The sequence below is a fragment of the Scophthalmus maximus genome, chromosome 7 (assembly GCF_022379125.1).
Source record: "Scophthalmus maximus strain ysfricsl-2021 chromosome 7, ASM2237912v1, whole genome shotgun sequence".
NCBI classification, from domain to species: Eukaryota; Metazoa; Chordata; class Actinopteri; order Pleuronectiformes; family Scophthalmidae; genus Scophthalmus; species Scophthalmus maximus.
Window position 1 is genome coordinate 11491403 of NC_061521.1, and position 112312 is coordinate 11603714.

General features: G+C 43.0%; 4 protein-coding genes across 9 annotated transcripts; 2 read left to right on the forward strand and 2 right to left on the reverse strand.

Annotated features, from left to right (window-relative positions):
* The first annotated feature begins 11106 nt into the window (after window positions 1-11106).
* LOC118315897 (G-protein coupled receptor 22-like) lies at window positions 11107-17161 on the forward strand. Its single transcript, XM_035643565.2, has 3 exons — window positions 11107-11514; window positions 12529-13656; window positions 15018-17161. Exon 3 carries the CDS (start codon window positions 15022-15024, stop codon window positions 16336-16338), a length of 1317 nt encoding a protein of 438 aa, XP_035499458.2. The 5' UTR covers window positions 11107-11514; window positions 12529-13656; window positions 15018-15021; the 3' UTR covers window positions 16339-17161.
* A 6421-nt stretch (window positions 17162-23582) lies between these two features.
* bcap29 (B cell receptor associated protein 29) lies at window positions 23583-26410 on the forward strand. Its single transcript, XM_035642356.2, has 8 exons — window positions 23583-23678; window positions 24158-24289; window positions 24497-24597; window positions 24701-24848; window positions 25045-25180; window positions 25363-25459; window positions 25618-25718; window positions 25810-26410. Exons 2-8 carry the CDS (start codon window positions 24198-24200, stop codon window positions 25834-25836), a joined length of 702 nt encoding a protein of 233 aa, XP_035498249.2. The 5' UTR covers window positions 23583-23678; window positions 24158-24197; the 3' UTR covers window positions 25837-26410.
* Window positions 26411-27182: 772 nt separating this feature from the next.
* Window positions 27183-38910, reverse strand: LOC118315232 (solute carrier organic anion transporter family member 1C1-like). 2 transcript variants are annotated; one of them, XM_035642353.2, is made up of 15 exons: window positions 38686-38910; window positions 36746-36910; window positions 34249-34390; window positions 32673-32805; window positions 32335-32456; window positions 32063-32209; window positions 31558-31656; window positions 30782-31030; window positions 30207-30371; window positions 29265-29460; window positions 28873-29038; window positions 28502-28686; window positions 28212-28276; window positions 27881-27998; window positions 27183-27620 (listed from the first exon to the last, which is right to left on the reverse strand). In XM_035642353.2, exons 2-15 carry the CDS (start codon window positions 36839-36841, stop codon window positions 27395-27397), a joined length of 2109 nt encoding a protein of 702 aa, XP_035498246.2. In that variant the 5' UTR covers window positions 36842-36910; window positions 38686-38910; the 3' UTR covers window positions 27183-27394. The 2 variants fall into 2 exon arrangements, with proteins under 2 accessions (XP_035498246.2, XP_035498248.2); XM_035642355.2 differs by lacking the exons at window positions 36746-36910; window positions 38686-38910 and having other exon boundaries at window positions 34253-34374.
* Window positions 38911-43743: 4833 nt separating this feature from the next.
* Window positions 43744-107809, reverse strand: pde3a (phosphodiesterase 3A, cGMP-inhibited). 5 transcript variants are annotated; one of them, XM_035642348.2, is made up of 15 exons: window positions 107554-107809; window positions 106119-106717; window positions 71380-71430; window positions 62736-62996; window positions 60294-60451; window positions 52917-52981; window positions 52023-52171; window positions 51728-51865; window positions 51271-51382; window positions 50888-51001; window positions 49573-49772; window positions 49270-49473; window positions 47797-47958; window positions 44865-45123; window positions 43744-44566 (listed from the first exon to the last, which is right to left on the reverse strand). In XM_035642348.2, exons 1-15 carry the CDS (start codon window positions 107798-107800, stop codon window positions 44253-44255), a joined length of 3033 nt encoding a protein of 1010 aa, XP_035498241.2. In that variant the 5' UTR covers window positions 107801-107809; the 3' UTR covers window positions 43744-44252. The 5 variants fall into 5 exon arrangements, with proteins under 5 accessions (XP_035498241.2, XP_035498238.2, XP_035498239.2 ...); XM_035642345.2 differs by having other exon boundaries at window positions 106119-107684; XM_035642346.2 differs by having other exon boundaries at window positions 52023-52168; window positions 106119-107683.
* Between the last annotated feature and the right edge of the window lie 4503 nt (window positions 107810-112312).

The window sequence follows — 112312 nt, forward strand, 5'->3', positions numbered from 1 at the left end:
GCTTCCATTGGCTGTGACTTGCTGCGTACATGTATTAAAGCTCCAGCCTGTTCTCCATCAATAGAAATTTAAAAGTAAAAAGAACATCATCTCACATTGACCACAAACCATTCACATATAACAGTGGTGCAGGTGGCTCTGGGTGGAATACAGCTCATTGTTATTCAGCAGTGATAAAACTAACTTTGTGGTGATTCCACAGGGTGGGTCTATTTGCTTCTCAGCCACATTTATTATCTGTTGAAAAGATCTCTTTAAAAAAACGGCTTCTGCTGACTAACAATCAGACCGAGTACTTAGAGTAACTGGATGACCATGAGCCCAGACAATTCATTCTTGAAGAAAGCTCCTCACAAGTGTCTGGATATATGCATATTTTTTGATTTGGGGGTTGGGAATCTATGTGCATCTCACATTTCAAATTAGATCCTGATTCTTGGTGTTGCAAATCTGCTAAATCTGGATTTTAATGTGGATCTGCACCATATTGTACACACTCATAGATGTCAGCCCCCTAATATGACAGCCTTTTTTCATCAAGATCCATGCATCAATCCCCGATGATTTTTTTAAAATGTCAAAAACAAGACGTGTACTGCAATGTTGAAGGAAGTGGTGAAATCATTCCTGGATCTGCCCCTTTGTCTGGATCTGCGCAGAAATTTAGTGTAGAAATCCATTTGGTAATTTTTGTGTAATCCTGCTGGGTGAAAACAAAACCTCCTTGGAGAAGGCAATTATTTTTCACTGCCTGATCAGAGCTGGCTGAAGATTTTACAGTGTGTGTTTGTTTGTTGGTCGGATCATTAGTTAGTGATGGAGTTTTGTTCACCGCTGTGCTAATGTTAGTCTCTGACTGATGTTGTACCAAGTCTTCATTAAATACCTCCCCTTCATGTGGAAAAACAAATTACTGAGTGATGGAATCAAACAATGTAATCTTTAAAACTAAGTCTAAAAGTAGATTTTTGGAATTTGTGAATCAATTCCCAATCTTGGAAGATGTAAAAGTATAGTTCCCCCACCCATACTTTTTGAGTCCGAACATTGTGCCAGAAAACGCTCCATCCATAACAACATGAACATGCATGCTGCCGCGAAGTGGTTTAAATCGGCTGTGTTCGATACCGGAATAGATGACAGCACCTCCTCTTTGCTGCCTACTCATAGTGTTTTCTTGTAAATGGAAAATGTGCACCACCTGCTACAGTAGAGCAAGCCAACAGCGTCTACGCCAGGCCCAGACACGCATCTCCTGGTCTTCTCAGCGTGTAGGCGGACAAACTCCTTTCCACTTGGTAACAGCCGGAATTTCTCCCTACGTGTGTGAACTTCAGTGGCTCCTTCTTTAGGCAGCTTCCCTCCTATGTACGTCTCAGTCATCGTTTGACAGCGAGTGGGGATGTATCAGCGTCCCTTTTGGCCTCCCACCATGAACCACAAATACATTCCCACGCAATGCGAGATCCCAGGTGGAGAGGGAGACAGACAGAGCGCGAGGATAAAGGAAAGCACAGCGACCCAAAGGAACAGTTGTGAAAGAGGAGCGACAAAGAGATAGTAAGAGAACATCCACAGGATCCTTCGCAAAAAAATTGAGAAACATTACAACAAACATCCTAATGCAACGGCCGTAGTGGGATTTGGTTGCATAAAAAGTCAAACACAGAGGAGGCGAAAACGCAGTTGTTATGTGTTATCAGTCCAGATCTGAGTTAAGAGTGGGAGCGAGTTTTCCACCCTCTTAAAAATGACGCCTTGTTATAATGCAGGCAGATGGCCTGATATCATCCACCCTGACTGTTTTTTTTCTTTTCTTCCAAACCCACAGTCCTACACTGGACTGACAGGGCCCTGTTGTTTGCCATCTGCTTTCCATGTTTGGCACCGGAGCACGCACTTCCTGTTTTAAAGCTCTCCTGTTGGGTACACCGTTGATTACTCACTCTGACTGACCTATCATGCAGACAGCCTATCATTCTCATTGATTCAACATCTTATTCACATCTCCTGTCTGCTATACATATTTTACCTCTAGCGCAAGTCAGTCTTGACATATAAACTTACTGAGAAAAACAAAATTGTTGCTCAAATCGTTTTCCTCCAAAGTTTATAGCAGAAGTGATTTTCAGTCTCTGGGCAATGCAAAAAAAAGAAAGAAAAAAGGATTTTGAATAGTATTTGAATCCAGAATGAGCAATTGTTAGAGGTTTGTTTTGCTAAATCTTCCCTGTGAATTTCTTACAGAGCCCAGCAGAAATCCAATCTCTACCGATCATCCAGCCAGAAAAAGAAATTACAGTCACTTTGTCAAGTGGAACCAAAATCTAATCTGTTTGTGTAATGATATGAGTCTCTATTCTACAGGGCCCACTAAACAGCCTGTTTATAAGTCCCTGTGCCTTCATGGCTTATCACATCCAACATTTAAATTCCCCCAAGAACATATTAATCACTTTCAGAGTCGTCATATGTTACAACTGGAAAAAATACAGTTCAGTTGTTAAAGGTGTCGGAGGATTTGACATTACGACACTGAGATTATCAACACTTTTTAACCATTTTTAATCTTTCCATACTGTCAAGACACTTATGATATACTATTAATATTTTAGTTGTATTTGCCCTTTGAGAGCACAATTGCTGGATTAACCTGTTGATCCAAAGCTGCTTCAAAATGTACCCACCCCCCCCCCCCACCGAAATAAACAAACCGCTATGAAAACATAACCTCGGAGGTAATTGGCGGAGGTAATAATATTGCGTAGTTACAGATAGATAGTAACTAGAATTTAAAATTTATTTAGAATCTAAATTTACATTTTACATTTTCAATGCAAGCAGATTAAATTCTCCCATTCTCCCATGCTCAAAAAGTAGTTTCATTTTGAACAAAAGGAGACAGCTGTTGGACCACCCACAAATTTTACACTGTCGCCAACTGAATTGAATTTCCAAGTCGCTCTGGCTGGATTTCTGCCTGGATAAAGTACGATCAATTCACATTCTGCAGAGATGAGTAAGAGCCTGAGAGCTTCAGCATCATCCATGCTGATAGAGAGAGTAATTCACAGTAGAGACTAACATCCCTTAATGGAAAGTGATCACTAAATAACCAGGCACCATGGAAAGATCTGAATAATGTTGTTACTTTTCAATAAAGTAGGGCACGCACCAACTGTTAGATCACACGATTCAGCTAAGCACGCACCACAGGATGTACATGTGCCACTATGTCATCAGCAAGGATACATTGATTTTATAGACATATTCCGGCACTCGACTTTAGCACGACTCATAGTGACATATAGCATTAGTATCTTTCAATGTACAAGCATCTTTGCGGTAATACGCACAGTCATTGTACCGCCATGCAAGTCCCAGTGATGTTAGAGCATGTGTCTTGTCAGTGAGATGTGCTGATGGTAGTGTCGAGCCCCGTTACCTTGACCCTGTGCCAGACAGTCAAGGGCAACAGCCTGTTTCACCCACAGGCTCGGCCAACACCCGACTGCGACCACCCACACAGACTGTCACACTCCTGAGCAACAGTCATCCCTCTAATGCACGGGCCACTAGTCTACACTGCACCTGGTCTCCAAAAGGCCAAATAACTGCAGTGATTTAAGGACATTACACTAGTTCTGAAAATGGCAGGACAAATTATCTTTACTTCTCCTCTTCTCAAAGGTTGAGTTGTGTGTGACTAGGTATTATAAAGACCTCTATTCACTGCTCCACATCCTCACTGGTGTGCACAAGATTGAGCTGCTTAGTGCTGCATTCTGCCCTCTTAATGACTTATAATTGAGATCTATTTCCTTCCATTCAAACAGCTGAGAAGTAACAGGAAAAGATACTGCCTTCACATTTTTGCAGCATCCAGCTATCTACATCCCGACATGAGTGTTGTGTGGATCGGGACGTGGATGTTGACCTGGGTGGGAGGAGGGGTGTGAGGTGGTGTGGAGATCCCCAGCTGGCGTGACAGACACAGAGACAAAGGTGCTGAGCTTTGTGCCATAGTAGCTGGAGGCAGGCCTTAATGAAGAGGTAGCAGCTGAGGAAGATAGGCTCATCCTGGCTGTCAGAGCTGAGGCAGGGGCCCATTAGTGGCGGACCGCTGACAGGAGAGGCCTCGCTGACAAGGTGTGACTGGGGACAGCCACAGGACGACAGCTAACACTGGCTAATTATTGCAAGCAAGAAAAGAGAGAAGGCAGAGAACTGGGCAACGGCACAAGACAGGGGGTGGAGAAAAAAATGGGCAATTTGAGGGAGGGGAAAACAGCAAAAGACTTGTGTCATGCCATTTGTGTCCACAAGTTGTAATACTGGAACCCTTCCCTGCAGGAAGGTTACATTTCATTTAAAGTAGGAGAGTTGTCAAGAGCTGAATGATTCAGGGTACAAGGAAACTGCTCTTGTGTGAAAATAAGCCAGGAGGAATCACCTATTTGCCTTTTTTCTTTTTTCATTTTGGTGAAAGAGTAGAGCTTCCTTTAAAATATACATTTCTGTATGCCTTTAAAATGATAACTTTGGACTCCTGCAAATGTAGAATGCACACTCAATTATTTTGTGTTTGTGTTTTTGTGTGGGCATGTGTACGTGTACGAGGAAAACTAACTGTGCTTATTAGTGGGCCTCCTGTTGATATTCACAGGCCCAAATCCTTTTGAAGTGAATCCCGCCATCCCCCTAAAGACCACAACTCAGAGGAGATACAAAAGAGAAAAAACAAGCATTGTTCAGCATCTGCAACCACAGGGCCACAGTGTTCCAACCACAGAGCCTGACTTACATTAGTGTGAGAACTGATCACATGTACTGGAAATAATGTACATGTTATCCCTAACAAACTGCACACAAGCATGTTATGTCAGCTTCATGGGAACTTTAAGTCAATGCCACATGACAGTAAAAAGTGTTTCTGCTAGACTGCCAGACGGAGCAAAGTTTACTTCAAATGTAGCTCTAGTTGCACCTTTTCTAGTTGTGGATTATCAGAACATGGCTAAATGGGTAATGGGCACAACTCAATAATGGCACACTACTCTGTGAAAATAGCGTAAATGGTAGCAAATGTCATTATACCCCTTTAAGACGTCATTTGTGTGTCTGTTTGTCTGTTTTGCTGTGGCCTTTAGAGCCTAATGGTCCTTGTATTATTGGAAGGTTGTTTCTTTCAAAATGGGAATTCCCTCTCTGTTGGGTCCCTGGGGACTACTGAACCCAGGGATAAGGCATTATATTAGTAGACAGTCAGTCAGCAAAGCCAATGGGGGCTGACTGGATTAGAGCACAGCCAGCATGGCAGTCTCAGCTCTTAATAACACAAACGCACTACGACAAAAACAAACACACTAAAATGAACAGCCTAAAGGGTGGACATGTATTTTGCATGGAGTATGCATGACACGGACAAGACATGGGCAATTCAAAAATCCGATGATCCAGTTATCCTAAAGTTAGTCAATGAAAAAACAAACTTGCTACTTTAAAGAGGCAACACCCAACTTTCATGCCCCCAGTTGTGCCAGGGGGTATTATTGTCTGGTCACTGTCGTTAAGACGCTGCAGTAGCCAGACTCCGGTAAGGATGCAGGCACTTTTCCTCAGAGCTCCTGAGGAAGTTGTCATCACCACTTTGGAGCTAACAGAGACCAATAGTTATTACCAGCAGCGTTGGCATCATGCCTAACCCAAAGCCAGCGGCCTGGCTACTGTCCAACCAGAAAACAAACTGTTACAATCCCAATTGGAACAATTAACCTTGAGTTAAATGTCAGGTAGTATTTATAAGTAGGCTGGTGGTGTTACTTACTGATCTAGTAGAAAGAAGACAAACTGCATGTCGTTTTTGAGTCCTGGAGCTCTCTCCACGGAGTGGATGCCCATCTTAGGTTCACTCTTGTTTTATCTCTTTTTTATCACTTTACTTCTTCAACTTTTTTTGTTCCTCAGTCAAGAGGAGTCTTTTTCTCTTGTTAGGTTGTATTTCTCAATTCGGCTGTTCCACCGTCTGCCATTTCCATCAATGGTGTTAGATACTGGGCGAGCGCTGTTCTCTTCCTTGTTTTGGTTACATAACGGGTGACGCAGTTCCTTTGTGCCGTAAATCGAGTCGTAATGTTCCAGCTAAAACTCTGCAATCAGTTCTATCATCATAATGACAATTTTAGGCCAAAAAGTTCTGTCTATTTCCACTTAAACTAGTTGTTGTGCCATTTCCAGTAACTCCACAACTCCCAGGAGTAGCGGCATGACCAGATGAAATAAGATGACAGAACAATGAGTGCTCTGATGCCTGGGTGTCTGTTGGGACGAGCATGTGCATCTCTGTGTTTGTCAGCAGAGTGTGTGTGGTTGTCCTCTACGTGCTTCCCCCAGGATTCAGCCTTCCACTGCACTCGGGTGAGTGTGGGGTCCCGCGTGCACTCCCCTGCGTTCCCACGCCTTGGCTGACGCTCTTTGACATGGCTAACATAAACAGATGTTGCACCGTGACAGGAAGTGGCTGACTTTGTAGGGGCTGATGGAAAAGATGCTGTTCATCTCCGTGACAGAGAACAGTCAGGAGGTCACATTACAGCAGGAAACAGCCAAGAGTGTGTCCCAGCTGAGCATGTGTAGGGGGTGTTGGCGACTGAAGAAACGGTATGGACAATCTCTGACCCCATAGTCCGGGTTAAACAGCTGACTTCACCTAGTTTGGTTTTATGGTTCTAACCTTACTGACCTGCAATACCACCATGGCTGTAAATCACTGTCAGAGTAGAGAGCTCATGTCCAACCGAAGCAGGACAAGTGACTGAGTGTGAGAGAGAGACACATCTGGAGAGAGAGAATAAGAGTGAAATAATCGAATGACATCCTAGTATAACGATATCAACCCAACCCCTCCAAATGACAGCAACAAAGAATAACGCAGGAAATTGCACATGTAAAGTGCACTTTATGGGCGCGCTCCATTCTGCACCACAACACAAGCCCAACAAAAAGTAGCAATTCATTAACAGTATTAAGGCCGTCACAGATGCAATTTTTTGTGGCTTCGCAGCTCAGTGACTCAGTGACTTCACTAGTGGTGAATAATCGAAAGCTTTGACAGGGGTGAGGTGCAAGGGCCGGTGGGGGGAGTGAGACGAGGACATAAATCAGACTTCAGCAACACACTGCTTGTAAGCCTCTCATTTGGTCACATATAACTGTCCCAGTGTCAGTGCTGGGGATGTTGGATGAGAGCTGTGACAAAAGAACAAAACAAGCCCATCACTACGTTTGTGATAATGTTAGATAAAAAAAAAATTTTGTTCATGGGCTTAATGGTTGTAGCGGGGCGGCGCAGTGACACATTGGTCGGTAATGATTAGAAGATTCTGGGTTTGAATCTTTCGGCTGGCTCGGGCCTCTCTGTGTGGAGTTTTCATGTTCTCCCTGCGCCTGTGTGGGTTTCCTCCAGGTACTCTCTCTTTCAGCATAGGCTAATTGGAGACTCTAAATAGCCTGTAGGTGTGAATGTGAGTGTGACTGGTTGTTTGTCTCCATATGTCAGCCCTGTGATAGACTACCCTGCCTCCTGCCCATTGTCAGCTATGATTGGCTCCAGCCCCCCCACGATCCTCAAAGGATAACAGCTCAAGTGCCTCGCCACACCATTGGTGCACAGTAAGTGGGAAAACCATGCAGTCCCCTGCAGTTGCTATGCCCAGCTATATTGGGAACACACTTTCACATTTTTGAAGAGGATCCACCAGAGATATCAGATTAAAAAAAAATTGGGTGCAAAGTTGCTTTGCCATTGACCACTGTAGCTGACAACTACCCCAACTAGTTTACTGTGCGTTTCAGTAGCGGTTGCTATGGAGACAATATTCAAGAGCACTGATAGCAATCAGAGCAATGAGGTTAAGATGAAGTTATATTAATATTATGATCTTTACTTTTTGTTCTGGAAGTTGATTTATGATTTGAAATTGCATGTTTTCATGGAACTGTAAACTATAATATACTGAATATTCTATTGACAGTTTTTATCATTGCTGAGATCTGCCGAGATGCTGAGATCTTAAAGGAGTCATCACGTGATCAGGGGAGATAACACCGCTGGCCCCTTTAAGGTAGGAGGCGGGGCAGGATGGTCTTTTTTCCCCACTCCATATACTTTTTTGATCCAGGCACTTTCATCTCTCAACAAACAAACATGAATCCAAAGGGAGACTGGAACTAAGGCCAAAGCAGACTACCCCGAGGTCAAACCCCAGGCAAAAACCAGAGGACCTTGGGATGTGCTCCTCCCTTATCTCTCCTGTTTCTACTCAGTCTCCTTCACATCCAATGGCCTTTTACGTTCTCTATGGATAATTTAAGAAGTGGATGAAATAGATCAACATAGGAAGAAAAATAAATTTCTTTCACAAACATGGGAGACAAAAACAGGAGCAGCTCAGCAGCCATCGTTTGTCTTTGTCCACTTCAGCGTTACTATCCAGGTTCATGGTCGAACCACAACCTCCTCTGTGTTCGCGAAAAGGGGCAATTTAAATAGATCAGGTGACAACAGTCCACTGCAACATTTGAAACCAGCTGCTCCATTTGTGTCGGGCTTGCTCTGCTGTGCGGCAAATCTGGAGCAAATCAGTGGCACCAAATACAAGCGCAAGTGCAAGGAAGAGATAAAAGTCTGTGTGCTGTCCTCTGCATCTTCCATCCCCACACGTTTGCCTGCACACTTGCGGCATGCAAAGCATGGCCTTGAAATGAGATGACCACTGACGACACATGCATCTTTTTTAATTGATGATCTCAGGCTCTTCGCAGACACATCACACACACAAACTGTGGAAAGTAAGGTGTGAAGACATTCAGCGTGGTACAGGGCAAGAAATGCACAAGCTTGAGTATCAACACACCCATACATCATATCCATGGACATGCACACGCACTCAGAGTGAGAGAGGAGAAAAACTGTAGTGAATATCAGACAGTGGAGTCTTGGGACAGAGAGAAAAACTGGTTGAAATATTAATGAGGATGAAATATTCACGCCCATTCTTCTATTGAACTCTAAAGTTTTGGGAAGCAGTGTTTTTTGCAGCAGCAAATGTACTACTTTTCAAAATGAGAGTATTCCTTAAGAGCTGTGACAAGGTTAATAACAGTGGTCGTCCCACTGTTCACTCTCCACTTCAGACTGCTCCTATGAAACATACAGGCAGTGACGGAGAAGCTGTTTTGCAATGATGTGCTGTGTAATTATAGTCTGACAGCCAGATGGATCACATGTAGGAGGCAGATACTTGTGGCGCGCATCACGACGCACAAACTTACAATCCCACAGGTGCACAAACATCCAACCTCCCTGATAGGTAGATATACATACAGTATGTACAAAAGAGATGCACATGCAACAGAACAACTTCACACAAACAACTCTGGATAATTACAGCTCTTCTTCTTTCCCCACATCTGTCAAACTTTCCTCTGCACACACACACACACACACACACACACACACATGCACACAAACACACAGGCGTGCCAAGCTCCAGATCATGTGAAAATGCCGTGAGACTTCAGAGTTGATGACAGGCTTAAAAACGTGCAAGTATTTGCTCTTCTTAATCCTCCAGTAATTGTTGGCCTCAATTGTATCTCAGTGTGTCAAGTGGAAGGGACACGCGTATCTCAGATAAGATCAAGGGTACCTAGTGTCCTTGATAAAACGAGATTGTAACTGAGGTTTTCCCCTTGACCTCAAATTTGCCACTGGCACATTATTGGAGAAGAGATTCCATCAAGAAACTCGGTCAGATGTGACAGGGAAGCTCATCATGTTGCTTCCAACATACATTATCAGGAGGCAACATCGTATGTAATGTTTAACTGTCAACAGTCAGCGACGTGGGGCAACAATGACAATTTTTTTAACAGTTAGGCTGCTGAATATTTTCCAGATGAATCGGTTAACACACAAAGAATGACTCCCATACAGTACACTGAATCATTTGTCGCAACCCAATACAAACATTGATCTCCACATATAGATTTTATTTTTTTACTATTTCAAACAGAGGGCTAAAAGAAAGGAGGAAAAATTCACATTTTAAATGTTGATATATTCAATTATAATATTACTTTATCACATTGTAACTTGGCTCAACTCATTCTCTACAAATTGTTTCCCTCACTACCAAAGTAACAGCTGTGAATCCTTTCTCAGTCTCTATTCCAAAGAGCAGCAAGTCCACTTTAAATGCCTCAAAACAAAGTGAAACATTTGTCCGTCACTATCAGAATAACAACACGTCTATTTTCTGTGGACTACACAGTTCACCAGGTACATGTAGCCATGCCAGAGCAACAGATGACCCCATCTTCTTTACTGAAGGCTGTCAGATACCATGATGCCCTCTGGCAATAATTGCACCTGACAAATGGGCCTTGACAAAGGAATGGAGGGTGTTCAACTACTAACTTATCTGACAGGGCAACTTAATGGAAACTATCAATCAGAGCCGCTATCCTCTATTTCTTCTTTTCTGACTTTCATTCTTTCCTGCCTAATCTGTCTCTCCCACACGCAAGCTGCAAGAATTTATCTCCACTCTGTCAGTCTCCCCGCCTCTCATGCTCACTTGCACATGCATATTAAGACCCAAGTGCACAAATCAATATGAAAATATTGCTTCTCCCTGCTGGCTCTCCATCCACATCATTCTCCGTACAGTGCACAAACCCATTACTTGATCATTATATCGTGACAGGGCTAATTAATACATCATCCCAGCAGTTTTTCCTTTCAACAGTCTGCCTATCCAGCTCTGCAGCAGGTTGTGTTTAGAGCGGTGGCATCAAAAGTCCCTGTGACAAAAGCGTAGTAGAAGCTTTTTTCCCCCCCGAAAAAACACTACAGCCCCAAAAGGGATGTCACAGTCACTGGAAGGGAAGAGAGCATAGAGTCGGAACAAAAGGAAATACCTCCCCTCGCTGGAGAGGAAAGGGTTAAGCCTATTACAGAAGACCAATCAGGAATGGGGGAGCACTGCAAACCTCCGCAGTAAGAGAGAGAGAGAGGGAGAGGGAACGAGGGAGTAGGGAGAGAGAAGAGAGCAGAGCAGGAGATAGAGAGATACCAGGAGTGAAATGGTTTGCGCTCCTATCCAGACACTTAGGCAGGGAAGGAGCATAACAGACAATTGAGGAGTATTTATAAGCGAAAAACAGGGACAAAGGAAGAAAAAGAAGAATCCCACCAACATCCCTGTCAGAAGTAATGTCTGCGGACTTGTTTTTCTCTGCCCGGGACTCAGGAAGGAAAGAACATCTGTCAGTAGAGTGACCCCTGTGCGCTGGTGAATATCCAATTCTAATTCTTGGACTACTGTTGAAAGGAGCAGAAGATATCCCAGAAATTTGCATCTGTCGACCTAGACTGTTGCAGGGGTGGAAAGGAAAGGGGGCAGCGTGGTGTATGGACCAGTCCCGGAGCATCTGTGTTTACTCTGCATGGTGAGCATTGCTGTGTTTTGATGGGTCACTCTACTTATTGGTCTGGTTTACAGCACTCAGCTGGGGAGAGCGTACGTGACAGTGAAGAAAAGCCAAACATGTCACAACAAAACAAATGCGCAAGATCAGAAAATAACAATAAAATGTAGCTAAAATGTACTGTTGAATGACTTTCATTTGGAAACGTGGTAGTCTACCAACAACTGATTCAAATGTGATCAGTCTTAAACTTGTAAGTCTCTGCCACTGTAGACGGCACGTTTTAAAAGGCCTTTGTTAATTTGTTTATGCATTCAGATGTCTGTATATTCACATGCTGCTAACATCATACTGTCAGGCTCTTATGATACAAGACACTTGATATGCGACTGTGCACTTTCAAACAGTGCATCTTCGTAACGTGCACAATCCTTGCTCGTGCTTGTTACTCGTTCCTCATTTACGCAGACATTGTGGCTTCGTGAAGTATGGCATCCCTCACTGGAACAACCTTGACCAGTGACCGACATGTTCCTCTAAAGAGATACATTGATCACATACATACACACGAGAAGGCATCCTTGTCTTCATGACAAGTTCCCAGAGTAATCACACTGCGCTAAGGCTGTAAGCAAGTCTGTCCTTTCAGCACCACCGTGGCTTTACAAATGGTTTATAATAATATACACTGAGCATTTCCCGTAATAATTTTACCCTTTTACTACACTGCTGTAGTTAATATTCCCTCTGACAACGGGAGGCTAAGATGTAAAATACCAGTTGCTTTTGTACAAGCCCTGTATTAGTGCTGCTGTTGTGTTAATGCAACAGCAGAGATGTAAAGTGCATCGCACAACGCACAGAAACAAGATAAGACATCAGAGGGCTTGTTGCTATGCTAATAGGAGTTTCCTTGTCGCCTCTCTGCTGAGGATGTGTTTCTTTTCATTTACACATCCTCCACACTTTGCTCTCCCACTCCTCCTACTCTCCGTCTCCCTTCCATCCATTAACCTATTCTTTCTCTCTCTTCAGGTCACTCTGAAGGGACGATGTGTTCTGACGGAGAGACAGATGATGGTATGTGAAGTTCCTACTTCACAACGTCCAGTTATTGTCTGGGGCCTTTTTACGAACCTTGCAGCGGCAGGCTCCCTGTCTGATGAACTGACTGCCACTACCTTATGAGGATGACCTTTTCCAAAATTGCTGAATCCATCCTAAACCCACATAAATACTAGTGATCACAACTGTCACAATGATCACATGTCATAGTGACTGGATACATATGCTGGGTAAATAATCTGGTCCACTCTAGCCATCTCCAGTGATTGAAGGTTCAGCATGTCAAGTGGCCAACTGGAGACCTGCGCTCGATTTTCAAGTCAATGGTGGCTGGAGCCAGGCGTACAGAGACTGATGAGGAAGGTGGAGAGTGAAGGCCTGTTCCATTAGCCATCCCAGGGGACACATGGGCCTGGAGGCTGCCGGGACGCACTGACCTCTCCTGGACAGATTCTGGACGTTACTACGCCGTACACTGGGGAACCTACATGGCAGACTGACAAACCCTTGGACTACAAGCTAATGGATGTAACAGTTTTTTTATATTTACAAATCTAACTACTGCCTTCTCACTGGGGACAAAAAAGCAAAAAGCAACGACTTGGATCAAACTATGAGCAGCACATTCCACCCCTGTGCAGGGGAAAGAGTCTGTGATTCTTTGTTTTCTTCATTGGCTATGTTTCTCCTGTCTGGGAATATCATGAGATTATAAACAGGAGGTGGCTCCGACATCTTATTCCTGCTCATCCATCAGCTCTCCCACCATCAGCAAAGCAAACGGACCAGAGATCTTAGAAAAAAGCCTGTAGCGGACATTAGCCTACATCCGCTGGGTGCAGGTGGCCGATTCCTTAGCTTTTTCTTTCCAGAAAACTGGCAGCCCATAGACAGTCAGCACAGACAGGTGTTTTCTGGCTGTCAGCCTCTCTGGGAGAACCAAGAAGTGAAAGGAAAAGCTTCACTGGAGGGCCCTGCTGAGGCAGGAACACGCTTTCACTGGCTATGTTTGGATGCGATGCTTGTATCTTTGGATCTAAAATGGACTCTATGGCCTGATTACACAGTCCTGGTATTCAGATAGTGCTGGAGGGAAGGGTAAATATTACAAATATATATATATATATATTTATTTTTATTCATGTCATCTACAATGCAATGGTCTCTATGGAGGGGTGGATAATTGTCATATTGCACATTCTAATCAGTTATATTAATTTGCTGTAGAGTGAATGTGTATTAGATTATTCTCCCTGAACCCAACATTAATCACAGTCCCAAAAAACCAACAGTATTTTTGGTGCGCTCGTTAGTCCATCAATTATTTAAGCTCTGTCTGAACAAACATCTTGCACTTCAAAGTTCTTCTAGGAGAGCTGGAAGCCTGCTGATGATGACGTAAACATGATTTTCTGGCAGAATATTCTTGTCAGTTGTGAACCACCTTCGGTTGTCCTCATTTGGCTAAATGACTATAATGTTGAGAGAAAATCAGTTAAGTCACCAAGGACTATGTCAAGTATTTTATTACCTACTTGCCAAATGATATATTAGGCCCATCTTAATGGGAGAAATGTCTGCTTTCTTCATCACTGCTTTCATTCTCGTTGTTTCATGATCGAGATATTCATAACATAAAGGGTAAATTCAAACACATCAAAAACATGCCAGGTGTTATGGAATTGAGATTGAAAAGTACAATAGGTCAATGCTAAACTGCTACAAAGCCAAATACATACCAAGTGGCTTTCGTACTAACGTGCCATGTTAGCTGACCATGCAGTGCTACAGGGAAGAACATGATTAATAAACTTCACATCCAGATCAACTCGTACCAGGATCTCCAACTGCTTCTTCCTCCTCTCTCCAGGCTCATTTTGATGTTTGATATCAGGCAATTTGCATTTACATTTGATTGACTAGCAGGCTGTTGCTTTCTTTGCCACTTGAAAATGTTGGTTTTCTCAGCTTCTACCACATGCAGCGCATGCAAAGCTAAGCAACTGAACCCCAATGCAGTCTAGTAATGCATGATGTCATCTCATTCAAAGTGAATGAGCAGCGTTTCCGTTGAAGCCCCAAATGTGTACGTGTGAACGCTCCATTTGGGCTTTGTGACTGATATGCCTCTGTTTTGTATGCAACTGTCTGATCAAGGATGGTGTTAAGAAAAGTAGAGGCTGATTGGGGTGAGGTAATTACTCATTACTTGTGCTATGCACACAGTGAGATAATCTAATCTGCAGGGTATGGCAGGGAAAAAAGTTCCAGCACTATTAAAGTGTTCGCTCTCAGCATTTCTCATTTGAACTCAAAAGGCTTCCTTATCGTTTGACTATTGGCAGCATTGCATCTGACAAGATTTTTCAGATATGTGTTAATTACAACTTTCTAGAGATGCACAGAGACCTTTTCGTTTTCCTCTTCATAAATTCCATTTTCTCTCTTCTCCCTGACAGGATAATGCATATCCTTTCCTACCTGGAACAAGAAGCCACCATGAGCAACGTCACAGTCACTGACAACACTGAACCTATCAGCCGTACCATGAGTCCGGCGACCCCCAGTCCGTATCCCTATCCTGTTAGTTTCCAGGTCTCCCTGACTGGCTTCCTCATGCTGGAAATCCTCCTGGGCCTGAGCTCTAACCTCACTGTGCTTGCCCTCTACTGTATGAAGTCCAACCTCATTAGTTCCGTCAGCAACATTGTCACGATGAACCTCCATGTGTTGGACGTGCTGGTTTGTGTGTGCTGCATCCCCCTCACCATCGTGGTGGTGCTGCTCTCCCTGGAGGGAGACACGGCCCTTGTCTGCTGCTTCCATGAAGCCTGTGTCTCCTTCGCTAGTGTTGCCACTGCTGCTAATGTGCTTGCCATCACCCTCGATCGCTATGACATCTCAGTCAAACCAGCTAACCGGGTGCTGACCATGGGTCGTGCCCTGGCCCTGCTGGCTGTCATTTGGGTGCTATCCTTCATTAGTTTCCTCGTACCCTTTATTGAGGTGGGCTTCTTCGCCCAGGGCACTGCTGAGCTGAACCAGACCATGGTGGAGAATGTGGTCCACACTAACCAGTACTATACAGAACTTGGCTTGTATTACCATTTGCTTGCTCAGATTCCTATTTTCTTCTTTACTGCTGTTGTCATGCTCATCACCTACTCGAAGATCCTACAAGCACTCAACATACGTATTGGTACACGTTTCCACACTTCACAGAAGAAGAAGGCTCGCAGGAAAAAGCAACCATCGATGACGGCCATGACAACGCAGCAAGAGGCCACGGAGGGATCACAGAGCAGTGGCAGCCGCAACCCCACACTGGGCATGCGTACCTCTGTCTCTGTAATCATTGCCTTGCGCAGGGCTGTTAAACGCCACAGAGAAAGACGAGAGCGCCAAAAAAGAGTTTTCAGGATGTCCCTCCTGATAGTGTCTACTTTCCTTCTGTGCTGGACACCCATCACGGTACTCAACACAGTTATCCTGAGTGTGGGCCCCAGTGACCTAATGGTCAAGATGAGACTGGGCTTCCTGGTCATGGCTTATGGGACCACTATCTTTCACCCTCTACTCTACGCCTTCACTAGGCAGAAGTTCCAGAAAGTTTTGAAAAGCAAGATGAAGAAGAGAGTGGTGTCCATCATTGAGGCAGATCCTACACCTAATAATGCCATCATCCACAACTCCTGGATCGACCCAAAGAGGAACAAAAAGGTGACATTTGAGGACAAAGACGCTCGACAGAAATGTCTGTCTTCTGAGAATGTGGAGTAAATGAACTCATTATAAAGTCGATTAAAGCAGCTAAACTGACATCAGGTTATGATGAAAAAAGGGAAAATATTAATCCAAAGCAGTAATGTAAATAATATGTGTAATAGAATGTACAAAAAGAGGTGGATAATTTATTACTATTTATTGAGAAGCTTTCATAGATGTACCATATACTGTACTGTAGATATTGCATGGCTTTTTGTAACAGTAGCAGCACATAGTCAGTGTTTCCCATTGATTACACATGCTAGGTAATTAATGCCTAATTTATCCCACCACAAAAACATTTACACTCCTCATAATAACATAAAAGATCTCTAGCATAGTGTTTTAATGCAGTTGCTTCATTAGATCTGTGCACCTTTGCGCCGCTGTCTGTCTGTCTCTCTCTTGTCCCACACAAACTCACCACAGACCATCTGCGGCACCAGGAGAAATCCCACCATGTCAGTCTGTACTGTCCCTAGCAGACATGTAGAACTCTGCATAGTATCTGTAATTCCTGCTTTTGATGTGCGCATTCCAATGCCGGGCATGCAGTTCTAAGCAGGCAGGCAGACATCAGCATAACACCCCCACCTGACTCTACCCCAACAGCCATCACACCAGAGAGAATCTAATTCTCTGGGAAACACTGCATAGAGTACATTGTGTACATACATAATACATGTAAAGCATAGGGTAAACAAGGTATATAAATAGAGAGACAGAGAAGTAGGAATTGTTATGTATATGTATATTTATAATAAATTTTGTGTCCACTCACCCAAGGCAGCCAAAGGCTTCCTATTCTCCCCCAAGTAAAGTGTTTGTGATTGTGTAACAGCTGTGAGATTACTATCATTCATCACCACCATGCCACTTGCTCCAGACCCTGCAGTCCTCAGTGACCACTCACCTTATTGCCAGGGAGTCCTCGGGGGGGAAGGCCCCCAAACTGAAATGAGACTGTATGGGGACAAAGACAGACTGGTCCGATGTGGAGGGATAGCAATAGAAAGGAAGTTGTGAAGTAGTTTATGTTATGTTCCTATAGACAAAAAAACTATGGGGACAGATCTCACAATCATTCAGCTTTTTTTCAGAGTTTCAGAACATTTGCATTCCTGAAACACAACAGAACACCATGGTGCTCATCATCTGGTTTGACAAAAACCAGATGTGAATCAAAACCTAGTCTGTTTTATTTTAACGGCCACCTCTTTGAGCCAAATGGAAAATCTACAGTTGTCTAATGTTGGTATGATAAAATGAACATGACTTTATGGTGGGACAGAGTCTCACCCAAATAAGGAAAAATATTGTTTTAAAATTGAAACTAAGAAATTATCTACTCAAACCAAAGAGACTTCCAAAATTGTGTGTTTTTAATAACGCTAGCCTGATTCTCAATATAAACAAATCCATAACTGCAATAAAAGCCCACTGCAAAAATCTTAAAGCTTAGTAAAATATTCTGTTTACAATACGCATTAACAGATAATGCATTTCTTCTCCCCTGCCTGTGTGTATGTCTACCAATAGTGCGTGCCTCCTTTTGCTTATCAAGGAATAAGACAATGAAATTGTATTTCCCAAGTGAGTGCTGCTGGTTGAATATTAATGCAGCCAGCTTTGTATGTTTGGCTCAACTTTTCTACGAGTTTGCCCAAATAAGCAGCAATAATTTATTCGTAGGACAGCAGAAGAATTTCAGCAGTAAGAGTCTACAAGAAAAACATTAACTATAAGCTTGTGACATTTTCTCTACACTTTAATATTGAATCTGGAAGCAGAATTACAATAACCATTAGCATATAAAGTCATGCTCAGCTGAAAGCTCACTTCATTACAATCCCCAGGTCACGGATTACATTCTGTCTTTGCATTTTCAGATGCGAAGTCACATCCCTTGCATAGAGGTGCAAACACACTCAAATGCATGCCGACGCTGTACTCCACCCTATATGTCAGTGACGAGCTTATTACACCCTGGCTGTCTCAGTTACAGTAGAAAATTGAAGAGCTCTTTAAATCCTGTGAGCACAGGGCTGTCGACTACCAGAGCAATTACACAACCTCGATTTGCGCTTCTCTGGCTGTCAGTGTGTGGTTTGTAGCACAACAGAGAGTGCTGATATGGGAATATTGATGCAGGCAAGGTTCTTTATGACCCTGCTATAAACAGGCAGTGTGCATGTCACGATGCCTCGAGGGCATGTCTGTGATTGAGAGTGGAGATGGGATCATAGCCAGCAACAGATTAACCGACAGTGGAGGGAAAATGACCCATGAGATGAAAACAGGAGCCAGAGGATGCATTTAAAACACCAATGTATATGAGACCACATTTTAGAAAGCAATCTTCAAAGGTGGCGTATATAGAAATGAATAGACATATTTATTTTACCACTAATAATGATGTCGACTGGTGAATGCATCATGTCAGGTACTATACCAAAACTTCATCAGCTTCAGCTACTGAAAAAGAAAAAAATCATTTGTATTGATTACCTTCTAAAATTACCTCTTAAAGGCCAATACTATTCATACCAACTAGAGTTTGAGGTCACAATTTGTTTTCCATCCTTGGGCGCAGCCTCACTGACCAAGTAGTACTTTCAAGCACAACCAACATAACAATGATGTTCTGGCTGAACTGACAATTGTTTTTGGACATTTCATTATTCAGTCTGACATTCTTGTAAGGGTAACGGACACATCTCAGGGGGTGGGGGGCATTTTCAGCCAACACAGAAGTTGAGCGAGTACTGGGCAGGAGTAGTAAGCTTCACGTCTATTATGTACACTGTCATAAAATGATTTTTTTTTGTAACAATGTTCATTTGACTATTTTGTATTTCATTGTCACCGTGTAGACCAATGACAGCAATGCTGTCAAAAAGAAAAGGTGTCTAGATCTCTTTAAGAAAATGGTGACTACAATACTCCTCCCATTTAAAAAGCCTCCACCTTTTCTGTCAAGGCTTGTTGCTTAATGTTTATTCTGGGTCTGGTACAGTTAGATCACACTCCAAACCATTTTACCGCCTGTAACGGTACCAACCGACTCAGAGATAAGCCAGTCAAAAGAGCAACAACAGAGCATGTAAATGCTCAGAAAACTTTTCAATGTGGGCAGAAATTCACACACCATGAGAACAGGCTACAACTAATTTGAATTTAAACGTCACGCAAGGCTTTCGGGCAAATTGTGAAATGTTTTTGACGAACATTAGACAGTGACCTGTGACTCTAATCTTGGCTTAACCTTATTATAATGAGGAAATATAATTACATTTGAAACCTGCATTAAGCCATTTTTAACCACCTAAGGCAAAGAAAAAGCAACAGAGCCTAGACATGCCCCTGCTTTTCTACACCATGACTAAGTGCTTCAATGTAAAAAGTAGATTAAACTAAATATAGATTAGTGAAGCTTAAAATCAATGTGACTTACATAATATGCTGTTTAGCATGTGCCTGGTAATTTACAAAAAAAGATGTACACTTTACAGTGTCAGCCTCATCTCTTTTCTTTCTTTTTTTTCTTTGTGTATTATATATCTCCAAAAAATAATTCTGTATCATTCAAATCTCCATTAGTCAAATGCAGTTTTCCTCAAAGTCAGTCAGCAATACTGTGAGGTGCCTGCTTTTCTTTAAATTCTACATCATAGAGAAATATGTACTTGTGCGATCTTGTGGGATCGTGTAAATCCATGTTATCATTTTCAAAAGCCTGCCATGGATACCAATCCCAAGGGCAGAGGTACTGGTTAGCATATTGGACACTTTAACAAGGCCACAACTACACCTCTAACCTGAGGTGGCCTGCGGAGAAAAAAAAGAAATAGGTCAACACACTATGGTGGTCAATAGCAGAGGTTCAGTGATGCTTATTAGAATCACTTGGCGTTTCCTTTTCCTTCTCCTCAATACACCACATCAAGGCTGCTATTTGCTGCGGTCTCCATCACATACATTATGTCCTTCCCTCTCACGCTCAATGAGGCAGCCATCCCCCAATTCAGATGCCATCTCTTCAGATCCCCTCTCTATCCGGCCGCAGACACAGAATAAGAGCCCGGGAAATCACATTATTCTGTCCGTATGGAGCCTCTATTGCATTAAGTCGGCGAACACTCAACTGTAATTCTGCTGCCGTAGAGGAGAAGAAAGTTAATTGAGCACACCAGCTTGCGCAGCTTGACAAATTGTTGCTCGTGGTCATTTTCTCAATGTTACTCGCACCAAAGCCACATTTGGAGAGATGGAGGGACACTTTATAGAGTCGGAAGATATATGACTCTGATATAAAACCTATAATCTCTACCCCAGTGTGGCGGAGACGGAGAGCAGGAATCAAAGGCAGACAGATATAATGGAGCGTGACCTCTACCTGCTATGACCTTGCTGGCACCATTTTGTGGTATTGAAGAAAATGAGAGACTAGTCTGCAATGCTGTGCGGATCACCGTCGTCTGTTATCAACAGTGAGCAGGCGGTTCATGACACATCAAGTGCCCTCCTTTATTACTCACTCCACTTCGGATAACAAATGATTCCTTGGGGGGTTAACAGGGATAAGCAACTTTATATGACAAAATATAGAATAATGTGGTGATATGAATAAAATTAATTAAACAAAATCATACAAAGATATTTGTGGGTTCTAACCTTTTTGTGAACAAAGTCACTTGAGCTCGTGTTTAAAGGAGTGAGGCCAGTCAATCCAAGTCAAATGCAAAAATACCTCAATAAACCAGTCTTTTTTCCTCCACATGTGGAGGCCTACCTGTTGTTGCACCCACACTTGCTGCCACCATTCCATGTGTTGTTGTTTTTTCTTCTCTTTTTGCTTTTCAGTAGATTAGTTTGTAGGGTCATGATGCTGCCTTCTGCTGACCAGGAAGAAAATCACAGCCGCAGTACCTAAAACATCCATGGTATCTTTGCTACTTATAATGTACTGTAGAACGAGTACTGTCAGAATTTTAGGCCAACCTGCGAAACTCTACCCTTTGCTTTATTACTCCACTTTGGTGCAAATTGGCTCAGTACTTTTTGCGTATTCCTCCTGGAAAAAAAAAAAATCCATCAAACAGATGCACAGAGAGTGTACAGTGAATTGTACACTGAGAAATCTTATCATCATTTGGGTAACGTGGCTCATACAATGGGGCCGACTCGCATATTCTTATCGCACTGAACCAAAACTGCGAAGGACAAAAAGAAGTCAGAAGTATTGTGTCCACATGGCTGCATGCCCAGTCTCTGTGTGTGTGTGTGTGTGTGTGTGTGTGTGTTCACCTGCCAGTAAGCGTGCATGTGCGTGTGCGTGTGTGTGCGTGTGCGTGTGTGTGTGTGCGTGTACTCCTGCATGTGCAGCGATGCTCCTACAATATGTGCATGTGGCCAATTGTATTATCAGGCAGTGACAGAGTCTCCCCCCCTGTGTGTGAGAGGGGAGACAGCAGAGGGAGATTTCCTGCCTTCCAGCCCCTCTCACTGTGATGGTGATGACCAATGTCTGGGGATTATGCTGCCACTCTTCCCTCCGAATGGAAAGATATGAATGGGACCACAACAACAGAGCTCACCAACACAGCAAGCCAGCCTGAGTCCGATACTACACGGTGAACATATGTGTTCACTACAAAGAAAATAGTCTCTCACATCTTCAATCGAGTCCAAGTGTCGTCATGTCACAATAGAATGTGTCCAGGGCGGCTGTGAGTAAGGGTCCAATTTATAGACAATGTTGGTCTTAGATGGACTTAGAAGCTTGGGCCCATGCCCTTGTACAGGTGACTAATCAGTACAAGGGCATGGGCCCAAGCTGTCTTTCTAAAAAAAGAATCAAAGTTACCTGCCTGTGTGCATAACATTAAAATTCTGTTGTGTTGCGAAGCTAAAGAATACACATAGAAATCCGTTAAAACATCCAGCGGTTTGAATCTATTCACTGCCAGTTTTAGGGTCACTTTTGGAGAAATTAAGTAAAATACTGTTTAGGTCAACATTCTGTTCCCCAATGCAGCAACAAAGTATTGTGAATGTCAGCGGATAACCTGGAAGAATCGAGTCAGAAACTATTTCTACGGCTCTTAAAAAAAGCAATGGCATACACAGGCCCACGCACATCACACACACACACAGACACACACACACACACACACACACACACACACACACACAGAGACAATAAATGAAATGGATGGAGCTCTCAGGTTACAACTTTCCACCAAGCAAACTATCACTGCAGCCTGACCATCTGCTTATTGCAGGCGTTTTACTCTAATGACTACCCAGTCTCCTGAGTTGTGACCTCTGAGATGGTGAGGAGAGAGGAGCAATCAAAGCACATTCAGTTCTGCCACAGTCATTTGGCCACTCTCAAAAAGCTATCACAGGGTGCAGCTGTAAACATTTTGCTCCTCGGCACTCATGGGACATGCAGTCAGAGAGGATAGCAGCTATCAGGCCCTTTCACAGACGAGGCCCGTGTGAATGCACTTTATAATCAGAATACAGGGAAGGGGGCAAAACAACACAGAATAAGTCCAGGGAGCTGAATTGGATCCAAAAACCTTGGTATTCATGCGCGTGCGGAGATCTACGCTGAAGAAATCCCTTACTCTCTGCTGTTGATGCAATGCATGTGTTCGTGGGCTTGTGCCAACATCTGTTAGAGGTCGTTTTTTTTTTTAAAAGACACACAAAGACACAACAGAGCAATGTTTCCAAGTCATTTTGTAATGACTTCTGGCATTCTTTGTGACAATGTAAACTGAGCGCTTTATTCATATTGTTGTTTGTCTGTGTATCACCTCTGACCATAAGGAATATTTGTAACAATATACAAAATTCACATCTACTTCCTGCCTTGTACAGAAGCTGCTGTAGATCACATCTTTAGATGACATTGCCACCTTGTGGACATCTGTTTGGTTTGTTTCATGCAGGAAAAGCCCAGTGAGAGCAGTCAGCATATCCAAAGAGGTATTGGCAGAATCAGGTCTGCTTGGTTTATTCTCGTGAGTGTTCCTCCTCACATGACTAGTTTTTGTGCCGTGACATGAAATGTTAGAAGGCACCAACAAACGCACTCACACAAAAAATTATCCAAATGCAATGAGACAAATCTTGCAGTTATTGACTGAAAATAAAGCACTGGGTTAGTTTGAATGTTGTGGTGTTAAAACAAATCCACAGGGGCTGACCAATGAGGGGAACCCACCAGAAGAGTTTTATTTAGGGCTGTAGGTCCTGTGATGGTCCCCAGCAGCTGTCGTGTGTCAGCTGTCATGTGCGCATGTCTGAACTTTCCCATTCTCCTGATCTCTCAACTCGGCCTGGTAAGCCAACGACGCTATTCATTGCTCGGAACAGATTGACTGCCTCCTGCTTTAACGCAAAATGAGAACAAAAGCTGATGATATTTGGGCTAAAGGGTTAGAATGGGATTAGAGGCAAACGACTAAAAATAGCAAAGTGTGGTGGATGGTTACTTCAGATCTCCTGTTGTATGAAACCGATCTACAGCAATATTTGTGTGTGTGTGTGTGTGTGTGTGTGCGTGTGTGTGTGTGTATGCGTGTGTGTGCTCAGCAAGTTAATTCACAATATAAAGGAGCAGTATTTGGGGCAGTGGTATATACAGTATATAGTTTAAGAAGATATCGTTTCATTGACTTTCACTCCTGTTTGTCTAGTTGGTTTTATAATTAAATGTAATTATTATTACTTAATAGAAAACCTAGTACTGTATGTTTGATAATTGGAGGATATGTGTCCAAGTGTAAAGCTCTTGAATATTTCTCTTCTTTGTATTTAGACATAAAGCTGGTGAATCTCCTCATAAAATCACAGTCACAATGACTCTCCAGTGGACGGCCGTGGCTTTCTTCCTATATGGAGAGATAGCAGTCAACCTCATCTTGTGTATACCCTTCATATCGGCACGGAGGTAATACAGTTTAATACACAAACCCCAAACATGAGCCAAGTCCACCCAGCGACTCAGCATTTTCCGAATCAAAAAATTTCCTGTGCAAGTTTGGCTGTAAGACGCAGTTCACACAAATTGCCAGCAGAGAGCATCCACATACTTCCTGGGCAGGTCTACTGTTTGTCATGACAACTGCACTCAGTGTCCTTTTGACCTACTTTGTAGATGGCGATTGGTTTTCAGCTGGAGAATATGGAACTGGTTATCACCGTATTGGAACAAATGCTTCTTTACTATGATCATGGTTCTCATTGTTCTCTTCCTTGGTAAGCAACCCACTGTCAGTCTAGTGAGAGACAAGCTGCAGATATTTTGTGCATCCATGCCAAGCAGCAACAGCCAATACTTCTCTCTCCCGCTCGCCCTCAGATGCTTTCCGTGAGGTGCAGAAGTACTCCGGGCCTGAGCCCATGCAAGATGCCAAGGTGAACCCCAATGTGTACGACCACGTCCACATGAAGCTGTTCAGGGCCCAGAGGAACCTCTACATATCTGGCTTCTCTCTCTTCCTCTGGCTGTTAGTGTTGTTTCTTTCCACACTCATTCACAGAAGGACAGAAAGCACAGGAACGACCAACACTACGTTCCACACACAAAAAGTCCATTTGCTTTTTCACCCTTTTGCAGTTTACTCCCTGAGCTCCCATCTTGTTTTGTCCTGTTTTCATTTTCTTCCGCTCCCTCTCCCTTCCTGGCCGGTGAACTCGTCACAGTATCATGCGTCGGGTTGTCATCTTGCTAAACCAGGTTGCGGTCACACTGGAGAACAGTGCAGGCCTTCAGGCACAGATGGACAGTGCAGTCAAAGCAGCCAAGCAGCACCAGGAAGACAACCTAATGCTCAAACAAGTGAGGAGTAGAGTCCATTAATATACTAGTTCTTAAGTGTTTGTGGGTCTGTGTCTATGTATTTAATATGCTGTTTCAGTCTCATTTCTATGGCTTCTATTTAGTATTTACCCTGTTTTCTGCTGTCAAAACACACAGTTTAAGCCTGGTAATTAGAGGGGACCAAAATCTTGTCTACTCAGGCTCTCCTGGATGATGAAAAAGCCATGTCATCAAAAAACCAACAGCTGAAGCTGGAGGTTGAGAAGCTGGCAGGTCAGCTGAGGGCCGCAGAGGCGGGTGAGTGATAATGACCGCCTGCAGACAGGACGCTCCGCGGTCATACATTTCACAAGCAAAGACATGTTAGTGCAAAAATGATTCATGGTAAACATGGACCACTGCAGGCCTCTCGCTTCCAGAGCAGTTTTTAGACACAGGACTGTTTTTGCCTGTAGCGGTGCACAAGTCTCGCGCCGAGGTGGACGCCATGAAGAGGCAGGCGAAAGGTCTGGCACAGGAGTACGACAGGCTATTGAGGGAACACAATCAACTCCAGGTAAGACCGATCACAAAATACTGACATACAAAATATAACACTGTATATTGATTCTGCAAAAAACGTCAGTGTTCTTTTTTTAATTCTCCAGAGTGCTGAAGACAAAAAGGATCAGTAACCACGGGAATAAAGCCACAGTTGTCTTCAGGTGTTGTTTCTCCTCTGTCGTGGAGGCTTTTTCTTCTCATTACTCTGCAGCAGTCTGCTTTACACAGAGCACCAGAGGCCGCGTGTGCATTATCGTTTACTACTTAGATTTTTCCTTTGTGTCTGAACCGAGGCACGTGTTTGAATTAACGGGATTAAGAAAACGGCAGGTCACAGTGTGTAGGATAAACACTGGGATTTAACGTTCACAAATGCTGACAGTTCTTCTTACCAAACTCTGAATTATGAATGTACATTGTGTCATTTGGCTGGTTTCTCTAATCACTATTCCGTCTACCAATTAAGGGGATATTGCCCTTATTTTACCTTAGAGGCTAATTCTTATAGCTAATACTAATATTTGATAATAATATACATCCTCAAACAACTGCAGTAGTGTCCTCCTACTAGCACACGATACATGTTGCATCATGTCATGATAATGCTACACTAATGAAATGGGTGAGACATGTATCCCACATTTGTTTTTATCATAAACCTTTACCATAAACAAAATAAAAAACCAAAGCTGTTTTTGTTCTTTACAAAGATCCGTGAGGATCAACATCTTTTCTTTTCAGATGTTTTAAAACTCTTTTCTGAATGGCACCATATGACATTCTAAGCTTCCTGGAGTGGTTCGAGCTTTCTTCAGACATGATTATGTGTAATACAAACAAACAGATTTTTAATTGTTTTGCTATTGTTGGTATATAGTCTGACAAAGGCTGTTACTCACTGTCCCGCTGAGGTAAATTAAAAGGTCACTGACAAGGCTGACGCCCTACTGACACAATATTACATTCTGGAGCTGTTCACTTCTTCATATGACCAATTTCTCATCAGCAGACTGATGCTCAAACCTTGTTGAAGCCACAGAGTGCAATGAAACAACGATCCTATGACAGGAATTACCTATTTCATATCTGGACATGAGGCGAGAGTTTTGCCTCTGTGTGCCAGCAGCTGAATCGTTGTTACCTTGAGCTAGCATCTGAATGTTCACCTCATTCGCTCGCAGGTTGAAAAACATCTACTCTGCTTCAATGTAGCCATATTCACAGTTATTCCAGCAGGTGTGACACAGAAACTGTCCAGAGACTTATGAATGTAACTTATGAATCTCTCTGCTGAAATGAAAGGAAAGCCATGAAAAAAGGCTGACAGGGATGTAGTTTAACCATCTTATCGAGACACCTTAGTTTATGTTGAATCTCAAAGATAATTATATCAAGTTTAATTGTAAAAACCAAGACCAACATTGAACAAAAAGCACAATTATATATTTTTTCTACAAAAGTTTTCAAGTCATGAAAAACACAAACGTAAATGTATACATTCCTTAAAATAGCACGTTTATAAAAAGGCTCTTTATCAGTTATCATATGTTACCCCAAATCCTGTAAATATATATACTATATATGTGCTGTATACTCTGTACTCTATACTGTGTGTGCTTTGAAAAGTCCAGTGTGTGTTCCTCTGTACACCTGAGGTGATGCAACGGAGAAGAGAGGTTGAGCTGAGGCTCACAAGTGAGTTTCTCTGTCGGGACTGCAGTCCGACGCCAGGACAAACTGCTCACAGTGTGTGGAGCTGTTCTCCTCTTTGCTTAGTGACTCCATCTCTGCGTTCCCATTGGCCAGAGCATTTTTCTCCTCCCTCTTTATGTGTCTTTTGAATAGAGCAAATCCCAAAATACAAAAGAAGAAGGAGACTGTCCTCAAGCCCAGTGCCAGGCCCAGATACACTATCCTGTCAAAAACAACATCGCAACACACATTAATACTGTTAGGGTGTTCTGTTAGTGGCATATCAGTGTTATTAGTGGCATATTTGGTTCTTTTACTGCTTATATAACTGGTAGGGCTCACTTTTTTTTTTAAACTCCCCTTTTGAATTAGGATGGCGCTAACATGCTCTTCCAGTCCTGTGATGTGGCCATCTATATTTCAACCTGTGATCTCTGTGAGTTGGAAATACTAGTGGATACTGCACACAGTAGTTACATTTACCTGTAAGCTGAAGTGTTATATATTCTACATGCTCCTCTTCCTCCACACAGGTTGTATCCCCATTTGAGGCAGGTTGTGTCGATTATGGCTCCAAAGTATATAGGGGCAGGTATTCCAGCTGTTGTACAGTACAAAGTAAAATAACATCAACTAAACAGCAAATACAGGGTTATATATATTTTTTAATTAACCATTGAATGATGATTTCCAAATATACAAAAGAAATTCCAGTAATTCCCCCTACTTCAACACAATACACTGAATGTCAGTTCTTCAGGAGATTTCCGTAAAGTACAAAAGTAATGTGCCGAATACCAAAGATGCTTCTCACCCAGTGTGCGAGTGGCCAGTGTGTGGATTCCAAGTGCAAGTGATTTCAGCTCCGGTTTAATGAACCTGCAGGAAAACAAAAATAGAGTTTTTTAAAGGAGACTCACCTCTTCAACCACACTACACTAAGAGACAGACAATTGTTACTGGAGGACGTGAACAATAGGGAATGATCTATATATTGATTTGTTTCTTTAAGTTACAAAAGAAGGAGATAATGCAAACATATGAAGATATCTCCATCAATGGATCAGACAAAAGTGAACTTTTTTTAGGGGGTCGTCGACAGACCTGATGAGCAGCACAAAGCCAGGCGTTCCCCCGAGAGAAATAATGAAAGAACTGACGACCGACAGAGCCAGGAAGTATGGAAAGATTTTGTCACAGCTGTCCTCGCGTGGACACTGGCCAAGGGTGACCGTCAGATTTTCTGTTGGGGCGCTAGGCAGCGACACACACCTGCAGTTTTCAAAAACCTAACAGGGAAGAAAACACTGTATTTTGTGACATCACAGACAGATGAGCTGCAGCACAACAGGAAACACTTGGGCAACTCTTTAGACATTAGTATATACTGAGCACTAGAACTTATATACTGCTTGTTAGTGGCAGTCCTACTAAGACCTGCGGATGTGTACTGACGACAACGGTGTGTGTCTCACCATGTTTCTCCCAGAGCCAGAGGAGGAGGTGCACCCAGCCAAGCATGGGGACACGTAGGTGAGTCCGTTCTCTCCACAAACCGGATCCCACTCTCTTCCTGAGCACAAGCAATCCGTATTACAGTCGGAGAAGAGAGACGGTTCCTGATGAGACGAGCTTCCCACTCTGCATGTGATAAAACATGACGAAAATGCATACATTATTGACTGCTCTCGTGAAAAATAGATCACATGAACCAAACAGTCAGGTAAGGAAGGACGCCAACGCCATCACTTTTTATGGAAAATGACGAGACACAGAAAGGAAACGTAACACAAAAGGAACGGAAGGGAGTTCCTTTGGCTGTAATGACGGATCGTGGAATTAACAAAAATATCTACAGGTCACATACCCGCCATATGAAACAGTGATGCCTGCCACCTTGGAGTTATCGCAGCCCATGGCTAAGAAAAAGAGTGACAGGAAGTAGCCCAGCAGTGAGGTCCCAAAGGTGAATTTAGCTGCTCCCATAATATCCAACTTGTACTTCTTCATGACAACCCCTCCGGAGAACATCCCGAGGGCCACAGCAGGGATGTTGATCACGCCTAGCCAAACGGAAGAATACAACGCATTTGTAGAAGGATGAGCTCAAGGAATCCACTTGTTCAAGCAAAATGAGGCACCAACTTTGCTCTGCCAAAAGCATCAAAGTCTGATCGCTCATTCATTTTCTAAGCCTTCCCATTCATATTTCATGTGAAGTGAACTGAAGTCATGTCGTGAAAGATGAAAGTGATCTTTAATGGTTGAGAGAAGATTTCTCATCATCCGTCACAGAACTCTATGTATCCACTTCTTCAGTTGTGTGAATGAAAAGAGCTCAATTATGTTCGCTTTTTGACTCAAGGTCTAAATGTTAATTCACATCGCCCAACAATTGCAAACCTGGTTGTCATTATGCAGTTTTATAGAGACATATCTATATATATATATATATATATATATACATATCTTTTCAGTTGCACTGATTAGGGGGTGGGAGAAAGAAACATTTCTATGCAGGTACATAAGGAAAATTAAAAAATAAACTACATCTTGAATGTTGAACCACGGTTGACTTCTTAAAGCTGTAGCGTTTACTTAAGACAGATGTGGGAGCTGGAGCATGAAAAATGAATCGAAAGCTCATGAAGTACTAATGGCGACCATCCAGCTCACTGCTTTGTATCCACTGTTTTTTTCTTTCAGCAATAGCAACACATGTTTTGAACAAGCCTATTTCGCACATGCAAAGATAAATGTGAGAATCGTGAAAACAAGGTAAAGGTTATGAATTATTCAAGCTGCTTACCCATGAGAAAATTGGCTTTGGATGCTGACTGGCCATAGTGTTGCTCAATGTATTTGGGTTTGTAGGTGACCATCCCAATGAGAGAGTTGAACTGAATGATGGTCACGCACAAGTAGATGATGTACACAGGATTTCCAAGGAGACTCTTCAATGTAGGCACAAACTCTGTGTGACAGGAAATGAGAGAGAAATGCAACAAAGGCCAACATCAGACTCAAACTGGGGCCTTGTGGTTCATGATCAGCATCTTAACCACTAAACAACAGGCGCCCTGGTTGTTTAGTGGTTAAGATGCGAGATCCATGTTCTCATAACTTACAGATTACAATCGCCAACATGTGGCATTCAAAACTGTGAACAAAAGTGACAGTACAATGGAACAGCACACAGTCCAAGATCTGGAGGCAATTTAAAATCATAAGAGGAAATAGAGTTCTGGAAAGCAGCTTGCAGTTTTGAGAGAAATGTAAACATTCTGTGGGTCTCTCCTGAGACTCAGTCAAAAGTCAATTAACTGAGTACAGATAACAATGCCAATACTCAATAACCATTGCAGTCAATAACATTCGTCGCACCCTTGGCCATCTGATGTAAACTGGCCGGCTCCTCGGGTCTGAACTTGTGCTCCATGGTTGGGGAATCTTTGATGAACCTGGTTTGCTCTGGAGTGCAGCTGGTATCATGTTTGTCCACAGGCACCGGCAGTGACTTGGGCAGGAACCAGAAAGGAACAGCGGATATGAGCGTGATGGTACCAGTGATGAGGAAGCCCAGCCACCATGCCCCCACCCAGCGGGCGTCACCAGGGCTAATAGTGACAGTCTCTGCGGAGAGATGAGATGAGAAGCCTCTCAGCAGAGATTCATTCTGTTTTATTTGCTTCTGAGAAAATTTATTAAGGATGCATTTTCTTTTTGAGTTATATTAATTTAAAGGAAATTATGGGTAAAGCAAGAGACTTTTATTATAATGTACCGTTTATTGACAGAGTTTTAAAATGTTTTCATATATCGTGATAAATGTTCAAAGGCAACATTTTACAAAATGAGCCAATGTCTGCTGACTTATTGTTAAACAGAAAGGTTTACAACAGCTTTAAAGAGTTTTCTTCCCAGTCCCATTATGCTGTATCACAGGATTTACCCTGTCCTTATTCAGTGCCTCTTGGCAGGAGCGTTGTTGTCATGTACAACAGCCGATTTCCAAATCCAGCTCTCCAAAGTGGAGTGTTGGGCATTTTGTTATTGTGAACAAAGGATAAACCACAGCTAAACCCTACCAAGCTCATTACTGTTTCTCAGTCTGTCATAGTGACGGTTTATCAGATAAACAGTTGCCCGAACTTACTTACCCATGTCCACATAGCCAATATCAACGTAGATTTTGGCACAAAGCGACCCCAGCAGGTAGCCAAAGACAGGGCCAATGACTGATATTGTTTGGACACAACCTGTGTGACAAATTAAGATGTACTTTTTACTGTAACTGTACATTATGTGGTACAGTCAATTAAAAAAATCTAAAATGTATTGTGGCAAAAGCCTGGATGTAATGAACAGAACATATAGGAGCTGAGATTCGTCAAGTTCCAATGAACCCTTACTACATCTGATAAAATATGCAAGGCACAACAGACATCACCTTGACAATAAATTGTGGTAATAAGTTTCTGTAAATAATAGAATATGTATTATTTCCTGGTTGCCTATATTTGAAAAAACAAAACATTTTGATTCTGATGTAAGACTGTGAATAAAACCCACTTCCCAAATCACTTACTTTAAATACCAAGTTATTTTAACCTTGGTGTCAACGGTCCAAAGCTACTTATATAAACAGAGAGTGTGGTGCATTACCAATATAAAGAGCAGAATTCTCCGACTCTGCATAATCATCAATGTAGGCAATTCCCAAAGGCTGAACTGGAGTCTCTCCAATCCCACGCAGGACATTTCCCAAAAACACATAGATCCACATCGGAACACCGGACTCTCGCACACAACCTACAGTTGAAAATGAAATAGAAAGCTGAGGATTATTTAACTCAAAGTCTCATTAACTGACAAAACTTCCTCTTTGACTAAAATGTCATGACTGAGCACATGAAGGAATCCACTACTTATCTTACCCTTGGAGGGCAGTATAGAGGGCCTGTCACCTGCCCTGATGGACTCAGGTAAGCTTTCTGCACACGGAGAGAGGTTATTGGTTGAATTCACTGAAGATCTGACTGACGTTTCGATATTATAGCTGCGTACAAAATACCAATGTGACTGTTAAACAAGGGGAGGGAGATAGCATCAGGTATCGTTAGATACTCTGTGACGGACAAACACATACATCAGAGACTACAAGTCTAAGAATTATAACCTGTGTTTACAGAGCTTGAAGACTTAAATTGAAGAATGTCATGGCTGGAATTTTTGCAACTGCAATGCATGCGTGCAGACGTGACACTTTGCCTACCGGCCAATGAGGAAATGTGGCATGGCGATTAGGAAGGTCCCAAAAGACATCAAGATACAGCCGACTGCTATGATCTTGGGGCGGTGAAGTTTGGCACCAAAATAGCTCACAAAGGCAATCACCAGCAAGTTCCCTACAGGGGTGAGATGATTAGAAAATGAGATGCAGATGAGTCAAAGGAATTAAACATGAGACCTACTTACTGTTGAGGGATAATTCAGGTTCGTATACCATAGAACAAAGGCTGCATACAGTTTTTTACATGCATGAAAAGGTCTGCAGACATCCATCATCATCTATACCGCTTTATCCATTAAGGGTCGTGGGGGGAAGGGACATTGGGCGAGAGTCTGGACAGGTGGCCAGCATATGGCAGGGCCAATATACCACCATCCACTCACATTCAGACCTATGATCAATTTAGAGTCTCCAATAAACCTAACACCAATCTGCATGTCTTTGGACTGTGGGAGGAAGCCGGAGAACCAGGAGAGAACCCATGCAGACACGGGGGAGAACATGCAAACACCACACAGAAAGGCCCTGGTTGGTTCGAACCAGGATGAGAACCAAGAACCTTATTGCTGACAGCACTAACCACTACACCACCGTGCAGCCGTCTTCAGACATGATAAGAAATATTCATTATTTTGAATTAAAATCAATGATCTAAATGACATGGGTTGCCCAGTGTAAACCCCTATTACCCTCTGTTTGCCACTATATACAGTATAAACTGTGTCTGTGTGTCTATTTCCCTATGGAGAAGCACCATGGAATGATTTGTCTGTGAAATGAAGGCTGTTGTCCTTTACTGATCAGTATGACAAGAAGAACAATCATTACCTTCAAGAGCTACTCATACAGGGAAAACAGTCTTTACATTCAGTCAGCCGTGAACACACATACACTCTTTTAAACAAGAACATATATGCAAACGGTTCACTGCTTTTTCGTGGCATCATGTATTTGTCCTTTATCACGAGACTGCTCTGTTCATCTGTCTTTCAGTGAAAACACTTCCGAGAAAGAAAGGCTGTCTGTCTTTGCTCTGTTTGGTCATCGTGATTACATCGACTGGACTAAGTGGCTCTAAAATAATTGTTTATTGTGTTTGTCTGCATGTAAAGCACAGTATCTCAGTCCCTGCATACTGGGTGTTCACAAGATGTAAGGGACAGGTTTGTCTCAGTCGTACCAGAGAGCTGTATAGAACTGTATAAGTTTGGATCAAAGTCAAATTAGACATCCAGGCTGTCTAATTTATCTGCACATATGCCATTACAAAATCCTTCTATTCCAAGCCTACATACTGTCAAAGGGTTTTGGGCTGTTTAAGATTCAATTAGGTACGTGACTAATCAAAGCTCAAAGGGGATGCATGTATGCTATGGTGTCAAACCGGCTGACATGCAGAGGATAGATAGATAGATAGATAGATAGATAGATAGATAGATAAATACTTTATTCATCCCAAGCTGGGAAATTCTGGAATTCTAGAGGATGCACTCATGCACGAATGGCCAGAGTAAATAGAGAGTGAGAGAGGCACACGGACAAAGACAGAGATACTCACCTACTTCAAAGCTCCCGTCTATGATGCCGATCAAATAACTGGAGATGTCGAATCGCCTCTCTAGTTGTGTCATTGTGCTCTTCATGTAGCTGCCAGATAAAGCCTTGGCAAAGTAGGCAAAGGACAATGCTGCAAGGAACATCTGCACAGACACAGAAAGACGAGAGAACACAAGTGTGAAACAAAACAGTCCTTAAGGGAGTCTCCTCACCACTTAAGTTAGAAATATTTTAACTGGTATTATTATTTTTTCCTTAATTGTTTTATAATAAATATCACAGTTCAGTGAGCTGAAAAGCCACAGTGGAAAGGACGGACAAAAAAGAGAAAAGTTTTAATGGTTGAACTTAAAAGATCAAGAAAGATTATCCAATTCACTAATGTCATGATTTAGAGAATGTATTTCTCTAAGTGTGCATACATACATTGTACATGTATGATGCCGATTTGCAGAGCAGATATATCTTTGAAAATAAAAGAGGACAACGTGGGCATGCATACTGAGCCTTCTCCTTTTTCTCAGCCACCTGTGGACACTGTCAGTCACCAACAAAGGGCGGATTAGAGAAGCCAATCCCACAGGACACCGACACGTCCAATGCTCTGTGAGCTGACAGACCGAACAACAGGCAGCAAGATTGGAAACAGGTGATGGGCAAACACAGCCTGAACTCTTACGGAAGAAGAGAGCCCAAGCTCTCACACGCCACCGACCAACACACATGCATACTCTTATTCATAAATTCTTCAGCCAACAGAATCTATCTTTGTTCTCAGTGAGAGATGAGAACAAAGATACGGTCCAGAGCGGAACCTGTAACCATAACCTTCCGTCAGTCACGGCAAATAAATGAGAAACTTGTGAGGAGCTATTAAGAGGGAACAGTGGCCCTATGGCAACCACCAAGCTGGTCGGCACCACTTAATGTAAGTGCAGGCTTTAATGTTAAGCCCATAATTACCTTTTAATACCTCATAATAGTACAGGATATAATGCTCCTGCAAGAATGCTGAGGCATGAGGGCTTTCATATGACGGCATTGATACATGAGTACTTTGCCATAATTCAGAAGAACCTTTACTTCCTTTTGAAACATGGAATAGTGAGGGCTGCTATGGGGCTGCTGTGAACAGTGTTTAAGCGACTCTGTGTTACTGTTTTTAGATAGTTTTTAATTAGGTTTGCAGCATATAACTTTGTAAGTTTGACATTTGGAAGGAACTTATCAACCACAAACCCCTCAAAAGTCCCAAAAGTGTGGTTTTACAGATAATGCAAATATTAGGAGCTAATGGACTAAAATTTGATTCTAAGTAATTCAGTCATTATAATGACGCATCCGAAATAGACATCACCTTGTGAATTCCACTGGTTTGATTATATGTCTGTATGTAAAAAGTGTTTCCTTACTTCCTCACAGTAATAATCACCTTTCACCACACACAGTTTTGCTGTAGGATTACCACACAGAAGGAAAAAGCACACGGAAAAAAAGGCAGCATAACTGAAATTCCTCGTCACTGATGCTTGTAGCTGAAGCATTTCACTAAGCAGATTTTTAATTATTATTATCCAATGTGCTTCGTAATCCGAGTAAATGGTACAGACCCTCCATTCTGACCCGTTTTAATGAAGCGGAAACTTTTTTTCACTGAGACTTAATACCCGGTCCAAAGGGCACAGCGAGCCGCTGCACCTTGCATGATCCACTAGGCCGGGATGTCCTCACCTGCGTTCCACACAGAAACAATAAATATCCGTAGCTTTTCTGTTTTACTGGTGCTGAGGGGGTTTCCGCTACCTCTTTTATGGTTCATTTGTGCATTTGCTTGTTTTTTGTCAATAGTTTTAACCCATTCTTTGGGAAAATGAAGTCCTTATTTTCAATATCCACTTGTGACTCTGCTCAAACGTTCGTGGATTTTCATGAACCTACACAGAAGACACCTGCTATTAATCAGCTAGCTGTCCGTAGGTGATCTGCATTTGAAATGATAGGGATGAAGAAATCACCATAGAGCATATTTGCATATTCCCTACACATTGTACATGAAACAAACACACCCGCCCACACACACGCACACACACAATAAAGTGCATTCACCAACATATGCACTGCGTCACAGTTTCGAATGTTCTCATGTGATTCCAGTTATATTTGTACGTGACCTCTTGGCCAGTCAGATGACATGTGGGACCTCTCTCCTCTCGGGTTGAAATACATGTTCTTATGACCATTCTCTGCTTCTCGCTGTCCCCCATGGCCTGTGTCTATTTCTCTAGATGTTTTTCTTTTGCACGGTCACATCAATTCCCTGATATGCTTTTTTTCTGTCTTTTCACAGACTGTGAAAACCAAGGAGTTCAAAATACTCCACAAAGAACCCCGGGATCACTGAAGACATCCAGGCACTGCCTCACATTATTTCACATGTTTTGGGCATATATGTACAAGGTCTGTCCGTGAGGATCAGGTTCTTCCTCTGAGTACAATACCTTCAGATTGGGGTGGCAGGAGTTCTTCACTGCGGAAGAGATATGCTTGTTATCTAGAGTCCAGCTGCCTGTGGCGGAGCTGTCCTTCGTCCTCATGGTGTACAGTATGTTGCCTGAGCTGCAGCTTCTCTCCAGATGATTTACTTTGACTGTCCTCACTCACACCTATTGGAAGAAACTCAGATTTAGAGATCAGCAATAACCTGTGAGCTCCTCTGTTGCTTAACAAAAAACATTGTGCTTTGTATGAGGCAGCAGTAGGTCTGTGTTTTAGGAATAGCCTGTTCCTTTGACTAAAATATGATTTAGAAATTAAAAGGCGTCTCTGCACTCACAACAGATCTGCTCAAGATGTATACATTCTGACCTAAATCACTGAAGCCCATAGGCACATTATATGTGTACATGTATATTTAACAAACTGTACATCTGGAAGTTGCTGAATTTGCAAAATGTAAAACCTCGGAACAAACCTTCTTGGCTGAGCTCGTCACCAAAGCGGTATCTACTCGATATGTACATAAAGTCACAAAGTTTTTTTTTACAGCTGTTGGAAGGCACATTTCCTTCTTCGGTAGCAATGATGATACTACGGGTGTTTCACAGACGGTGTTTCACTTTGTATAACATACACTTTTTGCTAATGTAATCTGATCAATAAGGTAAAGAGTTCAGAAAAAAAAGAAATGCAAATACACTGCAAATGCACGCGATCCCACCTGAAGAGCAAACCAGGAAGGGATTGAACGTCGACATGAGTGTGTGACAAAGAAAAATGGTGCCGTTTCATTGGGATTGTGTGTCTGCGGTGTTGAGAAACAGAAAAGGAGAGAACAGAGCAGCATAAAGAGCAGAGCTGTTACGCTTTTAAAAGGCAGACTGCTCATTCAGTGGCGTGACAGCTCCCTGCTCCTTTCACCAAGACGAAACATGGCTTTGAACTGAGTACGGGGAAAAAAAATGCAGACGGCGCCGATGACATAAAGGCATTAATATTCATCTATCATTAATAGACTACAAACTGTAAACTAGATCTAATCATCTTGACAAGATGACGACCTCTTAATTTTTGCCAACAGAGTTCTACCCCGTGTCCCGCACATGAAAACTGTCAAGTTTTCCATAAACACGAGTCAAAATATTTCATATTTTCAATATTTTTGCCGTCTGTCTGTGGATCTGAGCCAAGATTAGGTGTTTGATGGGCTTCACTCACTATTGTCTCTTCTCACCTGAGCCACAATGGTATTGAGACAAGAAGACTGCCCACTCAGGTCTCTGTAAGGGAGGGTGGAGATTCCCAAAGGTGAGCTAAGTACTTCTCAGATTTGAGTTCTTTAGGATCCCTCGAGTCCTTGGTGATTTTCAGTGTTGCAGCTGTATACAGTAAATTCAATATTCTGCTATACAAAATACTGCTGTAGTCTAAAACTGAGGTTGCTTTGTCTTTACGACAACATGCACTGCTGTACTGTTGTTGTTTTATTGCTGACAAACTGATATAAAGGCTATACAGCACAACAGTCCCCTATATACATAATCAATAGTCTTGTTTAATTATTCAAATTCTTGTTCCTGTAAAAGCAGTGACTGGAATCCCGACACAAGTACACACTTGTGCTGAGTTAGAAGACATTCTAAGTAATATTCAGCAACTATTCAGTCACTGGTTATATCAAATACACACGTTCATTGATGTAAATTAATGAATCAAGGCATATTGAGTAAGGAGACAAAGGGGATGCTCAGGATGCAGGATATCCTCCTGTTTCTGCACTGCACCGGTTACTGTATATGATGCAGAGTTACTAATGTGTCACTGACATTGATGTTTTTTGATCTTTTCCCTAAATCTGCAGTTATCAGAAAAAAAATCACATCACAATAGCTTAAACAAAAATCCTTATTATTAAACTAAAAAAGAGCACCACGGTACTTACCCAAGTCAGAACTTCCAACCTTCTATTTTGTCTTACGGTGCGTCTCCGATTGCTTGATGCAGGAGCAAATATATCTAGTTGTTGTTCTTTTCAGTATAAAACGAGCCTCGTATTATCAAGTCACACACTGTACGTGCCCCTCGGCAGCGGCAGCTCTGTCCGTGTCTCACTGCAGACCACAGGCTGGACACTGGAGCGCACTGTTCCCACTGGAGCGCGCTGTTCTCTCTGGAGCGCGCTGTTCCCACTGGAGCGCACGTGATGCGCTCCGGACCACATCCCGCCCCATGGATGTACAGTATGACGATCAGATCCCACCTTTGCGTTCGAGTGTCATTGCAAACATCCGCAGTGAGTGACACGACACGGAACCTCGACGAGTCACGTGTTTCGAATAATCGATTAGAGCCTAGTGAATGTCGTGGCATTCATTTTTCAGAAGCAAGGGAGCAGATCACCGAGGAAGTCATCTCGAAACAAATGATATAATTGAAAATATATATTTAATGGAATCTGACGCCATAAGTCACACCTACTTTGTGTTTACTTTCAATGTGGTTAATACGAGAAATTGGCAAGTTGGCATATTCAAGAGGATATAATAGCCTTCTTTAGTTTTAATTAACAGTATTCTTATTTATATATTTTGAGCAATTACACTAAGTGGAACAGGTGTCATCTGTTTTGGAACTTGTGAAGTTCGGACACCAGTACACAACTTGAGCAGAAATACTTTATTGATCCCAGAGAGAAATTGGGTGACTGTATTATTTACAGTACCTAATAATGGCTGCCCTCAAAGTAAAGATGTTTGAGGGAGAGGACAGAGTAGCGGTGGTTACCAAGTCACCATGCGATAACTCTTTTGTGCAGTGATATATTTTATATATCAAATAAAATTTACATTATATATTTGTATATTTCTATCTCAGTTTGGACTCTTTAAATTGCTGTGATTATGTGTCTGTAATTCTTATATTTACTTCATATACTGGAGTTTTCCCCCCATCTGCGGAATCACATTTTCTATATCAGTGAAATATGAATATTTTAAAGAAACTTGTTTTCCCTTCCATAAAAAGGGATTTTGTCAGCCTTTTTTTTAAGGTGTTTATCATAATTGCTTGGATCTGAACAAACCCTTAATGTATTTAAAGGTTCTTTAAGCAGACAAGGACAGATTTATTATGTATTATTTTAGTTATTTGAGACAATTAAAACGATTAAAGAAAACTACAGCTATTATAACGGGCCTTTTAAGGCATACATCCATATAAATGAAAAGAAAAACAACACAGACACAGAGATACCACAGAAATTATAGTCTTATAATTCAATGTATTCACATTACAACATCCACATGGTTCAGTTTGTGACAACTTCTAATGATCTTCAAATATATTCACTGTATGATACATAATACCAATATAGGCACTTCCAGTAAGTCTGGCAACATTGCAGCTACAGTATAGTGTCTAAATTACAAAATGGTAAAAATAAATAATGTATATCTAAAAGAGTTTTTGTAGTTTTAAAATTTCTCTACTGTACAGCATATATGTGTATTGTACAAAATGGAGCATCAACCTGCAAGGAAATTAATTACTTTACTTTCACAAATACTGTGTATTTGGACATACTCTTCCTCGTGTAAGTATTAGTACATGTGGTAAGTGCAAGGTACTAGTTAGAAGAAAGCAATCAATTATTTAATCATGTGTCAGCTATATAAAAATACTCATCTTATTATTGTTTACATAAGTGTAAAGCTTGTTTGGTTCCCATGGTTACAGCAATGCTACATGTGTGAATAAGTATGACAATCACATAAAACCAATTAAGACATAAAAATACACTATCAAAACTGATATACGGTATCAGCTCAAATGCAAGTATTGACTTCAGACTTCATGTGATTGGCGGCAAAATGCATGCGTTTAAAAAAAATGTTTTACTAAGTGGACAGAATCTGATCAGCTTCAGAGATGAGCGATGTCTCTTCACGAATTTTTTCGACTGCCGTCGTCAGTGACGATCTCTGATCTGCAGGCTAAGCAGAATGTATATCAAAGAGGAAGCGCAAGGACTAATGTGCTATAGGGCCTTCTGTGAAAAACATCTTTTATCGGAGAGTCCGAGAAGAAGTGGAGAACGACTAACAGCATCGCCATCTCTACCTGTGAGTAGAAGTAGCATTCCCCTCTTCTCAACAGTACAAACAGGACCGAGTCACATTAGAGAGGCCAGTGGAAGAATTCAAACAGACAGACACAAACACACACTCTCTCTCTCTCTCTCTCTCACACACACACACACTTTTTTTACATTCACAAAGCAGGAGCTGGAAGGAAAACTAGAAATGGAAACGCTACAATATCCCAATGAATTTGAATGTATGATATTTTACTAAATCTGGGCCACTTCAGTAGAGAATGATACCAGGCAGTAGTTCTCCTATAAAACACTGGCGCTATCTAATCAGGTTTTTCAAAAGCAGAGGGGAACCATCTCCAATGTGTCCATAGTGATGATTATATCTCTTTAGGCATGAAGTGCAGGCAACATACAGAATACAGCAAAAAAAATGTTGTTTAAAAGACACGATGGGTAAGACAACACATGATTATCATCAGAAGCTACAAAACATAAAATAAAATATCAAGGTTGTTCCAATTTGGTGGTTTCATTTCAATCACAGGGAAACTCTATAATATCCTATTGATGGGTTTGCTGCTCTGCTTTAATAAGGCCCGTTTAAAGAAATAAGATTATGGCAGCAAAGCCATTTTACATCATGAGATACCGACCCATGAGGTGCGGCTTACTTTCCATGAGCTACATGAGGATGTGCATATAGGTCATGAGAACTGGGTAAGATTAGCAGTGGATAATTCATCACATATTGCCTCACTGCACTTGAATGTGACAGTAAGCTGATTCGACAGCTTCGTGCAGAGCAATCCACTAATTAAACCCAAAGTCTCTTTTTTCAATGTAAATGTGAATTTTTTTAAGGGAAGTGGGACATTTTTGCAACACTGCAGTTGAATGTTTGGTTAATTGTTTAAGTTGAAAGTAGGGCTACTATGTGACTGAGTTTAACAGCACACGGAAAAACGAGTACACAATCTCTCAACATCATTAATTTATATTTTTTTTATATATGTTTTTATTTAATTATCTATGTGTGTCTTTTTTTTTAATTAAATTACATTTTTTCCCTCCGTATTTGTTCATGGTACCGTTAACCCTGTGTTGACCTACGCATGACAGAGAAAACTTCAATTTCAACTTCAACAGTTAAATGCCGGGGCCGACTTAAACTAAGATCCTCACTACCTTTCTGTGAAAGAAAAAATCTTAATGATTATGAAGCAATAACACAACAATGACCCAAAGATGTGCATTACACATGTATATGGACAATATGACAGTGAAATCATATTGTGCTACTGACGCAGCTCTTTTCAAGTGATACTACACACAATTTTAGGACCAGTGCAGGGAAAATGATCACACGGACTGAGTATGGGCAAAATAAAACATTGGGCTATGGGGCATTTTAAATGAGAGAAATGACTAAATAACTCATACAGCAGTCATTGATGTTATCTTTTCTAAAACTTGATAACCTTTCTCACACCACCAAACAGCTATAGCTTCAGAGGCTTGTTTTGGCCCCATCACCGTGCACCATCACTGTTGTGGGAACATGGTCACCTGACACACAACCGGCTGATGTTGGATACTTGCCAGCACAGCTTGTTCCATAATCAACCACAAGTAGACTTCAAACTTCATTTATATAAGAAAAAAACATTTCAACAGAATCATTTCGCCACGCATCCAGACGGCATGATGCACTCTGAAGTCCTGTCTGCTCTAAACTCTCCCTGAGGTGCTGGAAGAGGAATTCAGGCAGATTAACTGTGGTTATCAGCAAAGATGTTATAAAAGTCAAAGCAGAAAATGTGTTATTATCATTATTCTCAAGTAACCCACCATCCCTGTGTGTTTTTAACTTACTGTCCTCACAAGTGATACAAATGTTTACTGTCAACAGTTGAGGGTTTCCTGAGGGTTAAAGGTCAACATCATTTGCAGGTGTTTACATAATGAGGACCAGTAAGTATAGAGCACAATACAGCACACTGAGCCCAAACACATAATCAGAAAGTCAGACATTGATAGAAAAGACAAAACAACACTGTATTGGTTAGTCTGGCCATTTTCGAAGAATTCAAAGATGATACCTTTAATGTACGTTGGCGATTTTTTGTTTAATAGATTAAGCTTTCTGGCTCCATATACTGTTTTATTAATGCATGGTTACCTGTTTTGTTATTTTCTTTCATTTTATCGTCCTCCTAACACTTTGGTAGTTTTAATGTGTGTTCTCTTTACTTTTTGTCTTTTTTCTGCACAGATTCATTTCCACCAACTCACTCTTGCTTTTGTCAGTGCAGGCCTCTGGACTACAACATTTGGGCCAGTGAAGCCTTCAGTGACCATTATGTTTACCCTGGGACTGGAGACCAGAGATGGCACAAATAAGAGGTAATCTGCTGACTTCATCTTTGTCCTCTGCAGAAGAATTGTGCATATGAGCGCATCAGTTTAAGCACAGACCCCCCCCCCCCCAGACACGCACGCACGCACGCACGCACGCACGCACGCACGCACGCACGCACGCACGCACGCACGCACGCACGCACGCACGCACGCACGCACGCACGCACACACACACACACACACACACACACACACACACACACACACACACACACACACACACACACACACACACACACACACACACACACACACACACACACACACACACACACACACACACACACACACACACACACACACACACACACACACAGTATGAGGAGAATGATGTCCTCCCTCTGGCTACACTGAATGGTATTAAGTACTTAATTTGGCAACAAATGTAAAACATAGAACGGATGATGAGTATTTGTGTTTTATGCTAAAACCCACGGGTGAGTGATTAATTTGGCAGAAGTTGAAAGGAAGAAATATACACCAATGTTCCTCATTTGATTGACTCCCTTTATAATCCATACATAGAAAAAAAAACATATTATGGCCCACGTGAGACCTCAAAAACTTGCTGAAATTGAAACACAACTACAGGTAACTGTGATGTCTATATATAATTGCATTCTGAAAATAATTATTTATAGGACTGCAGCAAACGTCTGCAGTCCTGTGTTACCACAATGGGTTGAGGTCTGTGCAACCAGTCTTCCTCTTCTCTTGACAGTAGCAAAAGAGTCTGTATCCCAAAGTACACGAACGTTTCCCGTATTGCAATATGGAAAGCTCCTTTAAATGTTTGGATATTCAGATAAAATGTGTAAAGCACAAATTTTTCCCACCCTGTTTTTCTCTGTATAGGCACACATTTCCCAAACATCTACAGTGTTGTGTCTAAGTGATGTGCTGGCAAAAACAGGAGTCAGTTAATAGGATATGAAACAAAGAAATACTTTTTCACGTCCTTGCCCTGACTGACGCCATATTTCCCATGGGCTTTTTCACTGTGGGTCCCCCTCCTGCAGTTCCTCTGGAGGTTTAGATTCTTCCTGCGGAGACACGGGCCACTCTGGTTCCTCCACTTCCTCCTCCGGATCCTCTCCTTCTACCAGCTCTTCTCTGCTGCCGGGCTCCTCTTCTTCCTCGTGAATGGCCAGAATAGGCTCAGCTACACTGTTTAAATGAACCGACTCCGCCCCTTGGCCTTGTTTCTGGGTCTCCTCTGCAATCACCTTCTTCCACATCTCATGGTTCTCCAGCAGGTGCTGGGTGATCTGACAGAAGACTCTCCCCCTTTTCTTGGAAGATTCTTTCTCTGGAAAAAATTGGAAATTAGTTGTCTTTTTTTTTGGCTGCTTTTAAAACAGTGCACTCCTCAACTTATAATGAATGTAAAACGGCAGTCAAACATCGGAAAAGGAAGACAAATGATAAACCAAATGCATCTAACAGCTACAAAGCAAAGTTTTGTGTCTGAAGCTGTTGTCACCTGTGGCCTTTGTGACCACCAATGTCATGTATAATCAAATTGATAGAAAAGTGTTTCCAATCACATCCATTTTTTTTATGCTCGCAATTCAGGTTTGACCTTTGTTTTGGACCATGGTACTTACGTGATGCTTCTGAGCTGGTGGAAGTGTCCTCTTCTGCAGTATCCTCATCCTCCTCCTCCTCCTCATTCTCCATATCCGGCTCCTCTGCCTCTGGGTTGGGTTCCACCCATCGTCCAGGAATGAGGCTGGCTGAGTTGTAGGAGTTGCACAACGGTCCCACGATGTGTGTGATGAACGATTCCTGGAGTTTGGCCAGCTGCGGTGCCCCTCTGTCCATGAAGGGGCTGATGGGAAGATCCATGCTGGACTCCTCATCACCCTAAGTAAAACATTACCCGCATTACAGCAAAGTAGACACAAGCTGAATGAGGGCCAAGACATGGCAGGATTCACATTTCATCACACATATATTTTCCACAAAGTGCTGTCTATCAAATCCTAAATGGTTTGTTTCACAAATGCAAACTTACATTTCACAAAATCATTGCTTTCACAATTCATTTTGACTCCTAATAGTAACAATTAGAAGTTTGGTGCTGATTGCATCAGAGAAAAGGAACCAAAGAAAATGACTTCAGATGGAACAAAAGATGTAAGGTTAGAACTGGGCATAAACAAGTAGCCAGTTCATCATACTGGTTATTAAGCCTTATTGGTTGTAGCAAACTAATCAATGATTATTTTATACCTGGGCTGCCAAGTGATGGGATGCCAGCATCACTCCAGACCATCAATTAGATGACCTAACCTCATTTTATCCTAATCTAACCTATTTTTTTTCTTCTTATTATCTCACATTTAACATATTCCAATGCCTTTGTAAGACAGTTTACATTGCCTTGTGTCTGAATCGAGCTGTATAAATAAACTTGCCTTTGACTTGATTGCCGAGCCCTGACCTACCTGCCCTCAGAGATAATAAATAAAGAAGGAACCGCTGAGGCTTTTGACTTGCTGTAAATGAATGATGCCAGGGTGCAGAACTGCCTGCTACAATAACCCGATTGACATTCCCCACAGAATTAATCATAGCGCAGACTCCACATGGCAAGGTCAGAAAACATTTACTTTACATAAAACCTTGAAAACACTTTGAGATGTCTGTAATTCCTAGAAAGAACCATGGCAGGAAAAAAAAATCTGACAGATTTTCAGAGGTATTTCCTTTAAAGGACTTAAGTATTATTACTACCCATTTATTTATTCACGATTTATGTATTATTGGAGACTTTCCAATTGTTCAAATATGTTAAATTGTATACACCCCGTAGAAACGTGCTGTACCAGATGTGCACTTATGACTGAACACTGAAGCTACAGTTACCAAATTGAAAATGTATGAACTGATGACTGTCTCCATTTGCCTCTGTTTTGTATATAATTACATAGTCTTTTCCAGGAACCTGCTTCTATTTTACGGCTAGATATCAATTATTTTCCAGGCAATTAAAAAAAAACAGGCCTCATAAAATGAAGCATTATACTCACAAAGAAAATAATGTACTGTTAGGTCATATATGAGTCAAAAGTGCCCATGTGTACTGTTTATGACGTCTGTATGAATGGAAATGGGCAACAGCGATAACAAGGTTTTCTGGTTGCCTAGGTGACTGACCCCAAAGTGTCAGTCTCATTCACTGTGCAGTACAATGCACCTGATCCTGCAGCGAGCTGCTAATGTAAATCACAATGAAAGTGAACAGTTCATATATGGGTGGTGGAAAAAAAAACTAGGGGAAGAGGAGCTGTGATGTCCGGCTGTCGCCATGACTACATCCTCGACAGAGTTCAGAGGCATTACAAGGTTGCCTTTCGCAAATTTGTGTCTCACGTCTTTTCATGTTCACGTGTTTGTCTGTGTTTCTGTATAACTTTGCATGTGCTTTTCCACGCATGCCTGAACATTTTATATACTGTATTTCTTTTGCTGCTGTTTTCAAGGACGTTGAACTCTCAGGGCTGTCAGTGTAATCAGCGTCTGCTCCACCTCCATGACAGTTGCCTGGTCACCCTGCTTGCGTCAACATCTCTAGCAGCACTGAAACTATTGTTACAGCCATCTCCATCTCCCCCCGCAGACCTCGGTGTCTTGTAACAAGCTGGTTGTGTCGACTAGCTGAATTAACAGGGTACACGAGGGCCTGAGTTTTCTGTGCTTCACCCAGAGGCAATTAGCAGAGATTAGCAGCCTTTCAGTGCCAAGAGGAAATATTGTAACAAGAGGTCATTAAATGTGCATTAGGCTGAAAGCTTTACCTGATTCTGGTTGTTATAGGAGCACTGTATATCAAAAATGAGCCCACGCCTAAACATGATTTCATCACACTGACAATAACTGTTGAAGACATGCGTATGTAAATCCTCATCCCATGATCAAAGCAAAGAACAAGAAAGATAGAAAGACACATAATCCTCACACAATGGTAGCTCAGAGGGAGAGCTATCATTACGACCTTAGTATGTCAGAAAGATTAAATCTCTGGTTTCAACGTCTTCTTCATTACAACACAAATAAAATTGTGTTGTAATTTTTGAGTAAAATTTATGATAAAGCACCGTATGCATTCAGGCATGGATCGAGCGTGATCCCACCCCAACTCCTCCTAATATGTATTTCTGATTCTAAATAAAGAAGATGGCGCTGTTCAGAATACTAAACTCTAGGCCTCAAAACGGCAGTTCACAAACTCATGGATGACATCATGGTGGGTTGCCACTCGGTGTGGAGTAATTCCAAGAATAATACAATAATATATATTTTTATAATAATATGTAAATTAAAATCAAAATGATAAAATAATGGATTTGGTTTTGGCATCAAAAACAATAAAAGGAATGATCACCTATTTCAAAAATGCTGTATTGGATCGTAGTGTATTACAGTGTGCAAGTGGTTGTGTTGCTCTGCATTCAAACATGACAGCACAGTGATCTGCAGTGAAACAAAAAACAAACACGGTCTTTCAGGTTCATTCAGGGATGGTTCACACACCTGCTCATAGAATTCGTTGACAATGCCCTCTGTCCACTGCAGATGCAGGTCCTTGCACTTCAGGGGTCCATTGATGTCGGCCAGTTTAATGCACATCTGGCAGACCAGCAGCCTGTCGTTCTCATTGGACCAGTCGATACCTGTGGATGGATCATCGCCCACCTGGAGGATCAGCAAATGTAGATTTGACGTAAATGTGATGCCATCAATCCGCTGCTCAAGACTGTGCAATGGGGTTGTGAGTTGTATCTCCCAGAGCAAAGTACTGTGATGTCACCATTTTTCCGATGTTACTGATGACGTCACAGTTGTGCACAGCAATTGCAGTTTTAAAATAAATAGGGGGTTTGGGTTGGAGTCTCGACAACCCCTCAACAAGAGACTTTTGACTCTGCACATCTCGTGTCCCAGGCAACAAACACGCATCTGATGTTGATCAGATGAACAGTTGTCAAGAAAATCGAAAGACAAACAGAGAGACAGAGAGACTTTCATTAGGAGGGTGTCGAGGGGGTTGCCAATCAGTGAGAGCTTTTTAATTTACTTCTTGTCTCTATTTCAAATTTGAGAGGAAACAATCACTTTGCGTCAAATAGTTTAGGACCACTCCTGGTTTGTGTAAAACATAACTATGAAGTTCACTGGATTTAATCTGTGAAATGTTGGATTATCAACTGATTTCAATGGTTATGGCAGCATATTCACACAATTACTTAAAGCTTTCATCAATCTCAACAAAGTTCAAAATGAATTCACCATTTCCTGTTTGTTTTCTAATGAGCTTCAGACCTGGAGAAGGATGACCACAGATTCTCTGAGTGTTGAGCGAGTCTAACCTAATAACCCCAAAAGCTGAGGAGATCAAAACTTGATGGGTACTTCGTGGAAAGCTAATTTGCTTCCAGGAAGAGCAGAGCGGGGTGCGCTACAATGAGACATTACTTTTGCTGCCAAGCCAGCGAGCTCAATGCTAGCTGACAGGCCCTGGCCCTCGAGCACCACCACTGGACTAACATTCACAATGGAAAAAACCAAGACCCCTCAAATCCAAAGCCAACATCCTGTCTGCACTTACACATGATATTGAAAAGCTGCAGGGCGCTTTGTATCGTTGACCTGAACTAAACATATTGCAAGTGATGCAATGTCACACTCAAACAGTCCTGTTCCTTAAAAAACCCTGGACATTTCTCTTTTGACGAAGCTCATGTTTGTATTAAAATAGCTGAGGAATGAATGTATGATGAAAGCACTTCAACAACAACATACACACAAAAAATTGAATAACACTAACACCATTTAAAATATCACAGGCTGTCCATTATTCAGTCAATCTATATTCCAAAGACAGCAAAATAAAAGTAACTAACGAGTTTTTCAGGATAACATTTGTTTAGGATTAAATCCCAAAATACCAAGTGACAGCACTTTTCAACTTTTAATGTAGAACATTTATGTCTTTGGAAGATCTACCTTGGCATTGAACTCAGCCAGGAAGTCAAAGTGCTTCTTCAGATCGGTGGCCAGTATGGCCTCAATGACCAGGAAGCGAAAACGCTTGAACTCCACATGGTCCAGGTTGACGAGGAAGTTGAACTCTGGCCGCGACATGAAGAGGTTCCAGGCGGAGGCAGCATGGTGGTTTTCCAGGACGGATCGATCATTGTAGAGCACTGCCTGCGAAACACACACAAACAATTTACATTTATACTATATTAATCTAATTCGAATTCAAATTTATATACCGATCTACTTTAGTCGAAATAGCACAAGTACCTGTGGGGCGCTGGTGGCCACAAGAAACGCGTTGGTCCGCCCGGGGTGGTCGTAGTCGTGCATTGCAGCAGCCACGTACAGGGCCATAAGCTCCAGAGCGGGAATGAGGCCTGACAGGCAGCCATAACCATCTTCTGACACAGTGTAGGTCTTTGAAACCAGGAAGCCCATATGACTGTGTGTTATTCCGCTGTCGGAGTCTAGCCCCAGGGGCACAGACAAAGTGAGGAGGGTGAGGAGCAGGGCAGAATTTACACAAACTCAAATACTGTAGTTTTCATGTGCACATGCTTAAACATACACACACACACACACGTACGCACGCACGCACACGCATACGCACACACACACATACACACACAGATGTGCACATTCAAATCCACATATATGTGGATCAAAGGGATGGCCCTAGTAAGGCATACAAATGAGGTTATGGAAATATGGGTGAGAGGCAACACTAATCTGCCTTCAATTTCATGCTGTTCTAGACTTCAAATAGTGTTTGGTTCGTAAATGCAAAAAGCCAAAAAGCCTGAGTAAGATAAGACAAACTGTGAGTAGGATAAGGACACACACTACTGTAGGTTTGATGCTCTGACATTAAGGAGATGGCTCACGGTGATGCTGCAGGCCGATGGGGGAAAGAAAATCAAAATAAAAAGGTCTGTCCTACTTATACAAAATCTTCAAAGTCATAAAATCGCTTAACAAAAGTTGGAAAAATTGAACAATAAAGTAAAAATGGACGTAGTTATGGGGTCCGGAAAGTGAAGCCAATGCGGTAGTGTCTAAAACCTTTATTCTCTGGAATGACAGGAGAGGGCGACTCCCTGGCTGCAGAAAGGAGTCAGGATCTATAGAAGTCTGTGAGAAAATGACCATACTTCTCAGTTACATTTTCCCCATAAATTGAGACTGTAAAGTCCGGTTTATGATCAGTGGAAGTCTTATTCAATACAGCATGATGTTTCTTTTGTAAATTATGGTGCCATTTAGAGTAAAATAGACGATAAGGCACCGTATACATTAGGTCATGGATACAGCATGATTGACCGCTAGTACCATCCAGTAGGTGCACGGTTGCAGGTTTAGGTTAGACCCACCCCCCTCTCCTCCAAATACCATCCTAACAAGATGGCGCTGGTCAAAATGCTAAACCCAAGGCTTCGAAACAGCAGCTCACTAACCAATGGGTGACGTCATTCTTCAGACACACTCTTATGGACCGGATGGATTGAGACACACACACACACACACACACACACACACACACACCAGCCCCCCCAACCAGGTCAAGTAATACTGTTAAACCCACCTGAGTCACTGGCAGAGCCGTGGTCAGTAACAAGACTGGGCAGACCTGGCACAGCCTGCGTGGTGAGGTACCAGACTGCATGAAGCACATCTGTGGCATGGACCCTGTTGTGATCTGGGTCAGGGGAGAAAACAAGTCTGTTCAGTGCGTGTCAGACCTTCTCCACCAGGGAGCGCTGTTGGGCTACTTAGGTTTCTTGTTACAACATAATGGCTGCCACACGTCACATATGACTAACACTGGCGGAAAAGGGAATTTTAAAAAAACACACTGTATGCCATTTCCCTCTAGTGGCTGGTTTCATTTCTACTGCTGAAAAACAAGGATTTAAGTGAACTGGAGAAAAAATGAAACATAAGAAGGGGAGAGATGTTGAAGCTTACATGGTATGTCTCTGTAACCGTTCTCAAGAGCATGGAAGTAGTTCATGAATTCTTTTACAGGGATCTTAAAGGTTTCGAACAGGCCAGTGTCTTCAAAGAGCCTGTAGGAGACCTGAAACACAAGAATACAAGTGTCAGAGAGTCTGCATACACCACCGGGCTTGGGTCGTTCACATATTAGGATTAAGTGTTTAGATCATTTTATTAAAAAAATAAATGTTATAGGCTATCAAAAAATAATATGATTGTCGTCTTGTAGATAATATGCACATATTGTATATTATTTATTTGACTATTGGTTTATGAATGTTAAGAAACATGATATTACAAAACATGAATATTTCACCAGTTTGTATAACTTTGAAGATGTTTCTCCTGATCCTATTCATCGCCAAGCACATGGCCACTCTCCGATTGACCTGTGAGCTCAGTCGGCGATGCCCTCCGATGTTCTCACCTGACTGAGGATCCGCCCACATTTGCCATTGGTCTTCTCCATCAGGCTGAAGATGGGGAAGTTCCAATTGTTTAACTGACACATCAGAGGCTCCAGGTCCTCCATTAGTAACGGCTCTGGGGCCAGAATTGGTTTGTCCTGTACAAATGACGCGCAGTGAAAAGTGGTCAAGGCCCAAAAATACAGTCTAAATAAGTCATAAATGTTAAATAAATGATTGTTTTTTACTTCATTAACTGTTCATTAGATAAACTGTATCAGAGACTGAGGGCAGCCTGCCCGGGCCCCACTCTACCTCAGGAGGTATTAGTGGGTGGAGGACGACATTCTGGCCACATTTTCCTTCCTCTGTGTCCTCCTCTGTATGTGCTACATCACTGCTGTCACTGTGGTTGGCTTCGTGGGTGCTGTCATAGTCTGATGACACCACCACTTGGTCTTCTGCTGGTGAAAAAAAAATAAAGAAGAGAAGTAGAAAAAACAAAGAAATGTCACTCTGCTGCCTAAGGGAAGAGTCAATTTACTTCTCTGGAATATCATTCGACCTCTAATGCAGTTATATTCTGCAGTTCTCAAAATGAAAGTCCCAGAGACGATGAGTGCTCTTGTTCATTGACACCGGGCAGTTCAGTGATTGCTGCCAAGCCCCACTTCTCAAAACATGTCTTGGTGGTTGTTGCATTGCTTTATATCCTGTGAGTCTGTATCATCAGAAAAAAACTGCCCGGCTTGCATGTTCAGTGTTGGACATCTTCCTAATTGGTGGCTGCAAATTGGTGAATATGTTGAGAACATCTAGTCGTGTGACTGAGACCAAAATCTGTTGTTTAGCTTTTGCTGGGAAGGATTATTATCTTGAAGTACAGTGTGGTCAAACATGTCTCAGACTGTATGTATGGAGAACAAAAAATAAATAAATCCAGACATGCAAGATACATAGATACAATTTTCACTAGAACACCATAACAAAACCAAATACTTGGGACACCAACTTTTTTGTTGGGGGTTCAGAGCAGCTACAAACAACATGACAGACATTTTTTAAATGAAGTGTTTTGAATATGGCTACTATGTCAAGGCTCTGAAATCGAGAGAAACATTATGATAAATGATATATTGTATGCCCACACTCTTCCCATGCTGCGTGGAGGCAGTGGTGATAATGTTAGAACAAAGACTGAGAGCGTACCTGACCTGTCTCCCTTGTCTATAGAGCCCTCCCCATGGCTCAGTTTGATGTATGGTCTCCCACAGCTGCAGAAAAGAGGGGCGTTACAAGTTAGAGATAAAGTGCAAAAGGAGGATATGTTTCATTTAAATCCATAACACATGGTATTCCTTGTCATAATACTGTTAGGATAACATCTCTCGTTTTGTTGCATCTTCAACTACCATATATATGTATGTCAGATCGAATAAATAAATCCATCCAGATGTGTTTGTTCTAATCAAAAGCAAGTATATCTTCTGTAAGTCTTTGTAGGATGAGATCAAATTGAATTATTCTTCAGAGCAGGTTTGGCGATTATTTTATTAAAAAGGGGGTTGTTTGGCAGAGCAGGTGGTTAGAAACCCGTCCAAACCTCAGAATGAACAGCAAGAACAGATGACAAATGCAGAGTAGTTCATGTGTGTGTCTGCTTGTAGAAAACAAAATGTGCAAGCCATTGATGTCTGTAGTTGGGCCAAGTAATTGGAAATAACGCCATTCCCTACATCTGTCTTTGATGTGTAACCGGTCTGCAGAAGTTGTCAAGAAAAAAAAAAAAAAAGAACTTAATGGGATTCCTACTGTGCTGTCCCCACATGAAACAGACGTTCTACAGATGCTCCTAGAAAAACTCTCATTAACGAACTAATGGATGCACAGATTAACACAGTGCAACGGGAATACCAAAACAAAACAAATGCAAAACAGTTGCTGATGCTGACGATGTCCTAAATGACTCATTAGAAATGGAGCCCACCCTCTTTGAGCCATATGACAGACCGCAGTCAGCCCCAGAAGCAGCGTAACACTAGCCACAACCTCAGAGACAGATGAAAATATTCACATGAACTGACTGGTTTATAAATCAAACCATAAATAATATTTATTACAGAAAGAGCCTTGAGCCGGATTGTGCTGCTTAGTTAGCCGCGTGACACCACCGGGAGCCTCCGCGGGCCGCTCCCAACAGCTTTTCCGTGTTTCTCCACTGAGGCCACTGTCAGGCCGTAGGTGGTTCCAATTAAAATACCTCTCCCCAAATGTTGTAAAACCTGCCTATTCGGAGCAGGAAATGCCTGCCGTTCGAGCATGGTGTCACAGGGAGCACAAAGACCTGTAGTGTGTCTATCTCCTTCTGATAAATTGTTTCTTGAACACTTTTGAGCTGCACCCACCCTGCCTAATGGCCCTGAGGCCCCAACAAAGGAAGTGCTGTTGTGTTTGCACGGCCAGGTCGGACCACTGTGCGTAATGCCTAGCAGGTGTGGAATATAAAATAGTTTGATAGTTTGGCGGGCGAACAGTTAGTACATTATTGTCAGGGGGGTCTGGGCATGCAGCAGTACTTGGCATAAAAGGTTTACTTAATGAAAGTTGAAGAACTGGCAGACAGTCGTCCTATCCTGCTAATGCAGCAGAATAACCTCAGCTACTGACATTGAGCCTTCAGCACAGAATGTAAATAAGACGGCCGGCCATTTTCACTTGAGGAATCTGTCAGTCAGGTATCAAGTGACTCTGCTTTTATCACAAAAAAACTTTGTAAGTGTAGTTACAGTAGTTAGCACTGCAGTTACAGTAATTTAACTTTCCCCACTGGGATACAGTATGAAGACAAAATACACATTCCTGTGTATTTTTGTTTCATCCTAGTCTCCTACAAATGACATCTATATGCTAATAATTTGTTTTGTTTGATACCTTTGGGAAGAGCATAACTACTGCCTGCAAATTTGCTTTCCACTGAAAGAAACTGCAGCCTGCATCCTGCAGTGGGGTTCAGTTCAGGAAACAGAAACACTTTTTAAATATATGCATCAAAAAGCAAGATTTTTTTGAAATTAATTGATTAATTGTTTAATCTTTGACTCAAACAATTTTCAAAAAATCAAATACTGTCAAAATATGTCAAAATCAAATATTTGCAGATGTAATTTAAGACCAATTCATAGTCCTTTATAATCTTTTCAGTTCCAGAAAAGATCGGCAAAATCATGATGTGACTTTGCAGATACTTAAAATATGTAAAATAATTGTTTGCTTCTAATATTGATGTAAAATGTAATTCCTGAATATTTTTCTAAATGCATTCACTGTTGTAAAATTGGTTTTAAATAAGTAGTATGTCAACATTATTCAAAGGGAGGTTTAGTGCACCTTTTTACAGAACTTATTATATACAAGTCACGATTGGCTTCTTGGTTTACACATTACCCAAAAAAAAAATAGTGCTGTGTTGAACAACAGTCACTCTGTCTCTGGAGTGGAAAATACCTCTGGTTCTCACAAACTTTAAAACAAACACACCTTGGAGTTTTTACTGTAAGTATGAACCTCAATCAAGTTAATTATCCCGCAATAGGAAATACTGTATAAATTGCATCATTGTCTGCCTTTTCTGAGAACAGCCCCGCCGCCTCTCCTCCACCTATGTTGCTTATCTCAATGTTTCGAGCCATGTAATAAGCTCTGACTGGCCTCGGCCTGCCTTCCTCTCTGCTGCAGTTTACTCCCAGATTTCATACTCAACCACTCAGCAGGTTGACAGATTACTTTTGGTTCAGCGCCCAAACGGACAGTGTCCAAGCCACGATAAACACAGGCAGCCATTATTTCTGTTTCCAGTAATCTACCTACTCTTGGGCCAGATGACGTGAAGAAGATAACAGCGGAGTGGCTGGGGCCGAGGGAAATGGAAGGTATTCAATCGCCCCCTTTTCACTGGGTCTGTCCGATAAAAAGCCAATATTGTAGCTTTGAAGTTGGTGTTATTCCTTCTTACCACTGTACATCACAGAGAGCTGACATGATGGAAAAAGGAAAAAAAGAGAAGCCTAATGTCCTAATTAAGATTGCAGAGATTTGATGATGGAGCAGAGAGGAGGCAATTGAAGCCATGTGTTCATTCCCCACCACTCATTACAATCAGGAATGGTTATTGGAGTTTTGTTTGATGTGTAAATAAATGTGTTTGTTACTGCTGTCTTGGCCCGAACTCAACATGGATAGCACTGACAAATGCAGATTTCCGTGTGTAAACACTCCCTTCCACTTCCCTAAAACGTGGGATTTCTATGTTAAGAAAAATAAGTCAGTTCTATAGAAGTCTGTGAGAAAACGAGCCTAATTCTCACTTGATTTATAATGTCAGTAAACACTGCTGACGACTTCATGGTCTCAATCGCTAATTTCAAGTCTCCTTCAATACAGCATGATGTTCACTTAGTAAATGATAGTCCCAGTCGAATAGACGATAAAGCAGTGTATACAGTGGGGCATGGATACAGCGTGATTGACAGCTAGTACTGTCCAATGGTTGCAGGTCGTATGTGTTGGCGGATGTGCAGTGGACGAGCTCTCAGTCTGGCCAACAACCCCCCCGCTCCTCCAAATACGGTTACTTCTGGTCTCCAAAGAACAAGATGGCGCTGGCCAGGATGCCAAACACGAAGGTTCATAATGGCAGATCACAAACTAATGGGTGACATCACGTCAGGTTGCCACTCGGTTGGATGACACATGAGAGAGAATGTGCCATAGCCCGTGTGTGTTTTTGTGGGGCTCTGGTGATAGGGGAGAGGCCCAGGTGTTTGTTTACACCCGTACCACCATAAGTGGCCATAGCTGGGCCCCGCCGCTGAGCTGGGCTGAGCTTGGAGGCCAGGCGGCAGGGCTTTGTGTACAGAAGCTGCTCAGTGTGCTTACATTTACTGAACTTGTTCAAGTATCGCTGTCATTGTGGAAAAAGAGCCAAACAAGGCACTGACAGTCGCAGCCCACACAGCTCTTGGAGGAGTACACACAAAACAAAACTTTTTTCGTGTGTCCCCAACTCAATGAAAGTTTGACCCTAGACATCAGTCGTAGACTTCTCTATCAGTTTGATAGTATATCACGTCGATACTGACATTTGATACAACTGTAACATGGAATCAATACAATTCTTGGCGAAGGAATTTGGAGATATATTACCTACTGTGATGAAATCTGCATGTCGCTTCTACTTAGTAGAAGTACAGAAGGTTTTGTTACCATGATTTGGGGCAGGCCATGGCCACTATGGAGACAAGTTACTTCAACTTTAATTCTGTCGTCCACAGAGTGTGTGGCTGGCTGAACCCCTCTTTGACCAAAGGTTACATGTGAGTGAAAGGTTGTAAGTTACACATTTTATCCCTATATTTAACTGTTCAGTTGACTGTTCAGATTTTGAATAATTCTTGACTTTTAGCTTAAAATGTGACCTACAAGTGATAAGGGCAGGGAATGTTAACAATCACCTTAAAACATTATTAGTATGGGGATGTCCATGCCACAGAGAAAACATTTCTACCCTTCAAAAAACAAGTTCATTGGAACCACAATCCGCAAGTGATGTGCTTTCTCAGTGGTCAGCAGAGAATGTACGCCATGCACTCAATAATGTGTGCAAAATTTGCTGGGAAAATAACTTTTTTCAAAGTGAGGATTTGATTAAAAAACCTGAACAGGACACGTGACCATTAGCTAAAATCTGCAACCGTATGAGCCACAACTCTCTTGGGATCGCGTTCCACACGATTTGGAAACCTGGCTACTGGGATTTTCCCCCATTCAGTCACAAGAGCATAAGTGACTTCAGACAAGAAGTCGGCATTCAAAATCATCCAAACATTGTTTGAAGCGGTTAAGATCAGGTTTCTTAGCAGGGAAACCCAGAACTCCACTCAAAAAAAGAAGTCTCCTTGGACCTCACTTTGTGCACTAGGGCAGTTTCATGCTTCCCAAAAATGTTTGCCACAAAGTTGGATGCAAACTAGTGGATAAAACACAACTAAATGTTGTAAAATTAAGATTTACCATAATTGAAACATAGCAGCCAAACCATAAAATACAGCATCAGGCCAAAAGTACAGAAATGTGAGGCGACAGACATGTCTACACACTTTTGGCTTTAACTGTGAGCAGGTCGGATTTCTGCTGAAGGGCTATTTCATATTCCATACACATTACTGTGACAAAAGTGGAGATTATTCCATTGTGCAGGTCGTGAGGATGCTTTGACTCATGTGTTAGACGATCCATCCCGATGGATACAGCAGCCCACCAATCTGCCCTTTTTAATACATTTTTAAGAAGAATCCCTTCTACAGGCCAATCGCGTAAAAAGCAATGGGAATATTACTGTACCAAATACTTGATTGGAGAAAATACTGTAGGGGTCTCTATCCAATACAAGCTGCAGACAATGTCTGGCTCACTACTAAGTTCGTCTACGCAGCTTGGCTTAAACAACTATCTTCCTTGGAAGAAGAGCGTCAGGTTTTTATGGGAACAGTTCAGTTTTACAGTACAGCCATAATGAATCAATATTTTTGTGAAACAAATCTCACAACAAACTACTTACTAACAACTACAGTATATGCTTGGATTATTTCCCTGGCCACAGCATGCATGAATAACTTAAACAGTATATACAGTATATAGCAACTTTACTCAATATATTAAGACAGTAACCCACAATTACTCACCAACATAAACCCTTTATACACCGGACTGGACAAATGCACCACTCGCTGCCCTGCGATTGCTCTTATGCTTCTAAATTCCAAACAATAAAAAAACAACATGGCGACTCTTCTGGAAACATTGAATTTCTCCAAAACTATCCTCCAAAATTAGTTTCTAAATTAATCTGAGGTGGGAAATAGGCCATGCAGCTGCAGAGTCATGCCTCATTTTACATCTAAAATACATAGTCCTACCAACTATAACAACATTCTGGGAGTTTGCAAAACAAGGGAGCTGGTTTCTATGTAAACGTTTGCTGACTGGACCAGTAAGTGCACGAGCAAGCTGATTTGGATTTCAAGGCCCAGACATAAAGGTTGTAGTGAAAAGTGAGCTCAAGAGACCTAAATTGACACTTTGAAGCTTTTATATAGAAGTTGTTTTCCTCAGATATTTAAAAAAACGGAATGTAAATGCAGAAATTAAAAAAAACAGATATTATTTTTCAGTTTGCACATTAACCTGCAAACAAATGCATCAGAGCAGCACACATGTTTTCAACTGTAGAAACCGTATTGTTTGAATCCATGCGGGCTGTTTTCACCATCTCTACACTTTGATAATTAAGCTTCAGTTTGGAGGTCAGACAAATGTTCTCATGCAACATTTGAAAATAACATCAACAACCGTGTGCATATATACCAGCGATCCCCCCGCTATGGCACACTACCGACATCTGTGTTGCTACTTTGCTTCCATCATGAGACTAATGTGCCTGTGTGACATAAACTCATCAGGGGAAAAACTGAATAAGGTAGATGAAACACAAAGAGCCTCTTTCTTGTTCAGGCCTAGTTAATATTTTAAAGACGGGGAACATGTGCTGTGGAGCACTGCTTGTGCATCCACATCATAAAAAACACTGCATGCACGATATAACTCATATTCAAGTGCACACAAACATGCACAGCTGAAACTTTTGAAGCTAAATCTCTATTTTCTTTCGCGTTGAAATTCATACAAAAAGGGGTGTGTTTGTGTGTGTGCGGGGGGGGGGGGGTTATTTACTCTGAGCTGTTCAGAGGTTATCAAAACATAAGGTCAAACAGTAATCATAAAGTAATTGTGAGCAACACAATCTCTGCACTGGCACACAGTGTATCATGCTGAAATCATTCACTTGGTTAGCATAACTACTCTAATAAATTAAAACCGTGTTTATTCAAGATTTAATACCTCAATTTGATTTACTGTCCAAAGTAAAACAACAGCAGGAACAAAACACTGATTTTTTTGGCCTGTTTTCAAAAATATGTGACTACCGGTAACAGGTCTGTATTTTTCAGCATCTGTAAATCCTGACTGAACACAACGCAACTACTAGTTCAGATTTTCTCAACGGCTTCCCACCAAAAGTGCCCCAAACGCCTATATTAAACGCTGCATTGCCCATTATATCACATGCACACAGGTCTATATCCATGATACTTCTGTGTTGCCTTCCGTCTTGTGCTACTGTATCTTCAACAACAACCTGCTGAGGGTTTATGTGTCTTAGCTATTCAGGTTAATGCGTTTGCCTGTGGGCCATATTTCCATTCTGGCTCCCTTTGCACACATATCCTTTTCCAAACTGCTGCGCCATTATTGTTCACTCACACCGTCTTTTGTATAACTACAGCCACACTGCTCAGACTAAATCACATTGCCTTCAGAGTGATGGCATTGTTCTTGTAGTCCTCATTAACGCATTTGTTCCATAGTCATTTATAGAAATGATACAGCAAGCTCAAAACATTGTGTGCCAAATCTACAGCCTGATCCAAAGAAAGGGCCTGGGGATGGAGGAGGTGCATGCTGAGGTACCTGCAGGTGAGTGTTTCATGGTAGGGTTTGATGCTGGCGCTGCGATCCCTTCGGACAGGGCCCGGCTCGATGGTGGGCAGGCCTGTGGCCGAGGTGGTGGTGGTCCACGTGGAAGAGATCCTCCTCAGAAGACCAGGGTGGAGACTACGCCTTATACGCTGCACACACGGGAACATTAACATACACGCAGTTAACACTACGGGACAATCTTTCTCATCGCCGTACAATCTTCACCCATGATTGACTTTGGGAGAGAAAAAAACTAAAACAAAAGCAGAAATGCCAGCATTCTGTAATTGTGTTTGTGTTGAGACAAAAGCTCTAAAAGTAGATTAAATGAATGCTTATTGACTCTCCAGTCAACTGGATCATCTAGATGAGACAGTTGTTTTTCCTGCCCAAGATGAAACAGATGATGCAGCTGATGTAACTCATTCATATTTCACTTCATTCACATAGGTGATGGTGACAATTACCACCATCACCGACTGGGGGATATTGGCAGGCACCTGTGCCAAGAATGTTACTCACGGTACATTATTAGGTCCAATATCATGATCGCATTGCACCAATTTCATCACTAGGACTCTGCAAGTGCAAGTCTCTTTTGTCTCGTTCTCTCAGCCGCTTTCATTATTTGCCCGTTCTTTGCTCTCCCTCTCTCTCTCTGGGATTCCCAGTGGTCTGTGCCCTTGTGATGCCTCCATCTGCTCGGTGCCATGCAGCAGCAGCAGCTTGGCACAGCAGCACTAAAGATGGCAGGCTCTCTCTCTCTCTCTCTCTCTCTCTTTCTCTCTCTCTCTCTCAGCCTTCTGCAGGGTGACCTAGTAAAGATCACCTCAGAATCCTGAATGAGCCCATTCACAGCCCGGCGTCATACACTGAGTGCATGCACACTCACTCACACAGGGTGCTGGTTAAGGTCACTTTAGGGGATATTTCCCTGACTTACTATTCCCTTTGGAGCCGTCACACACAAAACACTGAACAGGCAGTGCATATGAACACACATTTATGCACCACAAAATTGCATATATGCAGATTCATAGACCAGGCTAATCCCCCCAAATAAATAATCCTGTGAATGATGGTGATATAAGAATTGTAATACTAATAACTGCATTAAATATGCATTTAACACAGAAACAAACACATTTCACCATCAGCACTTGCCTGGGAAAAGCAGGGCATTTTCACACATGAAAAAAACAAAACAGCTGATCCCTGCTGCTGCCTATGTTTATTCAAGTTTTTGACTTATTTCTGTAACTGTTTATAAGGGAAAGAGAGAGGAATGTTTTACAGGTAGATTCATGTTTTTGCTGTATGCACTGCATATGCTTCTAATGCAGTGGTATTTTTGTAGCGCAGAGAATGTGCCCTGTGTTGCACAATAAATGAGTTTTGGGAAAGTGCTAGAAGAGGCATCAGTATGCACCACGACCGACATCAAACTCTTAGCCAGCAGGCAGAAAAGCAAGCGCAGGACTTTTCATCCCCCCACTAACTGCCTTCCCTGCTCCTGCTCCTCTCCCCGCAGCCTGTTAGAGCTGGGGACGTCGTCCCTGGGGAGTCGTAATGAGAGCAGCCTCGCTGGCCTCTCGACGCGGTTTGTCTCACAGCCACTTTTTACAAAGTTCCGGCGATGTAAAAATACACCTGTCCGACGAGCGACTTGGCTGGATGGCGGCGCAGCCAGCAACCACACGCCAGCTTCCAAGACAGCCGGGATCGGTGTCTTCCTCAGATAATAGTCTGACCCATAATCGGGTTGGGGGGCCAATTTAGTTGACACATACTTGCCCCTCTTTGTAACCTTTTGAGAAACACGTTCACCTTTGTGTTGCTGCCTTTATTCTACTCGACACACACACACACACACACACACACACACACACACACACACACACACACACACACACACACACACACACACACACACACACACACACACACACACACACACACACACACACACACACACACACACACACACACACACACACACTCTGGCCCTGCACATCTGTCATGTTGACACAGCTGTGGCTATGAAAGGGAGAACAGTGCTCCGAGCAGTCGACGTGCTCTATTTTTCTTCACTCAACTCTATGAAAATACACTCCTTCATTTGATGCTAAAAGCTCTGAGAGCAGGAAACACTCATTAGCCGAAACGCGGGCTAAAAGATTAACATGTGTGGGGAGCGCCGCGTGGTGTATAAATCATTTGGCCTTAATAAGGTGGACCGCATTTCCATCTGAGGATCATTTCGGCCGTTTTCAAATGAAATTGTTTTGTTGTCTCTGCGTCTTGACGACGTTTGGTGAACAATTCTGACTTTGGATATTTGGTTGAAACATACCCCACTTTCATATTTCCGTCCTGCACACCTTGCCGGTAAAGCGTAAATTAGGACACTTGCTCGTCGTCTTGTTTCTTTACCTTGTGGATGGACGTCTTCTCTCCTTTCTCCGGCCCCTCCTCTGAGTCCGAGCATATGTAGGCGTCGCTGGGGTTAAGCAGGGGGGCAGGGCGTGGCCGGTGCAGCGGCTGGAAGGTGAGCTGGGTGGTAAGCAGGTTGCTGACAGCGCGCAGTGAGGTGCAGGTGTTTGGGGGCAGGGAGGGGTCGGCCAGCAGGTCTGTGATTAGTCCATGGGCCTCTCCCATCACTGCTATGTCCACCATGACGGTGGTGCCCGATGACTGTGGGGTGACAGAGAAACAAGACATAACAATCACCGCTGCCGCAGCCATTGTGAGTTTCAGCTGATTGATGGCTGGGCCAGGTAGCGGCTGTGCACAGCCCCGGGGTGGCAGGCACGAAGGGCAGGTATATAAACAGCAGCTCCCTTGTGAGGACATGATGTGATTAACAGTAACATTGGCATCAATTGTGCCGTTAATCCTACAGAAGTCGAACTATGCTGTAGCTATCGGTGGTTATACCTTAGTTTAGCATTTAGACAAAGGGCTTCATATTTCTCACTTGTGGAAAAAACTACGTCACTTTCGAGTCAATTCTAAGGTACTTAACTAAAGTTGAACCAGCTAATACAGATTCACATCGAAAGGAGAGAAACTATTTCGAATGCTATTATGAATGTTTTTCCATATCTGCTCCATGTATAAACCGGCAGCTTTTTGTTTGCTATAACAACTTTACAAGGTGATAATATATCAGGTGGTAAGTTGATAATATTTGTGATGCTGACTGTGATGAGAGGCACAGCAAACACTGCTTTACTTTTTAAATACTGAATACACATCAATGTATAAGTAACGTCATATACAATAATAACACTGATGGGGTGAGTTTGGAGTTTGCTTGAATACTTGAGTATTTTTTACTTTTGATATTAGTATATTTACATTCATGTAGAATTCTGAAAGCAGGATTTAAAAAATAATGATTGATTATTATTACATTGCCCTGTCACTATATTCACTTAGATAAATTGCCTGAATGCTTCTTCTTTCATCACTAGTCTTCATTCACTCATAAAATGCTATATCATATAACAACACTATATAACAACAACAACAACAACAACTGAAGGTGATGATAACAAAGACGAAGACTACTTGAAAGCTGTTTGTATGCAAATATGATATGGGATGTCAGTTGTACAGTAGCGGAAAGATAATAACATTTATCAAGAATGACGCTTGTGAAAATAATAAAACAATAGACAGTTGTATTTGGATCGTTATTTGAGGATATATATTTAGTCATAGTGTCAGACTGCGATGCTGCCAGGCTTTGTGAAGACTATTATAGTTGTGGTGTCACACCAACTAAGCGCACATACAGGCAAACACACAAATATGCACACTCCCAACCACTCACACATCAGAGGTTATATTATAAACTTATATGGCTCCCTTTCGCTCAGAGAAATCAAAACCATAACTAAGAGGTCTCAACAACAGCATGAGGCTGAAACATGTTCAGCGCAGCTGCATGTTACTTGATGCTTAATGAATGGACTTATTAGCTGTGTCTCAGAAAGAATCTGACCTTTGACTTCTTCACTCCGAAACCTCTCAGACGACCAACAGCCGTCGTCTGTTTCTGACCGTCTGCCCCACAGCTTTGAAGGCACCGGGGTGGTGTGAGCCTGCCTTGTTTTCACAGGGTAAAGTGAAAAGTTCACCGCCCCGCTTTAATTGCTGAGCCGAGAGCGGTTGAACAACCGCAACTAAACACAGGTCAGTCTCGGCAGCCAGCTAATTTATCTAATAAAATCACAAGTTGCCTTTTTATCAGATTTTTTTTCTCCTCCAGTGTCCCATTCCCTTTGACACCAGGTACCCAGAATCAAGTGGCAAGAGGCTGGCCTGAACAACACATGTTTTAACTTTCAAAAGGTGTGTGTTCAGTGGTGTGAGGAGGACATTCCCCTACACGTGATGATAAATCTGACACGACCAGCATTGGGACCAAGATAATCTCTTATTGAGGACAAGAAGACATCCGGTGGGACGTCTGATGGATCATTCCTGGACAGATGAATATTGTACTCCTATCATCCTTCCTCTCCTCAGCATCTTCTCTTCTACCTCATCCCTATGCTCTGCTCTAATGCATGCTCTGAGGACAGAATGTAAACACCTGTCCCTCAGCTCGTCTACAGGCTTATTGAGGAGTTTGCTAAATGGGGTTAAAGGAGAATAAGAACATCTGGCTGGACTGGGACAACACTAATGCTTAGGGGGTCTGAGCATCTCCGAACTCCTGCGTGTGTGCATACACAAACGCATCTTCAACGTGTCACAACTTTACCCTATAGTTCGCACGCAGCCAATTCAAAAGCCAAGGGGAATCATACAATACATATGCAAAAGCTCACAGAAATCTACACTCTGATTGGCACACAAATCATGGTAATGATGAATGTGCTGGGTTAAATCTTGCACTGAGAGCGGGCCACTCACTGAGAGGTCGGCTGTTGCCTTGAGACCAACAATTTGTATGAGGTTCCTGGCACAACAACTCCCTTCAGCCAATCCTCGTTTATGATGTCATCACATAGAGCGACCCGGACCCTAACCCTATACAAAGCTTCGGGGCACAGTGGGCTCTTGCTTCCACTGAATTTGTCCCTTTATTTGACCTGTGTGTGTGTGTGTGTGTGTGTGTGTGTGTGTGTGTGTGTGTGTGTGTGTGTGTGTGTGAGAGGGAGGATTGAGACCTTCCAACTATCAAACAAAGATGACTGCAGGGAAAGATAGAGAATGTCCTGACCGTCCCTGGCTCAAGCTTTATGGAAGCTGTTATTTGGCTTAGTCTTGGCTGGACGGCGCCTCCTGGTGTTCCTAATCCTCCAACAATCTGCAAACTAAAACTCAAGAGTCATCTGTGGACATCCAGTAACAGATCAAACTGAGGGTAAGTTACATAATGTCAGAAGGTTATATAAGCATTTCCTGTCAGGTTAGATGATCATTTTCATTCATCAGCCATGGCCACCTCTGCGGCAGCAGGCTTCAACTTCTGAGAGAAAGAGATCTCACACAAGCCCCAGTGACTCCAGTGGGAAGAACTGCGAGTATCACAGAGACGAAAATAGGTTTTGGATAGATGTGGTCTAGGCGCGTTTCAAAATCAATCAAAAGTGCTCTGGCATATTTTCTTACCTTGGATACATCTGTAGTGTCCATCAAACACCGTGATTAAAACCAAGGTACTCCGACCTTCCAAATACAATCTCGTTTATATCCTAACCTACACATTCGTATAGCTGTCAACGAATGTCTGCCACCGGCTCACACTCTCACACTTTTTCCGGGATGTTCGCCCTTCAGAGTCAGCGTAGCACGCAGCAGCACAGAGAGATGGGATTAACTACTTGAGATTAAACAGCAAAAAGAAAAAAGTTGTCTCTTTGGTCAGCACAACAACAGCTTTCTTGGACTGAAAATGATTCACCAAAGTGAGATGGATCAGTCTGAACGGGCAACATACACACAGGCCCTGAAAACAGCTGGTAGCAGAAGACCGGGAAACTGACAAGCCGCAGAGAAATACACTGGCACACTGGATGAGCTGCTCATCGGCCTACCGAGTTTACCCTGGCTTTTAATATTTCTTTTTGAATATGAATTTAGATAATTCTTACAAATGATGGAAATAACACTACAACTTTAATTTGTGTCCTTTAGGACACTGAAAACGAGTCTAAACTGACCCAGAAAAACGGAGAATATGTTAAAGCAATGGTTTGACACTTTGGGAAATATATTTGTTGACTTTCTTGCAGCAAGTTAGAAAAGATAATACCTCTCATACTCTCACATCTGTAGGGTGATTATAAAGCTACCACCTGCAACCAGATAGCCCCACACAAAGACTGGAAACAGGAAAAAATGGCTGCCCTCACCCTGTCCAAAGGTTAAAAAAATTGTTTAAAGTAATTCCACCAGCCAGCACCTACAAAGCTCACTAATCATGTAATCTTGTTTGTGATAATTGGTACCTTTAGCTGTAGCCAGCAAGCAGAACTGGACCTAGATTCCATTTTACATAACGGTCATATCGATCTTCTCAGCTAACTCTCAGCAAGAAAGTACAGTAAATGAGTATGTGTCTAAAAAACAAACCAACAAACAAACCAAATCCAAATCCAGCATCTTTAAAGTGACCAACATTCTTTGTGATATGTGGTCATAAGCCACCAGCTTTGCTGCTCCATTAGATAAAAATGACTACAAGCAACTACATGACTCCAATCCACTCAGCAAGCCGATTCATATACCGAACCCTGCGTGAACACTCTGTTATGACATTCTACTATGAATAACAACAGTGTACATGATCAATGTTCTTACTGTTTGAACACAGTTTGGAACAGTACATCAATAGACTTGCCATAGATTAACACCAGAGCAGCAGTTCATGTAAACCCGACCAAGGGCCAGTCAAAACAAACCAGCCATCACTCCTGAAGAGTGAGAAGCTGTTTGTCCACACAGGCGCTCTGTACTTCAGGCCCAACTGTGTCTGGAGCTTTAGTTGCAGTAAAATGGACCAAAAATGGACCAGGGTATGTTTGCAAAATAACTCATAATAATCTGGATTCTTAATCTGAACAAGGTCGATGGAGATATGACCAAGAATATTTGATAGAAATACTTCCATTTTTTTCTTCTTCTTTCTGATTAATAACTAACTCAAACTACACCAATCCCTGAGGTGATATTTGAAAACATAGAATAAATCATGCTGACAAATCTTTGCCAAAAATAGTGTTTGAGTAGGAATACACAATATTTAAATGTGGTGCAATAACTTCATGTAGTAGTAGTAGTAATAGTAGTAATAGCTGTAGTAGTAGTATTTAAATTGAAATTTAAACACATTTTACAACAAATACGGCAGGAGGGCAGAAGAAAAAAGCTTATACTGCATACAGTATGCCTGCCTCCATCCTTATTAATCTTAGCTACATTTCAGAAATAAAGACAAATCATTTTGTACCCCTCAAGAATAAAAAAAAAGAGAAGGGAATTGCACATTTTGAAAGTGAAAAACACTTCTTCTTCTAATCCCTTTTTGGCTTTTTGTACAGTAAACTTAAGAATAAAATACAAATGCAAAATACATATTCCTCTCAAATCACATTTGCGCTCTTGTAAAACACTTCATAGCACGCTCAAAAGTTACAGTTCTGATGTAAACAACACCATCTACTTTAAAATGTGATTGTTGGTGTTTCGGCTGTGTCCCCGTATTTCTTTGCCAATAACTCTGCAGAAGATGTCTAATGAGGATTATTAATGGGATACACAGACAGAGAGGTCACATATTTGGGAATTCTGAGACGGTCCCCTACATGCACTTTTAACCCCTGAACTCCCTCATCTAAACACACAGTCCCATGGGCCTCCAGTGGAATGACAATGAAATGTGGGCTTCTTGAAATTTTGAAATGGTGAGAATATAATGTGTCCCAGAGGAGAGCTAGAATCCGGACACATGCCTCGGGGGCCTACTAGAGAAGGAACTGTTTTGGATTTTCTTGGAAAACACATTCAATTCAATAATGTCAGCAGCTCTGGCTCTTCATGAGACACACAGATACGCACACTGTTGTGCTTACTTTGCAATTAACCCCACGCACAAAAATCTCACACTCTGAGAAATGTAAGAATATGCTGAGCGAGAAACTGGAGATTTTTTTCTCAGGTTGATCTCATTTGCGCAAACTCTCAGCATGTTTTGAAAAATCATCACCGTGCAGTTTTCTATTTCAGTGGCAGCACAGTTAGTGTAAAGGGACTGATTGCATCTGTCGAGATGGATTAGTTGAAGAGGAGCCTGGGAGATGGTGATGTTCCCCACTTAGAATAACAGAGCAGTGATACAGTGTGAATCACAGCAGAACCGTAACACAAAACTCCACTGAGACTTTCCTCACTCTCCACCTCGGCTCCTGCAGCAGAAAACTACGCCCAGCACACTTTCGCTTCCAAACCCACCCTCACCCCCACCACAACGCAACTTCCTGTACAACCCCTCCATTGGCTAAGACTGAAACTGTGCTGAGCCAGGTCCTCAGCTGCAGCCATGAGACAGTTACCAACCATCACATATTTTATCAAAGGGGAGGTGGTGGTGATGTTGGGGGTGGGAAGTTGGGGGCAAAAAGAAACAAGAAAAGGATAACTGCCTTATTAACTATTTACTGGCAAAGGTCAGGTTTAATCTCGTCCCAAAGGAGAGGCTTGTTTTTCCTTCCACGTGATGATTCCAGCAAGGGAGCCAAACAGACAAACACAAACACACTGGTAGAGGCAGAAGCCAGCGATGAAGAACAGAACAAACAAAAGAGATGCATGAGGTGAAACAGACGTGAGCGATGATTTACCACGATACAAGTGCTTAAACATATATCCATCATCAGCACGGCAACGGACGCAGTCACGAGTATATAAAAATCCTGCTAACTGAATAGGCGCAATAAAATAAAACACAGTTCCGCAGTTTCTCTCATAGAAATGGCAACAGCTCAGAGGTGTTTTACTGTTCCACGTCATAAAAAGTAGGGGCCTTGAAAATTGCAAAATGCCTCAGCATCATTTGTGGCAGGGTCAATTATTTCCCAGGCAGAGGACAAGCAAAAGTGCAGGTGGTTAAATGTTTTCATGCGCTTTCAGCCCTAAATTTAGTTTTGCCACAGGATCCACTTTAATGAGAAAATAAGGGCAGTGACCTTTTTCAACTCCCAAACCTGCATTTACAAGGAAAAAAAACAACTGCTGATCTCAAGTTTTTGAAGTGCAATGCTCACAGCGATTTTGAGAAATCTTCCACATGGCTGCAATGTCATGGCTTCTCTGTCTGATAGACCGCTCGTCCAGCCCTTCTGTAATTTAGAATAACAGTCGCAAGATCCGGGCCTACAAACATTCTTTTCTCCAATAATATCCACGCGGTTATGTTCCAAAATCAATGTGTTTTCAAGTCAAATACAAATATTTAAATAGCTCTTTCCATACATAACTTCACTGTCGATTCCTAAGCTAAAACATCCAACGCAAGCTTTGGACAGGAAAAAAAAGCAAAAAGGAAAAAAGATGTGGTTTGGAAATTAAGCCTACTGATGTGCGCATGTTGGCGAATACAACGCAGTGGAGATCAATCAAGCGCTCTGGTCACTGGCTAAAGAGCAAAGTGTGTGATTTGCTCATGCACGGCATAGGGACGCGCTACCAGCCTCTCGAACCATCAACCTGGTGAAGGGAAAATAGCCACGAGATGGAGAGAGAGGTGCCAAAATAAGCTTTGACCCCTTACACCTCTTGTCAGTCTCTCGTCTATTAGAGGTTTCCGCTGACGAACGCGTCGCACCAGTCCAAATAAAGAAGACTGAATTGACCACTGAGTTTAAATAGCAGCTTAGGGAATGCATCAATCAAAAATATGTGCTTTCCTGCTAAACCCACATAACAAATTGAATTGAGCCTTGGACAATATTTTTTTAATGGAATTTTTGCCTTTAATTTGACAGTCAGTGGAGAGAGGGGGGGGGGGGGGGGGGGTGAAGAAAAAGGCCCAAGATTCAGCAAGGAGCTGTGATATATATGGTTCACTCTATTGGTGCACCTCAAGCTTTGGAAAATATTTCAGAAGTGTAACATGCACGTAGAAAATGTCTCTGTCTGGTTTTAGGAAGAGATACTAGATGAGGTAATTATATAGTGTTTAATTTGATTTCAAACCTGGTCCTGCACATCCATGTTGACTTTTAAGGAAAAATGCCTTCATTTTCCCTCCATACACAACTTTGCAGCATTCAGTTGCTTCCCAACCATGCTGTACATCGTCAGCATAGACGCACAGTCCATTCTCACACACACACACACACACACACACACACACACACACACACACACACACACACACACACACACACACACACACACACACACACACACACACACACACACACACACACACACACACACACACACACACACACACACACACACACACACACACACACACACACACACGGTGTGTATGGCCATGCCGATGCCAAGGGCATTGTTTGTTCTTCGCGTACTCCAGAAGTCCTGCCCTGTGGCTTTGTCGTGTTCAATAGTTCAATACATCAATTCCCAAACACACACATGCGCACAATCCCCCCCACAGAGATGTGAAAGGCAATCTCAAGGATGGAGCAGCATGTGTCTGTCCTCAACAAGCCAGTGTGTCCTGTGCCAAGGCCTTCTCGTTTCAATTCACTAGCCTTTAATGGCTTGTGCAGCGCCTCAGCGGCCTGCGTCCTTTACACAAACAGGGAGCACCAAGGGCTCTGGTGGGAAGTGACACCTCCGGACATGCTGTTTAACCACGGCTAAAATGAGTGGGTGAACAGGCCCTATTAGTGGTCGGATTATTGCTGTTTGCGTCATTTATAAGGTGTGTGTGTGTGTGTGTGTGTGTGTGTGTGTGTGTGTGCGTGTGTGTAGGCGAGTGACAGAGATCGGGGAGCTAGTTCCTGTGTGTTTGTGTGTTTTCCAGTCAGCTGTTCATCATTATTGTTATTACTAGGGGGTCTCTTTTGCTGTGGACAGTGCTAACCTGTGATCCTCGGGAGCCTCTCTTGTGGTCCCAATCGGAGCGGGGGAGCATCTGTGAGAAAACAGAGACAGAAACATGTTCAAGGCGCAGTCCCACACATCCTGTTTCTGTTGGTGTCCTACAACAGAGGCCCCGCCATGATGGAGCAGCAAAGAGGAGGAGCAGGAGTGGTGATGCAAAGGGCTGAGGGCAAGCGGGGGCATAAATGCAAAAAAAAAAAAAAAATGGTTTTGTTTTCTTTTTTCATTTTCCATTAAGCGCAGACATCTAATGCGATTTCATGGTCAGGTTTGGTTTACTTTAGCTCCCATTCACTGCCTAAGGGGCTGGTGGAGGCTGAAGATTTTTACGCTGCCTAATCGTCAGCCACTGTGTCCTCCCACAGGCCTTGTAAACCTGTTTTCCACTTTCGTGGGAGTCACCAAATGCATCAGCTCTCTCGCTGATTTTCGGCGCACACGTTGCAGGAGGGCCGAGGCAACATTACAGCCGCCCCCTCCCCTCTGCCTCTGTTAGGGCTCTCTGGCCCAGAACTGAGGAGCCCGGTGAAACCCAGCATGCCGCTGTGACAGATTGCTGCTGCATACGCTCAGGGGCTCGGGAGACGAGCCAAATTGATAATTCAGGTGTAATTTACTGAGTCAGCGGAGGTCACCGAGTTGTGTCACGCTGTGAGGGAAAACATTAGGAAAACCAGAGGGTTTCAGTCGCCTGTGCAATGGGCCTGTGTGGACAGCCGTGTTGTTCCACTGCTGACGTCTAAACAAACACAATAGCGGAGGTATACTGCTCCTTTTGCCGTTTTATAAGGGAGTACAGTCTATTACCGACCATAGGCACACTGTGATATCTGTATATTGAATTGAGGACTGAACAACGTTACTAAATTTTCTCTCCCAGTCAGTAAACCTCCAGCTATGTCTAAAAACACACATAGTTTTAGTTCTATGTGCCGTTGTGATTAACTTATCTGGCTTCGATACTTCTTTCTCTGCTCCAATTCGGTGTAGATGAATGGAAAATGTCTTTGTGTTTATTACAGCATTAAAGTTGTTTTTTTTAATCACCAATGTGTGAACTTTTAACTTTAGCATTTTCAATATTCACATCAAATAAGTCAATGTTCTGAACATAATGGGAAATTAAGGCCTATTTCACAGCTGTGTTTATTCAATTGTGTTTTTAAACAAATAGACTTAATGTCAAATATATCTTCTATGTCAAACATAAAAAAGTCCCTGAAAACCTCAAATGTCAAGTGATTTCTGTAATATTAATGGAATTTGATTGCCAGGAGCCAACATAAACAAACACCCCCCCCCCCCCCCCCCCCCCCCCCCCAGCTGTCATCACATTTTGATTCAAACTTTGCTCATATTTTACGACATCCTGAAAGTCCATTTTTTCAACCGAGCATCACCCTCCCCTAGCGAGTGAGAAAAGCAGAGACAGGAGTATTTGAATGTGAAATAACCCAACTTTTACAACTTCTGCAAAAGTTGTGCGGTCATGTGGGAAACCATCGCTCACAGTGAGACGCTGATTGAGAGACGTATAGCCACATCTACCGTGAATGCAGTTTTGATTCACAGCAGCTTCTGTTCATCCTGTCTTTTGAATTCATGTAAACATTTTGATCCCTCAAAAAGTCTTTTGACGGAATAGAATACAAGGTCTGGCCTGTTGGCCTCTTTGTGGGGTAGTTGCTGTACACCTCATCCTTTGGTCAAGGTTCTGGCAACAATGGGCATCTGCGCCACAAAAATGATAACCTTGACAGTGAGCCAACAAGTTCGCTAAAAGAGCAAGCACACACAATGCAGTGCACGCCCATTCATAGGGTACAACAGCCTCTCCATAGTTTGACATTTAGGAAGTAAAAACATTGCAGCATGAGGGGGTTTGCTCTTTCATAACAAGCTTCATTCTCTCGTCCTCCATTTTCTATCCACAGCACCACAGCTACGGAGAGCCTGCCGTCTCCCTTCGTCAGCATGATCATATCTGTGAGTCACTTCAAAGCTCCATCGAGCGTGCACGTGTACCGTCTCATGCATTAAAACAACAACAACAACATCAAGCAATCATCTGAGGGGCTCACGTATGAGATGTGAATTTTTGTAAATGATAGTATTAACCAGCCGGTGATTTGTCTTGTCTCATCCTTCATGGCTCTGGTGATGGGGGTTTTGCTTTTACGGTATAGGAGCGGACAGCGGGCTGCTCCATGGTCCCGGCCGAGTCCTGTTCTATTACAAGGTCCTAGTATCAGTGAGGCTCTCCAGGCGCACACACATAAACAGGCTGCGGGTCTGACGGTCTTATGTAATCCAACCTTTCATCTGCCTTCTCTGAAAGAGACAGACCCAGACTACATAAACGTCTACATGGACCCTTTGATGCAGCAAAACAAAAAAAACACACAAAATCAAAGCCGAGCGTCGAATCTGAGTGGCACAGATAGCCCCTTGAGTGACTTGACAGGCCGCGATGGAGTTCATTTCCTCTGAGACTGGCTGAAAAGTTGACAAAAGTCAACAAACACATGTAGATGATGGACTGCTCGCTTTCCAAATCAAACAGTGGCTGCAGTCTGGTGCCACCGTCCCCAAATGTGTTCAGTAAACCGATGTGAAAGTTTGGTGTCAGTGATTTCAGAACAGACGATGATGCAAACATTATCTGTTGATGCAAACACAGTTTTTCTGAAATAAAAAGCATCAATAACAGTCTCGCGTATCTTATACAAACATTATCTTCTGAAATCAATCAAAAAAGGAAAACAATCCAGGATAGACCCTTTTAAATGGATCGTCACCAAAATTAACTGGCCCATTTGGGACAAATTTATCCAGTTCTTTTTGCGTAATCCTACAGACAACCCCCCCCCACCCCCCAAAAGAAATGTCATGGGTAATAACATGAGCTCCTTGGTATAGGTAAGAAACACCTTTACTAAAATATGTACATATGACTGTGAAATATGATGATGATAGAGAAGAGCTTCACAAATAATAATGTTAAAGAATGGGAAGAACATAAACAACTGGTCTTGTTCAATCTTTATTACCATGTTTTGCTCCAGGAGGACGGAGCACAGCAGTCTAAGATTATACTTCAAACATTTGACAGCTCACTGCCAATATTGTGTCTGAAGAGGTAAAACCACACATGAATGATTTCTTAGATATCTCCTGGTTTCTCATGGACACCCTCCAGGCAGTATAATGCGGTGAGGACAGTGAAGTTTCCAAATGGATTTGTTTTTGTCCTAAAGCTCCAGTGCACCTACTGGGAAAAATAGCAACTTTGTAGAAGCGATGCCCTTTGTTTCACCCTCTGCTAGATTCCTGTATGCTGCCCCATAACTCAGAATAAGGCAGGTCTAACAGTGGCTCTCCATCACTTACAGCAATACCCCTGATATATAAGAGGCCGAAACGAAACAAGGGGAAACAAAAATGCTTTGTGTCCATGAAAAGTGGAAGCATGTCCTTCAATCACAGCGCTATAGACACCACAGTAACATGATACACTCAGTGAGGTCTGAGGCATTTTTATGGGACTCTGGCTCCAGCGTGAATGTGTTTCTGGTGATTTACTGTACTTTCAGGATCCGGAGTGATGCTCTCAAGAAACAAATAAAATAAAAAATATGATCGTGTTGTTAGCAGCAAACGTCGCTGACGCAGCTGCAGGTGACCCTTCACGTTCCAAACGTTCAATTTAATATATTTTCTTTACTGGGTGTTATTTTATAAAATCTATACAAGACATGATGCCAGCTTTCCACATACCTCATGGCAACTGCTAAATTACACCCTGGATTTAATTTGCCCAGGTTTCGGGGTATCCGTTTCATTTCCGCTTCCATGAACGTATTTCTGTCTTGTGGCGCTCACAGCACTAAATAATCTTGATTTAAAAATAAATCTCCAATAGCAAGTGTCTCTCCAGGAACAATGTCCTGGTTGCTGTGGATAACCCCAGACTGTTAACAGTTTTCTTTGGAGCCGTTTTCCACCCATGACGCCTGCACACAGTGAGGTCAAAGCGAGCTCTGGAATATCAAGAGTAACCGATACAACGTTCCTGGAAAGAGAGGTTGCTTTTCAATGCCGTGAGCACTAAAGATACAATTTCAAATTTACCGCCAGACTGACATGGAGGCTAAACTTGGACGAATTAAAATAAGTAAGAGAATTGTTGCTGTATCAAAACACACTGGTAATTAACCTTCACACAGAATGAAGACATACTGACTTGATTCAGCTGCAGCTCACTTCACGTGTCCAGTCTTTCAACGCCAAGCTCAATGACAAGATGGTTCAGAAACATTTGTCGTCATGAAGCTAAATAATGGGAGGAATACTCATACGCCTGAAAAATGTCAGAAACACAAAGAAAAGGAGCAAGCCAAAGTATGCCCGCCGCGCTCTGTAAATGCTCTCTCATGACTCAAAATAGTGGCGGCCAAGTAAACTCCCGGCCTTCCTCTCACCCAGAATGTTAAGAGGGCAGCAGTGTGGATGCCAGTATGCAGCCGTGCCCTGTCCACCACCATGGCTCCGAGCCACAGCCCACTGCAAGCTGCCATGCCTCTGAGGTGCTGGGTAAACACCATGGTGTCAGAGCACAAACAAACTATTGGAATATGCTTGCTGTTTAACTCACTCCGGCCAATAACCAGTAGAGAACCACTTCCCTGCCCGTGTGAAGTGGTGGAAGCTACGGCAGCAGCGCCCGTGGCGAGGCTCCGCCTTCACACGGGACGACGCGAAGCCCCGCGCTGAGCCGGACCCACTGTCATCCACGTACTCCAGAGCTCAATCTGTCTGGCAAAGGAACCGGAAACGGCCCTGTCCTAATATAGCTCCGTGCAAGATAACTGCTAACGGGGTTTCTTAATCATTCATTCACGATCAGGCCTTCGTTCTTTTTTTTTCCCCCCGCCGCCTATTTTGTCCCTCATTATCCGGTTTGACACGAGACGAGTTGATGTGTGTCCACTCGGATCTGCGGTGGCTGTATTCGCTCGTTAGCGCACCGGATTCACCAGGACCCGAGTCCAGTGTCCTCCGAGGACACGGTTTCAAGGAGTGCCGACTTGAGACCTCCTGCCTGGAGAGGAGAGAAGCAGAGGGGAGTGAGAGGGCGTGTGCTGGTCTTTCAGCATGGTCGGGTTAATTAAAGTGGTGTTGAAGAGCCACGAGATCGGTCTGCAGGATTTCCAATCAGCTTGACCCAAGGGGCTTTATGCACCATCTCCTCTGTCCAATTAAAGCCACTATGCTCTCACTTACAGGACGGCCTGCAAAGTCATGAATTCATACGTATGCCAACACACACACGCCCACACCCCCAGACACACACACAGGGTCTTTAAATATCGGAATATTTTCTTAGTTATTCCACCTCATTTCATTTATCACTACTCCCCGTCAAAGACATTCAGACATCTGCAGTGCTCGACATCCCTCAGACATCCCTGCACTCACTTTCACTTCGGCTCACGGAGAGAAAGTAGGTCAGATTCTACTTAGTCTCACTATATGTAGGCTTCAAATATGACAGCGGCTTAGTGAGGGCACCGAATCGAACACTGTCGTACCCACTTTCATGGGGGTTAGAGCTCCAGTCAACTCCATATTCAGCGTCATGGCTTTGAAAATTAACTGTAATCTTGTTTTGCACCTGTAGATGGAGGTATTCTCATGACTAGTGTCATATAGCTCTTTTCTCCTGGGACCCTCTTTGGAAACTGTCCTTGTAAAGAATTATGATTATATTGATATATACATTTCAGGATTAGGATTCTCTTCTCGGATAATGAGGAAACTTTGACGCACCATTTGGAATAAAATAAATATTTGTCCGTTATAATCGTTAGCATTCAATTTAACATCTCTATTAATTGCTATCTAACTTTTGACCTTTGATTATTGAACCTTCTATTTATCTGTTTCTCACTCTGAAGTGTAGACAGATACAGGCCACCAAGGTAATAGAGATTATCTTGTGTTACTTTATAGACGTCAACACCTAAGAGATTTCGAAATGTAGCTTTTCGCCCTCAGAAACAGAATCGCTAAAACAATGACAGAGTAAAATGATATATATATATATATATATATATATATATATATATATATATATATATATATATAGAAGGTAGATTTTCTCACGATTAAAAAACAGATAAAATAGATGGAAATGATACGTAAATAGGTATGAGTATTGATATTCCTACTATTTATAATGTAATAACCTTCTCCCCCGTTTCAACTCTCATCCCTCTTGGAAAATCTCTTCGTAAACTGAATTTAATTGGACACAAAGCAATAGTAATACAAGAATGCAATAGAAAACAGATTTAATAGGGGTGTGTACAGTACACAGTGTAACTGCAGGAAGAGTGTGGAAAGGCTTGGGTCCAGACAGCCAAAAAAAAAGAAAAAATGTAGACCCAAACTGTCTGGCTCTTTGTCCAGGTGTCTCCAAAAGCCTCCAGCCACCTCCTTCTCTGCCACATCCACCCAGAGCACGACAGCCGTCCGCTGGAAGGACACCTATAAATCCTTCCCTGGCTGCCCGCTGAGGGGAGAGTATGGAGAGTCATTCCTATTCACGCTGGCTAATGTTTTACAGGTTTTACCGTGGGGGTCAGTCATCGTGGGTCATTTGCGTCATCGCTGGAGGGAAGGGAACTATTGAAGTGGGCTGCCAAAGTGGAAGAGGCTGTGTGTGCAGGGAATGAGGAACACATTTGTAAGCGAAGATTAGCGCGCGCACGCACGCACGCACCTAAAAGATGTTCAGATCCACACCCTCTCCGGTCTCTCTCTCTCATGCGCCGGCCTGTCAAGCACACACAGACTTTATGAACAAAACCACACGTGCATGTGCATTAAAAAAAACCTTCACAAATTCCCACCCCGTGTGTTGTGTCTGCACGCCGCTTTCTGTTTACCCCTCCCCTAACTCTTCACACTTTCACTTTCTCTTCTAATTTCTGGAGTGTGACTAATGGGATTTATCGTCTTTACATTTCCTGGGAGAGACTTGAGCCTGATCCTAGAAGAAACCCGGTGTGCGAGTCCCTACCAGAGATAGAGCTGTCGAGCTCCCAGGGCGAAAGCCAGGGACTCAAGGATGCCATGGCCTAGAGAAAAAACCTCGATGGGAGTACCCCATATTCTGACTTCAAAAGTGAACATGGTGGCATTGAATGAGTCGCAGATTTAGCAAAATTCTCCTAATGAAAGCCAATACGGAATTAAAATATTTTTAAAACCGCATCAATGTGGTCTCACAGATAAATGTATTTTCTTTAAGAATATTATTTTTGTAGCCAATGTTTTTCTTTGCTTATGTGTCCTGGATGGCTCCCCGTCAAGCAGTCAAGTTCCCCCGCTCCGCACTTTCAGCTGGGTGAAAGAGAGGGTCTGGATCTGGCTGGGCAGACCTGGCAGACCACCTCAACACAGCATGCCAAAGCCATTAGTGTATAATGGTCCAGTAAGGATTACTGCTGGGGCCTGGAGAGCCGCGAAGGGAACACAGCACTCACTTGTTTGTTTGTTTTACAACCCTCTGGCCTGTACAGTCTACAAGGTGCCAGTGGGCTTTGTGTGGTTTAATTCACAGTCCGATTCAAACGGTGTACAGTATGTCAACAGCGGTGGAACGTCTCTGGCCGCAGCGCAATTGTTTCGAAGATTTGTGCCAGAATGAATCGGTTGTCGCGTGGCGATCTGTTGAACAAATCCAAGCTCACTCTCCTGAAATAAACAGAAACCAAACCTGCGATGTCGCTCACTCAGCGCTCGACACATTTCGCAGAGGTGACTGCACCTGCTTGGTGAATTACATCATGGGCACAGCAAACTCTCTCTTACAGGACAGTATGTGCTTTTCATGTGTTGCTGTGTTCAAGTTCATCAGAGAAGATGGACAGCAATGAGATAAAGACGACATTTCCCCATCATCCATCAACTCGGTGATTCAGCCCTTGAGCCTACTTCAGCCACTTTGGTATTTTTCCGGCAGAGCTTTCATTACAACATGGAAAATGGTCTTATTGATTTATGTGTCTTCTTAAAGACTTTCTGTTGTGTTTATGAATTACATTATGAAAGGCCAGAGTGTGGGCTGACAAAATGGTTATGCTACATTTCCCCCTGTTTTGTTGCTCATGGGTCTTGTTCAAGCAATAAGAAATGGATGGATCTGTGCTGCTTTCGTGCCCAGTGCAGGTCTCGGACAACAGGGCTGGGTGTTACAGTTCCACTATAAAAACATTTTATGAAGCCATAAGTCTGACTGGGACAGGAGGCAATATTTCTTTTGGAGGATGTGATCTACGTCAAGAGGGGTTTTCAAAGTTAATGAACAGTTGAATAACAAAACAATTTGGACTGACATTGATATGAGAAAACTGAGGCTAATACCTTCAGCCTTTGTATCATTCTATTTATTGGCTAAATCATGGCCTGTCGAAACCTACTTTTTGGTAGTGTCCAACTTATATCTTTGCTTTGAGATATTTAAGTGGACAGAAGATGAGAATTTAAGATCACAGAGTTCAGGCAAAGGCAAAGCAGTGAGATAATTTGTGCATGCACGCTGACTCCAGTGGATACGCTATTTCATCTTTTATCCATAGGCGCTGACTCAGGCAAGTGTGGCAGCACGCACGCACGCACGCACACACACACACACACACACACACGCGCACACAAACACACACAGCACATAGAACCCATTCCCACAGGACTCCAGAAAACAGACAGCAGCTGCCCACTGAAGCATTCGCCTTTATAAATTACTGACGTAGAAATATAAAGGCACAGGCCGGACAGTCCCTATGTACTGAGTGATGGACTCAAAGCGCATGTGCATGCTTGAATGTGTGTGAATGCCAGTAACTAATAAACTGCATGTGTACCTGCGTGGGGGCATAAATCTGCTCTGCTTCCTCTTTTTGCAGCTGGAATGATTTGCATTACGGAGCCTGTTCCCCGAGAAGAAGCTCCGGTCAGCCCCACGGGGCAGGTTTTCCACCATTACCTTGTAAAATGCTTGCTTTGTCAGTGAAATTCCCAGAGGGCTCTTGTGCCCCATGTAGAAGGGGGAATGCAGGGGTCGGCGGGGACCATGAAGGTACAGAGGAACAAGAGACTGGCCCTTCGGTGACACACTCTAGTGGGCTTCTCACTACGTGGGGAAGACATTAAGATCTAGCCAACTTGGAGACCTGGCCTAAAGCGAAGCGAACTGGGCGACAAGATACAGGAGATGTTGGGCGTCCTCTGGGGAAATAGGCCGCAGACTCCAAAAGTGACAGAAATCCATGTTCTTCAATCACACCCTCACTGGGCCTCACTGAGGATTAGCTAGCATTAAACAATATATACTATCTGAAAGCACTCTGTCCCACTCACCTAAATGATATATGATGTGATAATAACCAAAGATAGTAGTAATATTGTATTGTAAATGTATTATGCAGTAAGTATATCATGATGTATGGTTTTAGTAGAGCTCTTTACTCAAAGCTTCTTTTTTGCCATCAGTAATTATTCTGAAAATACTCAAAACTGACAAATTATAGGTATTAAATGTTAATATTGTCACCATATTATCAAACAGTAGCTAATTTACTCATCCCGTGAATACGGAGCAACATTAACAATTGTTTCGAGCCTTGTTTCTGGACACCTGCTGAATTTGAGTCCAGAATTCATTCTCCGCTTTCCACCAACTTCTGTGGGAAATATCTCTTTTTAGTTGCCAAAATCTTTTCTATGCTCATAAGATGGTTTCTAGCTTTGACTTTGTGCCGTTTTGTGCAGAGCAGGAAGTAAACAGGGGGGTTATCTGTGATTTTTGAACAAGCGAGCGCTGGCTCTTCTTTCTTTACTTTTGCTGCAATGCAATGCGACATCATCCAGCATGGTACCGCGTTGGCCAATGACACGCACGCAAGCGCACATTCCTGGTAGTTGACTTTGTGACATGAACATCAGTTTACAGTGTTTCTCTCCCAAACGTAGTGAAGTATAAGTATAAAGTAGCATCAAAAGGAAATACTGGAGTAAATGTGCTTGGTCATCTTCCACAACTGGTGTAAACACACACGTCTAACAGTACAGTATGAGAAGACTTGTGTTTGTTTGTCGCTGTGCATCATATGTCTGAGTTTATCCGTCAGTAGAAGTACAGTATAGCATTTCCCCTTACAGCCGCAGTGTATGTCTGTGCATGGCTCTGTTTTCATGTCTGTGTGTGCATTTAGTTATGTAACGGCATGCATGTATGTATGTGTGCCTAGGATCTGGAACAGTATTAAGGCTGACCACAAGCTGGGAAAACTTTTTCCTTTTTTTTTTTTTTTTTCCTTTATCAGTTTGCTGTTCAAGCATTAAAGGAATCCTAGTAAAATACACAAAGTACTTGTTTTGTTTTTTTCTCACTCGACAACACAAAGCTCCTTCGAAGGGAAACATTGCTGCTGAATTCCGCTGATCAGAGCCACTGGTACCACCCACACACAGCAGGCCAAACGGCTACTTGTGTTTACCTAGCCATGTGACTCAAGCTACAGTACGTCCAGTGACGTCAGCGTGCATTCCACACATTCATCCGTCTCCGTTCTCACTGATACTGTCTCAGATGATGAGGAACAGTGAGATCAGAGATCACACATTATAAAAGCAGCAATCCTTCACCGGGGCCGTGTTTGCTACATTTTTCTCCCCCTGATCCGATAAATAAGCGCTACTCTATATTCGCCATCTGTTTTCATAAACAGTTGTGTGCTCACGAGCAGCTATTGCCTGAAATAGTCTTCCTGTTCCACTTTAAACATGGAATCCATAAATAATTGCAAAACTGCTGTCAAGAGATGGATGGAGGGAACAAAGAACTCTCTCTACATAAATATGCATGAATACTTCAGTTTTAAACTACAGTATGTTTTTGTGCTTTTGCTTGTTGTGTTGGGAACTTATTGTTGAATTTGTGTATTTTTCACTTTTTAAAGTTACAGATGGCAATAATAGCAACAAGGATCCAACAAAATAGCACATGTATGATAATGTACAGTAGCTGGATGAATGACATGAATCTGAACTAGCGGTACAGCACACAGTTATTACTTGCTTAAGTTAATTAATGGTGAATGAAAAGTGAAAGAAGAAAGATGTAATGTCATGTTTCCTACTGTAATGTGTTTAATTTAGACAAACATATAAAAGCATCTTTGATTTGCTGATGTTTATATGCGTATGTATGTATGTACAATACATTTGATCATAAACATCAACACAGAAAAACAACTCGGTGTCACTTTGTCGTTATTAAAGGAAAAAAAACAAACTTATCCTCGTCTTTCCCTTCACTGTTTTTGTCCTTGAAAATATGGTAGCTTCATGCGTTGCATTCTCTTGCTAAAAAAAATACCCCCTCTCACAACAGGGAACATTTAAGACAACAAAACTCCAAAAGACCTTCTAAATTCTTAGCCTGTCCTAAACAGTCCTCTGTGCAGCACAGCTGAGGAAACAATTTGCTGAGACCTTTGCCTTTAACATTCTGCTCCCCACGCTATGCTCCACAGAACAGCAGGCTCATCTTGCTACCATCTGCGAGGAGAAAACATCACGGAGAGTGGGATGGAGGCCGCGCTCAATCAAGCTCAGCCATTGCACGGACCAAATCCTCATTTGTTATTCTGTTAATTGGCAAATCAGTTACGATGGCAGGACAATGAATCAAATAATGAGACAAAAGCTTTAGCCATGGTCTTTAGGTCGTGTTCGGCAGGGGTTCACATCCCATGTATGTGCAACAGAGTTGGTTTGTAGCCTGAAGCTTGTGTGACTTCTCATCTGTAATTGCTGTAATTGCACTTTCCGTAGACCATGTAAAAGCAGAAACAAATAATGTCTGAATAAATGACGACCTTCAGCCAGGGTGTTTTCACAATCCTGGCCCGAAAAATGCCCAATTGGAAAGGATAATCCAGTATAATGGGAAGTAGTTCAATTAATTAGGGAGGTAGACCAGAACAGAGGTATCATAAAACTGAGCTATAAACAGCTTCAACTGCACTGTTGATAAGGCTGCACTGTGTAAGACTTGTAAATACAAAATGGCCACCCTGGAGTTAAAAACTGTGGAAATGTGGGCATTTTTTTTCCATCCGAAAAAAATCTGCACAAGAATTATCTTCATGTGCGCATCAATCTAATGGAAAACAGACCCCAAAACAAATCATCTCTCCACATATGACCTGATAAGTACAGCAGCACCAGCAACTAGCAGTGATAAAGAGGAGGGTTGGGATGTGAAGACCTCACAGATCTGACTGTCACCGCCACTGTCATACTGTAAAACCCTGCAGAGGATGGTGGAGGAGGAATCCACAAACAGACCTCGCCCGACTTGCGTCCACACCCAAACCCTTCACTGTCGACGATTACAGTATCACAAACTCACCACGGCAACAATTACGAGCTGTCAGAAGTTGGAGGCCAACGGCCAAATGACGTCGGTCAACTAGCATGGAGATTGTTGTGGTAGGATAGTGTATTTTCCATGTGTCACATTTTATGGGGCAGCAACATTTCATATTTTTGGGATTTACATTTTGTGCGGGGGACAAAAGAGACAGAATAAACCCCAAACTGTTTTTTATATGAATTAATCAGATGAGATAAGTGTTACTAAGTGACTCCAAGAAAAGCTGGCAGGCAGACAGAGCCTTATGCCCTCTCTTCGAGCTTCCAAACATTTCTACTTGAAGTTGCATGTATTACTTCCTGTTTGCAGCATGTGAATCCACCCCCCCCCCCCCCCCCCCGGCTCCAACGCTCACCTTGTCCTTGGGCAAGTTCGATCCCTTCGCTGAGCCGGCAGTGCCACGCTCAAATGTGAGCAACCAGGCCACCTGCGTTGGCAGAACGGGCCTCGCCTCCGGCAATTACACCCTCAAACTGCGGTTTCGCTGGGTCATGGTTCGATACTGGTCCCTGGGTGCCGCAGGTCACAGCTCCAGTCACATGCACCAATGCACTAATGGGCATGGCTCTGCCTGACCCTGGGCCCTGAGACTCGAGGCCAAGTCAGCCAGAAACCCAGCCGTGTCTCAAGGCTGAGCTGTAAGGCAGCACTTCTTTTTTTACGGCCGTCATCTGGTATGGCTGCCTCTGAATCACACACACGCTCATGAACTATTCCTTGTGCTTCCTCTGTCTGACTCTTTTTCCTCTACCACGCACGCACGCACGCACGCACGCACCTCTGTGTCACACGGCCTATTTTCCACTGGGGTCTAATTGATTGGAAAATGGAGACGGACACCTGTGCGAGCGGAGCCCTGTTGATTTGACAGAGACACAGAGTCTATTACGGCGCTCCTGCCCCCGACTCAAACACGTCACCCAGACAACCAGTCAGTCCTCATTGTTAGCTACCAATCACACTCTGGAGGAGTAATGGAGTCACGCATCCACATCCACAAAGAAGGGATGGTGGATCGCTGCGAGGTATGGGAAACGGTAATGCCCCTTTCCTCAGCAGAGATACACCCCTTTACCTCTTTACCCCTTTCAATCGGGGAATGGGTTGGCATTAGGCAGTTTAATGCTTTCAGCATGAACACATCTCTCTGAGTAATGACAACAGATACAACACCATTAACGGCTTCCCTATGTGTTTGGCTAGCCGGACAGACCGGCCACTAGGCTGACGATGTTTTTTCAGGATTGGAAAAAGTACGACTTCGTGGAACTCTGACGGATTTTGGCCATTGATGTACTTTGAATTACACAGCTCACTGGTTATTGGGGAGGAACAGCAGATCCAAGTATATCTGACTTAATTTGAAGTTCGGTACATATTAATTAATAGATTATTTGTGTACTCCGGCACCCATGAAATTAAATAAGTAGTCATTTTCATGATGCTGCTTTTTTCAATTCAGTTATATATAAACTAAAACTGAACTTGCTTTATTGTCCCCTGGCACCCTGGGGATGGCTGGAGCCATATTAATCTCATTTGGCACAGATACAGAAGAGAGTATGTTTCCTTTTCATCCGAGCTCGTCCTCTCACCGGAGCGAGGGAAGAGAAAGGAAAAGGCAAAGCTGTAAAGACGAAGAACCTGTAGAAAAGAGAGGGGTCAGCCGTTCAGTGGAATTCAACAGCCCATGAAAGGCAGGCAGAAAAACGAATACATCTGGCGTGGAAATATGAGGGGTGGTTCGTCAGGCATTACGAACTTTGGAGATGAGAATAATAGGAGAGGGGAGGGCGAGAGGACAGAGAGTAAAAACCGGGGGCTAATTGTGAAAGAGATGGGAGCCGAAGAGAGACAGAGGACGACTAAATCAGACAGTAGAGAGAGAGAGAGAGAGAGAGAGAGAGAGGGGCTCACAGTGAGAAATGGGTGGATGATGAAATAAAAAGAAGAAGGCTCTAATCATACAAGCAAATTGTGAAACTATAGACTAGGGGGAGGAGATTTCAGCTGTAGAAGTAATGTCTTTGAGCGCACACAGGACAAGATGTGGGGGAAAGAAGAAAAAAAATGAACGCACCTCCCCAGAGTGGGGAGCACTGTGTTACCATGGAAACAGCTCTGACGTCAGAGCAGGCATTATGTGATTACTCATGGAGTCTGTTGAGGAGCGGGCCAATAAAACAGGGACCATTACTCACACACAGGGAGATGGCCGGAGCTCAGGTTACATACATGCTTGCATTTGCACGTGCACTCACACCACACGTACACTAGAGGCAACAACAAAAGCGTACGCACGCACACTCGTATACACACAGTGCCAACTCATTCTAGTAGCTCCACCTCAAATGAAAAGCAGACTGATGATACACTGAACATTTTTACAATCCAGACTTGGCACAGTTCTACAAGGGCTCCTGATTTGGGATGGAAAACGTGCAAACTCAGCGTTTGCCAGATAACCCTGGTGCTGAGGAATGAGGCAATGACTCGAACACTCGTCGCTCGGCGCTGAAACCTCGACACCAGTGTCACCGCGGTGACTGCAGACCACGAGTCCGGCTCTCTGTCGCGACAACGGGGAGAGAAAAACTGCGTCTCATCAGCACAACCGAGAGTGTATCTCTGGCAAAATCTGCATGTTCTGCATTCCACACATTCTGACCCGCGTTTGACAAAGTACATCAAACATGCGCACCGACATGTGCGCTATTGTGCGTCACAACACGCGCATGCACACTTCCTCTCGCCATCTCCCACACATTCTCCACTGGGAGTTAAAACACTGTTAGGGCTGATAAGGATCCAGGCAAACAGTGTGGATAAACAGTCACTGTGGTAATTAAGAACCACGGGCCTATCAGAGAAGAGTATTCCGAGACAAACATGTGATCCAGACTCCATTACTGAGGGCCGCATGCATTCCCACCACAAAGGCCATTAGGTGAGTCCAGACAGAGTCAACAGAGCCCCAAAATCCACAACTGGCTCTGGTACTTTCAGCCGTGATCATATTAACTGTTAACATATTACATTTTCACCTAAAACGTCCACTACACTACTGCACTAAATTAGAACAAATAAAACAGATAATCTCTTAAAGTATTCACCTTCCTTCATTCCAACATGATCCCTCAAGTTAATGTCCATGTGGTATTTGGTGCGAGAGAGGGAGCAGAGCAATGCCACAGCTCGACAACAGCAGTGAGTTGAAGAGTAATGATATGAAGGAGGAGCTTTTCTGTTTCCTCTTTACTGTTGAAGCCTTGATAAATAACCATCGTGATGCTCAGTCCAGCCTCTCACAAGAGGAGCACAGCAACATTTTTATCATCAGAGTATTTAATTCATTCAATTCATCATTGAAAACAAAGCTGTTTGCTGTGGGTGTTCCATCTTTTTAAATCAAATGAAATGCTTTTGTCCTGGACTGAGAGACGGACTAAAAATCAGAGACCCTCAACAACTTACAATTGGCTAATACAAAATGCTTTGTCGGTTATATAGCATTTTATTCATGTACTTTTATAACATAGGAAGTTGCTAATGTATGTATTGCGCTATTATTATTAAGATAAAGATGAAGATGCACATTTAACCCTTCATCGCTGTCATGTTAATGTTACAACCCTCAGTTTATTTAGTCCAACATTAGTCTGCTGCCTCAACTCTTACAAAAAAGTACCACAGTCTCTATTATCTCAAGTAAATAACAAGGCTCATTATAGAAAGAGTCTCAGTGTTCATTGTTTACAGTTTTATATTTTCAGTATAATGTATACCTAATTTATTTCCAAAGCATTAAATTAGTTAAACAATTTTTTACTTAGATTTCATGTGTCTTCACCGACCATGCTGCAAAAAGGAAGAGATCACCACAGACATTAAATGAGGGCAACAGCTGAATAGAACAATTTGGATGAAAATGAGTTGTTTATTGCTCACCATGTTCTCTCTAATTAATTTGCAAAAATGAATGCTAATAATTTAAAAAAAGATAACAACGGTGAGCTTGTGATGCACGTGGCATTTTTAACACCACTTTTAAGACAATTTTCACCCGTGTTTAAAGAACAGTATATAATCATAATAATAATCCTAATAAACACGGATGAATTCCCATTTTAACAATTCAAAATTAACGAGAATTATGAGCAAATGTCTTGCCAAGATATTAATACCAAATATTGCACACAGATGTTTGCAATGGCCCTCTCCACTGTTTCTTTCTTTTTTTGTATCCACTGCAAATGAGACACATTATTTGTGATCAAAAGACACATAGTTAGTGTATCAGAGCTCCAGTCATAGGCACCTGTCTCTCTCTCTCTCTCTGTGTTTGTACAGAACATTACACGTGGAAGCTTCGCCCAGCGTCACTCCTTCTTTGTCTGTAGCATCTGTACTTTCAACTATCCTTAATGTGCATGACGCAAGTTCAGTTATTGCATTTGGGACAAGTGTTCCATGTCACTTCTCTGCCACAAATGTGACTGAGCTCTGACCAAAACCTGATATACTACACTCTGCATCATCACTAATTTGGTTACAATGATACCATATCTGAGTTGATCGGATTAGAGGGCTTACAAGCCCAACAACTCTCTTTCCCTCTGTCTGTCTGTCCCCACAAAGGGTGTGAAAGTGTCTTACGTGTGCACCTATTAGCAAGCACACATGCATTACAGCTTTTGTGAGTGTGTGTGTGTGTGTGTGTGTGTGTGTGTGTGTGTGTGTGTGTGTGTGTGTGTGTGTGTAAGCTGCAGTCCACCTGGCAGGCCAGTGAACTTAATGAGACTCATATTCATGCAGCATGTGCAGTCACATCCGCTGCCTGAGGCTCTGACCAGGTGCTCTGACACACAACACATTCAAACAAGGTGAGGAGGATCCCCTCAGAGGGCCGAGCCGCTCGTAATATCACTGTGACCAACAACATGCCACCCAGAAGCAACATTTACCTTTAAAAATTCTCTCCCATAACATTACCTGACCTACGGAGGGAGGCTCTCCGCACCTGATCTCAAACAGGGCGAAGGAGTTCCTTTTGAACTCCTGAAAAATGCAATGACATTGCATGTGATCACATTGGTTTCTACTGCATATCTACTGTAAATGTAGCATGTCGCTTTAAATGGGCAATCCACTTTATTTAATGGAAGTAAAATGGTGTAAGTTCCTTACATACTAACAACTATCCTTGTGTCAAATGTTGTCTGTCTATACTTTTTACTTTTTTTTTTTTTACTGTAGACGGTGTAATAATCAGCTTTCCACTTTACAATAACGCACAAAAATCTGTCCAAAAATACCCCAAAATTATGTGAGATTATTAGATACGGCCTATTTTGGGTCAATCAAGAACATGATCAATTCCAATACAAAAAAAAGTTTCATCTATCAAGGATATGAAAGATATCACCACCATGAATGGCCGCAGGACCAAAACCTCACAACATAGTGATAATTGATAGTAGTAGAATAGTTTTCTTATAAAAATGGCAATGACACAGCATCAGATCACCTAAAAAATAACTGAGCCAAAAGCTTTCACATATTCACTCGTTGCCTGTGCAGTAAAAATGATTTCATTAAATAACTGATTAAATATAGGAGCCATATGTTTAATAGATTAGAAGCAGCCAAAACCTTAGGAAGAAGGATGTTTCTGTATTCAACAGAATATAATACAATAATTGCTCGCTGTGATTTCTAATAGTTACATGTCACACAACTTTTACCTTGACAGACAAAGCGTTGAGCAATTTGCTCCTATACCTATTCACACACAACAATAGTGGCAGTGGCAATTTGGTCATTCAGTGCCTTGCCCAAGTAAACTCGGATATGTGGAGCAAGAACCAATAAATCAGCGATTAATGGGCAATGAAATGCACTTAATGAGCCATAGCAACGTTAATCTGTTAATGGAGAATGGTTTTGATTTTGATATTTTTTATGACCAGATTGTTTTAGATTTGTTCCTCTGAATCCTTCTCCTAAGATTATAAGATCCCTGCTGCAAAAGACGGACTTTGAGGACTGAGGAAAAGACTGGGAAAAAGACATTTAAGAACAGTTGATAACAGCGGGGATCAAACAGGAATGTTAATGCTAAAAAATGTTGTCCCATCCAACCATGATTGTTGGCTGTTAAATTAACATTGATAGGGTTTGGGATTTTTTTCCCCCTCTAGACTTTTAGAAAAATGAAAACATCAGCTCCAAATACATTATAATACAATCATGTTTTATCCCTCACACATGGAATAGGAATCTCTCTTTGCACACTGGTATTGAAGCAGTGAGAAAAGTTCAAAGATGTGTGGTTGGCCCAGTGGGAAGTATCCTGGCCGGGTCTGGACCGGGTCCATACTTGGACCAGTCAACTCAGACCTAACAACACAAATATACTAATGAATCACAGCTGCATAGTCTGAAGAGAAGGCCTCCTCCATACTTTATTTCCCGAAACCATGCGAAACACTCCTTCACCACCCTCCGCCTGCTCTGCTTTCTTCCTCACTCGCTCGCGGAGGTAGACCTTCACTCAGAAGAACCATTACAGCGATCACTACAGTAGGTTTTCTTACAACAATAACTGTTTAGCTACTGATGAGAGGCCTTTCAGAGTTCACTCTCTTCCACAAACCTCTACTCGTGATCCTCACACTACCTCGGAAATGTCAAACTTCGTAGGGCCTATGATTCAAGGGGCGACCCGAGAGCAGATGAGTGTTCAGAATGTGTTGAGCCTCCAGACATGTGAGACAGAGTGAAGGTTTATCTGCAGCCCACGGGGCAGTTGTCTGCAGCGACCTGCAGCCACAGCAGGCCCTGTGGATATGAACGACTTGGCCAGTGCAACGCCGGCAGCAGTGGAGAGCCTTACAGGACTTTGAAGTGCGTGTGTGTGTGTGTGTGTGTGTGTGTGTGTGTGTGTGTCCGTCCAACATGCATCATCTCCCCTAATGTTTTCTCTCAAATGTGACCCTGGTTCCAGTTCCTTTCCAGCAGCTGACCACCATATGTAAAAGGGCCGCACAGGTCCAGTGAATCCCGTCTAACGGCCTGCACAGATGCCACTTTCCTGGAACAATTCCTCCTCTGTGTGTGTGTGTGTGTGTGTGTGTGTGTGTGTGTATGTGTGTGTGTCTTTCTCCATGCAAACTGACTCTAACGTTCCACACATTTCCCTCGGAGTGTTTCACCTCTGTCTGGAAACAATGAAAGGTGCCGGGTGAGAGTTGGGGAGCAGAGAAAAAAGTGGAAGAATTCTGGAAAATGGCGCGGCGGGGGAAAGGGAAACACATGAGGGGGGAAACTTGTGCTGCCGTTTGGACAAGCGTTGTTGAGGGTAAGTAAAAAGGGAAGTACGTAAACTAGCAGCAGGTCAGTTGTGAGGGGAGGAGGGAGGTGGAGAGAGGGCAGATTATTGACTTAATAGCAGAATCGAGGCTGTCAAGGGCTTCAGAGACACTGTTTGTGTAGTTTGGATGGGGCCTGGTAGAACGTGCGGCGTGATGATGGAAATCTTACACTTACTCAAAACAAGCCCACTGACCTTTTCATCTACCGGCCCCTGAATCAGTCTTAACATTCTGTCAACGTGGAAATGAATGAGAGCTTATTACATCTGTGGCAACATCACAGGCACTGGCCCCCTTTAACGTGTGTGTGTGTGTGTGTGTGTGTGTGTGTGTGCGTGCGTGCGTGCGTGCGTGCGTGCGTGCGTGCGTGCGTGCGTGCGTGCGTGCGTGCGTGCGTGCGTCCGTGCGTGCGTGCAGCGTGCGTGTGTGTCGTCTGTTTGTATTTCCTTCGACATCCAATTGCATTCCTGCTGTCAAGCAACAATATGGGCACACGTGAAACAAAGCAGAAATAAACTGTATAAGCATGTAATGCTGTCAGGTCGGCTCCCAGCTCACTGTGCCACAGCAGCAGAGTGAACAACCACAAGCTTGTGGCCGTGACGAGAGACGTCAGGATTTTACTCACAGTAAATTGAGTTGCTTCTTGAAAGTGACCAATCTTCATTACCATTGACATTTCCGAAATAATGAGATCATGTGCGAGAAGTGTTTTCACAGGAGGAGCCACCATTTTGTTGTCTGGACTTTGTCTGAATTCCAAACAGACAGGAAAAAAGGCCTGACCCAACATCTGCCTGAAACGATATAGCCTCGGACTTTTCCCTGGGGAAAAAATAACAAATGAAGGAGCTGCTGCTCCCAAAACGGAGCCAGATTAAAAACTAAACAATATCAACATATCAATAGCACACAGCCAAGCTTATGATTAAGATCAATGGGAATTGATATTTTCCTTTTCCATAGATCCTGGACATTTGGCAGATTTTTGTCAGAAATTGGAAACTGACTGCCAGCTGCGGCTTGGCAGGTATTGAAGCAATACAATTTTTTGAAATGGAGAAATGCTCGGACTCCATTATGAACACTTATATGTAACATAAATGAAATCAAAAAATGTCTTTCAAAAAGTGGTCCAAATATTCACAGAGAAATATTCGAGGGACAATGCCCTGAAATGAGGTGTTTATATGGAGAATAAGTCGAAGCCCATAATGTCACACAAAAAAAAAAAAATCACAAAAACCCTAAGAGAGATCAGACTGCCCCAAAAGAGAACTGCTACAAGATGATCGCAGATGAACATACTGTGTCCAGGATTTGATTCAATCAATATGAAATTCGTGAAATGCCTGAATTTTATTTCCTCCCTTATTACCACAAATTATGGACAAGATCAGTTACAGTACACCACAAATCGTGATGTGTGTATCAGGTTTAGAAGCTGAAATCAGATTAGCTGAAACATTATCATCTCCCGCAGGAGACTGAGTTAAGACTCACATGGTGGCACAAGACAAACCAATAAACTGACTAAAACAAAGATTTAAAAGGGGAAAAAAAACAGAAAAATGATTTGGCAAAGTTCTTAGGAAATGTTGTGATTTACACATCAAACTGAAAACGAACAGCTGACTGGTGGAAAAAGGAACCAAAACAATAAACTGAAAGGTGCTAAATTCACCTCAACGCTGACGGGGACAGCTGTATTACAATTCCCTGTGTGTTTGTACGGAAACTAATGAGCAACGCCTTTCACATACATCTACTTACTCACGTTCAATAATGATTATTCACTGCGGCTTTAAAATTTGAAATAGATTGAATTGGCAAAGGAGACAGGGGGCAGAAAGCATTGGGCTACATTTAGTGATGCTCCAGCGGGAATGTATGTCAGCCTGGAGCAAAACACGCACAATGACAGACACCTTTACATTTACATTTACAATGAAAGGTGCAAATATCAGAGAGATAATGAGACCTTGATGTATTGTATCATAACTAATGAGCTGACAGACCAGGACGAAAAGCTTCATGTAATGTCTGAAAGTGATGACTGGGAGAGGAAGGAGATGGCCTGTGGCTGATGGGCAGGATGGAGCCTCCTCAGCACCTGGTCTTTCCTGTATCCGCCTTACATAACAGAAGCACTCGCTACACTTCTGAGACCAGTTTAGAGGAAACCCATCAAGCACTTTGGTGGGAACACCAACAATCCTCAGATAGTATCGACTGTCCCAAAGTGTGTCAAGACAACATTTCCCACACCAGCAGCCTGGACCGTTGAATTAAAAGCAGGTTGGGTCCATGGATTCAAGCTGTTGACACCACAGACTCTATTAGAACAATGGAAGTAGTCACCGGCTCCAGAATTTTAAGCCAATGAGGGAATGCCTGAAGCCTGTATTCTCTGGAATCATCAGCAGGTGGTAACTCACTCCATTTCTGTTGAAGTCTATGAGAAAATGATTCGACTTCTCACTTTATTTATTAACATCAGTTAACATTTTCCTGAGGGGTTTATGGTGTCGATCCATAGTTTCAAGTCTTCTCCAATACAGCATGAGGTTCATTTTTTTTAATTGTGGTCTAATTTGGGTTAAGATAGACGATAAAGCACCATATGCATTGGAGCGTGGATACAGCATGATTGACAACTGGCGCCGTCCAATTGGTGCATAGTTGCAGGTGTAGGTGGGCACACAGTGGACGAGCTCTGAGTCAGACCCAGCCCCGCTCATATGTCTGGTTGCAAATAGAAACAAGACAGCGCTGGACAAAATGCTAACACCGAGGCTTCAAAACCACAGGTCACAAAGCAATGGGTGACATCACAGTGGATTGCCCCACAGTTGACATCAAATTCTGATCCCATCATCTTTGTGCCTCAGCAGAAATAGAGATTTATCAGCCCAGGCTGAGATTTTCCAGTCTTCAATTGTCTAGTTTGGCGAGACTGTGCCCACTGCAGCCTCGGGTTTCTGTTCTTGGCGGGAAGGAGTGGAAGCCAACGTGGTCTTCTGCTGTTGCAGACCATCCTCGAGGGTTCTGCTCAGCACAGTTGGTGGTTAACTGAGTTACCGTTGCCTTTCTGTCCAAACCGTCTGACCATTCTTTTCTGACCTCTCTCATCCACAAGTAGTTTCCATATGCAGAGCTGAACTTATGATCCTTTTCATCCGTCATCTTTTGATGTTCGCATCATTTTGAGTAAACTCTTGAGACTGTTGTGCATGAAAATCATGAAACAATAGTTTCAGGGAAAACTCAAACCCTTGCAGTTGGCAGCAAAAAAAAAATCACGCTACAGTCAAAGTCACATTCTTCCCCATTCTGATATTTGATGTGACCATTAATCAAAGCTCCTGAACTGTACTGAATCATTTTCGGCATTGCACTTTTGCTACATGACTGGCTGATTGGTTAATTACACGAATGAGCAGGTGTATAGGTGTTACTAATAAAGAGCATTTGTCATGCTGTAAGTCTCCTGCCGGCGCACATGCTCACGACCACATCAGTTCTCGCCTGCGCTCGACCACAAACCCATGTGAGACCCGGCTTAAGTTCCTGTGCCATCAATTCTTTTTCTATGGGTATTTGAATGGAAAATAAAGCAAAGTAGAAAGTGTGCTTACAGGGTAAATGTGTTTGTGTGTGTGTGTGTGTGTGTGTGTGTGCGCGCGCACAGGCTCATCTGTGCAACATCTGCTCAACCAGCCCAAGGCTCCTCGCCTCTTGAGAAATGGGTCACGTTTCCCGATGACGTCAAAAGTCCTTCTGCCTCTCCAGTTCGTGGAGCTTTGCCAAAACCACCACATGCCATTCCTTGTCCTTACAATGGAAACACTCTCTCCAAAACCTTGATGAATCACCTGCCAAACGTCTCACAATTCTTAAATCTTAACGCTGAAGTGGGTCTGACCATGACGGTGACACACAAGGTAAAAGGTTGATTATCCTCGCAGGACAAAAACACGCACAAAAAAACGTCATCACACATTCTTACATCAGCTCAAATGGGAGACCGATAAGTATGAGGTAAAAGAGAGGTCCAGAATTTCAGACAATGTTGGTAGTAGTGCTCAAAGAACAGATATACAGTTTGGACTCCACGGTGATCCCGGATCTGAGGCTGCTGAACTGCCTCAAGGACCTGAAACCAACATTTTTACACTGTCAAAATGGAGACGAGAAGAGACGAGAAGAAAAGAGAAGAGAAGAGAAGAGAAGAGGTGTTGGCGATAGAAGATACAGAGATTTCATTTAAGCCGTCAGGAAAGGATACAAGATAGGGATCGGTGGATCAGCAGCTAATAGAAGACACTATGGAGAGAGAGTGTGTGGGGTCAGAAACACTGAGGCAGCCCGAGGCACAACACCAAAGGCCCAGTATGCCGATTCTATCCCCAAACACATTGAGTCCCCAACAACTTTTACCTCCCCCCCAAAAAAACACAGAGCATGTGGCTTTGTTATCTATCAGGACGAAAGGATGTTTTTCGAAACAGTGTCACGTGTCTTATCAATGTGACTCACATGCTGTCATGGCGTGTCTTTTCTCTCTTTTGTTTTTTCCATCTGAAGACGTGACCTGAGCCGGCGTGCATTGATCCGGGATAGCTTCTGCCCCATGAAGGAAGAGGTGTCTGGAACCAACAGCCCAATATCTCCACTACACAGGACATGTCTGACCACACACACACACACACACACACACACATATGCACACAGCCAGCTGTTCAAAGCCATTGAGTGTGGCCGAGAATAAACGGACGTCACCTGCACACAAACACATCAGCCTTGACATAATTTAGTGTCTCCAGGCAATGCAGAGCATAGCAGCATCGGATCAATGACACATTGCTTAGCCAGTCTGCTGAACCCTGTGTGTGTGTGTGTGTGTGTGTGTGTGTGTGTGTGTGTGTGTTAAAAAGTGGTTACAATGTATAGAAGAGTAGTGTCCCTACTGGTCCGTGGCCTGGCCCTCAGCCAAGACTTGGGAAAACGGACTTAGGACAAAAAAATTTGAAAATAAAATTATAGATACAATATTCTACAGGATTCCATTGTTTTATTTGGAATTTTGATCTCCGTAAGACAATGTATTTGTGGTTTCAAGTATCAAAAAGCATCTCAAAGTAGTTTCCCTCTCTCACACACATGTTTTAAGTTGTTCAACCAATCAGCAGAAAACAGAGCCTCCCAGACGTCACCACAGGTAATGGATTGCTACTGTAGCTTGGTAAAACTCATCTGTAGATGCAAATAGCGATGGTAAGCCAGCGCCGAAATGAGCCGGACCATCACATTTTGGACTAAAATGCTCTTCCACCTGGACCAGTGCAGTGCCGGTGTGCATTGCGGGCCAGCCATGAGGAACATGCATGAGCGCAGAAGACCAGTGTGGATATCAGGGACATGGGCAGCAGGGAGAGCAAGAGAGGAAGACTGCATATAAGAAATACATGCAGAGACAGAGGCGTCAAACAGTATATTCTTTTTTTCAGATCTCCGACTCCAGGCAGTAGATATTATCTCTTCACTGAGAGTCATTGAGTTACTCAGAGGAACCAGTGGTTGGACTGTGGGTCTAGGTGGGTCGTGCTGGGGGCACAGCTGAGGGCGGTGACCGACAACGCAAAGTTACGGAAGTCCTGGCATTTCATTTTGGGGCACAGTTTCTGAATACAGGCTGTGTACATTTTGCCGTGGACTGGCTGCTTTGATACTTTCACAGTATTTATTTAGCACCTAGGGCTGTTTTAAAATCAGAAGAGAGATGGGAATCTCACTTTCTACAATATGGGAACCAGTAAATATTTTCTGCGCTTGGCACATTGAAGAGAGGAAAAAAAGCTCTTTTCTATTGTTTCCACATTAATAACCATAAAAAAACAACAGCTGACTGCTTTCCAGTTGTTGACTACTCCCCTCATTTATTGCTATTTTTAATTGATGAAAATAACTCATTTCCTTGAACTGACCATCAGCGGTTGCTGTTTACAGAGTAGATTCAGAAATGTGACCAAAGCGGTACAGAAATTAATCCACACGGTTTAACTGACCATCATTACCAGCATTCCAACATTGGTATTTGTTCACATGGTGTGTCCAGGAAAATGCAAATCATATAGACACTGTGTGTACCATCACGCATATTCAGCACAGAGCTACGGCTATACATTTGGGTTTTTAATATCTGACTAATTGAAAGTGACTGTGTGAAAACAGCCCTAAACCCTAAGACTCTCGCCCCTGCAAGGGTTGAAATAACCTGACTGACAGACAGATGTACAGACACATTTTTTTTCTTCTCTCTAACATATTTAGAGAGTAAAACATAGCATTGAGCGGAGAACAGCAGAAGCCTTGTTGGCTGCAGCGACAGACAGGCTCATGGCGAGCCAGTGAGGCAGCGGGCTGGGCGGACGGGGAGGACTCACCAGGCAGAGGTTACAATAACACATTTCCTCGCTCCACACTGGTGAACTAGACAGACATGCAGCTCGGTGACTGAACCTCATAACATTCAAGTCCAAAAGATATTATTCCAAAGTGAGATCTCCACCAGTGATACCTACGTTCATGCAAGGGATTCTAGTATTAATGCAAAGTTCGAAAGATGCAGTGTGATTATATGGAGTATACAAGGAAATTTGGACTAGTTGCAGGGTTAGAGTACAACTAAAAACATTAACTAAAGCATTACTGTATATAGTATAATTTTGAGCTTATATTTGGAGTATTTTCCTTATGATACTCAATACTTCCACAGAATATATCTGAGGAGATCATCATACTTTTAACTCCACTACTTTAAATTGACATTCATGGCTATGAGTTACTTTGCAGATCAATATTTTGCACCAAAAAATAAATAAAAAATAGTATCAGTATATAAAATATAAAGCAGTGTGACAAATTAAACTGCCTTAGATTTGTAACATGGTCTCAAACATGGCATGATATGGAAACAAAAAGTTTCCTTAATATTCATGAATGAATATTAATCCAATAATATAATATGATATATTGACAGGGGCCCATCAGCTGCATATTAACTACAAATACAGCTGGCTGGCATCATTTTTGTACTTTTTATAACTTAAATTTATGACTTTTATTTGTAATGAAGTATTTTTTAAATGTTCCTTTTACTTAACTCAAGGATATACGGTATTTTGGAAATAATGTGCAACAGCCAAGTGATAAAACGATGAGGTTGTAATGTGTGCTGCATGAACAATTTGGATCTAATAAAATATATGCAATAGCCTGTCCATTTTTAGCCATGTGTATTCAACCAGGCAGTGAATTACCAAATACAATCATCCATCAGTGAAAACAGCCTCCCTTGTCATGCTCCTGAAATATATAATCAATTAATAGCTGACTATATTTGGATTTATTGGACAGCCTCCGTCAGAGGAGTTCAAAATGTTCCTGCATGTTAAATGAAACGTAGCAGCAGCAGCAGCAGCAGCAGCAGCAGCGACTGCGGCCTGTTCTGTTCCTAACAGAACCATAATAGCCAAAGTGGACCTGGGGGATTCGCTGCATTCGGTCTCTGATCCGGGACACCAATAAAAGGCCATGAGATCAATTTTTTTGGGCCACTTCTGTCCCAGATGTGCAGAGGGGAAATTAACAGTTGTCGCTTCCATTTGTTTTTCACACGTCCTACTGACGGCAGCTATTTACGTCTAGGACTGCGCTACCCCCAACTCTCCTCTTCTGCCTCCCTTTCACAAACAGGCACATATGCACACTCTAGCACACACTTCCCGGGGCCATGTGAGAGTGTCTATTCATTCGCCAGAGGCCAGCTGCACACCTGGTGACAGCCCAGGATGGTGGTGTTGGCTCAGGTCAGGGTGTGCGGGGAGAGGAGAGCCAGGGAAGGGAGGGCTGGCTGAATGGGCCCACAGGCCTGTCCTTCAGGGCCTGCTCAACCTGCACATTCCAGTTCATTCAGCAGCGGTGCGAGCGCAGGAATGTCCCCTCATGTAAGGGATCACTGTCTTTAAATGTGGGCTCCTCGTGTGATTGAAAAGACCCTTTAAGAGGATAAATACAGATGAAAGCCAAACGTGTTGCGTTCAGTTCCCCAAAGTGATGTTCTGCCGTACCGGATATGTACTGGTACCTATTAACCTGCCCATCCTTAAAAAAAAGGAAAACATTGCTTCAGCATTGCACACGCAATGGCTTGTTTTTTTGCACATAGAGCTTGGAATCTGCAGTCTTCTGTGGTAAATGTAATGTGCTGTTACAGAGAATCAAAAACTGCCATGTATGGGAAGTTAGCAATCGATTCATAGATTCATTATCCGTTGATCAGATATTTCATATTTTTTCCAACTGTGTATGTACACTGTCTGTAGACTCTATGTACCAAGGGTACCATAGATATTATAGGTCATAGATTCTCCTGGGGCAGCCAAGGTCAGTATGACAACCATACCAACCAAGTATTCTAGTCTGCAGACAAAACGTCCACCGCTAACACATACGATGCAGATCCTCAGGGAAATGTTTTGGGGAACAAAAGGCCAGTATGTAAACTATGTGTGCAGCAGCCTTTGTTTTGTTCAATTTTTTGGTGTGGTATCAGATTTCCTCTGCATGTATTGGTATTGGCACCGACTGACACATTTCTCGAATCTTGAAAAACCCTAGTTTGTGGTACGCATAAGATACTTCAAATTGATAATTGAAATATTTTCAAATGCAACCCATCTGCACCTCGCCCCAAATGAAACCCCCAGCCAGCCCCGAGAAAACGATCCCTAACACCACCTATATAGTTGCTTGTGTTTTGACGTTGTGCTTCTGCTTAGCAAAACAGGACTATGTAAAAAAAACACTTCAACAAATGCATTTTATTTAATGGTACCATAACTCAGGTATCATAATATATGTGTATATGCAAAAGCATCTACAATAGTTTGTCACTAAGAAACACACACACACACACACACACACACACACACACACACACACACACACACACACACACACACACACACACACACACACACACACACACACACACACACACACACACACACACACACACACACACACACACACACACACACACACACACACACACACACACACACGCTCTCTCTCTCTCTCGCTCTTTGCCTCACACACACACAAACACACTCATGCAGAAGCACACACACCCACATACTGTACGCATACACACATTTGTGCCAGGAACATTCTGTTCACCTCCATAACTGAAATAGTCGGTCTCTTATGGTAACAGAAAACCTGAGTGACATAATTGCCTTAGTCTAGAACGGACAGCAGAAGAAAGTACAGCATGTAATCTATCCTTCAACGCGCACCAAAGAATTCCATAATTCGCTTAAGAGTCTACTATTCTATTCAAATATGAGGCCGTTATTAGGATCCTGAGGTGTTAATATGTGTGCTGTGTGTCGGGGCTGGAGGCCTGTGCCTGTCTAGCAGTTCCAGCTGCGTTGGGTTGTGTCTGTGGTTTGAGGCCCTCCGTGTTTCTCCGAGCGGATTCAACCTCTCAGCCTGCAGCAGCTGGCAGCCATCAAGCTGCTGGCAAGACACACACACACACACACACACACACACACACACACACACACACACACACACACACACACACACACACACACACACACACACACACACACACACACACACACACACACACACACACACACACACACACACACACACACACACACACACACACACACACACACACACACACACACACACGTTCACACAGACGTCCTTCCATAATTTCCATGCTAATCTGTAGGGAGCCAGATCGTGGACGTGCCAGGCTTAGGGAAGAGATGGAAGAGGGGTACTGCACTTAGTCTTGGACCTCTGGTTTAGTTGGCTTCAGCGATCAGAGACAAGGGGCAAGAATCAGGATATGAGCTGCTCATGTTGCCATAAATGAAGGCAATGAAAGAATTGGACACATACGGTGAGCCATCGAATGTAGAGTTCTAAGAGTGATTCCACTCTATGACAACTTGGGTCTTACTTTCATAGTTTAACTATTATGGCTATTGGTAATAGTAACATTGTTCTCATCCTGGTAATAACTAAGAACATCATTAAAATGAGTTTAGATAGAGCAATAAGAGAGAACTTAGATGATTATTTAGGTTTTAAAGGAATAGCTATGTGCTATATGATAAAGGCATGGCTGGGGGCAATGAATGTTTACAAAATGAAGGAGCTTTAAATGTTTTAAAGCACAGAAAATGGGCTGTTTGCATTGTTCTGTGTATTGAGTGCGTTCATACTTTCACAGTATATAACACCCACAACTGAAGAGGTTTTCTACAATAAGGGACCTTTAACATTAGAACCGGGGTCGGAGCTGGTCATTTCAGAACTCTGCTGAACTTCAGTTTGGTGTGATGAACAAAATGTGGGCAAGTAGCTCCTATTCATGCCACCACGCACCAAAACTCTGTGTATCTTGGCACACACTGGGAAGCCAACATGGCGGAGGTAACGCACACGAATTTGGTGCACAAGCACGCTAAAAGTTGTCACACTGCATCATTCAAGTGCAAGACTCTTCCACCATTCGGGGTGGGGGGGAGGGGGGGTAAGAGTAAGGCTGCTGTTTTGCCTGGCTACTAAACAAAACCTTGAATGACCTACTTTCATTTCTACCCCAACTCCCCCCCACCCCTTGCCTCCTCACACACGCACAGCGCAGCTAATACACTGGGCCTGAATGAGGATTGAAAGTGTGAAGTGAATCGCCCAATTACAAGATGCACAACCCCATGCTTACATCAGCTTCCTTTCCAAATGCATGGGGAGGCTTTCAATGAGACCATTTCTAACCCAGAGGCCAGTCCAGTCAAAAGTAAAAAAGAAATACAACACATCATATCCCATGAGGCTATGCGTTTAGAATACAAACAAGCTGTTTGGGATGAGAGAGCGCAGAGGCCCAGTAGTAAATCACTGCCCTACAGGCTATCAACAACCTCCTCCATCCAAAACACAATTCAATTATGGACGGTGCAGCAAAAATAGAGTAACAGGAAACATTTACAACAGCAACAGTAATTGTGTTTGGATCCCATTCCACAGGAAGTCATTATCATAGATTTCAAGAATATCTTTATCATCCAAGTTAAGAAAGAATTTCCTCCTCTGGCTGGGATAATATTTGTGCTGGTGTCAGTGAAAGGACAGAGAGCAGAGCGCTGTGGAGAGGGGCGGAGTCACAGACAGAAAAGGGGAGGGGTTTCCAACACCTCGCAGAGAGAACCGTCTACAAGGCAGCGGCGACACACTTATGTCCGCACTCCCCTCCCCGCTTAACCAGCTTCCGCCCAAATCTTTGCAGCTCAGGTAGGTTGAGTTGAAAACGTTGGATGTGTGCAGGCAACATGGCAGACCACGTTCCTCTGCTTGTGAAGAGAGAAAAGTTCCATGACAGCGCTGATGTCTGCAGCAGGAGCCTTGGACTCAAATTTCCTTGCACGCTGTGAAAAGCGATCCACACCACAAGTCCACACCTCTTCCTCCAGTTCAATTTCCCTAGCTGAAGTACAGAAGACTGGCCTGTCATTTCGTATTAACCCAAAAAGAAGGACTGTCCCGCAGAGGCCCCTGCTAACCGCTATCAGATCCACCGATAATGACTTTCTTTTATTATGCCCATGATTGGGAGGATGACCCCGGCATTGTGATATCCACCCACTTACTGAGCTGATAGATGCTGGCAGACAATTTGTAATCAAAAGGGGGGCAAATGACTGTTTATCAAATCTACAGTTGTGTAGATTGAAGAATAGCCTCGCAGCATTGGCTTTGGCAACTGGCAACCTCACGGCTTGTGAGGAAAAAGAGGCTCTCTCTACTCTGTTTATTTTACTGAATTAACTGTCCTTACATGACGACCATCAATCCGAAGGGTCTTTATATAAGACTCTTAGAACTGTGGAAGCTTCCTGAGGAAAACACTTAAGTATGAACTGTTATCCTCCACACAACCTGACACTATTCTTCAAACACTTCACAGACACCGAACTAATGCAAACATCATCAGGTCAACAAAGTGCAGATCTTCTCTTTGTCGTGCCGCTCTCCTTCTCCTTTAAAGCATCACAACTCTATTAAACACAGCCAGGGCGCAGTTAAAACCCCCACTGAGCCTCTTCAGGCCATCGAACGGAGGAGCACTACCTGGAAAATGATGGCCTCTTCGCTTCCGTGCAAACCGACGTTTGTTCCTTGAGGCCGACTCAGTCAGACACTTTGTGCTGTCTGACGTACGTCTCCCCTGTTCCCATCACCATGTGGTGGTTGCATTGTGGCCCCTAGCGTGTGTCTGACCCCCCCTTAGGGAGGCCAGTGCGAGCGAGGTGATGACTAGTGTGGGTCAGCATGGGCTTGTTTACACATTACAGACCACACAGACAAGACACTAACTGTGTAGACAGCATATGTGCGCCATGTGTGTCTCAATTACAGGCAGGCCGTGACTGGTCAACTGCTTAGCACAACTGCCACAGAAGAGCTGGAAAAGCAGATTCCGGCTTTGCTACAAAAAAAAAATCCATAATATGTCTGACCTGATACCCTTTCATAGCCTATCACTCTGATCACGGAAGTCTGTCCTAACGTGCCACAAGAGAAACAAGTAATAGAGATCATCTGACAGCAGAGGGCTCCAGTTCGGTCGAGGTGACAGAGCAGAAGAGTCAGAAATTAGGTTCATTTTTGCAGCTTTGCATTAGATTGTCTTCTTGGTTAGGTCCTTCCATTCTGCTGAGCTTTCACTGGGGCATCACAGCAAAATAAGAAGAGAAAAAATTAAGCGGACAAAAATATGTTAATTGCCATAGTGGCATCAATGAGATGACTACTGATGTCTTGATTTTAGGGCTATTTCTATTGTCCTCTCACCTTGAATCCCTTATAGCAATGGAGTCTGAATATAAATATGGGGGGATTCAATTATTCTCTTCTGTTTTTCACACATTTGGTGAAGGAGTACATTGCTTCAGCTGTGATAAAACTGATTTTATCATAGCTTGCATGTGTAATGCCAATGTTCACTCAGGAGTATGGAGTAAGAAAAAAAGAAAAATTTGTGTTTTGTTTTGATTATTTACATTCCCCAATATAGCGTTGACATGTTCTTTAAAGCATGGTCACAAAGTGTGAGATCACAAATGGAAGGCACAACTTCATTATTTTGCGCAAAAAGAGATTTAAGAAAACAACAACAATGAATGTGCTGTTTTTTACACATATGCATGTAAATATCTGTTCAACTGAAAAAGCTGTTTTCTTTCGCTCATTTGCAACATTTCCTCTTTGAATCACAGCAGTGTGCTTGTTTACAGCAACTATTCAGTGTAAACCGTATGGACAGCCATTTTGTAGCTCATCACTTATTCAATATCAAAGATACGTTCTCACCTCATTACTGCAGCGAAGCAATGACTGCATATCAAATTAATAAAGACTGACACTTGAATAAGCTTCAGCTGAGACATAAAACCTCAGCGAGTGTGTGTGTGTGTGTGTGTGTGTGTGTGTGTGTGTTTGTGTGAGACCACAAAGAAAAACAAACAAGCACACTACAACGCTAACTAGCCCTGAGAGCTGAGGGCATCTTTCAAGTGGCCGGGGCCGACAGTGCAGCCTCTCATCTCCAACCCAACTGCACTCACAGGTCACAACGAGAGCTTTGATCACCGCGAAAATCTGTTTCCCATTCACATGCTCAGCGTGCTCATTGATTTTCCATAAGGTGGGCTGAGGAGCTGATATGAGTTGGGTTGAGCGAAGCCCCCCCATCGCCTCTCAACACAGGTATGCAAGTGTATCAGTATCAGAGGAGGTTTCAAAGCCAGAACTGCTACATTCCTTGGGTTTAAGGACAGAAAGCCGTGATAAGTGATGCAGAGCAAGTGGCATTAAAGTCGAGGTCAGAAAGATAAAAATGCATTTGTCAATTTTGTGGCAGCGCCTCGTCTGGGGAAAAGGTTTGACATGCAGGGACGAGATGAATCACTGACATTGTATCCTCAGCATCCCTTTCTCATCAACACTTGAAAGCCATGATTCTAAAATAGCATCCCGCTGGCAACAAAATGCCGAATTTTTTTTAAATGACAGAAGAAAGCTGCAATCGCATCTATACTGTGTACATCACCTTGCACTGATGAGCACAACGCTCTCAGAGGGGGAAATGTGGCAAATTTAGCTCAACTGATCATTTCAGACAAAGATAAGGGATCTTTTTTTTATTCAAGACAAAAAAAGTCTTAAGGATTTATTTAAACTGTGACGATAGAGTAGAAAAAAATATTGTGAATTGTTATGGCTGCATGTTTTCCTGCCAATGGCTGTGAACGACTTCAGAATAGAACAGAAATCAGCCCAAAAGTGATCTGTGCAGATCAGAGCATAACAACCGAACAAAGATCCGAGCACACCCAAGCAAAGTGTAATATCCACAGTCCAATGTAAAAAGGGGATAACAACAACAATAATAACAACAACAACAACAACAACAACAACAATATTATCAATAATAATAATGTTATGCAGGTTACTCTGTCACTTACAGGCCATTTTAAAAGTTCTGTAGCCTCCAACATTAATTACACCGTTTGACAATACTGATAAAAAAGTGATACTGAATAATCGTAGGTGTCCGACAATCCACTCATCTATCAACACGGCACTGCTCCTCCCTGTCGTCTCTCGCCGTCAAGCATTAAACTCGCCATTGGGAAACACAAACAAGCCAGAAATAGAAAAAAGTTGTATGGGACAGAAACTTCTTACCTGGTCCCTCTGGATGCATGGCAGAGAGGTCCGGCGATGTGACTTACTGTTGGACTGACTGTGTGCCATGTCTGACGCTATCACAGAACTGGACCTCCTGCGCCTTTTAAATACAGGGATCTCTTCCCTGGCTCCAGTCACGGGGGTGCAGCCCTCCTTGTGTCTCCCTTGGTTAGGAAGGAGCCTGTCTGCATACCTCGCCAGCAGGATGCCCAACACTCCGACCAGGTATGCGACGTACGGTCTCCAAGTGGCCCTCACTTTGTGCAGGGAGAAGAGCGAAATAGTCCTGACCACGCTGATGAAGACGACCACAGACGTGCCCCGGTTCAGCCGCGCTACCATGAGTGCGCCGGCGGCGACGCAGACGAGCGCGACCGCGGCCGCTGTGGCGGATGAGAACAGCTGCTCCTCCGTCCCGTCCAGGAGAGCGCGCGCCGCCGCTTCGCCCAGGTGGCACACGGTCAGCAGGGAGAGGGCGGTGTGGACCAGAGCCCCGCGGCGGAGCAGGTACACGCCGACCCAAAAGAAGGCACACACGAGGGTGAGCAGCGGCGAGAGCACACTCCAGCAAGTGTGCAGCAGCTCCGCCGCCCAGCCTGTAACGAAGTGAAGGGGAGACGATGAGTGCGAGGGTCTGTTGGCGCTGCTGCTGCTGCTGCTGCTGCTGGCTTCAGCTCTCCAGTCTGCACATTTGACCAACAGAGCGAGGAAGACCGAGAGCGACCCCACGCACAGCGCACTCCGGAGTCTCTGGGAACTCCGTATTTTGGTGCACATTAGCCTCACCCACGACTCGTAGTCTCGGTCACGGCACAGTGGGATGACACATGCTTTCACATAACCGTTACGATCCAGCGCGCCAAAGCCCTTTTCGCGAGCGCTGCCCCGCGCGCCGGCACTGTCAGACTCTGCAGGCATCGCCATCACTCATGGCAGATATGAAGTATGAGGAAGTCGATAATGCATCTATGCCGGTGTGGTCACGGGCCAGGGCACGGGGTCAGTGTCGAAACGAACACGGTTTCATTGGTCGCACACTTGTGGGGGGGGGGGGAAGTACCGCGAAGAAGCGCAGATGAGTCCCCGTTTACGCACGGCGACGCGCCGCCACTGAACGCATTGTCTTTGTCTCTCCAGGTGCGGAGCGGGACACTTCTGCCCGGGACGGCTTGAATGGAGCCCGAACGCCGGAGCAACTCAGATGCTACACAGATCTAGGGCACAGCTCCTCTGCGTCGCCCTCCGTCTCTCTGGCTCCCGCTGCCATTCTCTCGGCGCGGCGGCTGCGCGGCCGAGTCCGAGCCGCTGCGCTGCTTGGAAAACATCGGTCCCGTTCCGCGAACACTCTTAGCGGCCAGCCGTGCTCTCCGTCCCCATCATTCGGTCACTTCCCGATCTCCCCCCCGAAACGGCAGAGGCTCCCGTTACTCACCGGGACACACGTTGCGGAGGAATTCGAGCCGCTGGCGCGAGTGGCCGCCAGGTAATTGTTCGGCGTTTTGGGGGATAAATCCAGGGTGTTTGTCACCAGCTCGCCAACCAGCCGCGAGTCTCAGCTTATTCACACCCCCGAGTTCCGACTCTTCCGATATTGCAGCAGCAGCAGCAGCGAAGCCCCCAAATCCTTGCTCAGCCAGCCCAGCAGGCGTTAACCTCACAATATTGGAGTTTATATACATAAATATGCATTTTCTTTTAGACTTTAATAAAAAAAATGAATCTGTAATAATGAGGGTTGCCCTTCAGAGTTCCTCTCTGAATGGAACACATATGGTGCATTCAGGAACACACATTTCAGGCCATGTTTTATAAGTACATTTTTTAATTTGTGGTTCCAGTGTGATATTTTTGTGGGGTCACCAAACTGCCTTTGGCACGGATTCATTTTTAATTGAGCAGAGGGTGCCTGGGTGCTGACAAGACAAACGGGAGCTTTGCAGGGACACTGTGAAGCAGTGAAATGCCCAGAACGCTCCTGCGGTTGCCTTAGCAGCTTGACTCTATTCGTCCCCACTCCACCAGGTCATTGAAATATTCATCCCACTTCAAGTGTCACCGATGATACAGTAGGTTGCGTCACAGCGGAAGGTTCCCATCAATGTTTTAGCACGTACACCTCCTGCGTGCACGGGTAGGCCTACATATGTTCACCGTTCGAGAGGCACATGCGTGTCCCCCTATGTGTATGTGGCCCTCTCCTGGGATCACACCCTCTCACACAAGGTGGATATATATGCAAATACATAAGCTAGCACACATGTAATCTTGCTCAAGTTTGCTGATGTGCACGTACAAAGAAGCTGACGCACGGACTGCAAGGCAGCCACACACACACACACACACACACACACACACACACACACACACACACACACACACACACACACACACACACACACACACACACACACACACACACACACACACACACACACACACACACACACACACACACACACACACACACACACACACACACACATTTATACTGTACATTTAACCCTGGAGCTTTTCAACATCTGGTCTTCTCACAGCATCTAAAAGAACATGGAGCATTATCTCTCTCATGCCATGCACTTGTTTTTGCAACCCCATGCCATTCATTTATTTATGGAAATCCTCCACCCTTCTCAACAGTGAAGCAGCATTTTTTAGCTGGCTGCATGATGATGATGTTCTTGAAATCTTGGGCTTTTTTAAAATTTCGCTTCCCTCAGTCCATTTTCTACCTGCGCTCACTCCCCTAGACCGAGACAGGTCAGCACAACTCTTTCTATCCATCGGTGTGGACAGAGTCCTGTGTATCCCCTTGTCAGTTGTGATTAGCGGGAAGCAGGAGAGGAGAATAAGCGCTAACAGGGAGCGATAGGAGCAGGAGGCCAGGTCCTGTCCCTCATCTCTCAGCACATGCTCACCGAGTGCCAGTCCTGTATCACACAGGACAGTGTGTGCAGATTTCTTCAACAACATCACCTTATCAGAGGCCATAGGTAATTTTGCTGTGGGAGAGCTGAAACAATCCCAGTTGGGTTTATTTTACAAGTGACAGGAACAGAAACATTCTCTCTTCACAAACTGTGATAAGAATGAGACAAAAGAGAGAGAGAGAGAGAGAGGAGCTGAGGCTGGCCAGAAAAGAGGGAAGCATCCATTTTACGTGGAGGATATGGTGGTGCACTCGTGTTGTCACAGTGTTGGTCCTCTTTTTCATTTCAGAGGCAAATCTATCACGTCAGGAGCAAGAGGTTGTGTAATGTGTGTGTAATGTAATATAAAAGGATTGGAAAATAAGAGGAGAAACTACAGTTTTTCCAGATGTGGAACAGCTGGAACAACACCCATACTGTCAAAAGTGAAAGCCACCAGCTGACCTTGTTTCCCCCGCAAACTGTCAGTGGCCAGGAAGAATGAAACTCAGCATAACCTGCATCTTAAAAAATAAAAAATAAAAAGTAGTTTGTAGCAGATGAAGAAGAATGACTTCGGACCTCTGCAGCCACTTCACCCTGCAACTGTGGGACGAGTTCATTGCAAAAGGGAAAAGTTATCCAGTTGTCTCTACAAGCATGTCTAGAGGCCATTTTGAATTACCCGTAAGAATTTTAACGACTTGGGAATGCACACGTAATGGACTTACTCTATTTGGCAATGCTACGGTCCATTGTAGAAGAGTTATCTTTTATGAGAAGCAATTCATCAGACATCTGGTTTGGATGTTGCATGTGGGGGCAGTCATCTGTTGTGACCTCGCTCAGACCTGCGCTGGCCTTCGCGGCTGCAGATGACAGATCTGATGTTTCCCCAGGAAGTGTGAATGTCCAAAGGCCGGTTTCCTACGGAGTTGTTTACCATTTAACCATTTCACCCTGCGGTCCCCTATACTCATGTCAACGTGAAAACCAACTGATGATATACCTCCCACATGTTTTACACCTCCGATAATCCTGAATATAATTATATATCAAAAGCCGCTGTCTGTTGGATCACACACGCAAAAGCAGATCGAGTGATCAGTTGTTAGACTTCCTATGCAGTATATGCATTATAATACATATTATACAGTGTGAATTAGGTTTGAAGGACTAAGAAATTGAAGGTAAAAAGAGGAGTGAGAAGCTGAATGGAGTGATGGAAACAAGTTTACATTGCGTTTGGCACTTGTGTTCACAGAGTAAGATCCACAGCAGCGTGTTTACCAGCCCTCATGGGCAACGGCTGGCTCATGGCCAAGTTTCCACTGAGGTGCTGTACACACACACACACACACACACACACACACACACACACACACACACACACACACACACACACACACACACACACACACACACACACACACACACACACACACACACACACACACACACACACACACACACACATAAACAAATGCCACAGCCATTATATACACAGACATGCACGTGCGTGTGTGTGTACACACAGTTGCACGACTGCCCACAGAGCAGGGATGTGGTGGGCAGAGGACTCGAGGAAGCGACAAGCTTCCCTTTTTCTCTGGAATCATGCATCGGACCTGCTGTTGTTGCCCAAAACTGTAATTAGCTTTGTATTAGAAAACCAGCGCAAACAATGCAGCAAGAACCTGCAGCAGAGCCAACTGCATGATGTTTGAGTCTGGGTCAATGATTTAAACATCTGCCAAACCTGCTCCTGTCAATATTCCAATTTAAATCATATACAATCCAGGCGCACAAAGGCATGAGACAGAGATAGGAGTTTAACGTATGGATGCAATTTTATGAAGTTTATATATACTAATATAAGATACAAAGCCACTACTACCAATGCATACTGTAATTCCCCTCTTTAATTAATGAGAAATACAAAAACCTGTGATTTGCACCTGCAACAATTGGGCCACAATCGACTGAAGACTAATCAGCGGCTATTGTGATCGTCAGTTAGGCTTTTTTCAAGCAAACCTGACGAACATTTTAGAGTCCCAAATGTGCTGGAATTGCTTTTCCAGTTCGATTAATAGTCTGCACATTCACCGATGATGAACGTAATCCACTGCTTACAGTTCACCACAGTTTAACTGCAGACGCGGACAGGATCGGATTGCCACCTTCCCCCTGTGCTTGTTGGTAAATAACACTGGTGACTCTCCAGACGTGTCAGACTGTAACACACTGTATCCAGAAGAAGGGGTTATAAAATGTCACACCAAAACAGATGTCCATGACCACGGCACATGCGCACACGAACCTAAAACAGACAAACTCACACTCTGAGGTTTAGCAGATGCATTTTTTTGAAAGCTGATGCAAATAAAAATACGTTTGTGCTTGGGCGGCCAGTAGTTGTTTTGGTTTTGATCTTCATGACCTTTTCAAGGCAGAAAAAAGTGTCACCACCTGAAGACTTCATCTGAACTGACATTTATCCAGTGGGACAATTTACCTCAATAACAACTATTATGCGGATTAAGTTATTATATTGTATAGAAGGTCAAATTGGCTGCATGTCTCATCATTGACACATTCATAAAGTCAGTGATGGAATGTAACTAAGTATGTTTACTCTGGTGCTGCACTTCAGTGCATTACTTTACTTGAGTATTTTCATTTCTGGCAACTTCAGACTTCTACTCCATTACATTGCCGGCAGAAGATTGAACTCCACTATATTTATGTGACGGCTATTTCCTTTAAAAATTTTAATAAAATACATACCGAAGTGATATGCTCACTAAATGATGATGCATTTTTATAGTTTAAACTACCCAACACAATTATCTCCACTTTGTCCAAATTAAGCAGCAAAATCTACTCTAGTTAGATATCTAGTGGCAGAAATAGAACATAATTACACTTGAATTGGTGAATAATCACCTGAAACTACGGCTTATTGTGTTTTCATGAAACTTAGAATGAGCCCTTAATATCTTCATACAGAGTGGCCCTTTTTCCACGGAGCCCGTGTTTCTAGACAGGACCTTTCAGGTTTTCACGTTACCTGAAGGCCACCATAGTCACACTTGGGAAAGGGATGGGAGGGGTATTTCATTGGTTGCAATCTGCGACATCCCTGCTAGATGCCACGAAATCCTCTCAACTGGCATTGGTAATCAAAATACAATATTATAATTATAACAGTAAAACACTCACAGGTGCGAAAGAGTTTTACATTATGGTAATTCTACTTTTAGTCAAGTAATGGATCCCACA

Excerpts from the sequence above, each read along its gene's own strand:
- pde3a (XM_035642345.2), bottom strand. The coding sequence starts at position 107,045 with ATGGCGATGCCTGCAGAGTCTGACAGTGCCGGCGCGCGGGGCAGCGCT. Across the intron at positions 47,959-49,269 it reads TGGCTGAGTTCAATGCCAAG|GTGGGCGATGATCCATCCAC; the intron begins GTAGATCTTCCA and ends CTGATCCTCCAG. Across the intron at positions 44,567-44,864 it reads CACCAGCTCAGAAGCATCAC|AGAAAGAATCTTCCAAGAAA; the intron begins GTAAGTACCATG and ends AATTTTTTCCAG.
- LOC118315232 (XM_035642353.2), bottom strand. The coding sequence starts at position 36,841 with ATGAGGACGAAGGACAGCTCCGCCACAGGCAGCTGGACTCTAGATAAC. Across the intron at positions 29,039-29,264 it reads ATCACTGTTTCATATGGCGG|AGTGGGAAGCTCGTCTCATC; the intron begins GTATGTGACCTG and ends TATCACATGCAG. Across the intron at positions 28,277-28,501 it reads GGCTTTGTGCTGCTCATCAG|GTTCATTAAACCGGAGCTGA; the intron begins GTCTGTCGACGA and ends GTTTTCCTGCAG.
- LOC118315897 (XM_035643565.2), top strand. The coding sequence starts at position 15,022 with ATGCATATCCTTTCCTACCTGGAACAAGAAGCCACCATGAGCAACGTC.
- bcap29 (XM_035642356.2), top strand. The coding sequence starts at position 24,198 with ATGACTCTCCAGTGGACGGCCGTGGCTTTCTTCCTATATGGAGAGATA. Across the intron at positions 25,181-25,362 it reads ACAACCTAATGCTCAAACAA|GCTCTCCTGGATGATGAAAA; the intron begins GTGAGGAGTAGA and ends TTGTCTACTCAG. Across the intron at positions 25,719-25,809 it reads GGGAACACAATCAACTCCAG|AGTGCTGAAGACAAAAAGGA; the intron begins GTAAGACCGATC and ends TTAATTCTCCAG.